Source organism: Calliphora vicina, chromosome 1, assembly GCF_958450345.1.
Source record: "Calliphora vicina chromosome 1, idCalVici1.1, whole genome shotgun sequence".
NCBI classification, from domain to species: Eukaryota; Metazoa; Arthropoda; class Insecta; order Diptera; family Calliphoridae; genus Calliphora; species Calliphora vicina.
Genome location: NC_088780.1, coordinates 45,181,912 through 45,303,807, shown reverse-complemented (window position 1 = coordinate 45,303,807; position 121,896 = coordinate 45,181,912). Strand labels below are relative to the sequence as shown.

General features: G+C 30.4%; 9 protein-coding genes across 10 annotated transcripts; 2 read left to right on the top strand and 7 right to left on the bottom strand.

Annotated features, from left to right (window-relative positions):
- Window positions 1-332: 332 nt before the first annotated feature.
- LOC135949040 (uncharacterized) lies at window positions 333-2,564 on the bottom strand. The gene is made up of 2 exons (XM_065498498.1): window positions 1,476-2,564; window positions 333-660 (listed from the first exon to the last, which is right to left on the bottom strand). The coding sequence occupies exons 1-2, from the start codon at window positions 2,533-2,535 to the stop codon at window positions 461-463; spliced, it is 1,260 nt and encodes a 419-aa protein (XP_065354570.1). The 5' UTR covers window positions 2,536-2,564; the 3' UTR covers window positions 333-460.
- Window positions 2,565-8,145: 5,581 nt separating this feature from the next.
- On the bottom strand, window positions 8,146-10,317 carry LOC135963889 (uncharacterized). Its single transcript, XM_065515891.1, has 2 exons — window positions 9,369-10,317; window positions 8,146-8,495 (listed from the first exon to the last, which is right to left on the bottom strand). The coding sequence occupies exons 1-2, from the start codon at window positions 10,315-10,317 to the stop codon at window positions 8,296-8,298; spliced, it is 1,149 nt and encodes a 382-aa protein (XP_065371963.1). The 3' UTR covers window positions 8,146-8,295.
- Window positions 10,318-24,966: 14,649 nt separating this feature from the next.
- Window positions 24,967-28,885, top strand: LOC135959541 (uncharacterized). The gene is made up of 2 exons (XM_065510488.1): window positions 24,967-26,056; window positions 28,565-28,885. The coding sequence occupies exons 1-2, from the start codon at window positions 24,991-24,993 to the stop codon at window positions 28,765-28,767; spliced, it is 1,269 nt and encodes a 422-aa protein (XP_065366560.1). The 5' UTR covers window positions 24,967-24,990; the 3' UTR covers window positions 28,768-28,885.
- Window positions 28,886-30,193: 1,308 nt separating this feature from the next.
- On the bottom strand, window positions 30,194-31,521 carry LOC135948974 (uncharacterized). The gene is made up of 2 exons (XM_065498429.1): window positions 30,480-31,521; window positions 30,194-30,415 (listed from the first exon to the last, which is right to left on the bottom strand). The coding sequence occupies exons 1-2, from the start codon at window positions 31,519-31,521 to the stop codon at window positions 30,216-30,218; spliced, it is 1,242 nt and encodes a 413-aa protein (XP_065354501.1). The 3' UTR covers window positions 30,194-30,215.
- A 4,372-nt stretch (window positions 31,522-35,893) lies between these two features.
- Window positions 35,894-39,595, bottom strand: RIOK2 (RIO kinase 2). The gene is made up of 6 exons (XM_065498428.1): window positions 39,446-39,595; window positions 39,245-39,386; window positions 38,790-39,168; window positions 38,535-38,726; window positions 36,851-37,022; window positions 35,894-36,785 (listed from the first exon to the last, which is right to left on the bottom strand). Exons 1-6 carry the CDS (start codon window positions 39,509-39,511, stop codon window positions 36,072-36,074), a joined length of 1,665 nt encoding a protein of 554 aa, XP_065354500.1. The 5' UTR covers window positions 39,512-39,595; the 3' UTR covers window positions 35,894-36,071.
- An 889-nt stretch (window positions 39,596-40,484) lies between these two features.
- On the bottom strand, window positions 40,485-44,222 carry LOC135948971 (uncharacterized). 2 transcript variants are annotated; one of them, XM_065498426.1, is made up of 4 exons: window positions 44,032-44,222; window positions 41,042-43,976; window positions 40,677-40,975; window positions 40,485-40,615 (listed from the first exon to the last, which is right to left on the bottom strand). In XM_065498426.1, exons 1-3 carry the CDS (start codon window positions 44,065-44,067, stop codon window positions 40,965-40,967), a joined length of 2,982 nt encoding a protein of 993 aa, XP_065354498.1. In that variant the 5' UTR covers window positions 44,068-44,222; the 3' UTR covers window positions 40,485-40,615; window positions 40,677-40,964. The 2 variants fall into 2 exon arrangements, with proteins under 2 accessions (XP_065354498.1, XP_065354499.1); XM_065498427.1 differs by having other exon boundaries at window positions 41,048-43,976.
- A 2,280-nt stretch (window positions 44,223-46,502) lies between these two features.
- LOC135948970 (uncharacterized) lies at window positions 46,503-50,896 on the bottom strand. Its single transcript, XM_065498425.1, has 2 exons — window positions 50,726-50,896; window positions 46,503-47,444 (listed from the first exon to the last, which is right to left on the bottom strand). The coding sequence occupies exons 1-2, from the start codon at window positions 50,780-50,782 to the stop codon at window positions 46,692-46,694; spliced, it is 810 nt and encodes a 269-aa protein (XP_065354497.1). The 5' UTR covers window positions 50,783-50,896; the 3' UTR covers window positions 46,503-46,691.
- Window positions 50,897-51,939: 1,043 nt separating this feature from the next.
- On the top strand, window positions 51,940-60,731 carry LOC135948969 (FAM172 family protein homolog CG10038). The gene is made up of 7 exons (XM_065498424.1): window positions 51,940-51,958; window positions 52,028-52,160; window positions 52,227-52,342; window positions 52,408-52,595; window positions 60,006-60,264; window positions 60,333-60,522; window positions 60,591-60,731. Exons 2-7 carry the CDS (start codon window positions 52,076-52,078, stop codon window positions 60,713-60,715), a joined length of 963 nt encoding a protein of 320 aa, XP_065354496.1. The 5' UTR covers window positions 51,940-51,958; window positions 52,028-52,075; the 3' UTR covers window positions 60,716-60,731.
- Window positions 60,732-87,128: 26,397 nt separating this feature from the next.
- On the bottom strand, window positions 87,129-87,428 carry LOC135963880 (uncharacterized). Its single transcript, XM_065515880.1, has one exon. The coding sequence runs from the start codon at window positions 87,426-87,428 to the stop codon at window positions 87,129-87,131; it is 300 nt and encodes a 99-aa protein (XP_065371952.1).
- Between the last annotated feature and the right edge of the window lie 34,468 nt (window positions 87,429-121,896).

The window sequence follows — 121,896 nt, the reverse complement described above, 5'->3', positions numbered from 1 at the left end:
AAAATGGTAAAACATTATTTGAATTATGTACTTTTTAATAATTTATATTTAGTAATTATAGCCTCAGATATATACTCACCCATTTGATCGATTGAAGTACTTCCGGAATTATAAATTGTTTAAAAACTAATACAAATATGAAATATTCCTCGATCTCGAACAAAAGTCACTCGAAACGATTGAAATTTAATTCCTCTATATCGAAAATAATCGTTGGACTGAGAAAGTGATGAAAATAGAGAAACCAAATTTTTGTCTGAAGATGATTATGTTTGTATTCGTCTTGTCATTCAAGTCATGTTTTGCATAGCTCTGGAGTTAAAAAAACCAAATTAGAAATTAACATTTCAAGTTTTATTAAAATTAGATGGATTTCTTTCACATCTCAAACTCATCAAAAGCAAAACAAACATATTTTTTTTTTGTACGCTTCATTATAATTATAAAATTATTTTCTATATTAATCAATAACATCTAAAAGGACCATTTGATCAAATCTGGGTAGCATTACTTTAATAATTCTTTGTACTCTTCCATTTGTATATAAAACATTATGAAATCTTTGTGCCTTCTCGTCATTGCCCAGAAGACTTTCAAAATCAGCATCCTCTGTTTTGTCGTTGATCATGAGTGGTAAATTCACCAGTAAAGAGGTAACAGCTGCAAATAAAAAAAAATATATTTTGTTGGATTAAAATTTTTGGACTTTTTTTGCAAAATCAAAAACTGGGTGCGATTGGGATATATAGCAAAATAAATGTTTTGTAACACAAGATATACAATTTTTGATTTTTTTTTGGCAAAATCAAACTTTTTTCCAAAAAGGGAAAAATAAATTTTTTTCTCAAGGGAAAGCTTAGGTCTATTCCTTTAAGAGCTTTTTGGTCTCTTAGTGGGATGCGAGTGGGTTAGTATCAAAATAAATGTTTTAACACAAAAATTGTATTATACCGATCGGAAAGCATCGATTTTAAAAGTTGGTTCACTTGACGTGAAATCCCCCATATATGATATAAAATCGAATACAAATTTAATTTCAATAAACTATATTTTGATGGATAAAATATGTTTTACAAAAAAAACCAGGAAAACCTCGATGTTTTACCTATTTTTGATCTATATCTGGATTACTAATAGACAATATGGATATCTAATGATAGATATTTCAAAGTCCATTGCAAAGATGTATATTAAGTCTGACCTACTTAAAAATATTTTTTAACCCGAATTTTTTTCTCATCAAAAATTATTTTTCAAAATAATTTAATAAAAAAAATTGGAAAAAAACTAAAAAAAAATTTAAAAACTATTTTGAAAAAAATATTAAAATTTTCTTTACCTAAAAATATTTAAACAAATTTGTTTTAAATTATAATTTGGTGAAGGGTATATAAGATTCGGCACAGCCGAATATACCTCTCTTACTTGTTTTTTAATTAAATTTATATTTAATTCAATATTTATATAAAACTCACCATAAAATCCTCTCTCTAACATCTGTACATTGAATTCATGTAGCGTTGGTATATGTTGCTGATATTTTAATTTCGTCAAAGTCTGTGATAACACCTGATGATAGTATTGTATCAGTTTTGGAAGATGATTAAAAAGTAAGTCATCTTGCGTAGACGTGCATAAAAAATAATAAAGATCTACAGCTGGAGAAGTCCAATTACAGTATTGAAAATCTATAAGTAAAACATCTTTGACATTTGTTTTCCCAGTCTCATCATTATATTGCACCATAACATTATTTGTCCATATATCTCCATGATTTAATGTTAGAAAATGTTTAGGATTTGGATCATAACAACGTGTGCCATATTCCGCAACATGAGGAATCAATTGCAATAGCTTGTCTCTGTAATAGGTACCCAATTCAGGACAGGAATCTGCAAATTTGGCACACACTCGTATAACATTTTCAAAAAACACACCATAACAGTTGACATTTCTATTGAATATACCATGAATATATTTTTCCAATAAACCTTTCTGACGTTCATTTAAAACGGCTGCTGTAGCGTGCATTTTAGCAAGTTTTCTTAAACAAAATTTTATGTGAACTTCATCCATGCCTTCTAAACGATTGACCATGATAAATTTCCTCACCGATAGATCCTCAAATATAATGGCGTCTCGATCATGATCCACATGAATGGTTTTGGCACACAATTGATCGTTATCTCCAATATCATAAAGCAATTGTTGCAGTTGTGGGAAAACCGTTTCATACATTTGCATTTCCGTATTGTAGACATCGTATTGTTTTAAAACATTAAATAAATAGGGATTATCCTCATATGTAGATTTAACTATAAAATGTATTTCATTTACAACTTTTTCCCGCTCCAATTTGTAGCTGACTTTAATTCTGGTCATTATACTGCAGTAACTTTCACCTTTTGCTGAAGCGGGTGCCGTTTCTATATTCAACACTTTCAGTGCATTGTCCTTAAAATATGTTTTTAAAATATTTCCCACATATTCTTTAGTTAAATACTGTGGTGAATCGTTATAGGTTGGCGATGTCATTATTGTTTATTTTAATTAATTATTCTATGTGCAAATTAGTGTGATATTTATTTCAACCGTCTGTTTATCAAATGAAATTGTATTTCAGTTTGTCTATTGTATTTATAGTTTTAGACTAAGAATACAATTACATTACGTTGAGCAATTTTTGTGTTACAATAAAAATGTTTTATCATTTTATAAGTCTCCGAGAGAGATTACAGTAGAAGCAAATAAAATTTACAATTAGATACACTCATAAAAATTACTACTATACTATAGTGCGATACTATTATCAATATAAATATAAAACAAATTCACAATTTTTTGCTCGTTATAGTTCTACAGAAATCTTTCGACTTTAGTATTTATTGATAAATTGTTTTCCTGTTTCCAAACAATAACAATAATCGGTAACCTTGACTAACCTATACGGGTAATTACATTTGATTTCGACCCAGGTTGGATTTTTGCGATCTCCAAATACAAATATACATTCTTCTCTTAACTGCACTTTATATGACATATAAACCAAGCCATTATCGTTATGGTTCATATATTACTACCATCTAAATTTTGACACCTCGCAAATTTTTGTGAAAAATTACCAATGTTTAGGATTGAATAACTTTGGGATACGTCATTGGATTTTAATAAAGACAAGTAAGAGTCTTTTATTTTTCAGTGCTGAATCATGTATACCCACCATTAATAGTTTTGGCATACTCAGTTATAGTCCGAACCATGGTAAAATTAACCGGGTAGAATTATTGCGGAGAGTAGTCAGTTAATTACCTTGTTATGTCAAATTACAGAAACGAAGCAAAATATAATTTTGTATTGGACTATTTCATTAAATTTACACCACTTGCATCAGATAAAATAAAAGTTTTTGAGTGATGCAAGTGGTTTAATTCTAAATAAACAATATAATATTTTATTTTGCCCTTAAATGTGAATTTTTTATTTCCACGTTTAAGTTATGTTTTCATTTAAAAGCTGGGGGTCGTTTTTTTTCATTACACCGTTTCACAGAATCAGAATCGAGAACGAGAATCGCGAAACATATCATCTGTCATAGTTACATATCATATTTCATATAAAATTTTTATCGGTTCATATCCACAAGTTTTGTGGCAGTTTTCATCTCTCTATGAAATTTTTTCTCTGAGTGTAACAATAGTCACTTATAATTTTAAGTGACACTTGTAAAATAGTATTTTATTTATTCTGTTTACATTTATTTTAATTAAATATTGACCTGTTTAGAATAATGGGAAATAAAATAACTATATAGAGGACCCATTACATAACATACATAAATTATACAAACTTTTCACATAAATTATATTTTCAGACTTTTGAAATATCAACTTACATTGTTTCTCTGTTCAGAACGCTTTAAAGCTTTAAAGCATTAAAAACAAATTTGATTATTTTGATATAAAAGCTTATAAAAATGTAATTGTATAAAAAAAAATTTTGTTCTCAACATGACATGTTTTTAATTTTTCAAATCGGATGAAAACTGTAAAAGTTATTCCACTTTTCATTAATACCTTTTTTAGCATGTTCTCCCCCAGCGCATATGAAAAGAATATTTATAAAATTTTTAATTTACAAGGTAAATTTTTTTAAACTTTTTTCTAGAAAATTTAATAACTTTTACAAATATAAACTGATTTTAATAAGTAATATCACGTTTTTGTCTACATACAATTGTCTTTAAAATACTGTGAAAATTGGGTTTTCATAGAAAAAATTTAAAATAACTATTGTTGAATTTAAAAAATTACGAAGAAAATAAAAAAAAATTTTAAACTTTTTATTCTTGGAATATACCGACATAAAAGGAAAGCTTAGTTCTTTGTCTATTCATAATTGTTTAAAATTTTTAAATCGGTCTAAAAATCTGTGAGTCAGAGGTACTAAAGTAGTAGGACCTACCCTAAAAGAGTTTTTTCAAAATAACTCAAAATTTTGAGGGTGTTTTAAAATCTTTCAAAACGGTTTAGAATGTCCTCACATAGGCCTACAACCCTCCAAAAGTGTTATCTTCATAAAATTTAGTGCAGCTATTTTTATATACATATGTATTAGAGTGACAGCCGATTTTTTTTTTTTAGATTTCAAAGAGTGCCGGGTGGAATATTGTGACACTAGGCCTAAATGTTAAGTGCTGAAAATTTGAGCCAAATCGGGCAACGATTTCTGGACGCGCATCGAGGTCAAAGTTCAGATATATGTCAAATTGTACTGTTAATATGGAATAAATAGGTGAAACTCGTTAGCTTTCTGCATTGTTTTCTAGAAATATGTAGATTTATTTATATTAATGAATATTACATTAAAAAAAAGTTTTGGAAATTAACCCTGTATCTCCTTTGGTTCAAAATGACCCAAAAACTGTATTATCGCCAAAATTAGAGAAAAATGCAAATTTTTCAGTTTTTGAAAAAAATTTGCTACTAAATAAATACTTTTGCAATTGAATGCAAAAGAATCGAAATATGTACGTAATTATCGTTGTAATGAGATATAAATGACAAAATTTGATTAAAAAATGTTAAAGTTATTACAAATTCGCCAGACCATTACCGTGTTTCAGACCACTTGAACAAAAAATTTAGAAAACAAATTTAGATATTTCGAGAAAAATTAAAATAAAAGCTCATTTTTACTTAAAATATGTCCATATTTACTTGTATATGAGTTTTTGTCTTCGTAGGATACCGTTAACCTATTCGCAGGTATGGCCAAAAAAAATAATTTTTTTAACGGCTGTTTCAAAACTCTATTTTCAAATTTTTAAAAATTTTGTTAAACAAATTTCAGATTTTTTCGATCATCACATTGGGGTTTATTGAGATCAAAATAGGGAATAAAAATATGACAAAATTATGTCAATACCTCTTACAGTTTTTCCGTACCTGCGATTTAAATTTTGCGTTTTTCAAGAAAAACAAATTTTTTGTCCATATTTAGGCGAATGAGTCCAATTTCCTTACTGTTATAAATTTTAAGTAAAACCTATTCACAATATTATAGTCCTTGTAATTTTAAATATGTTCTGAAAGTTTTACTAAAATCGGAAAACGATATCCTTTGAATCGTGAAGGTCAAAGGTCAAAATTTTCAATATTTGGAATTTCTAATGAAAAGATAGCGAAATGTTACATATTTTTGGGCCGATTTTCATGAAACTTGAGGAAAATATATATTGGGGTCTAGAATTTACAACAACAGTGCAAAAATGAATTTTAACCTTTAAGAGGACTTCGGGTCAAAATAGTTGTGTTTTTCTTGATTTTAAAAGTTGAGAATAATTTGGACCCCAAGTGCTGCTAAGGGTTAATTTCCATTTTTGTGCTGTTATTTTATATTCTGGACTATATGTTATATTTTCCTCAAGTTGGCGATAATACAGTTTTTGGGTCATTTTGAACCAAAGGAGATACAGGGTTAATTTCCAAAACTTTTTTTTAATGTAATATTCATTAATATAAATAAATCTACATATTTCTAGAAAACAATGCAGAAAGTTAACGAGTTTCACCTATTTATTCCATATTAACAGTAAAATTTTGCATATGTCTGAACTTTGACCTCGATGCGCGTCCAGAAATCGTTGCCCGATTTGGCTCAAATTTTCAGCACTTAACATTTAGGCCTAGTGTCACAATATTCCACCCGGCACTCATCAAAATTTTAACAAAAATTTTTTTCCATACAACTGATTGTCACTCTAATATGTATGTATATTGACATTTTTTGTTCCGAATTTCAACTTGATAACTATATTTGTAAGAAATTTATTATGATCTTAGTGATTTCGGGAGTGGACCTTTTATGGGAGCTATGGTCAAATATGGACCGATATTCAATTGGATACAAATTACTGATCTGTGTGTAATTTTATTTTGATATCATATATTTTAGATATTTATTAAGGTTAATATTTTTCGGAAATGGTCCTTATATGGGAGATATGAACAATTATGGGTCAATCTTCTGTCTCACGAGAGACAGGCGTGTTTTAAATCCGCTCCGTTATAATTTGTGAATACATACATTTATTTTACGCAAAAAAAAACAAATTTACTTCCGCATGGACGCCTATAATTAAAAACATTAAGTTTTTATTTGTGTATAAAACAAAGAAAATTGGTAAAACAATAAACATAAAATATTTAAATTAAAAAGATCACAAATTGTAACAAAAAAATTTACAAGTGTTTTTGTTTTTTTTATGTTATTATTGTTCTGTTATAAATTATAACAGTTTAAATATGCACTGAGTTCTCAAGATGAGACATGGCTCAGCTTGAATTGTAGAAATGCCTATATATTTCACAGCGGGGAGTATATGCAAAAAAATATAAGTGATATAAATTATAACAAAAACTATTTAGATATTTATGCAGGTTATTGTGTTTTTCGGAAGTGGTCCTTAAGAATTGAGTAATAAATCCTCGTAAATTTTAAATTTTTAATTCTTAAGGCTTTAAATATGCAATTAGTTTTTATCTTTGAGGAAATATTTTCTACAATTTTCTATAAAATAAATCAATATTTTTAAAAATGGTATCAAAGTTTTTAAAAAAATATGTTCAAATGAGCTTCTAAAAAATGTATTTCAATAAAACCCGTTAAACGTCTTACAAAAACCGGCTGGTAAAAAAACCAAAAAGTTAAAGAAAAACGAAACCGGTCGAGTTTACAAAAAAACCGGTTGTAAGATTTTCGGTTTTGGATACTCTAGAATTCACTTTTTACTTTAAGTTGCTTTAATGCGTTTATGTTTCAAAGCTTTTATTTTTATGTAAAATAAATCATATTAAAAAAAATATAAAATTTAAAGTAATTAAATTACTTTTTATTAAATTACATATCCTTTTTCTATCAATTACAATTACTGGTAATTGTAATTGCCATTTTTCAATTACAATTACTGTTAATTGTAATTGAATATTTCAAATTACAATTAATTGTAATCATAACTCTTCAATTACAATTACATGTAATTTAAAATTATCAATTGCAATTACACCTGAAGTAATTTAATGGCAAATGTAATTGACATCACCCAAGCCTGTTAAATACGCATAAATCTCTTATAATCATCATTATCCGCATGGTTTTACACTACAAAAAATACTCAAGACTATTTTTGTATAAAAAAGGTTACTTATTTTATTCATTTTTCTGAAGGTCTTTGCGTAAATAAAAGTAATGGCGTCCTTTTTTTTGGAAAATTTTCATTTTGAGCACATTTTTCTGTAGAAATATATTCACATTTGAATATATTGCAAATCTGATTTCACTAGTCGATTATGCATCAAAAATTAATACAATTGATGTTTTTTGAATACTTAAAAATAGTTCCAAAACCAACAAAAGGGGGCGCAAATTTCATAAAAAAAAGTTTTTTAGATTTTTCAAATATACAAGATGAAAGTGCATTTTAAGCTTATCAAAATGGTACCACTATTTACTTTCTATGACAACCCCTTAAAAAGTTATGTGGCTTTAAAAATGTTTTGTTAAGCCAAGCTAATAAAAAAATTTCTAAAATTTTATTTATAGATTTTTGGTAAGTTTCCAAAAAAAAGGACGCCATTATTTTAATATTAATAATGATACATTAACATTTTATATTTAACATGAATAAAGTTTGAGATGGTCATGCTTAAATAACATCTTAAATAAGTTATAAAGTAATATTTATATAATAATACTTTTATTTCGTTAAAAACTATATGAAATAAATACAAATATGAACTATTTAACAACATCTAATAGACCCATTTGATCAAATTTGGGCAACATCACTTTAACAATTCTTTGCACTCTTTTATTTGTATATAAAACCTTATCAAATCGTTGGGCCTTCTCACCACTGCCTAATATTGTTTCAAAGTCAGCATCCTCAGTTTTATCATTGATCAATAGCGGAAAGTTCACCAGTAAGCAGGAAACAGCTAAATGTAAAAAATATAAATTAATAGTAGCTCTTTTAATTTTTTAACTTTAAACAAATAATAAATCAGTCTAATATTTTTACAAAATTGTTCTATTATACCCTTCACTAGTGGAAAAATATGATTCTCTGGCAATATTTTATGTTCGTCAGAGCACAATTTTAAAAAATAGTTTTTAAAATAACTTTCGTCGAAAAGTTTCCAGTCACAGAGAAAATTATTCATCATAAATATGGTTGTCACAAACATATACTTGTTTACTGTAACCATATATATGGTTGATACAATCATTTGAATCGTAAATTAATGATATTATTGTTACCACAATCATGTAAATAGTTACTGTGAATATAATATTGTTAAAAAACTTGTAACAATGTTGAAATGGTTACAGTCAACATGCACAACTATATTTTTTCTCTGTGTGCAGCTGCAGTACTTCTCATCCTTTTAAGTTCATGATTTTCTCAAGATTGCAACTGACCAGAGAATGGTAACTGTAACATTATCTGATTGCAGCAGCCGTAATATTGTCAAATAATTTATGCACAACCATATTTTTTTTTCCAGGTGTACGGTTTAAATAACTTTGAACTACAAATCTTAGGGTAACAGGGAGAAGCGACGTAATTGTCAAAAACCTAAGTCTGTTGTCAATAACCTAAATCTCATAACGACTAAATATATGTTAGTCAATGTATTTTGTTGCTGTATCAGACATATTGTTATTTTTGTTTAAAAAACAAGGATTGTCTCGTCTCTATGTATAATTCTATAGACATATTTACAAAACTCACCATAATATCCTCTCTCTAACAGCTGCACATTAAGTTCATGTAGCGTTGGTATATGTTGCTTATATTTTAATTCCGCCAAAGTCTGTGATAACACCTGATGATAGTATCCAGGTGTTTTCTGTATTCAGAAAATAATGCAGATCTACAGCTGGAGAAGTCCAACTACAATATTGAAAATCTATTAACAAAATATCGTTGACATTGGATTTTCCCTTCTCATCATTATATTGAACCATAACATTATTAGTCCACATATCGCCATGGTTTAATGTTAGGAAATGTTTAGGACTTGGATCATAACAACGTGTGGCATATTCGACAGCATGGGGTACTAATTGCGACAGTTTTTTACTATAATAAATACCTAATTCTGGACAAGATTCCACAAATTTGGCACTTGCTTTCATAACATTTTCAAGAAATTCACCATAAATGTTGACATGTCTATTGTATATGCCATGGCTATACTTTTGCAATAAACCGCTTTGGCGTTCATTTAAAACAGCTGCTGTAGCATGCATTTTGGCCAATTTGTTTAAACAAAGTTTCAGGTGAACTTCATCCATGCCCTCTAAACGATTGGCCATAGTAAATTTATGCACTGTTAAATCCTCAAATATTATTACATCACGTTCATAATCCACATGAATAGTTCTAGCACACAATTGATCTGTATCACCAATTTCGCGAAGCATTTGTTCCAGTTGTGGTAAAATCGTTTCATACATTTGCATTTCCGTATTGTAGACATCGTATTGTTTTAAAACTCCAGATAAATAGGGATTATCCTCATATGTAGATTTAACTATAAAATTTATTTCATTTACAACCTTTTCCCGCTCCAATTTGTAGTTGACTTTAATTCTGGTCATTATACTGCAATAACTTTCACCTTTTGCTGATGCAGGTCCCGCCTCTATATTTAACACTTTTAGTGAAGTGTCCTTGAGATATTTTTTTAAAATATTTTCCACATATTCTTTGGTCAAAAACTGTGGAGTGGAGTTATTATTTGTAGTCGTCATTTGTATTTTATTTTTCAATTTGCTTAACTATATTTAATTATTTTCATGTGCAATTTTGTGTAATATTAATATTAACCGTCCGTTTATCAAATAAAATTGTATTTCAGTTTGTCTATTGTATTTATAATTTTAGATTAGAAATAAAATTGCATTTCTTGTGATATTTTGTGTTTTCATTGAAATATATTATCATTCGTTAAGCTTCCAAGAGAGATTTCAGCAATATGTACACTGACAAAAAATAGTTACAGAATAATCAATTCAATATTTTCCCGAAATATGAAAAAAATTATGAATTCTAAAAATGTGTGAATTTCAAAAACTAAATCATTAAAGCCTATTTGTAACAACTACAAAGTTTTTATTTAAATTTAATATTAAACTACAATAAATGTTTTATTTTCCCATTCAATATTTCATTCAAAATAAATTTTATTTTAATAAATTCATCTTATTTCTCCGAGTGTAACAAAGTCGACACTTGTAATTTATTTATTCAGTTTACATTTATTTAAATTAAATAGTAAAATAGAATAATTGCACGTATAATACGATATTTGTAAAATCTTTTATTACAAAATTCACATATAGTCGCGCATTTCACAATAGAGGATCATTCATTGCATAGAGAAATTATTCCAATAAATTAAATTACATTTTTTTTTGTTGACAACTGCATTTTTTGATTAAATATATTTTTATTATTAAATAAAGAAAATTAGTTTATTCTAAACTATAATTAGAAAATAAAAATCTACTTATCTAGTGACAAAACAAATATTTGATTTAAGTAATTGCAAACTGTCTCCCCAAAAGTACTTACTATGAAAGTAAATATTTATACGTGAATAAAATGCGAAATATATAGACTGTGTTATTACTTGTTAATTAAAATAAATGCATATTCATTGCCAGTTAATGAAATCTTAATTAATTTTGTCGTAACACAGTTTGTGGTAACAATAATCCATTATGATAAGATATTTAATAATAAATTCATGGTGGTCACAAGTAACATTTTCTGAAACCCTATGTCTTGCTCTATGATTTTTTCGTACATTATTTTAGATAATACAAATTTAATACCTCTATTTTGTCAATCGATCCCGTAGTGTGACGCCCGCAAATATGGGTTTTACTGGGTTTACAAATTCCGGGATTCGGGATTTTTTAAATAAAAATCCCAGGATTTAGGGATTTATATTTCAAACATCAAAATCAACAATGAAAACTATTTATTTCATAAATATATTAAAGTAAAAATATAACAAATCAAAAACTTCACCATTTCCAATTGTATTTCAGAATTTTCTAATTGAATTTCAGAAAATTCCAATTGAATTTCATAAATTTCCAATTATATTTCAGAATTTTCTAATTTAAATTCAGATTATTCCAATTATATTTCAGAATTTTCCATTTATATTTCAGAAATTTCCAATTGTATTTCAGAATTTTTAATTTATACGTTAAAAGTTTCTAATTGTATTTCAGAATTTTCCAATTGTTTTTCAGAAATTTCTATTTGTATTTTAAAACAAGTAAGAAAGTATAGTAGGTCAAGCCCGACCATTTGATGCCCTACACCAATTTAATTATGAACCAATCGCAATAAAATTAGGTGGCATGACTTCTGTATATATGAAACCTATTTGTGTTGAATTTTATTAGAATACCAACATTTTTAAGAAATCTATACTCATTAAAATGATTTTCGGAACTGGGCATTATATGGGAGCTATGACTAATTATGGACCGATCGCTTTAAAATTTAGTGACATGACTTTTGTATATATATATAAATTATTTGTGTTGAGTTTTATAAGAATAACAATATTTTTAAGAGATTTATGGTAGTTCAAGTGATTTTCGGAAGTGGGCCTATTTTTGCAGTTTGGTTTGGATATCAATATAACTAAGGTATTTATGAGAGCTTAACTATTTTTAGATAGGACAATCGTATGTACCAAATTCGAATTGTCTTACAAATTGCGACCTGTAGTTTGATTACAAAGTTTACATGAACGGACAGACGGACGGACAGACATCGCTAAATCGACTCAGAAAGTGATGCTGAGCAGATTGGAATACTTTAAGGTGGGTGTTGGGACATTATTTAGACATGTAACGAACATCAGCAGGTTATAAATATACATTGGTATTGCTATTACATAGAATTTTCTGAAATACAAATGGACATTTCAGAAATGTAATTGGAAAATTTTGAAATATATGTATATTTGACACAAAAAATTACATATTATGACAATGAGAAATCTAGAACAAAACTGAACAATTTATAATTTTTGTATGTATGTAAATTGATATTAAAATATTAATGATATTTCAAAGTCTTTTCCAATGGCGTATTAAAAATTTGCACCGATATTGGGTCAATTCCGAGAAAATAAATTGCCTTTATGTATATATCAGGCTTTTTTAATTTTATATTATTATTTAATTGAAAAAAGTTTTTAGTATTGGTTTATTGAAATCCTTCTACACCATTTCCAATTGTATTTCAGAAGTTTCTAATTGTATTTCAGAAAATTCCAATTCAATTTCAGAAATTTCCATTTATATTTCAGAAATTTCCATTTATATTTCAGAATTTTCTAATTATATTTCAGAATTTTCCATTTATATTTCAGAAATTTCTAATTGTATTTCAGAAATTTCTAATTGTATTTCAGAATTTTCCAATTGTATTTCAGAAATTTCCATTTGTATTTCAGAATTTTTATTTTCCAAATTCCAATTCAATTTCAGAAATTTCCATTTATATTTCAGAAATTTCCATTTATATTTCAGAAATTTCCAATTATATTTCAGAAATTTCTAATTATATTTCAGAATTTTCTAATTATATTTCAGAATTTTCCATTTATATTTCAGAAATTTCTAATTGTATTTCAGAAATTTCTAATTGTATTTCAGAATTTTCCAATTGTATTTCAGAAATATCCATTTGTATTTCAGAAAATTCTAATAGCAATACCAATGGATATTTCTGAAATACAAATAGAAAATTCTGAAATACAATTGGAAAATTCTGAAATACAATTAGAAACATTTTAAATATAAATTAAAAATTCTGAAATACAAATGGAAATTTCTGAAATACAATTGGAAAATTCTGAAATACAATTAGAAAATTCTGAAATACAATTAGAAAGTTCTGAAATATAATTGGAATATTCTGAAATATAATTAGAAAATTCTGAAATATAATTAGAAATTTCTGAAATATAAATGGAAATTTCTGAAATATAAATGGAAATTTCTGAAATTGAATTGGAATTTTCTGAAATATAATTAGAAATTTCTGAAATTCAATTGGAAATTTCTGAAATACAATTAGAAACTTCTGAAATACAATTGGAAATGGTGTAGTTACAGTTTGTAGAGTGAGACCAAAACCGCATTTTTAGGCCTAAACAGAATCTAATATTCGGTATAAAAATCATTAATCGGGCTAATCAGAAACTAACCGAAACTTTTTAATGTACTGTTAATTTCCAAAGAAAAAAATAGTTATTTTAGATTTAGAGCATGTTTTAGTTCCATTTATAGTTGCCCTCATTTTATGTTGTTTACTCCATAGAATAAACACATAGAACGGAAGGAGAGAGTAATATATATTGAAAAATTACTCTCTTTTCACACATACGGGTGATACAATAACAAAATACATGCAATACATTCTCATGAATTAGGTTTTTGACAACAGACTTAGGTTTTTGGCTCTCAGTTACCTATCTAGTTGTTGTCTATGGTTTACTCCATTAATCTTGTTTTTTCAACTTAAATTGAAACTTTTTTTGTTTGAAGAATACTGAATATTCGGTTTTTCAGTTTTTTATTTATATTATCATGTAACAGAACTAAAAAATTTTGAATACAAATTTCACAACTTCTTCCATTAGGTTTTTGGCTCTCAGCTTTAAACATTTCAAAATGAGACAAAGCCGTATATATATTATTTGAGATGAAACAAAACAAAGCTCCAACAAAAAAACGTTTTCGATGCACTTAGCAGTTCATTTATTACTGCACATTGTATTGTTGTACAAGTTTATACTTTGGAAATCATCACTTATATCACATTAAAAACTGTTGTATGTATATTTGAATTATGTCATTAATTTGAATTATTTATGTTTTTTTGAATGCAATTTTTTTCAGCATGTGCTTAGCAAATGAAAGTCTACTTCAGTCTATCTTTTATATAAAATATTTTAGATAATTTTTAAAATGTCATTTGTTTGTACATTAAAATAAACTGTTATCTATTGAAAAGTCTCAGCTAAATATTATAAGTATTAAAACAAAAAGAATATTGTATTTGTTACTTACACTCAGAAAAATATGTATCAAAAACGAAATACATATTTGTGAGAGATAATTGTCACATATTTATTGAATTCCAAAGACTTGAGAAAAATAAAAAAAGCTTTCTTTCCAAGCAAAAAGCTTGAAAAACTTTCCCTGGTTATAATTAATTAAATTATATCTTCCCCTCAATAAAACAATAGTGTATAAGCATATACACCATTATTTTTGTATTGCTAATAAGAATCTACATAACTGATTCTATATGTGGTCAAAATGTAGTGAAATTCTACTTCCACAAAGTGGGTCAAAAGATCAATTGAAATATTACTTTTGTTATAGATGTCTACTAACACAAAATTTTTAAACTCAATTATTTCGAAATGGCAAAAAAATTATACACTATTGTTTTATTAAGGGGACGATATATACAAATAAATTAATATTCAAATAACTAAAACGCTGTAAATAGATTGTTATATATCAAGTTAATGATAAAAACTTTTATTATAATTTAATTTTAATTTTTTGAAATTTAATCTAAAAACATATTTGGTTCTACCTCCTGACCAAACAATTCTTTCGTTTAAATAACATCAAATTCAATAAATAGTTGGAAAAATGAAAATTTAAATTTGTTTTTGTATAATTTTTAATTTATCATGAAAAAACTAAATTTTTGATCCTGGTTCTTCCAATTTTGACCATATTATGTAAACACTAGGGATGCCAATTCCAAAATTCCGAGAATTTTTGGGGATTAACAAATCAGTCGAAATTACATAATTTGTGATATTTTGAAACATTTTAGAAGTTCCCAAAATACCTAGAAAGTTAAATTTCAGCATACTTATAATACTAATCTCTCTGCAAATCCTATCTCCTATATTTTAGATGTATATAATATGTTATTCAATACAAAAATTAAAGTTACGTATACTAACGTGAAGGGTACATAAAATTCGACACAGCCAAATACAGCTCTCTAATTTGTTTTGAACAAAATTGTTTCAACAAATTGTTGCAAATTAACACTATATACAAATATTATACCAAAAACGAGTCGCTAATTAATTTTTTTTTTTTTTAGATTGTAGGTAAAACTTAATAAACTATAAGCAAAATGAACTATAAAACTTAATGAATACAGGCATATTCATCTACACCGATCGTTTAACCATTTGCTGTAATATTTCTCCCCGAAATTTTTGTATTACACATGAATTTTATTATTAACTATATTAATTAATTTTAAAAGGGTATTAATTTGCTAACTTAAACAATACACAAAAACTAAATTTAAAAAATATTTAATCCAATATACTACATACTTTTAAAAGTCGGTGTGAACAGTTCTGTCCCTTGTTTCAAAATAGAGTAATTTTAAAATTAATAATTTGTATGACCTCCACATGATTGTTTTTACAGCTTTGATTCTTTATGGCATACGATTTACAAGATTTTTCAATTAATCTCAATCGTCAATGCTGAAATTTTTGCGAAATTTAATCGAGCCTTACGATGCCTTTAACTTAAAAATGTTTTTTTTCTAATCGCATCTTTGAACTGTTTTGTCACTGACGTTAACTCTATGGATCTCTCTAAGCACTTAATTAGTTTCCACTGCAGTATTTGTGACTCCTAAAACGATTAAGCGCCTTGCTATTCGAGCATCAATAGAAGACAGCTTCAATGGACGACCCCCATAATTTCGTGGGCCTGATAAATTAGTTTGTTTTTTTTTATTTTGTTGGTAATTAATCGTACGAAACACCATTTTGTATACCATCTAGGATGTTTTTCTTCAAAATAGAATTTATAGCTTGTGTCTTCTACTGTATATTCCACTCGCATCCTACTACTTTCTTTTGAGCAAAATAAAATTTAGAAAAGGGCCCATTTTGGAAAAAAAAATAGATTTTGCAAAAAAAGTCAAAAATTGTATGTCTTGAGTTAAAAATATTTATAAATATCCCACTAAGCGACCACAAATGTCTTCAAGGAAAAGACCTAAGCTTTCTTTTTAGCAAAAAAAAATTACCAAATGGTACATTTTGAAAAAAAAAACAAGTAAGAAAGTGTGGTCGGTCAAGCCGGACCATATAATACCCTACACTAAGTAAATGTTTTTCCAAAAACTTTTTTCTTTTAAAATATCAATAATTTATATTCGTGACTGATTTTCGGAAGTGGGCCTTATATCGGAGCTATGACCAATTATGATCGATCACCATGAAATTAGGTCGTGTGATTTATGTCTATATGAAAGTTATTTATGTTGAATTTTGTGTGTATAACAACATTTTTAAGAGATTTGTGCACGTTAAAGTGATTTTCGGAAGCGGGTCTATATGGAAGCTATGACTAATTATGGACCGATCGTAACAAAATTTAGTGACATGAATTTTGTATATATAAAACTTATTCGGATCGGAATTTGTGGAGATACATATATAAATTAAACATTTATGACCTATAAAGTACAATTTAGGGAGGACATTTGTATGTTGAAATAACCGCCCGATTTTATAGGCTTGGTCCTTGGGCCGAAGAAATTATGTGTACTAAGTTTAATCGAAATATCTTCAAAATTGCGACCTGTACTTTGCGCACAAGGTTTATATGGACAGACGTACGGACATCGTTTAATCGACTACTTTAAGGTGGGTGTTAGATTAATATTTTTGGGCGTTACATACATCTGCACAAACGCATTATACCCTCCCCACTATGGTGGTGTAGGGTATAAAAAGTCAACAAAGTTTTCGATTTTGCAAAAAAGTCAAAAATTGTATGTTTTGAATTACAAAACACTTTGATAGATATCGAACTCACATCCCACTAAGCGACCAAATAGGTCTCCAAGGAAAATATCTAAGTTTTACTTTAAGAAAAAAAGGGCAATTTCGAAATATTGAAGAAATAGCATCCCGATCGGGAGACATCGATTTAAAAGTATAATTTCGGCACAGCCTTACTGGTTTTCTTTTTAAATATTATACATACATAGAATGTACATTAGGGATATAACAAATTTTGGCGAAATTTTTAGCATACCACCACGTGATGGCCAATGTTATATACGTAATGAAAATCATTTTGTTATGTCATTTGAAATCAAAAATATAAACCAATTTTTTTCTCTGAAAAATTACATATACAAATAATTTCATTTATTTTTGCAAGTGTGGGGGATACTTCCCTTTTTTATTATTTTGAAATAAAATATATACTATGTATATTGTATTTTATACTATGTATATTTATCTTCCGATTTTAGTAGAAGTTTCAGAGTATATTTAGAATTATCTGGACTATAATATTCTGAATAAGTTTGGCTTAAAATTCATAAGAGTAAGGAAATAGAGCTCATTGGCCTAAAAATTGCCAAATAATTGGTTTTTCTCGAAAATTTCAAAATTTAAATCGCAGATACGGAAAAACTATATGAGATATTTCTATAATTTTTTCACATTTTTATTTCCTATTATATTCTTAATAAATCCCAATGAGATGATCAAAAAATTCTGAAATTTGTTTAACAAAATTTTTAAAAATTTGAAAATGGAGTTTTGAAACTGCCGTTAAAAAATTTTTATTTTTTTGTTCATACCTAAGAATAGGTTAACGGTATCCTACGAAGACAAAAACTCATATACAAGTATATATGGACATATTTTAAGTAAAAATTAGCTTTTATTTTAATATTTATCAAAATATGTTAACTTTGTTCCTACATTTCTTGTTATAGTGGCCTGAGACACGTTAATGGCCTGGCGAATTTTTAATAACTTTAACATTTTTCTACCGATTTCTGTTTTTTATGTCTCATTAGAACGATAATTACGTACACATTTCGATTCTTTTAAATTAAATTACAAAAGTAATTTTTTAATGGCAAAATTTTTACAAAAACTGAAAAAAATGCATTTTTTCCCATTGTAAATGCATCTCAAAACTTCAGAGGTACATACATATGTATTTTCTAAATACAAAAATTATTAAATATATTCTATTTTACAAAATAAATAAAGATGACTTAGCATTTTTTTCGAATCAAGAATCCAATTCGGAATGACACTTATACATATGCACCTAAATTAATAAAATCATATATAGCATATTTATCTATAAATTTTGCCAAATACATACATATGTATTTTAATTTTAGTTTGTTTTTGAATTTTGTTTAACAACAAATTTATGCTAATGAGAAAGAAATATTTGATTTTATGACGTGTATTGCATATCAAAACAAAACTAGAAAAAAAAGAGGCCCAAACATTGATTTCAAAATAACGTAACACCGACATTTATGTAGGGTACTCTTTTGCTAAGCTTATCTTGTATACATTTACAATCATAAATCTACATCTGGAGCTGTTTGTTGAAAATCATCACGAATATCAGCATTATGTACTTAATGTGGCATTGTGCCATTATCATTAAAGAAGAACCTGCTGCTAATAGATGTTGTCAACAAAAAAAATAAAAAAATCATGTTTAAGTTTCTGTTTTATTTTTAATAATTTAATACATGACTTGACAAAAAAGTTTAATTTGCAAAAACTTGTTTTGTCAACAATTAAGTTTTTTTAAACGAAATTTTGTGTGACAGCAAATTAAAAACCCTCAAAAAATTGTGTGTATTTATTTGTTTATACTCGTATCAGACTGATATTGCGGCAAATACAATAGAAAAAACACCAGCCCCTAAATTTTATATTTATTTAAAATTTGTTCCATTTTTTTAATTTCTGTTAAGTAGTTTCCAGTTAGACTATGCCAAAAAAGTAATTCAGAACGAAGTAATGGATGCACTATGCTTCAACTATACTTTTTGAACAGTTTCCGGGGTGTTTTTCGATCAGTGTTGATAATATTAACTTAACTTAGGTAATGGTTATCAATATTTATAATTACATATTTTAACTGTATTTTAATCAGTTACTATATACTAATTTGTTCGTTTTGTTTTATTTTTTATTATTATAAAAACAAGCATTATCTGTGTCATCGTAAGTAGATACATAAATAGGTACACAAGTGGAAGGAAAAATTTTATTATTATGGTTAAAAGTAAATAATTCGTTTGTCTTGTCATGTCGCACACACCTCCTCCCCAATACAGGCGCACGTGTATATCTATCTGTATTTCAAATATATTTGAACATATTAAATACTAACACAATAAATATTTAGACTTGTTAATTTTTGGACTGCGTTTGTACTCTACTTCAGTATTATGCCATGATTCGTTTTAGCTAATCATGGCCAGAAATCTCAAGAGATATAAAAAAAATCGGATCTTTAGCTGAATTGCATAATACAATATTTGTAGTGGTTTATTAATTAGAAATTAAATGAACTTTGCATTTGAAATTTGTTAGAATAAAATTAAATAATAAGCACTGAAGAGAATTGAATTACAATTTCTATTAAAACAATGCGACTATGCATGTTAAGCAAACTTAATTTAAACATTTTCACCAATTAGGCCCACTAACAATAAAAACTGAACTTAAAATTAGCACTAATTATAGTTCTTAATATTAAAAAATGTTTACTGAAATATATCACATTAAAAATCACATTTTTTAAGGCAGGACTATATCTGATAAATTTTTCTTTTAAAATATTAATAATTTATATTCGTGAATGATTTTCGGAAGTGGGCCTTATATGGGAGATATGACCAATTATGGACCGATCACCTTGAAATTACGTCGAGTGATTTATGTCTATATGACAGTTATTTATGTTGAATTTTGTGTATATACCAACATTTTTAGGAGATTTATGCATGTTAAAGCGATTTTCGGAAGCGGGTCTATAAGAGAGCTATGACTAATTATGGACCGATCGTAACTAAACTTGGTAACATGAATTTTGTATATATCAAACTTATTCGGAGCGAAATTTGTATAGATACATATATAAATTAAACATTTATGACCGATAAAGACCAATTTCGAGAGGACATTTGTATGGGGGCTAGGTGAAATAATGGACCGATTTAGCCAGTTTCAATAGGCTTTGTCCTTGGGCCGAAAAAATTATATATACCAAATTTGAACGAAATATCTTCATATTTTTGGACGTTACAAAACTTCTGGACAAACGCACCTCCCTACTATGGTGGTGTAGGGTATAATTAGTAGACCATAGAAAAAACTTGTGAATCCGAAACTTTAGGTTTTTAGTCTTTTACCTCTTAAAGTTATTGTCATTTAAAAGTATACAATTTAAAAATATTGCCCGACCATATAATTCCCTACACTGAGTAATTGAGCAAAAGCATTTTGCTTTTAAAATTTCTATAATTTATTTTCGTGAATGATTTTCGGAAGTGATCCTTATATGGGAGCTATGACTAATTATGGATCGTTCGCCATGAAATTAGGTCGTGTGATTTATGTCCATATGCTAATTATTTCTGTTGAATTTTATGTGGAAACATTTATAAGAGATTTATGATCGTTAAAACGATTTTTGGAAGCAGGCCTTATATGGGAGCTATGACTAATTATGGACCGCTCATTATTAAATTAGGTGACATGACTTTCGTATATATAAAATTTATTTGGACTAGATACCTATATAAATTAATTATTTTGGGAGAACATTTGTATAGGGGCCAGGTCGTTGATCCAAACAAATTAATGTACCAAATTTGATCGAAGTAAGTATGTATGTTCAAATTTGCGACATGTACTTTGCCTACAATGTTCAATCGACTCAGATGGAGATTCCAAGTCGATCGGTGTGAGTGTTAGACTAATATTTTTGGGCGTTACAAACATCAGCACAAACGCATAATACCGGTGGTGTAGGGTATAAATATTATCTTGTAATTTTCAAAAATCTTGATATTAATTTTCATAATACAGCTATAATTTTGCATTTGTTTTCTCTACTGTAAACCTTCAGATATCCCAGTGAACACAATAGTGGTCTAAGTTCCATGTCCATGGACATTATGTCATTTCGGTAGTGTCATAATGTCCATGGTCACTTTGCTTTTGGATATTATGACACTTTTGGAAGTGTCATAATGTCCAAATTTTTTTTAGAAAAACTCATTTTTATAAAATTGTTGGAGCAAATCAAGATCCTGGTAACAGTTTATACTTTCATATATTAGAAAACTTCATGTAGCGAAGCCGCCTGCCGCGTTCCATGGAGGAGAAAGCCCCTAAGTGCGGCCGCAGGCCGCCAATAAGAAAAATTTTTTTCTGCGATACCGAATAGTTGCTCGCCATGCTACTGAGTGCAAAAAAAACTTGTCTTTGCAAATAAAGTTTTTCTGCATGGCGGCCTATGGCCGCTCTTAGGAACTATATCCATAGAACGCGGCAGGCGGCTTCGCTAAATAAAGCCTTTCTTGTAAATAAATTATTAAAAAATATTTTTTTTAAGTGTTCTTAAATTTTTGATTGAGCTTTCTTTTTTTTTTTGTTAAATTCATTCCTGAATTCATATTTATATTTTACATTATCCATTTTAACTTCTTTAACACTTTACCTTTTCTTAACTTTAAATTTGTGACGTGTGAACTCCACAAAATTCAGATAATAACTAAATATCGCAGCTTTCGTCTTATTACTACATTACTACTATAAATTTACAACGGTAAATTCGATACAAGTTAAATTAAAACATAAATACTTAAATTATAATATCATGGACATTATGTCACTCCAAAAGTTTCATTATGTCCATGGACTTTACGACACATTACACATGGACATTATGACACTACCGAAATGACATAATGTCCATGGACATAATGTCATCTTTTTGAGTGACATAATGTCCATGGAAATGTGTGTATAACAAATCGAGGTAGTACTTAGAATGAAGTATGATGCATATTTCAAACAAATTTGTGTTCAATTTTTAATCGATTTTTATATGCATTAGTATTTTTTTTGGATGTAGGCCTTAGGGAGCTATGACCATAAAATATTATACTGTGATTTCCATTTATTTTGGTTTAATTTCATCTCAATAACGATATTTATGTAGTTAAGTGGTGGAGGCTGTCACTCGTTAAAATTCAACTCGACAAATTGTGTTGATTAATTCTCATACAGTTTATTTTTATTTTTGCTTAAGTATACTGATATCCCATGTAATATAGCGTGAAGTCAATTGTCACTTCAGTGTCTCTTAGTAACCTATAGTGAAGTCACTTTAAACGTTTATTTTGTACTGCACTTTAGAAAGTAGTTATTTTACCCACCAGAAGCAATATATTGGAGAGTTGTCGAAGGAAGGTTTGTTTACAAGCAATCGTTTATTGGACTGTCTATGATACGTCTTATTAGCTAAATATTTGAAGTCAATTAGCACTTGTATATGTTAAAACAAGTAAGAAAGTATAAACGGTCAAGCCCGACCATATGATACCCTACACAGAGAAGAGCAGTTTTCTTTTAAAATTAGGTGGCATGTCTTCTATACATATGAGGCTTATTTGTGTTGAATTTTATTTGAATACCAACATTTTTAAGAAATCTATACCCGTAAAAATGATTTTCGGAAGTGGGTCTTATATGGGTGCTATGACTAATTGTAGACCGATCGTTACACAATTTGTTGTAATGACTTTTGTGTATATACAACTTATTTGTGTTAAGTTTTATTGGAATACCAATATTTTTAAGAGATTTATGGTGTTTGAAGTGATTTTCTAAAGAGGGCCTTATTTGGGAGCTATGACTAATTATAGACCGATCATCACAAAATTTGGTGGTGCGAGTTAGGCTTATATAAAACTTATTTGTGCTGAATTCGGTTTGGATATCAATATAAATAAGATATTTATTAGAGCTTAATTATTTTCAGATAGGGCAATCGTATGGGGGCTAGGAGAAATAATGAACCGATTCTAACCAAATTCAATTGGCTTCGTTCTTGGCAATGGAAGAGCTTGTACCAAATTTGGTCGAATTATCTTTGAAATCCCGAGCTGTAATTTGATTACAAGGTTTACATGGACGGACAGACGGACGGACATCGCTTAATCGATTCTGAGCTGATTGGTATAATTTAAGGTGGGTGTGGCGTCAATAGTTTAGCACGTTACAAACATCAGCACTAACCCAATATACCCTCCCCACTACGGTGGTATAGGGTATAATAACTTGTAATGTAGCTGATAAAGTTACCAGTTAAGTAGCTAGTAAGACAACTGGCACTATTTAACCTGTGATTCCAATGCGTTGACTACTTTGGACCAGCTATTAGACAGTCTCATTGTAATAAAAACGGGTTAACTGACCCCTGGCTTAGGACATGCACGTGTTAAAATAACTAGTCACGTAGCTATTTATGTAACTAGTTGTCACCCTAAATGATGAGTAAAATCACTAGTTGGGGACTGTCTCCTAGAACTGCTAGGATGTTAAAATGCCTAATTCTGATACTCCACTACTTACACAATAGCATTTTAGCTAATTATTTTGATACGGTTTGACAACTGGCTATAATTATCTCATTACTTTAATATCACTAACACTAGTTACAAATAATACATTCATAGACAGAAAGTAAGCACTCTTAAGTCATTATACGACTACTTCTAAGTAATGCAGACGGTGTGTAGTAGTCATTCAAATGTATGTTGGTGAGTATTAGCAAGTCATTAACAAGTTTCTGTTGGGTAACTGTAAGGTTCATTTAAACTGATCAAAACCAACACCTCGCGCTCTTAATTAAATTCAGTTAAATTTGAACAACTGCGAATTGATTATAATTTATATTCATTAACCTTCGCTTTACCAATACCCACCCGGGTGACCACATCGTTATTATTGGTTTAATATTTTTTTTTAATTTTGTTTCGATTTAAATGAAATTTAACTCACTGAACAAATTTTAGAGTTCTATGGAATTTAATAGAAAAATTTTAAACTTTCTATAAGGTTTTTTAAATTTTTTAAAATTTCGTTCGTCGCCTATATTTATAGAAGAGTAGTGTCACCCGGGTGGGTATTGGTAAACCATGTACATAAAAAACCTTTGGTAAAGCGAAGGTTAAACAAAAAGTGCCATTTGCACACTCTCAAACTAATATTTGTATGTACGTGTGCAAATACTTATGTACATATATATGCAATATATTGTACATATATGTATGTCTGTACATACATACATATATGCATATACATAAATTCATATTTAACACAATTATCTTATCAATCGTTATACGAAAATAAATCTTTCAAATGCTAGTGGCTAGAATCTAAAATCTATTGTGGTATAAATAGAGCCGGTTTATTAGCTTCAAATTTTATATTAGTTTAGAAATTTCAACGTTAAACTTCACAGAGTATCATGATGACACCAGAAATCGATCCCGGTCTACCCGAATGGATAACCATCGATTATATACAAGATAAATTGATTAAGCGCCATAACGATGACAGTATTAAGGTGACAAAAATCAGTGGCAAGTCTGCCAGTGGAAAGGGTGAAAATTACACTAGTGCCATATTGCGCATAAAGGTGACCTATGTTAGCAATACAATTGTGGAACCCAGAACCGATTCGTTTGTCATCAAGATGACCTTCCAAGGAGAAGGTATTGAGGGACAGGTTCTAGGTCAATACAATGTGATTCAGTGTGAAATTGATGTTTATCGTTATGTGATGCCACGCTTAGATGCTCTTATGCAGGAGCTAGGTGATGATGATCAAATTTTTGCCAAAACCTTGTATGTGGATGATAAACAGGGTGCGATTATTTTTGATGATTTGGTAGCCAGAGATTTTGCAGTTGCCAATCGTGTGGCACGTTTAGATACTACACATGTGCACATGGCTTTGCGTAAATTGGCTAAAATTCATGCCTGTGGCGCTGTGCTAAACGAACGCGATCCAGAATTCTTTAAGGTCCACACATTTGATCATGGTTTTTACAATCGCCATACTCAAGGTTTTAAGCCCATGATGTGTGGTATAATTACCGCTCTTTCTCATTATGTAAACAGTCGTCCTGATCTCAAGGCCAAATATGGCAAGAAATGTGAAGGTTTAATAGATCGTATCATGGAAGATACTGTAAAGTCTTTTGATCCCGACGACAGACATTTCATGACATTTGCTCATGGCGATTATTGGACAAATAACATGATGTTCCAGTATCCCAATGGTATCGATCAAGAACCATCGGATGTTTGTCCTTTGGATTTACAGCTTTGTGTATGGGGTCATCCTGCCATTGATTTGCATTATTTCTTTAATACCTCTTTGAAGGAGGATCTACGTTTGAACAATCAACAGGAGTTCATTAAATACTACTATGATATTTTGGAGAGCACCTTGAAAGCTTTGAAGTTCAAAGGCCGTTTGCCTACATTGTTCCAATTCAATTTGGAAGTACAATCTCGTAAATTTTTGGGTAAGTATTTAATGGATAAAGATTAAAGTGATTAAAATAATTTTGTTCAAAACATCGATTTTACATATGAAAATTAAATGAAACATATAGGTCGGTAAATAGTGATCAAAATGAAGTTTGTTAATATAAAAAATAATATTAGAATATTGAAAAAGTGCTATTAAGAATAAGAAAAAGTTCCCACTTTACTTAGAATCATAAGAATCAAATTTCATGTTTCTCGGTTCCTCATAACAGAAAAATTAAATTTTTGCATTCTCAATTCGTGTGTTTATTATTAACGAAAATTCAAAAGGTACCAATAGAATAAAGAAAAAGTACTATTAACCTTCGCTTTACCAACGGTTTTTTATGTTCATGGTTTACCAATACCCACCCGGGTGACACTACACTTCTATAAATATATGCGACGAACGAAATTTTAAAAAATTGAAAAACCCTTACAAAAAGTTTAAAATGTTTCTTTTAAATTCTATAGAAGTCTAAAATTTGTTCAGTGAGTACAAATTTCATTTAAACCGAAACAAAATTAAAAAAAATATTAAACCAATAAAAACGATGTGGTCACCCGGGTGGGTATTGGTAAAGCGAAGGTTAAGTACTATTTTCATTGTAATAATAAAATTTAAAAGTACCGCTAAGTTCCTGTTTGTGTATTCTAAATGATTTCGAATTATGTGTGTCTAATTTCATAACGATATGATAAAGAATTTAAAATATTAAAAAAGTACCATAAGGAGAAATAGTACCAATTTCTTCTTTCCCTCCTGAAGTTTTGAATTTTTGTGTGAAACAGATATTTTCTCAAAAAAATTAAGTGTTTTAAAAAAGTACCATACTATATTCCAGATTTGGGACAAAATAACCCTTCCTACTTGAGTTCCAAATGTTTTCTGACTGGAGGAACCAGTTCTTAAAATTTTAATTAAATTGGCTAAATAATTTCGCATAAAATGTAAAATTTTTTTCCCGTTTTTACCCCCCCTTTTTATTTGTGACCAAGTACAAAATTTCCTCGAAATTCGACAATTTCAAATCGGTCCCAAAGCTAAACCATTGCAGGTTAATCGTTAAAATTTCCAGTTTAAATCCCTATTTATTTATTACAATCCACAATCAAAACTTTTTGGAAATAAATCTGGCATTTCTAAACGGTTCGATCGGGCGTAGCCACGTTTAAGTTATTAAAATGGGCCCTACAACTGAACCAGGGGCGGCCATATGGGGGCTCAAAGTAGGGAACCTTCGACGTGTGAAATTTTTAAACACGTGCAATTTTGTTGTTTCCCATCCGATTTCAAAGATTTTTATATTTTTGAAAAGCGCTCGGCTTGCGTGTGTTATTTATATCTTATAATTTCCGAGTTATAGGCATTTCAAAAATTTTGCCAAACCTTGGTCCGCTTTTTTATAAATATATGTCGTACTTTTGGACCAAATGGACTCGAATTTCTTTGTTAGTTAGACAACTAAATTACGAATAACATACAAAAGATTTCAGAGCAATATCAATTATGGATACCATAATAAAAGATTTTAAATTTATATATTCAAAAAAGAATTAATTTTTGCTATTGTTTTTCCCGAAAAGGTGACTTAACTCTTTTTTTATTAAAAATACAATTTCTTTAAGAACATATACGAATTTTATATTTTTCTGTAAGGTATCTTTACATTACGGCCGTGACCTATTTTTTATCAAAATTTCAACTTTGGGCCACATGTTCTAAAATCCCACAGCTGCGATCAGAAAACGGAAAGCAGCCTTTGAAATCCTGATGTGTTCCCTATTTATCCCAAAGTATTTTTCCAGTACCGAAGAAATGTGGACCATATGGGCAAAATTGTAAAAAAATACCATTTTTTGGATTTTCGCTCCAATTTTTAGGAATTGCGGGATTTCCTTCGACCTTTTGTCAAGTATTTTTACACTTTGTTATTTAGAATGACAAATTTAAAAAACGTTGGTAATTTCATTGAGATTTGTTAATAAATAAAGATTTTATTTCATATTACATATTTATTGAGTTTCTAAAACTAAAATTTGAATAGGAATGCAAATATTAGGACCAATTTGATCCACATTTATTCCGAACTAATTTTTTTATTTAGTTAATTTTTGGGCCTACAAAACAAATTTTAAGTCAATATCTCAATTAGATTCAAAAATATGCCACTTTAAAACTATGACTTGTGTTGAATAAAATATTAAGAAACTTTATACAAATTTTTTATTTAGTATGAAAAATAATATTAATAATAATGAAAAAATATTTTTGAAGGACGGAGATTTAAAGTGGCATATTTTTGAATCGAAAAAGTGCAAAATATGCCCGCCCTAATATATACCCACTTATCGGATTGACCCGATAAGAGTTGTAATTTTGTATTTATAAGCAATTGATGCTTGGGAGGTTATTTTACAATTATTAAATACATATACATATGTAAATCTTAGAAATAATTATTAATTTCTAATAATAATTTATTTTCTTCATATCTTTTCAGCCATTAACGCCTCATTTGTTTTCCAAGCTCTAATGTTGAATACAAATACGGAACATGCTGAGTTCAGTACTTTAGTAAATGAGGAAGAAGTTGGAATTAAATTTAAGGATTCATTATATTTTGATAATGAACTGATGCAAAAGACTGTTGAACTTTTACTGCCTATTTATGATAATTTAGGTCTTTTAGATCCCTTGGAATAAACAATCCAAAATTATTTATATACATATGTTAAATAAATGTACTTAGAATTATGAAAAATATATTTAAAAAAATATAAGTCTTTTACCAAAAATATTGCTGTAATGGTAAACAATCAAATGTTGTTTAGAAATTGGTAAGAAATTAAGACAATCCCAATTATAAGCAAGTAAGAGTACTATATTCGGCCGTGCCGAATCTTAAATACCCTCCACCTAAATATTATGGTATAACAACTGAAATAATATAACAATTGTTAGTAAGACTAATTTTTCCTTTTTAACCTCAAGTGAATAAATAGAGTATAAAAAAAGGGTATACAAATATATTTAGAAAAATTTCAAGATATTGGGTTGTGGGACTTATATGGGAGCTATTATGAGTCGATAGGTTATTATGTTTTTCGGAAGTGGTCCTTATATGGGAGCTATAACCAATTATCGGCCGATCTTCATAGAATTAGGTACAGCGATTTTGGTATATATGGGGATTATTTATGTCGAATTTCAACTTGATAGCGACATTTATGCTTATTTAAGAGATTTTCGGAAGTGTACTTTATATGGGGGCTATGGTCAAATAAGGGTCGATCCACGAAAAATTTTGTAATATAATTTTTTTACCACAAAGCTTTTTTTTGCTGAATTTTATATGGATATTCCTATTCTGTAGGCATTTATAGACCATAGAACCATATTTCGGGAAGAAATTTGTATGGGGGCTAGGAGAAATAATGGACCGATTCTTATAGAGTTACAGAGTGCAAAATTTTATGATATTATCTGCAATATATTTACAAAAAATTTCCAAAAATATGTGAAAATTATCAATTTTTTTTGAGGTTGTCCCACATTTTAATTCATAACTTTGGTTCCACTGTACCGATTTCGCTGATTTTCAATACCAAACTGCTTAGGACAATAATAAACATATTTCTTGCAACTCTACTAAGTTTGTTTGCGTATTTTGGACGTGAGCGTGTTTTACACAGACGGACAGACAGACGGACATGGCTCAATCGACTTAGAATTTCATAAGGATCAATAATATATATACTTTGTTGGGTCTCAGGTGAATATTTCTCAATGTTACACACGGAATGACAAACTTATATATACGCTCATTCACCACTTATGGTGGTGGAGGGTATAAAAAAGAATATTGAAGAGAATAAATCAATTCAAATTGACAGGATAATAATAACACTTGCATTCAGTGGTCAATATTTTTCTATTTTTTATCCAAAAAATAACTTTAAGAGACCGTAAAAATTAAATTCGAAACAAGTTATCTAACCCCATTAAGGGTTTGATATGTCAGCTGGTCTACTTTCAATTCGCGAAAACTGTTATCATCTGAATTATATGTAAAAATAAAATTTAATAGACAAATATTTCGTACATGTATGGGTACAATTATTAAAAGATATTATTTTCTTATTTATATAATTTTATTGATTCACTTCTAAAAGACCTCTTCTGTCAAATACAGGCAAAAGATTCTTTAAATTCTCTTGAATAATGGGATTATCATATAGACGACTTTTAAAACTCATAGCACGATCATCTTCACCCATTAGGGCATTATAATCCGCATCTGTAGAATCTTGATTCAACATGACCGGTTGTATGATAACAGAAGAGTGCACAGCTATGAAAGAGATATCAAATACTATTAATTTATTCCAAATTTATTAATATTCAATTACACTTACCAAAAAATTTCTTTTGCTCCGAATGCAATCGTAATTGTTTCAAGCTGGGTATGGGATGCGATTTATAATTCAATTTTCTCAAAGTTTCAGTAAAGAGCTGGTGATACAATTGAAATAATTCATCTTCATTATGAAGTCTCATATCTTCTTTTATAGAGGTATTGAAGAAGTAATGTAAATCCAATGTTGGTGAACCCCAGAATGAATATTGAAAATCAATAAGTAAAACATCTTTGGGTTTTCCAGTTTTCGCACAATACTTAAACATGACATTATTAGTCCAGACATCACCATGAGCCAAAACATTAACATGACCGTTCGTTGGTGCAAAACAACGACGGCCAATTTCCATGTAGTAGGGCGCCAGGGCAAATATTTTCTTGGCATATTTACGAGAATCTTCGTCATTTAATTGTTGCAAATAACGAGCACAAGCCTTAAAAGTATTGACGAAAAATGTTTTATATGTATCGGTGTATTTGTTGAAAAATCCACGATCATATTTTTCCAAAGAACCTGCATCACGTTCATTTAATACAGCCGAAGTGGCATGCATTTTAGACAACTTTTGTAAAACCAATTTTGTGTGATCCATATCTAGTCTTTCTATACGATCGGCCATAACATAACCCTGCACGGTTAGATCCTCAAATATAAGAGCCTGTCTCTTGTAATCCACATGAAATACTGTGGGAAATAGACGATCTGTATCATTGATTTCCTTTAGCAAATCACTCATTTTGGGCAAAACTTGTTCATATAATAACATTTCACGATTAAAAATATCGTAAGGTTCCATTTTTTGTTTGGCAAACTCGTCTTCCTCATATGAGGTCTTGCATATGAAATGATTTTCTTTCTGCTCTTGTCCATTTTTCAAATTATACACCACATGCGCTTTAGTCAAATAACCACCATAATTTTCACCTTTGCCAAATGCCGGTTTTATATCGAATTTTTCTATTTTTAATGTTAAGTCTTTGTGATAAACTTTCAAGACTTCTTCAATATAATTTTTGGTTAGCCATTCGGGAATAGACATTTTTTTCATTAATTAATTTAATTTCTTTAATTATTTCAGGAGGCTATGTTCACTCAAACTGTGCAATTTTTTAAATTTATTGTAACTTTTATATTTTTTCGCGGTTTTTAGAAATATATATGATGGTTGTAAAGTTGAAATGAGGCATACTTAGTTTGTCATTGGACTTACATTAATATATTTATATATATATATATATGTATGTACATTTTTAAATTTTATTGAACTGAAATTTTCCAAAATAAATTAAGATCTACAAATATAGGTGTATCCTATATTTAAAGCACTGATAAGTTTTGTACTCGATAGATTTATTCAACCACTTTATCAGATCATTTGTAGATTTAGTAGTAGGGTTACTAAACGTCACAGTATTCCAAATTTGTTTGTTTAAGTTAGTTGCATTATATTTTCATGTCAAGTGCACGGGCTGAACTAAATAATTCTTTTATATTTCAGTGTAATAAAACAGATTTATTCTCATTTATTTAAATTTTATATCTCTTTATTACTTTTTTTTATTATAAATTACACCATTTCGTTGTGTTTTCATGAAATTAGCTCGTGATGAATTTATCTTTTTACATTTCTGTGGTCGTATGGAAAAACTAGGTAACTCCACTTTTTGAGAAAATTGAGATAACACCAAAAATACTTACTACACTTGCTATCACTCTGTCAGATCGAAATTTTGATATAGTTTCTCATTTAAAAGTTATTTTCATGTAAAAACTTGCTAACTCCATGCATTTTTTTAAAAAAACAAGGTAACTCCGTAGTTTTTTTAAAAAAAAAAACAGAAAAATTAGAAGTTTAAAACGACGTTGTTTCGAAAACTAAGAGGGAATGAGCGAAATAGAACAAATTCGGGTTACAAGCTCTTTTTTGTATATGATATGTATTAGGGTATTCAATCGGTTAACCGATTAACGGTTAATCGATTGAATACTTTTTGTCGGTTATCTGTTCGAATAATTTAAAATTGACGATTTTCAAATAACAAATAAACCGATTAATTTGTGTCGATTAACCGAAATTTATTTTTTTCCACTTTAGCATATTTTTTGTATTTATTTTTCCGTTTTAATTCAAATACAAATGTTAAATTACATATTTTTCGAAAATCCAGCAAATATGTTTAGTGAGTATAACATCTGACATAGTTAATTTACATGTACTTGTCGAAGGAAGACATGATGATGACCACTCTGGAGACATTACTGAAGCTAGTATTTTATCAGAATTTATTCCAAAAATAACTCCTTTAGTATAAAGGAGGATTTTTTTGTGCTTTGAAAAAAACTATAAAAAGAACTGAGATATTGGATATTCTTTATCATGCCTTACTTTCTATTTCTCCAGCATCTACAATCAGCGAGATAGTTTTTTTCAAGTAAAATTTTTATTAAAAACTAGCTGTCCTGTCCAAATTAAAAAAATGCTTGTGTTCGATTTGTGAGAAGCGTACTGTGGTTCCAAATCAAAATCTAGGTGGACAAAATTATTTGGCGCTCTTTTTATATAGAATTGGTATCTCCGATTCCAAAAAAAATCTTTAAAAGATCAATATAAACTTTTTTTCAAGTTACAGTAGGGTCTAGATATACTTATAAAAAACATTAATAAAAAATTAAAAAAATACGTTTTCATGTCTTTCTGAAACTAAATTTTTAAAAAGATCTGTATTTACTATATTTCATGTTACAGTAGGGTCTAGATATATAAAAATCAATAATAAATAAAGAAATATTTCTAAAAATTCCATTCCGTAAAAATTAAATTGTTTACAAAGACATTCCCCAGAAGTTTCTTTAAATGATGTATATAGTCATTGGACGGGCTTCGACGGTCTTTTTTTTTGGCAAGCTATATAACATTCTTAGAAAAAAAAACATATCAGTATATTTGAGAACCTAGTTTAAAGGACTATAACAGGAAAATGGAGAGGCCCATAAATATAACATATACATTTAATAAAAGCATATATCAATGTTTATCTATGTTTTGAAGTATGAATTTCTATATGGTAAAACCATTGAGATATATCTAATTTAGTAAAGCAGTAAAATATTAAAAAAAATTAACGAAAATATGATTCAAAATTTGTTGAAATTCTGGCGCTTCTGTCGAGAAAACGAAATGTCCAATTGAAAACCCCATTTGTATTGGAGGAGAGCAGATTGTCAGCTTCCGAAAAAACTTAGTTTTTCCAAATTCTGAAGATACCGATTTTCATAATCTTGTCCACCTAGATTTTGATTTGGAACCACAGTGAAGAGGTTTGAAATGTCTTGCAACAACACATGTAAATCAATGTACATATTTTGAGTTTTTATAAAAAATAGAGCTCTTTTTCTTGATTAAACGCTTATTGTCCAAGATATTAGCGAATTTAGATATTTTGAGTTTTTATATAAAAAAAATCGAATTTTGGTCAGAAATGTGAGTGATCACAGATCGAGCTCTTTTTCTTGATTAAACGCTTATTGGCCAAGTTATTAGAGAATTTAAAAATTTTCAGTTTTTATATAAAACACAGATCGAGCTCTTTTTCTTGATTAAACGCATATTTGCCATGTTATTAGCGAATTTAGATATTTTGTGTTTTTATATTAAAAAACGATTTCAGTGATCACATATGAGTAGGGTTTTTATCCCGGAAATTCCCGGGACAAATTTCCTGGGAATTTTGCCAATTTTTCACTACCCGATTCCCGGGATTTTTAGTCGGGATTCCAGGGATTCACTTTTTTTAAAAAAAAAAGTGAAAAGTTTTTTTTACAATTTTTCGTTTATATCTCGGCAATAATAGACCACTTATTATTATTATTTATTTGGGGTTTTCGAATGAACATTTAAAAAAGCATATGGATCATCAATGCCAAGATTGACCGGTGCGAATTATTCCAGAAAACACTAGTAGAACAAAGGTCCCTACTTTTGATCGCGGCACACCATTTGGTATTTTCAAGTATAGAATTGGTTTTGGTCTTGAAAGGAAACACAGTAATCGTCCTTGGTAACAATGTCAGCATTATAATGAGTGTCTTTTGCAGATGTTGTATTATAAAAATTCACCTTTGAATCCAATAATTTGAAAATTTTCGAGATCAACATAACTTTAATCTCTTAAATATTCAGTTAAATGTATTGAATTGATTCCTTTTACTTAAAAGGATTTGAAGTAGATCTGAATCAACAAAAATTTAATCATTCAAAGTATGAATAAATTTTGTTATTAATTAACTTCAAAATTAATTCAATTTAAATGAAGCTTTTGAAGGAAGCTAAAGAATTAGATATAAAATCGAATTTTGGTCAGAAATACGAGTGATCACAGTTCGAGCTCCTTTTCTTGATTAAACGCTTATTGGCCAAGTTATTAGCGAATTTAGATATTTTGAGTTTTTATATAAAAAATCGATTTTTGGTCAGAAATATGAGTGATCACAAATCGAGCTGCTTTTCTTGATTAAACGTTTATTGGCCAAGTTATTAGCGAATTTAGATATTTTGAGTTTTTATATCAAAAATCGATTTTTGGTCAGAAATATGAGTGATCACAGATCGAGCTCCTTTTCTTGATTAAACGCTTATTGGCCAAGTTATTAGCGAATTCAGATATTTTGAGTTTTTATGTCAAAAATCAATTTTTGGTCAGAAATGTGAGTGATCACAGATCGAGCTCTTTTTCTTGATTAAACGCTTATTGGCCAAGTTATTATATAAGCTATTGTGAGTTTTTATGTAAGTAATCGAATTATGGTCTGAAATATGATTGATCACATACCGATGTATTTTGCAGATGTATTTAATAAGTGGGCGTATTAGTGGACGTGGACAATTTTTATTTATGTAAAAACTTTTGCGGACTATGTATTGCGAACATTAAAAAAAAAATTAGTTAAATCGGTCCAGGCGTCCTGCGATTTCAGATGTATCGCAAAAAAATTGGCGTGGTCAATTTTTCTTTCAGTAATAACTTAAATTGGATTACTATGATCATTAATTCGGTGTAGCCGTTTTCCGATTTTAAATAAATCGAAAAAAATGGGCGTAAAAGTAGGCGTGGTAAATTTTTCATTCCATAAAAACCTAAGTAGGGCTATGACCAACATATTTAAAAAAAAATTTGTCTAAATCGGTCCGGTCGTTCTCTACTGATGCAATTAATTACCAACGAAAGACATTTGATTTTTATTTATATAGAAGAAAATTTTAGTGGATGTCGCCACAGGTTTGTTAAACCAGGCGTTCTATATTTAGCAAGAAGGTTTTCAAATGGATTCACAAAAGTGCATTTGACTTGATAGACTACTAGACAATTTAAATTTTTAATCCTAATTTAATTTTAGATAATTAATTTGAAGAATTTTTTAACTTTTGCTAAAAAAAATTTATTTTATTTTGTTAAGTGTAAAAACAAAATCCATAAAGAGAATTATTTTTTGTTTAAAAAAAATACATTAAAAATTACTACAAATACATTATACAAAAGAATTAATACACATTTAATTCTCGTTTAAATTTATATGCTTAAACTAAATATTTTAAAAATCCCAACCGGCATATTCTTTAACAACGTCCTTATTCTCTTTACGATGACGGTGCACAGCACTCGCCTCACCTTTGGCTACACAACGTTTGCGCATATCAATTTTCTCCTTCTTATCCAAATTACGTTTGATGCGATCTGTTACAACAGATGGTGCTATTGTACTGGCTGTAGTCGAATAAGAACGTTGGGAGCGGGCATCGTTCAGTAGCTTTTCAACCATTTTCAAACGATACATACGAGAATTGGGATCAACATTTGCCAACTCGGGCACGTTATCAGTTTCTAAATCGTTGGAACTTAGCGATTGAGCATCAGAATCATCTTTATTGGCGTGATTAGATGAAGTTTCTTCATTATTTTCAACTGTTGTTTCATTTTCACTGATAGTATTGTCGATTTCTAGGTGTTTTGAATTCAATTCTTCAGCTGTTAGTTTAGCTTGAACCTCTTCTGGCTTGGGAATACCAGCTGGTATTTCTACTTCTGGACCTATTTTAATATTACCCAAGTACTGTGAGCATGATTCAATATAACGTCTTATGGAATCATCGCCGGTTTTTGAAGATTTCAATTCACTGAAACTAATTTCGTTCTCTAGCTGTTGGCGGTATTCGTTAATGTCGTCTTTATTGGGTTCAACCAATTCTGGAACATCATCGTTTAATTCATCTTCCTCTTCATCAGATTCTTCAATCATACCATATTCCTGAAATTCAAAAAGTTTATGTTGTTAATTAACAGTTGATTATTCGTTTACATTGTAATACATACCTTAAGTAAATCGTTTTCCATTTCTTTGGTAAAACCATAGCCGGTACAATGGACTTCAGTATCTAAATTATCATCTCTAGTGATATCTGTGAATTTAGGATATTCTCCACTTTCATAATTATATTTGCGACGGAAGAGTTCTCTCACGCACTGAACGTCGCGGTCGAAGAAACTGAAAAGAAAATTCAAATTTGGTTATTTGATAAAAGTTGATTTCATTTGCGACCCCATAAAGACATCACAAACAAATTTATTTTGGGTCTTCCAATTTTGCTCATATTCGGTAAACACATATTCTATGGAGAAAAGTGATGGCGTTAAATATAAAAAAAATATTCAAAATAGAAGGACTTCACAAAAACAATTATTTCGTTGTTTAGTCAATTCAACACTTTTAATATTATTTAAACAAATTCAAAATTTAAGGAGGAGAACATTTCCAATATTGTATCTGAAAATTGCATTTGCATCATGAATGCATTTTTTGAAAACAAATATTAGTTTGACTTATGTAGTCTAAAGTGGATAATCTTTCAAATGTATCTTACATCAATAATATCCGACAGCAGTCCATATATATCCATATATTCTTGATTTTTAGAAAAATATAAATCGTGAATAAAATCGCAAGTTTTTCAAAATTTAAAAGAATTAAAATTGAAACGCACAAAGGACTACAAAGGGTATGTGTTTACCAAATATGTACAGTAATTTCAGTTTTCAAAAATATGACGATTGACCAAATATAAAATAAAATTTACTAGCTTTTCTATTAAAATACAGTAAATTTTAGCGTTTTTAAGACGCTAGTACAAGAAACTCAACATTTGGGGCGAAGATCTCGTAAAACTACTCAAATATAAGGTAATTTAATAGCAACAGAATTAAAGAAATTCCGAAAAATTACTACGCGTGAGGTTTTCAATAATCTTAACTTGGAAATTATTTCTCGAACTGTTAGCCGCAAATGAGAAAAAAATATTTATTTCTAAAAAAAATCATACTGCTCGTATACAATTTCCAAAAGAACATTTAAACTGTGCGAGATAGAAATGAAATACTACAAGTAAGAGGGCTATATTCGGCGTTGCCGATTTTCAGAATTCTAAATAGCAACAGAACCAGGACTACCCGATGTATCAATCATGTTTGTAAGTTATAGGGCGCTTCGGAAAAATGATTTCAACAGACTATATAGACTCCACTATCTATAACGCTCCAGAATATAAAGGGTCTTCAAATAGGGACTTCTGAGCCTTGGCAGTTGATAGCGTCCATATTGTTGAAGTTACATCTGACGAATTGGCTGTCATTATATATTCAGAATATTTTATCAAAATCACCATTATAAAATTTTTTTATCAAAATGGGTTTTCTGTTCGACAACGTTGAGCTTCGCCCATTTTAAGTGATGAGGCCCATTTCTGTATAAATACCTATGTCAACAAACAAAATTGTCGAATTTGGGACGATACCAATTCAAATAAGAAAAAGTACATTTTATTGTCAACCACTCTCTGAATCCATAAAGATAGCAGAGTCGATATCGTCTTTCTATTTAAAAAAAAACTTTTCGAAGACTAAAACTAACTTACAAACATGATTGGTACATCAATATATTAGGTATGGTCCTGGTAGATTTTTTTTTTCAAAGTAGATTTTATTTATATAAAACTGTACTTACAATTCAGCATTTTCATGAGATGTTGACATCATTTGAGGGAAATCTATCAACACTGGTTTACCATCATCGCCTAACATTAGATTGAATTCATTGAAATCGCCATGTATAACACCCGAATTGCCCAAGCGTACAATTAAATTCATTAGATCATCGTAAACTTGATCAGGATCTCCGAGCTCTTGAATATTAGTCCTGAAATATAAAAAAAACGAACTATTAATATAAGTAATAGTTATTCAAAATTTAACTACTTACATAGGCCAACCATTAACCAATTCCATCAAAACACAATGACGATTAAAATCAATTGGTTTGGGCACTGGAAAACCTCTCTCATACAAAGCAGACATATAGGCAAATTCTCTAGTGGCCGAAATACGAGACAAATACAACCAGGATGCTTTATGTCTGCGTCCGTGATAATCACGTTTGGACTTAATGTTACGGAAACAAGTACGTCCCAAACGATGTAATTTCAAACAAATGGGATTTTCATCTTCATCAGCCACCACATAAATATTAGATTCTTTGCCAACACCAATTTGATTGCCAAATGAGGATACAGATCCACGTAGGGTTAAGGACTTTAAAGCCAAATAGTCATAGCCAGTATTGGTAAGGCGATAGCCATCAACTAGAGTGAAATTGATATAATTAAGACATTAAATTGAAATTTGTTCAGAAATTTGTTAGAATTAAAAGTGACTTACACTTTTTGCCTCTTTCATAGGTCAACAATTTGTGCTTGCACAATTCTTTTAGCAGCTTATGCACACCACCAGATTTAATATTAGCTATAGAGGCTACCAAAGCACCGGGTACCAGTTCATGATTTTTCATACCCATTTCAACCTACAATTAAAAGAGGGTATCGTAAATATTCTCATTGTTTAATAAACAAATAAACTTACAGCAGTTAAAACACGAAAATCTTCTCTCGTTAAATAACGTAGGATGGTAACATTTAATTTACCCATTTTGCAGAATTATTTAAAACACAATTTGAAGACTTTTAAATTAATTTTCGTTTTGTATTTTATTTTATAACACGTGCATCAACTTTTTTCTCATTTACTAAGAAAACAAATAAAATGAAATGTCAAAACAACAGCTGACAGTAAAATGTTGCCAGATTGTTGTTGATAAAAGCGACATCTGGTAGTTAATAGCGTAAGTGTTGTTTTGAGTAGGTAAATAATTTTATGATATTACAGGGTGTATAAAATATTGCAACAGAGAATATTTTATTAAATGTGTAGTAGGGTGTGCCGATTTGTATGCCCAAAATTTTGTCGAAATTGTGCCATCGATTTTTCGATAGTTTTTACCAAAGTATACTTTGGGTTTTGCCATGAGGGGAAAATGTTCCACTACAACATTACAAAAATTAATTTTCGAGGCGCCCAAATTTAAATTGTTTGACTTTTTCTCAACGTTTATTTATTTTTAAATCGTCTTTAATATTTTTTCAAATTGTACTCTAAAAACGATGGCGATAGCAGTTTTTCCAAAAAAAAACAATTTTCTTGAGGTTTTCAAAGAGTTTTTGTCGAAAAATCGATATTTTTACGCGTTAATTTTTAAAGTTTTTATTAGTAGATATGTTAAAATAATTCTCCAATTTCGATTAAAACGATGGCGATATCATTTTTTGGGTTTTTGTCGATGTATTTTCTTCCGTATCAAATTTCTAAAGAAATTCGCACATTAAAGGCGATGGTGGTATTTGTTTTTCGAAAAAAAAAATAATTTTGAACGAGTTTTGGTCCAAAAATTGATTTCTTCCGTTTTTCGAAAAAATATTATCGCCATCGTTTTAAGCGTTCAATTCACCTTTTTTTCACCTAAATTTGGGTGTCTCCAAAATTTGGGTGTCTCCAAAAGCTATTGATTGCTAAATCGTCCCACCCTAATATGTAGTCTCAAAATATCAAAAAGTTACAGTATAAATTTTACTTTAATTTATTTTATTTTGAACATATTCAATTTCTCTTATTTTTATATACATTTTTGTTTAGAAGTTATCTTCAGACTTTGGACATGATTATGATTTTCGTTGCCTTGCGTATTTTATTACCAAACTGTAAATATAAAAATATATTTTATAATTTTTCTTTAAAATACCGAAAATCAATTTCTTACCATGTTTAGAACAAAATAGTTAGAATTTTGTTGCTACTGTGGAAATTACAAAAATATGGTCGATAATTCTGATCAAAATATATATTTTCCTATTATCCATTATAAAACCTCCTGAATACTTTGAATTTTGGTAAAGTTTTCACTTTTAATCCTACAATTTATCATAATTTTCGTCAGTTTGGATTCATTTATCGCAATAAATGAACTATGTATTCATAGAAGCTGATTTAATATCATAATATTTTAAACGTATGTTATATTCTCTAGATTAATAAGAGGGATGAATGCCTATTTTTTACCTTAGAATATATAATGGAAAAAATATGAAAAATATTCTCAAATAAATTATCAAACTAAAAACATACCATTACGTTTATTGTTATCGGTATCCTTTAGGAATGCATATTTTCTACAGTCAGTTTTACGAGCTTCTTTGCAAAATTTTGTACAATCCATATCATAGGTGGGATAACATTTTCGTAGCCCATCTTTAGGATGGGGATTATAAGCGGGTTTACGTTTAGGCGGCACAATAGTTTCCACAGATTTACATTGACTTGCTCGGCCGAGGTCTTCCGATTTCTTTTTATTACCGCCACTTTTTGAGCTATATTTACGCATAAAACCAAAACTATAACAGTTTTTATTCTTTAATGAGGGCATGGTTGTGAAACTAGTGAAAGTGCGCTTAATTAGACCGTCAGTCGAAGTGCCAAAACATTTTTTATTTTGTCCACAATTTGGTTTGGTTTCTTTTTTTGGTTTTCCACATGCTTGTTTTTTTGGACTGCCGGTTGAAGATGTTTTTTGGCATTTGGTTTCATTATCCTTTTTAGGTTTACAAGGACTTGTGGGTTTTTTCTTGCAAGTGTCATATTTTTTCTTGTTACTTACACATGGACTGCTCTTTTTCTTTTTACAGGGATCATCTTTATCTTTGTTGCACGGGTCTTCATTTTTGTTGCCACATGGACTCTTAGTTGATTCTTTTTTCTTTTTGCATGGGTCATCCTTTTTGCCACCACATGGATCGTCGTTTTTCTTTTTACAGGGATCTTTTTGCTTTTTGCAAGGATCTTCTTTTCGACTACCACATGGGCTTGACTTTCTATTCTTGCAAGGATCTTCCTTTTTGTTTCCACATGGATTTTTGTCTTCCTTCTTGCATGGATCTTGTTTTTGTTTGTTACCTCCACAGGGATCTTTTTTCTTGCAAGGATCTTCCTTTTTGCTTCCACATGGATCTTTGTCTTTCTTCTTGCAAGGATCTTCCTTTTTCTTATCTTTTTTACAGGGATCTTCTTTTTTCCCACAGCCACAAGAATCAGCTTTCTTATTAGCAGATGAACCTGCTGGTGTTTTCTTGGCACCACCACATGGAGAACCATCTTTCTTGCAAGGATCTGTATTACATTTTGGTTTATATTCTGTATGTTCATCTAAGCAGGGATTTTGTTGCGTCTTATCCTTAGTTTTTCCGCAAGAATCAGATTTACCTTTGTTTCCTCCATCTTTTTTGCTACACTCCAGGGATTCATTATAATCTCTGGGTTCTTGAGAACATTTGTTACCGCGATCACTTGCTTTTTTGCACGGGCTTTCTTTAAGTTTGGTGCAACCATCATCTTTTTTGCACTTGGGAGAAACACATCCAGTTGGTGACTTATTTCGTTTTCTTTTCATATCCTCCTCTGTTTGACGTTTTAACTTTTCCATTTCTTCTTTACAAGGATTTGGACATTCTGGAGGTTTGCAGGGATCATCTTTTTTGCAACTATCTTTCATTTGTTTAACATCCGCCGAGGATTTCGAAGGGCATTTAAATCTACCACTTGCTTGTTGACTTGTGGCCTTTTTGCAGGGACTCTTGTGTAGTTTTGTACAACTATCATCCTTTTTGCATTTAGGAGACTCACATCCGGTAGGCATTTTATTTCTTTTCTTTTTCATTTCCTCATCAGATTGTCGCTTTAATTTCTCCATTTCGTCTTTACATGGATTGGGGCATTCCGGTGACTTACAAGGATCATCTTTTTTGCAACCCTCCCTGGATTGCTTTTTAGTTTTCGTAGGCGGTGGACAGGAATTTTCTATTGTAGTTTCCAATTTATGGAGGGTTTCACGGAAAGGATCACTGCAGCCTTTAATGCTTATAACTTGCGGTCTACTATTTGTATCATTTTTTAAGTTTTTGCTCAATGCTGTGCATTCAGTTAGAGCAGCTCTTCGCTTAGCAGCCTCGATTAATGCCTGGTTATAAGCATCACAACTCATAAGTAACTCCTTTGTATCAAACAATTTTGTTAGATAAGGAAAATCATAATTAGGATTGCATTTGGATCGACTACTGCTGTTAGTCGCTGTACCTCGTGTGGTTAAGATTACAACTTTTTGAGTAGGACTTTTAATTTGGGCTGTTGATCTAGTGGAGTAAAGCTTCTTACTAAACGATAAAGGAAACATTATATCTGTTAAAGAAGAACTTTGAATTTCAGGAAAAGGCATCTTTGCGTTCCGAGTAATTGCTTTTAAATCTAAATCTAATCTAGATGAGGGACTAAAGGGTTTAGTCATGTTTACTTTATTTAATGGGCTGAAATCATCACCATCCTTAAAGTCTGATTTCGAGGGCGTGGAAGGAAATTTGAGGCCTGTAATTCTCTCCCAAAATAAGTTGTCATCAACAAACATTTGCATAGAATGTAAACAACATTGCTGTAAAGATTTCTCCACTGCAGATGCTAAATGTTCCAAATTATCCACAATAGATATACTATTAACGTTTTTGTTGTTGGATAATTGGGAGTCTTTCAAATCTAATTGTTCTTTTTGAGTATTAGTGACCTGACGAGAATCTTTAGGTTCTTGTGCTTCATTTTCCTTGATCTCTTGATAAGCTGGAACCTCTTTCAATGCTTGACTGAATGCTTCAATTTGTTGTAGATTTTTAGGTTTTGAAAATATCGATGTTATTGTATTTCTCAGAGAATGTTCATCTGCCTCCTGCCAATTGAGAGGTATCAATAAAACTTTAGATGAATTATTACTTAAGGGATTCAAATCTATCAAAGCTATTGGCAAAATAGAATTTAAACTATTTCCTGAAGCTGTATTAAGCACGTCCTTTTTAACTGCTTTCATAAATCCTTTGCTTGTTACATCCGATCCGTTAGTTCTATATAATCTGTTCACTGCCAAATTGCTCCTTAATAAATTTTCCTTACTAGGCTGCCTATGTTGTACTTGCACCATAGATGTGTAACGACGACTATTTGTGTTACATGACAGTCGTGCAGTAAGCTGTAAGTTAACGTTGTGACAAAAGAACAAACTTACATTTCAAATTGATACTTACTTTAATAGACGGTGAAATTTTGGCAAAGATGCACATTTTAATTCATTTATAATTGAAATGTTACTAAAAATTTAGTATATCAAACAGAATAGAAATTTATTTAATAAATTATTAATATTTTATCACACAATAATTTTTTTTTATTTTAACAATTTTTTATTTTTCCTGGCATTTAAAAAAATGTTTGCTTTTTTCTGGAGACAATTTTTCAATGAGTAGTTTGTAGATATGTACATATTTGGCGACAAATTAAAAAGGTATTTATATTTTTAAAAAGTATTCGAAACATTTGTATATAGCGATCTAAATATTTATCATGTAAAGATCGGTCCAAACTAGGGTTCCTACGCGGGGAAAATTTTCCGGGAATTAACGGGAATATTTTTCCGGTAATTTTCGGGAAATGTTTGTCGGAAATTTTCGGGAATTTCTTCAAAAGTTTTCTTCTAAAAGTTAAAATTTTCTGATTCGTTTCGATGGCCAAATTTGTTGCTATTATATATCCATAGATTTTTTCGGTTCTAGCAACAGATAGTCAGTTGGCAAAGAAGTATTACGGTTGAAATAACCGAATTTTTTAGGGAATGAAACGATTTTTTAATTTCCTCCCGGGAAAGAAAAAAGTTCGGGAAATTAGGAACCCTAGTCCAAACTGAATTCTAATCCAAATATACTTTGAGTTACAATGCAAAATTTATTTGAAAACAATATTCCGTAATTTCATGATGAATTCGGATGATCATTATTTTGAAAAATCCCACTTTGACCAATTTAAAATGCCCCAATGGAGTCTAAATGTATGACCGACCCCCACTAACTTTTGAGGGTCGACCCCATGCTATTGACACACCTCCTGAAATCTCCATACAAAAATTTCAAAAAAATTACCATTTTGGATCTTTACATGTATTGTGTATAAATTTTGTTTATAGAGCGTATGATAAATATAAATATTAATAAAATGAGAATCAGCATAGCTTTATTTTTAAGATTTAGTTTAAACTTTAAACCAACATAACTTTAACTCGCAATGAGCGAAATGATTAACACGAATAGTTTGAGCGTGCTTAAGTACCGGAGTATTCAACAAGCACAAAATGGCAAATATGCAAATTTGGAAAAATATGCTTATTCAAATTCTCCTTGTCACGGGCGATTTTTTTACAAGGGTGGATCGATTTTTTTGCGTCGCTACAAATCGACCCACCCTTGTATATATTGAGGAAATACTAAAAAATACAAATTACTTCGTATTTTTTTTTTTTTTTTGATTTTGACCTATTTTTTTAGTATTTGGACAAGTTTCCATTATATTGATAACCACTGTGTGTATATTCTATACGTAAAAGCTTTAGTTAAGTTTGCAAAACTAAACAGTAGTTGATACGATTCTAAAAATTAATTCATTTTTTTTTTCACCAAAAGTTTTTTTTCGCTAAATATTAAAAAAAATTGAAAAAACAAAAAAAAAATTAAAAAAAAACAATTCGAAAAAAAAAATTTCCAAAAAATTAAAAAAACTGGAAAAAAATAAATTTTGTTGACCTAAAAATATTTAAAATTTTTATTTTGAAGTATAATTTGGTGAAGGGTATATAAGATTCGGCACAGCCGAATATAGATCTCTTACTTGTTTCTCATACATTGGCCTATTTATTTTACATTTCTATTCTACACCATTTCGTATTTCTAATTGTATTTCAGAATATAATTGGAAATTTCTGAAATTCAATTTCCAATACTGAAACATAATTAGAAATTTCAGAAATACAATTGGAAATTTCTGAAATACAGTTAGAAATTTCTGAAATATAATTAGAACCTTCTGAAGCGATGGTGTAGAACAAACTAAACGTTTTTAAAATTAAGGTCAATGGATAGGCCTAACTTCAGACTTTATTGTTAATGGAGGTTATTCTACTTATTTACAATTCTACTCTTCACTTTGTAGCCGTCTGATATTTTTAAACAAAACTAGCAGACCCTCGAACTTCGCTTCGCCCCAATTATAAGCCTTCAGACAAACTTTAGAGTAATAATATAACATTTCGCATTTTCCGCAATTTTCCATGATTTACACTAAGAACTTTCTATTGTTTGATTTGAAAAGCCATTAAGGAATTATAATTTCATAATTTCATACAAAAACTCGATTTTCGATTTTTCCAATTTTCCGACTTTTCCGGAGGCATTTTCCAAAATTTTCTTCCGTAAAAACATTCTCCTCGAAAATACGAACAACTGACAAAACATTTTACAGAAATCGGCCGAGACGTTCTCATTTTATGAATTACTATTCATTTTTTACACCATTTTTATATACATACATATGTATATAGATAGATATGTATATTTTAAAATGTGAAAATGAAAAAGTAGAGCTACAATTTAATAACCGTTTTATTCAAAAGTAATATGCCGTAGTGAACATCGGAATAAATAACAAATTTGATATCTCCAATACAATCAAATTAATTTATATTATTACTTTTATTCGTATTTTATTAATTTTATCATATTTATAAATGTATCGAATAATGTCGCTTAATAACTAAATTAATATTTTAAAATGGTTAATCACAGTTTTAAAGCTCTCTCAAACCATTTAAGAGCACTTTAAATTTAACATGAATATGAATCAAAATTTCCGTTTTGGAAAATTAAGAACTACTTGATGAACTCGAACCCGATAGAGCAGCACTAGCACTGCCCGCACTGGCAGCAAAAACTTGTCTTATAGTTGATAGAAAGCCCCATAATTTACTGCCTATAGAACCTAAAACTTCCAGAAATTGTAAATCGGAACTTCCATTAATCATCTCACGTTCCTCTTCAGTCTCAATGGCCATCGATGTGTTCTGCTCGTTCATGGGTTGCATTTCACTCAGTAGAGTACGATGGCGTTGAACATGTTCGGTGTGATTGAGATGGCCATCACGTACACTGTTCACTAAATGACGAACAGATTCTAAAACGGGTATACTCTGTTTAGAACGTTGCCACATGGTCTCATTCTTAGGAGACTCGTGTTGTTCATTGTCTCCAAAACCATTTTCCAAAGTGTTCATTTGATCATCCATTAAATCATCGCTAGCTTGGTCATCAGCAATTTCATTATCTTTTATACTCTCTTCATAATTTTCATTTCTGGGTACAACATTGTCCAATTGTTCTAGATTCGTTTCGAAATTCTCAACGAATCGTCCAAAGAGTTGTTGTAAAGCTCCCCGCATTTCGGGCAAATCCTTGGTGGTTAAGTTTGAACGAAAATTCTCAAAATCAAATTCTTCAAATTCATTGTGTTTTGGCCCCTTTTGCTGTTGCTGGAGTTTGCGTTGATGTACATAGCTAACGATGTGGGTTGTGGCATCTGTTGATGTTGCTGGATAAGATTCGCATTGCAATGATAGAAACTGAAATACAATAAATAATTAAATAAACAAACAAACAAATAAATATGTGTGCAATCTTTTCAAATAAAATTATCAATTCTAAAAAGGTTTCAATTAATATTCTTCATGTGCAAACAAAATGCACTTTGGTTTTAGTATTTTATTTATTATTATTTTTATTGGAAAAATATCCCAGCTAAATGTTACCTATTGAATATAGATGTCAGTTATTAGGCTTTAATTTGCTATGAAAATGGACTTTTAATATTGAGAGTGAAAAATGTATTTCCGTTTTAAAATTCAATTGGCATTAATTACTGTTCAATAAAGATTTTTTTGCAATAAAATTTAAATATTTTTTGTAGTTAAGAATGTTGTTGACTTCTAAACGCTGCATAAAATCGGTTCTATTGGATTAACTGTTAAATATACGAAGCAATATTAACGTTATTAAAAAAATGTGAAATTTTAAACTATATAAAAATCATACTAAAGCGAATTTAGAAATTCTGGAGAAAATTAAATTTTATGTGGTCATGAAGACATCTATACTAAATACACTGTCCAACAGCATTTTTGGAACAGAATAGCGACCCTATAATTCTGAAAGGGCATGTTGAGTAGCATTTTTGTATAATAAACTTATAGTCCAGCTGGTTTGAATTTTTTTTTACAGTGGGTCAAAGTTTTCATTTTTTGATCGAAGGGAGCAGTATACTAACTGAAAAAAATGTTGTATGTTAATATCTGAGAGAATTCTTATGGTCAGAGTTATATTATGGAATTTTATTTTATATAAAATTTCAGTGGGGGTCACCAAAGATACCAAAGTTGTAAATTAAGCTCTTTACGCTTAATTCGCAAGATTAAACGCCACCTTGGGTCTCACATTTTTTAAAAAAATCACAAAAAATCTATTTATGATCCGAATGAGCTAATATCTAAAATATAAATAGTTCTAGAGAAGATTTACAAAAAATATATACATATGTAAATTATCACTTTTAGGTCAATAGTTATTTATGTTTATTTATTTATTTTTTTATGAATTTCTATGTTAGGTAAATTATCTGCGAGTTGTTAAGTTTTCCCTAATTTATTTGCCACGTAAAAAACATAAGGTAGACATGTTTTATATCAATGGATAGAGGATTTTGCCTACTTTTTAAAAATGTATATATCTTTTGACAATTAAAAAAATTCATGGAATACTTTTTTGAAAAATATGACAAAAAATACTTTTTATTGAGTTTTTGCATAGATATAAATTTTTATTTATGAATATTTTTAATGAAATTTCACAGTTATGTAGATTTTTCTATTTAAAATGAAAAAATAAAAACAAGTTTTGAAATTTGTTATCAGTATTCCGCAATACCCAAAAAAGTCTTGGATTTTTTCGTTTTTTGCCTATAATATCCATACCAGGGGCGGTGTCATCGGAACCCTTTACAAAATAATTAAGAACATATTGGGCCATCTAAAATAGGTTACTATATTTTGATATCGACTATGCGATTTGAGAATTTTTGCCCTAAAGTTGAATTTTATATAAAAAATAGGCGTTTTTTGAATGGACCTGGTCCCCTCGGTATCAAAAATTATAAATTTTTTTCATTTAAAATATTTGATGTAAAGTTAGGTTTCAAACAGTAAAAATTCATCATACATCCTCTTAGAAATTTTTTAGATAACTTAAAAAGAATAAAAGTACTTTTTTCCCAAAAAAATTGAGAAAAATCGCCTTTTTAAAATTGTTTAAATTCAAATGCATGTAACTTTGGATTCAGTCATGATTATTAAACAATTCTTTCTTTATTTGATTTATACATCTGTTGTTAATCCTACAAATGAAAAATGGAAAATCGGGAAATATTTGGAACCGCGGTCATCAAAAAACTGGAGTAGGGTGGGTAAAAATGTTGAAAAATTAATTTTCAAATGTGAATATCTCCTAAGCTATACGATATAATTGATAGCTACGATGGTTTTATGTAGTGCTCGGCAAGAATATTCTATGTGTGTAATTTTTTTTAAATGGGAACACAAACGAAGAAATAGGATAATTTTTAAAATTGAAAATATCCGAGGTGTCCTACTTTGGAGACCTCTGGTCCCGCTCCTGGTGGGCTCATGAGGTCCAAATTGAAATCTTAAACTCAAATACACTTCCTTTTTGCGCATGTGAAATTTCATTGAAATTGGAAATAAATCTGTAACTGCTAAACCCTTAGTCCAATTTTAATGATGGATGACGTGCGCAAAGAGGAAGTCTTGTCGAGTTAAAGTTTTGAGTTTGGACCTAATGAACCCACCAGGAGTGCTCCCAGGGAATCCCAAAGTAGGTCACATCGTGTATATTAAATTTTTAAAACGATTCTATTTTTTCGTTTGGATTCCGATTTCAACCAAAAAAAACATATAAAGAATCTGGTATTCACTTGGTATTGAAAAGAGTACAAAGATAACATGCTCAGGCTGCAACAACGCTTTGTTTTACAAATGTTATGGACCATTCCACAAATTAAATCCCTAATTACATTTATTAAAGGCTGTAAATATACAAATAAATATTATTTTTTTTTATTTCGAATCAGCCATCAGTAACACTGATTGAGATTTTATGTCCCACGAAAAATGCTTATTGGGATTATATGTACCAGGATAAAAGGACGATTTCAGGATTTCTGAGTATGCAGAACACATTTTTTTCCACATCTTTTAGAATATGCAAAAATCGCTTAGTGGAATGCGGAATGGGATATCTACCAAAATAAATGAATTGTAACTCAAGACGGTAAAGAACTCTCTGAGTTAGAATCGCTCAAAATTTTACATTTTGGCCAAACAGTTAGATTAGATTTGAATTTTTTTTTAAATCAATTATTATTGTATTATTTGAAAATCTAATAAAACTTTTGCTTATACGATGAAATTTTATTATGATATTTAAATTGTTGACAAATATTAATACACAGTTATTGACGTCTGCAAATACCTTTATTGATTTAATTAAACATTTACATGAAAACTAAATTAATTTTTATTATTTCAATTTTAACTACAGTTTTCCTGATTGTAGCAAAATCAACACACAACTTTAATTGATTTAAGCAATTTTGTAAATAAAATTGAATTTTATGTTTTCTATTGACACATTGTTTAAGAATTTCATATATCCTTGAAGGGTTACATACATTTAATTTCACAATGAATACATTTTTTTTAATATTTTTCATTATCATTTATGCCTATTTCTAAGCAATAGTTAATTATTATCATTCAAACACAATAGCACTTACGTTTAGCACTATCAATAACGAGAAGCACCAAATTATTCTTAACATGTTAGAGGTCATTTAATAAACATTGAAATGAACTAAAGGCAAAAATTTAATATTGAATTTCAAAAAAATTATTTAATTTTTTTTGTTAAGTTTTTTCTAAAATAAACCGTTCAAACCAAATTACAAATTAAAACTGACCGGTAGGCTAATAATATCAAATATGTAAGAATGAATACGAAATAAAACAAATTTTTAAGGCGAAATTAAAATTCAACGTGCGTACATTTACATACGAGTACTTTGTGTGTACTTACGTACATAGAGTCATTTTTACGAGCAAAACTTTAAACAATAAAGCGTAGAAAAACATGATTTTTTTTTTTATAATTTTATAGATAATAAAACACGTAGAATTCCACTATAAAGTGCAAGTAAAAAATATATTTAATATACAATGAATTCTTAGCATATTTGGCTAAATTCGAAGTTATTTGATGAATAAGTGGGTGATTAATTTAAACACAGTGGTTATGAGATTGAACATGATTGATAATATATTACAATATTTATTGTCATTTGTATAGAACAAAATTTATATATGTATGTTTTTACAAAAATTGTCTGTCCCTTTAAGTGACGCAGTGTTTTGTTGGATATCTCTTGTTTTTTTATTACAGAATCAATTGTTTCATTTGAAGTATTTTGCCAATCCCTTATAATCTGATAAAGCTTCCTTCGTGGTACAATTCTGAGTCCGTATTTTGCGATCTACAATTTCCCATAGGTTTTCTATGGGGTTGATATCTGACGATTTTATCAAGATCACGATTTAGTTCAGAAGTTTCTAATTATATTTCAGAAATTTCCATTTATACCTATTTTCAGTTTCGATTATATTATCACTCACTGTATGTATAAGTATTTTATTCAAAATATGTGAACTATAGGAATGGTTAATTATTACATACTTTATTAAAGAAAACAAAAGATTTAGGAAAAAATCGCGAATATTAGCGACCTCTATAATCCGATAGTTAAACTTCAATGGTTGTTGTATTGACTAACCCAATGCAAATAATCCGAACATATCTGGCATCACTATTAATCTAACACAGCTGTTCTTTGTTGTTTTTTCGTTTTCTCTTATTCTGTTTTGCGATTCCGGAAAAAAACCGCAAAAAGCGAACAGACATGTCAAAACATATCAGAAGTATATGGACAAAAGTTAAAAGCCTCTCGTTAGAAAGGGTAATACAAATTAATAAATAAACAATTTTTGTACATTAATAATTATTTTTACTTCCTAACAAATCATAGTTTCATAGTACAACAGCAATTACTGCAAAGTCAATTACGGACAAAGAAATGAGCGCAACTCCAGAAACTGCCACCTCAAAAAGCGGTCAGGCTATACAGAAATTAAAAGAATTTGGATATGCTTTTAATGCCGGTAAAATAACACACATAAATATTAATTAAATTCTCAATTAATTTTTTAATATTTGTTTTATAAAAGCTGGTGAATTACGTAAAATCGACAAAATTACTGGGGAAGCTGGCGAAGAGCCATTTCAATTTGAAGTAACCAAGGATCATGCCAAAAACCAAGCTCATTATGAAAAGTTAGCAGATGTAGGCGGTCAATGATATTTTTTTAATCTTTTCAGTATGATATATATTTTTTTTTATATTTATAGCAAATTCCTGAAATTGTTTATGATTTGTTGGAACAAAATGGTTTATCTCGTACTTATATTCCCGAAGAGGCACCCATGGAAGAGTCTACATTTTTCTTTACGTATCCGGAAAAGTTAAATAAGCCTAAGAAACTGATTGTTATTATACATGGCAGTGGTTTTGTAAGAGCTGGCCAGTGGGCAAGGAGGTGAGTGAAAAGTATTAGAAGTAGGTAATTTGAAAGGCCTTATTCATAATAAATATTTAAATTTATCAAAATTTGTATGGACATTTTGTTTTATAAACCTTTGATAAATTTAAAAATTGGTAAATCTTCATAAATCCCATTTATCCCCATTTTATGATACAAAAAAAATTCCTTTTTTATTTGTCGCTAAAACTCTAAAATATTAAAAACAAAAACTATTTAAATATTAAGCACATACATACATAAGTGCTTAATATACTATAAATGTAAGAAATTATAAAAACACATATTTTTGCTTCCCATAATTAATTTAACGCAAAAAAAAAATTACTTTATCATTAAAATACATTTACCGAAATAAGCCGCAACAAATTATTTTGTTGTTGTAGCAGCATAAACAATTACAATATTCAATCCGGGGGCTCTGCATGTTGTTCAAGTCTAAAGGTAGGGTCACATATGACAAATATTTGATAAATAAATTATATTTGAATTCTTTATTTACATATTTCAAAAACTTATTTTACTTAGGATGATTCTTACAAAACACTTGTAAGAGTAAACACATCAAACAAATTTGTGATAAATATAAGTGGTTACGCTTTTTTGAGCAAATGTGTGACCCTACCTTATGAAATTTTGCTACTTCAACAGGATAAGTCCATAAATCCATAGGACGTAGTGGAGTAGGGTTGGCTGAACAGTTGAATACGTGGAGGGTATCATGAGGACCCTGACCACATGCTGGGCATAAGTTGAGGCGCACATTGGTTGAAGTTCATAGAACGAGCGGCTAAAAATAGAAAAAGTTGTCGAAGGACAATGAAACTTGGCACATAGGCATTTTTTGTTTGAATCTAAAAAAAAATTGAAAAATCAAAATGATACGCCCACTTTTACGCCCACCTCCCATACAAAGTGAAAATTAAATTTTGACCTCTGGCATTGTTTTTTGGCATAGCATCTCTAAACACTCAGAATCATTTATGTGAAATTTGAAAAATATCCGCCCACTTCCCATACAACTTGTATTGAAAAAGTGGCATAACTACCTTTAATGCATCAACTCAATTTTCACATTAAATAAATATAATTGTTGTTGTTGTTGTTGTAACAGTTCGACTGTATCCGATTGTTCTTTCCTGTAATTATAAGAGTGAATATTTTAATTATTTGTGTTGATGTCAGTAGGTGGAAGTGGGAGTTGGAGAAACTGCGCCACCTCAGTTGGTCTTAACCACAGGTCTATGGGGCGCAAATTTGTAGACCTGGTGGGACAATTAAATAAATGTATTGTATCGTGAGGACTTTGATGACAGGCGGGGCAACGGTTTAAAGTGCCAGGAACGATACGTTCTCGGTAGCAGTTGAGGAAACTGCACCAACCGGCTCTTAATTGTGCTAATATAGTTCTTGTATGCCTTGGTAATTGTCTCTCACAATCCGATATCGCAGGGGGGTGTTCATTTAGGACTCTGTTGCATGTGTAGCCATTAATGGCTTCAGTAACCGCCGTTTGATGCAACAATTTCCGAGCACTTGCAATAGACAATCTGTCGACGTCCGATGGTATGACGTCTTGGATGTCGCTGCGAAAGTGTCGAAAGTCCATCCGGATGTGTCGGGGAAGAGGATCCTGCATCAGAATCTGATGGTTGGGGTGACTCGGCAGATGGCATGCCAACAGGAACTGTCTAGTCAACAACACATTATGTTGTCTGACCGACAGTAACCTGGTCTCCTCATGTAGATGATCCACATTCGTCATCTTGACACAACCGGTTGCGATCCGGAGAGCATTATTTTGGGCCGTTTGTAAACCTCGCCATTGGGTGTCACTGAGGAAAGAGGTCCATACTGGGGCAGCATAGTTGAGAAGAGAGCGACCAATTGCCTTGTATGTCGCTACAATCGTCTCTTTGTTCATGCCCCAAGAGGTGCCAGCTAGAGCTTTAAGGACCTTGTTCCTATTTTTAACCTTTTGGTTGATGTAGGTTGCGTGCCTTGAAAAGTGAAGGAGGCTGTCGAAGACTACCCCTAAAATTTTCGGGTTTTGAACCGTGGGGATAGTTCGACCTTCGACTGAGATGTTGAGCGCCGTCCTTACTTCTTTAGTCCAAGAGGTGAAAAGGGACACCGAGGATTTCGGAGCAGATAACCTGAGTTTGCGTTCCTGAAAAAAGTCTGTTATGGTGGCCAGGTATCGGGTAATTTTGGCACTTATGTCGTCGATGTTGACACCTGATGAAATAATAGTGCAATCATCTGCATACGACACCATAGAGACATTTGGGGGGGGTTCAGGTAGCTTGGCAAGATATATGTTGAAGAGCATCGGTGATAGTACTCCTCCTTGTGGCACGCCCATCTTTATCTTGCGGTATTTTGATTTCTGGCCTCTGAACTCGACAAACGCATGTCTTCCACATAGATAGTTGGCTATCCAGCGTTTGACATCATTTGGGAGTGTGGAGTTCACGATGTCATTAATCAGTATCGAGTGATCGACCGTATCGAATGCCTTGGATAAATCCAGTGCGGCGACGATGGTACGTTGACACGGTCGTTGCTGATTGAGGCCATTGGCGATCTGGGAGGTTATCTGAGTTAGAGCCGTTGTTGTGCTATGCGCTTCCCTGAATCCATGTTGATGTGTGGCGAGCGGGAAATGCTCTTTCAGGGTGGGTAATAGTAGGGATTCTAAAATCTTTGCTATTGGTGACAATAAGGAGATGGGGCGGTATGATTCTCCTAGGGTAGCTGATTTTTCCGGTTTTAGAATTGGGATAACTCGAGCCACTTTCCAGATATCTGGAATCACCAAATGGTGAATCGAGAGATTCAGAAGGTGGGTGAGATATTCCAGACCTACTTTACCGAGCTTCTTTAGCATTATCATTGAGATACCATCCGGACCTAGAGCTTTAGAAGGTTTCGATTTGGAGATAATGAACTCGACTTCACGGGAGGTGAAGGAGCGTGGCTGAGGATCTCGAGTAAGATTCTTAGTTCTCCGAACTATAGTCCTTTTGGTCCGGCTCTGCGTGGCGGGGTGTTCTATAAATTGCCTGCAGAATTGTGTTGCGCATTTCTTGGCATCTGTATGTTGCAAGTTATTAAACGCAATAGCAGCGAGGTTTTGATTTCTATTATTGTTTCCAGTTAGACTTTTGATAGTAGACCATAGCGATTTAGAGTCTGTTGAGCAATGATTCAGGTGGTCCAACCATTTGTTGCGGCGATGTTCGTCGACGATAAAGTCAATTTCAGCCGTCAACTGCTCAATTTGCTCATTAGCTGGATTGCTAGCACGCAGGAGATCGCGTTCCTGAGCCAATCGTGCTGCCTGTGATGGAAAATTTGGTCTAATATTTGGTATTCTTCCTGCGGGGATAAAGCGCCTTACCGCCTGAAGGACTATCTTTCTAAAGATTGCTTCACCCCTTCTGGCACATGTGGGGGGCGGCAAGTGACGTAGTGTATCGTCTATGTAGTTCGTAAAGCTGTGCCAGTCAGCTTTGTTGTAGTTAACGAACGTGCGCTTATCTGGCTCCACAAAGTCGCTAGACTTCTCTACTGTGATCAAGATAGGGATGTGATCGGAGTTTAATGCCGTTTGGGCTTGCCAGGTGGTATGGGCAAGAAGCGACATGCAGACGATGGAAATGTCTGGGGAGCTTGAACATCTAGCAGTTATTCTCGTAGAGAGGTCTTCGTTAATTGCAGCGAAGTCCGAGTCGTCTATCTGGTCTGATAATGAAATACCCCGTGGATCGTTTGGTAGCTGGGAGTACCAACTCTCGTGGTGAGCATTGAAATCACCAAGTATTATTCTGTTATCTCCTTGCAAAAGGTGTGCTATGCTGGGATGATAACTAGTCCCAATGCTGTTTACGGGTGGAATATATACATTGACAATTTCTAACTCAATATCTCCAGTTTTTATTGAGATGCTCATTACTTCCAGGTAGGGGTCAGGAGAGGGGGAGGGGGGTGGTACTGTCAACGTATAATTGACGCTTCGCTTTATGATAAAAGCAAGGCCACCACCATGATCACGTTCCCTGTCTTTCCGAATGATGTTGTAATCACTGGAAGCCGAGAGTCTACAATCCCTGGTTAGCTTCGTTTCTTGAATGGCGGCAATGAGGATGTTATTAACATGCATAAAATTGGTGATTTCCACGACCTTATTTCTAAGACCATTACAGTTTAACTGCATGATCTTAAACGATACTTGGGAATCCCCGATATGCAAAGGCCGCCGGGTATGGTGCTGATGGGGTGGTATATTTAATATACTTGGCAGTTGAGGTGGAGTTCTCGCCGGGGTTTGTTGTTGTAGTAGAGGCAGATGTTGGGGTGTCTGCACAACACTGTGCGGGGTGAATTGCACAGGTGTGGCTGGGGTGGCAACTGTCGCCGGGGGTATGTTTATGCAACAGGGGGCTAAAAAGCTATTACTCCAGTCCTTGTGCGAGCGTAATCCAGAGCATCTTCTCATATGGCACCAATTTTTACAGCCATTGCACTGAATTGATGTTATATTCCTTCTAATTACGTCCTGACAGACAGAACATGTCCATTGATTTGAACAGGGTCTGCTGTGTCCGGGGGTTGGGGATTGGACAAAATTTTGTCCGGGGGGTGGAGTTTGGACACGGGATTGTGGGATCGTAATTATGGGTGTATTGCTGGGGTTTTGAGGCTGCGTACTACAACAAGATCCTACGAAGCTGGGGTTCCAGTCGCGGTGACTGGTGAGTCCTGAGCACCTTTTCAGGTGACACCAGTTATTACAAACGGTGCATTGTACTGAGGTGGTGTTACGCATTATGCGTTGTTGACATATTGAACAGAGCCAAATACTGGGACCTGGATTCTGTTCAACGCCGGCTATAATTAAAAGGATTTTGAGCAAAATTGCCGACATGTTTTGCTCACCTGGGGAAAAAACTTTCGGTTTGTACAGCTGTCGCTGAGTTGACAATCTTTGGCCGAATATGATTCGGGTCGTTCCGGAACGGAGATCCAATTGTCGTGGGAACGAAATATAATTGTAGAATAGGCTCCTGAAAATATATACCTGATCCGCCCACTTTTACACCCATCTCCCATAGAAAATGAATAAGTACATGATAAGAACATGAATAAGTAATTTAAGCATAGTCTTTTAATAATTTTTTAACATCATTATCGTACTCCGTCGTACTCCAATTTTTTTATTTGCAGCCATGAGCGAAATTTATTTATAAATGGGTCTGAAGACAATACAAAATTATGCATTACGTCTTCATTATTGGCTACACGTCCAATTCTTCGCGAATGATGTAATCTATATGCTATATAGTCTTTATTCCTCGCTTCCTGAGCTTCCTCGTACAGCATACCTGATACAAATAATCAATTAAAATGTAAAAAAAAAATAAAAATGAAATCATTTAGATAGAGACACACCTATTGGCAGAATAGCTTCTGCTATAATTTTGCACAGTTATTGGCATGTAGTACCAGCCATATGGCAACAACAACATGCATGAACGAAAATTCATGTTTTTTTACTTTATCACCTTATAGTTTTTACTGTTTTTTTTTTTTTTTTGGAAAGGAGGAGGTAGGAGCAGCTGAATTTTTTTTAACTTTTAGCTGAGACTTCAAGCTGTAATTGGACATCTTTCATTAAACAGCGCTCCACAACGCTAAAAAAAAAAAAAAAAAAAAAAAAAAAGATGCAGTCCACTGAAGTTGATGAATATTGAAATTTTGATGTTGTTTATATTTTGTTCTACGAAATTTTTTATATGGCACTTTTTCCAACTTTTTTTTTTTTAATGCAAATCTCATCTATGACAATTGTCATTTACGAAAATATACAACAAAGTCAAATGATAAGTTTACTGTGATTGTACCAAAAGATTGAATATACAGTAAATTTGCATGCCATTTTAAACAAGCGAACATATGTGAACTTCGAGCGTGTCTATCCAAACAAATAATAAATATATCAGCCTAATATTACGGAATCTTAATATTCAGATATCTGACAACAAAATACCAAAAAATTATCCAAATCGGCGAACATGAAACAAATTAATTTCGGCCACTCTTCAACCAATGAGCGGCGGGGCCAAAAGGCATTACGCCTGTTGCTCCATCCAGATCTAAGATGTTCCAGAACGACTCTTGTTTTACGCAGCAGAATCTTCTCGGCGTCTGCTATCGATGGGGGGGACCTCCAAGTACGACATTCATACGGTATCCTTTTACCGCGCAATTGATGGCGTCTCTGTGAATGTCGTTCAAAGTTGTCCTATACGAGCGGCGATCACATACCTCCATACCAGAACAGTGACAGTCATTTGATTCATCATCTGATGGGTAGTGCTGATGGGTTTATATATCAGAAGTTCCCATCATTTCATTAAGGGCATCGGGAAAAAACTGATGGAAACATACGTGTATGTGTGACTAGTTTTCTCTTTCCAACTTGTGCCGTGTTATGCAAACGCATGCATGTAAATAAATTGCTAGTGTGTTAGTTTCCATCAGTCATTTCTTGCAGTGTATGCTCTTCTCGTATTTCCGTAGGTCCTGTCTGACATGCCTCGGGAGAGTCTCCAACTGTGTGATGTTGAAGTTTATTGTTCAATGTTTAACTTGCTGGCGAATAAGTTGTACTATAATAATATATGATTTTTTCTTGATAAAATCCTCAATATCAATTGGAATTTTGTCAATTTCATTTGGATTTTTCTCAATTTCACATTGTTCACTATTTCAATTAGAATTTTCTCAATTTCAATTTTATTTGAATTGTCTCAATTTAAAACGGAAATTTTCAATTTCATTTGGAACTTTCTCAATATCATGTATAATGCTCTCAATTTCATTTAAAAATGGTGTAGAATCAAATATAATTTTTTTCTCTGGCTCTAGTTTTTTATCTTCGAAAACGTGTAATTGCTAAAAATTAACATTAAAAAGGATGAATTAACGTATATTTTATAATTGAAAAAGGGTATAAAAACGGAGAAGCTTATATAAAAAACGGTGCATTAATTATTGTGTCTTTAACAAACGTTTATGACTACAATACTTTTATCAATGGCTTTTAAGGTTTAAGTGTTTGTTAACCAATTTGTGTTTTTAATCTACAATATGTTTTTTTCGTTATTACTATTGTAATATATACATATACTATGAATACATACGAAATTTTATATTTAAAATTAATGTATTTTACTTTTTTCATTCGTACATTAATTAGTCCTCTTAATTTTATTACATATGACAAAAATTTGCAAATTTAAATTGAAACCCATTGCATTCTTCTATATATCCTTTATTATTTCCATATGTTCATATATCGTATATAAATGTCATATTATGTTGCAATAATTATATTTACAGTTTAATAATCAACAATTCCTTAGACCATGGTACACAAATACCATACATTAAGCGAGCCCGAGATCTTGGCTACGATATAGTAGTAACAAATACCAATGATAATTATCGCATTATCGATGGCAAACGAAAACCCATACAAGGTTTAAATTCCGCCACATCGCATGCCAGTTATGTATGGCAAAAATATGTAATGGCTTGTGAGCCAGAAAGTGTAGCCATTGTGGCACACAGTGCGGGTGGTGGAGTAACAGTAGACTTTGTATGTTTTTAATAATTTAACCAAACATAATACTTTCATTGATATTATTAAATTACATATGTCCGCAGGCCAGACGTTTTCCAGAGTTTTTCCAAAACCATGTATTTGCTATTGCTTTCACTGATTCTGCCCATTCGTTTGTACCCGAGGAGTTACGCAAAATCATAGGGCATAAAAGTTGTAATTGGGTTTCAAGTAGCAAACCTTTAGATGCGGAAATTAAAACTTCAAAAGATGATATCAAAATGGTTTCAGCAGGTGGGTTAAGATGATGATGTTTTTTTTTTTTTAATAAAATTTGTTTTGTTTACTTATATTTTTTCTAGGTCATTCCAAGCATGAATGGACATCTTATTCGGCCTTTGAATCTGTTTTCAAATATTTGGAACAGAAATATGATGAATTTATGTCTGACGAACTAAAGTGTAAAAAACCAAGGGTGGACAATTAAGATTTTATGTGTTTAATTTTTTTTAAAATTATTTTAAAGAATACACAATCCATATTTAATTAATGAAAAAGTTTTTGTTAAAGAAAAAAAAAATATTGTTATAAAACTGATTTTCTAAATTAAATAAATTTGTACGTAGTAAAATTGTTTAGTGTTTTTTAATCAAAGAGGAGTTCGGAATAATGTTATAATTTTAAAATCGCAGCCCTAAGAATCTACGGTATCGGCTCTGGAGTTTGAAAATGCATTTATAAGAAATATATAAGCAAATATTTGAGTTATTTATACTTTGATCTTCCATTTGCATCTCAAACCCGTTGGAAATAATAAAATAACTGTAAAATAAAATAATTTGATTCGTTCATCCATTCCCATACATGACCTAACAGGTACAATATATTGTATTGGAGAAAGAGTTAGGTCAAGATTGTAGAGATAATTATGTAGAGGGTTGAAGGGTGACAACGAACTGTTCTTCAGACCACGGCTATATCACATTCAAACTGATATCCATAGCTTCGGAAATGAAACTCTTTAAAAAACCGTGACGAGGGGGTTTTCACATCAATTGGATGGTCATAATTTTGTAATACTTTAGAAGTAGAAGTGTCCAGAAATTGGTGTACTAGAAAATTGAGAGATCAAAGATCGTAGGTTGTTTAACACAGACAAGGGGGGTTATTATGTAATTCGATTCGAATCTAAACACTTACGAAATACAATGTATAAAGCATGCAAATTCGAAAGAATTTCTTTTTGATTGTTATTTTAAATTTAAAATTTTTTTTTTGTTTTTTCAATTTTTTTTGTGAAAAAAAAAATTCGGGTTAAACTTTTTTTCCGATTTTGACCCATTGTTGGTCCATCTTACTATGGTCTTATATACGTCGTTGCAAATGCCTTTGAAATATCTATCATTAGATATCCATATTGTCTATATTAATGTCTTAGTAATCCAGATATAGGTCAAAAATCGAGGTTGTTTTGGTTTTTTCATCATATCTCAGCCATTTGTGGACCGATTTTGCTGATTTTAAATAAAAAATTCTCTGACAGAATTTTTGATGATTTCGATCCCGAAGATATCTGGGGTCTTCAGAAAATTGATTTAAACAGACAGACAGACGGACATGGTTTAATCGACTCCGCTATCTATAAGGATCCAGAATATATGTATATTAGAGTGACAGCCGATTTTTTTTTTTTAGATTTCAAAGAGTGCCGTGTGGAATATTGTGACACTAGGCCTAAATGTTAAGTGCTGAAAATTTGAGCCAAATCGGGCAACGATTTCTGGACGCGCATCGAGGTCAAAGTTCAGATATATGCAAAATTTTACTGTTAATATGGAATAAGTAGGTGAAACTCGTTAACTTTCTGCATTGTTTTCTAGAAATATGTAGATTTATTTATATTAATGAATGTTACATTAAAAAAAAAAATATGGAAATTAACCCTGTATCTCCTTTGGTTCAAAATGACCCAAAAACTGTATTATCGCCAAAATTAGAGAAAAATGCAAATTTTTTAGTTTTTGAAAAAATTTTGCTACTAAATAAATACTTTTGCAATTGAATGCAAAAGAATCGAAATATGTACGGAATTATCGTTGTAATGAGATATATATGACAAAATTTGATTAAAAAATTTTAAAGTTATTACAAATTCGCCAGACCATTAACGTGTTTCAGGCCACTTGAACAAACAATTTAGGAAAAAAATTAAGATATTTCGAGAAAAATTAAAATAAAAGCTCATTTTTACTTAAAATATGTCCATATTTACTTGTATATGAGTTTTTGTCTTCGTAGGATACCGTTAACCTATTCGCAGGTATGGCCAAAAAAAATATTTTTTTTAACAGCTGTTTCAAAACTCCATTTTCAAATTTTTAAAAATTTTGTTAAACAAATTTCAGAGTTTTTCGATCATCACATTGGGGTTTATTGAGATCAAAATGGGGAATAAAAATATGAAAAAATTATGTCAATACCTCTTACAGTTTTTCCGTACCTGCGATTTAAATTTTGCGTTTTTCAAGAAAAACTAATTGTTTGTCCATATTTAGGCGAATGAGTCCAATTTCCTTACTGTTATAAATTTTAAGTAAAACCTATTCATAATATTATAGTCCTTATAATTCTAAATATGTGCTGAAAGTTTTACTAAAATCGGAAAACGATAACCTTTGAATCGTGAATCGGTATCCTACGAAGACAAAAACTCATATACAAGTAAATATGGACATATTTTAAGTAAAAATGAGCTATTATTTTAATTTTTCTCGAAATATCTTAATTTTTTTCCTAAATTGTTTGTTCAAGTGGCCTGAAACACGTTAATGGTCTGGCGAATTTGTAATAACTTTAAAATTTTTTAATCAAATTTTGTCATTTATATCTCATTACAACGATAATTACGTACATATTTCGATTCTTTTGCATTCAATTGCAAAAGTATTTATTTAGTAGCAAAATTTTTTCAGAAACTGAAAAATTTGCATTTTTCTCTAATTTTGGCGATAATACAGTTTTTGGGTCATTTTGAACCAAAGGAGATACAGGGTTAATTTCCAATTTTTTTTTTAGTGTAATATTCGTTAATATAAATAAATCTACATATTTCTAGAAAACAATGTAGAAAGTTAACGAGTTTCACCTATTTATTCCATATTAACAGTAAAATTTTTCATATATCTGAACTTTGACCTCGATGCGCGTCCAGAAATCGTTGCCCGATTTGGCTCAAATTTTCAGCACTTAACATTTAGGCCTAGTGTCACAATATTCCACCCGGCACTCTTCAAAATTTTAACAAACATTTTTTTCCATACAACTGATTGTCACTCTAATGTATATACTTTATAGGGTCGGAAATGAAAAATGTAGAAATTACAAACGGAATGACAAACTTATATATACCCTTCTCACGAAGGTGAAGGGTATAAAAAGTACCAAAAATCCCCCACTTGTGGTTTCCCACTCACTCGGGTCCATATAAGCTTAATTTCATGGCTTTAGGTTCATTGGTGAAGAAATTACAAAAAATACCATTCGAATAAAGAAAAAGTACCAAAAAGTCTATTGTTATAGAAAATTCAAAAACCATTAGAAATAAAAAAATTACCAAAAAGTCTCCCCCTATAATTCTCCCTCATTTACGCTTAATTTCATATTTTTATGTCCATTATTACAGAAAATTCAAAAAGTACCGCTACAATATATAAAAAGTACCAAAAATCAGGCAGTTGTGGTCACTCCGGTCCATATAAGCTTTACTTCATATTTCTAGGTTCATTGGTGAAGAAATTACAAAAAGTACCATTAGAATAAAGAAAAAGTACCAAAAAGTCTCCCCCTAGAATTCTCACTGACTTAGGACCTTGTATGCTTAATTTCATTAATCACATTTTGGTACCCAAATATTATACCCTATTCCTATTTTTTATTTTTTGATAAGTAAAGAATACGATATTCCCCTAAAAGTTTCGAATTTCGCAAAAGTACGAAACACCTGTCAGCTTATTTTTTGAATGGAGTAACATGCAATTTTAAGTTGTTTTGTATCTTTATTACTTTTGAAGATATAAGGTTACCAAATTTACCCGTTTTTACCCTTTTTACCCCTTAACGTTCGAATCTCCAAAATTCCTTCTACTCGTTCTGTACCGAGTAATCGATCAACACTTGTGGAACACAATTGGTACGCGGGTCATAAGTGGAGTTCAACATCTCTATTCACCATGAATTAAAAAATCTAAACTTTGCTCAACATGATGCCCATTTTTGCTCAACATGATGATCATCTAAATCTAATGTTTATGGTAACCAGGGGGACCTGGAAAGTAGGGTTATTATCGCTTAAGAGTTTTACAGGATTAACGTAATCCAGATACTTTTCGATAAACGTGGGCGATGATGTAATGATACTGATTTCGGAAAAATTTCTCCCCACCATTAGCAAAAATCAAGCGAAAAATCGGAAATGGTTCTCTTCACATTTCACACCTCCGAAACTCGTTGAAGTGGAACGTACGATGGAACTTACCTATATACTGACGTATAGAAGATGGAAGTGTGTTAATAGTAGAGTCGAACACTATGATGACTTTTGGACTTCAGTCAAAAAGGACTAAACTTGGAGAACTTCATTTATGTTAGGTTGAGTAGAGGTTCAATTATCTTTCCCATATCCATTTCGAATAGACACATATGACTATTTCGGTATGGTATGAATTCGACTACATGCTGGACTTTGGCACAAGTAATGTTCTAGCGTTTCGTTCAGTTCCTCATGTCGGATCGACCAATGCCAGACAGGTGAGCGTTTAACTCTGTATGCCCTGTTAACTAACTAACCAGTTTTAATGTCCGCTTTACTATCAATAAATCAATGGTTATGTACTAGCAGATAGTGTGCTGGACTATCAATCTGTGAGTTGCGGTTTCGATTCCTGTCAGAGACTCTGGGTGTATCTGCAGACAAGCAGTTTGTGTTTGTTATAAAAAAGTGGATAACGTGGTTTGCCAGAGATTTCCTTAGTTCGTAGAAGCCCATTTCCTTTCGTTCACTTATTTTTGAACATCTGCATATAGATAGTTTCCTTTGTTATTCCTCACTCTTGCTACTTCGACTCATTCTTCCCTCTCTGGTATTATGGTAATGCGGTTATTGTTTACATATTCATTTGGAAATCTGTCATATCTTTCATCATCAATAATATCCTCTAGTAAGATAATCTTTATTCTTTGGTGTCTAATTGTTTGGTTATTAACTACTGTTGCCATCAAAATGAAAAAATATTTTTGATGAGGTTTAATATTATCTTTCCTCTCCAAGGATGTTCATCATGGTATCGAGGCATACGCATCTAATATCGCAGTTCTGCTGAAAGTCCCTATTCTATGTGCTTTTTCAACACTGTCAATATGGTCCTTCCAGTATAATCTCCAATATAGTACAACTCCAAGGTATGTATTTTACATTTTTGTTATTTTTATTGTTTTGAAAGACAGGTCATTCCTAAATTGCAATGTTGATCTCTTTAAATTATTTATCAAAAATTCTAAATCACAGTCCAATAATTCATTTTACTATTTTTGTAAAACTTGAAACTGAAAATCAAAATTTTATTCCACTAATGCGTTAGATGAATTAAAATTTTATTATTTAACACGGAAATGACCTTTTATTTAAAAAAAAATCACATTGAAAGCTTTCCTTATACATATTTACCACTATGTGATATTTGCACTTGAGTTACAATAAGTTAAAGCAATTTATTTCCTGCAAATAACATTTGACATTTATCCAAACTCTCTAAGGATCTGCACATTGCAAACTTATGGATCATATTTATAGTTATGCTATACTAACCATATAAAACCCTTAGAGAAAAATCAAATATTTCATAGACAGCCGCCGTCAATGTCACTTCAATCACTAGCAGTGATATGTCACTATCATTTACATCAAAACATTTAATTTGATTTCTTCACACTCAATACTCCTCTACTTAATGTTAATGTTTTCTTATGGATAATACTATAAAACTATAAGATATTCCAATAAAGAAAACAAAAAATGAAAAACTAAACAAATATGACCTAAACATAACAAATCAAATGTTAGTTTCTGTTTTTTATCAAAAGTTTGTTGGATACGTCGCTTTTATCTATAAGGGTGTCCTTATGATTGTGGTCAATATTTGGTGAATACACCCCGCTTATTATCTTATGAGTGTGTGTGTAAATCAACCCTCCTCTACTTAGTTATCGCATTTCATAAGCATAAATGTCATAAAAAATAACATTTTCCTCATACATATCAGAGGATACTTAAGATTTTACTTAAACAAAAAAATAGAAAATAAACAGGAAGAAATTTTCCCATTAAGACAAGTGTTTTTCTTCTGGTAACATTTATGGTCTTTGGGGAGTATTCAATGTTTTTGGATGCTTGGAGTATATATTCAATGTATATTTGTTATCTAATGTTTAAGCTGTTGATGATATGATGTCATTAAGAAGTGATAAAATTGTCCATAAAAAATAGTAAAATAAGTTAATGTTCTTCAACTATGAATCGAATATTTATAAGCGATAAAAATAGTTGGATTATTTAACATAAGTGTGTAGAAAAACATATGTTGATCGTAAATTAGTTACAGCAAATACAATGAATAGCGGTGTATTTCTCCCAAATACCAATTCACAAGACCACGGAGGTCATCAATGTTGTGGTCCGTCGCAATAATTGTGCAGTCGCTCGCATATGAAATCTAATATTTCACAAGGCCTCTCTTGGTTTAAGCTCTGTGAGATCCGATATAAAATGGTAATGAATGCTGTTAGGTGACGGGTCAGCTGGCGGAGAAGAAGAGCCTCCAGCGTATTCGCTACCGGTGACAAGAGACATGTCTGCCTGTATGATTGTTCCTCAGTCGTTAAAAACCGTTGACAGGTACTCAACTCCCCTCGCACGATAAGTTGGTTCAACATCAGCTGAATTAAAATTAATTTATAAAATCATTCAATCGTTCAATTGTATTTTTACTGAGAATTATTTGTTATTGATTTGAAACCAGCTGAAATCGAATCAAATTAAAACCTTAAGAGCATGTAGCTATTGAGTTCATAAATGTATATCGCCGGATATATCATTAATTAGATGTGTATATTGTTTATGTACATTAAGCTGGACCTTATTTTTATACCCTTCAGCTTCGTGAGAAGGGTATATATAAGTTTGTCATTCCGTTTGTAATTTCTACATTTTTCATTTCCGACCCTATAAAGTATATATATTCTGGATCCTTATAGATAGCGGAGTCGATTAAGCCATGTCCGTCTGTCTGTCTGTCTGACTGTCTGTCTGTCTGTCTGTCTGTCTGTCTGTCTGTCTGTCTGTCTGTCTGTCTGTCTGTCTGTCTGTCTGTCTGTCTGTCTGTCTGTCTGTCTGTCTGTCTGTCTGTCTGTCTGTCTGTCTGTCTGTCTGTCTGTCTGTCTGTCTGTCTGTCTGTCTGTCTGTCTGTCTGTCTGTCTGTCTGTCTGTCTGTCTGTCTGTCTGTCTGTCTGTCTGTCTGTCTGTCTGTCTGTCTGTCTGTCTGTCTGTCTGTCTGTCTGTCTGTCTGTCTGTCTGTCTGTCTGTCTGTCTGTCTGTCTGTCTGTCTGTCTGTCTGTCTGTCTGTCTGTCTGTCTGTCTGTCTGTCTGTCTGTCTGTCTGTCTGTCTGTCTGTCTGTCTGTCTGTCTGTCTGTCTGTCTGTCTGTCTGTCTGTCTGTCTGTCTGTCTGTCTGTCTGTCTGTCTGTCTGTCTGTCTGTCTGTCTGTCTGTCTGTCTGTCTGTCTGTCTGTCTGTCTGTCTGTCTGTCTGTCTGTATGTCTGTATGTCTGTATGTCTGTATGTCTGTATGTCTGTCTGTCTGTCTGTCTGTCTGTCTGTCTGTCTGTCTGTCTGTCTGTCTGTCTGTCTGTCTGTCTGTCTGTCTGTCTGTCTGTCTGTCTGTCTGTCTGTCTGTCTGTCTGTCTGTCTGTCTGTCTGTCTGTCTGTCTGTCTGTCTGTCTGTCTGTCTGTCTGTCTGTCTGTCTGTCTGTCTGTCTGTCTGTCTGTCTGTCTGTCTGTCTGTCTGTCTGTCTGTCTGTCTGTCTGTCTGTCTGTCTGTCTGTCTGTCTGTCTGTCTGTCTGTCTGTCTGTCTGTCTGTCTGTCTGTCTGTCTGTCTGTCTGTCTGTCTGTCTGTCTGTCTGTCTGTCTGTCTGTCTGTCTGTCTGTCTGTCTGTCTGTCTGTCTGTCTGTCTGTCTGTATGTCTGTATGTCTGTATGTATGTCTGTATGTCTGTATGTCTGTATGTCTGTATGTATGTCTGTATGTCTGTATGTCTGTATGTCTGTATGTCTGTATGTCTGTCTGTCTGTCTGTCTGTCTGTCTGTCTGTCTGTCTGTCTGTCTGTCTGTCTGTCTGTCTGTCTGTCTGTCTGTCTGTCTGTCTGTCTGTCTGTCTGTCTGTCTGTCTGTCTGTCTGTCTGTCTGTCTGTCTGTCTGTCTGTCTGTCTGTCTGTCTGTCTGTCTGTATGTCTGTATGTCTGTATGTCTGTATGTCTGTATGTCTGTATGTCTGTATGTATGTCTGTATGTCTGTATGTCTGTATGTCTGTATGTCTGTCTGTCTGTATGTCTGTCTGTCTGTCTGTCTGTCTGTCTGTCTGTCTGTCTGTCTGTCTGTCTGTCTGTCTGTCTGTCTGTCCGTCTGTCCGTCTGTCTGTTGAAATCAATTTTCTGAAGGCCCCAAATATCTCCGGGATCCAAATCTTCAACAATTCTGTCAGACATACTTTCGAGAATTTTGCTATTTAAAATCAGCAAAATCCGTCCATAAATAACGGAGATATGAGCAAAAATCCGAGACAACCTCTGAAAATTTCATCAAAAAACACAATGTATTGCATGCTTTGACAAAAAAACAACAAAACGTATGTTTGGATGTGCAAGTTTTGTGTATTTTGTTTTTTTTTGTGTTTTGTTTCTTTTGGCATTGTTGTTGTTTTTTATACAACTAAACGTTTGTTTGGTTGTGTGTTGGTTTCATTGCCTTGCGTATTTTGTTTTTTATTTGTCACAGATACTTTGTTGTTTTAAACCAGCTTTAAAATCGTTAATTATTTTATTTTTTAAGTCTTCACAAAATTTAACTTTAGCCATTTTCGTTAACTTTGAAAAAAAGCAATTTAGATAAAGAAATTGTGAAAAATTACCAGAATTTAAAAATAAAATAAAATAACTGTAAACAGGATGCTTTTTACATCGTTCTTTTAAATATTATTTTCGTTTTACACTTCTTTCTTGCAGAAGTTTAAAAGTTTCCATTGTTTTGTCAGTAGCGAAATAGTGAATATTCTTAATTTTGTTCACTTTTTTCAAAATATAATAATTATGTTGTTTGTTTTTCAGTTAATTTATATAAATAAAACTATACAAGTAAAATACTAAAAAAAAAAAAATTTTATTTTAGAAAAATATTTTAAATTTTGGGCTACATATGGAATATTTGGAAAATATTCCATTTTTTTTAGTTTTAGTTCATATTATTTTTGTTTATTTTATGTTACTTTACCTTTTTAGAAATGAATTGTATTGATTTTTTTAAAAAAGTATATGTTTTGGTTAAAAACTATGTAAAAGTTTGTTTTTAAGAGCATATTTTTTTAAATTTTAAGAGCATATTTTAAAGTTTTTACTGCATATTTAAAGCGCTTAAAACACTTTTTTTAGAGCATATTTCCGGTTTCCCTGGTAATAAGTAACATATTTTAACCAAATTTTCATTACAATGATAATTACGTACACATTTCGATTCTTTTGTATTCAATAGCAAAAGTATTTATTTAGTAGCAAAATTTTTACAAAAACTGAAAAATTTACATTTTTTCGGAATTTTGGCGATAATACAGTTTTTGGGTCATTTTGACCCAAAAGAGATACAGGGTTAATTTCCAAAAAAAATTTGTTAATGTAATATTCGTTAATATATATAAATCTATACATTTATAGAAAACAATGCAGAAAGTTAACGAGTTTCACCTATTTATTTCATATAAATTGTAAAATTTTGCATATATCTGAACTTTGACCTCGATGCGCGTCCAGAAATCTTTGTCCGATTTGGATCAAATTTTCAGCACTTAACTTTTAGTGTCACTCTTCAACTTGTTCAAATTGTTAACAAATAAAATTTTTCCATACACTCTAATATACATACATATGTACAATGTACATTAGAGTGTACCACCTTACAAGCAAAAAAAAAAGTTCGCCGTTCTCCCCCTAATATGAAGTATTTCAGCAAGCAGTTACGAAAAAAAAAATATTTTTACTGATATTAAAGTATGATACATCAATATTTTTGTCTCGAGAAGACAAATCTTTGGACATTTGACAAAACGACTTCTCTCGAGATAAGACAATTTTACAGGATTTTTGTAGTAAATATAAAATTTGAATGCGCTTCTTTTGGTCTTATCGCCGTATTTCTATGACTTTTAGAACATAAGATACGCAATCGAAAAACGACCTATTTCAGGTTTTTCCCCAATTTCAATTTGACAAAACAACTTCTCTCATAGAATTCAAAACATTTTAAAAAAACTAGTAACTGCCTTTTGACAAAACAGCCTATCTCTATTTAGTTTTAGCATATTTTTAACAATTTTTTTTGATAAAACAGCTTCTTTCGAAAGAAGTCGTTTTGTTTAAAGCAAAGATTGAAAAACCTACCTGAGACAAGTAGATTTTTAAATCAGCTGATCGCGAGTTTTCGTTTTGACAAAACGTCTTGTAGAGGTTCTTTTACAAAAACGAAAATTAAAAAAGTTAAGTCTTATCTTAACATAAGTGCTTTTAAAAATTGAAAAAAGAAGAAAAGAAGCTGTTTTGCTACTTAATACTAGAATACTAAATAAAAATCAATTAAAATTCGTGTAAATGAATGAAATAAAAAAATTTAAGGCTATGGCCAATAAAGTGAAAAAGAACACGTAAATATGTCTTTGTTTTCGACCAAAGACCATAAAATAGAAAAATCTTTGGCTAAAATATATGGTTCAAGTGATGGAAATACTTTGATTGCCAAAAATTTCGATCATGTGAATGGATTGACCATACATTTCAAGTTGTGGGTCATACGCATCTTGAGTTTGACACAGTGCATGAGCAAATTGAAAAAAATTAAGAAAAATTCATCCTTTTCAATATACCATACACACTAAGGTGGAGCGATAATGTATGCAATTTTTTTTTTTTTTAATGGAATAGCGATATAAAGTTGCCATTTAATGAGTAAGTTAAACGTAAGAAATATTACTGACATATTTTGATGTTTTGAGGTGCCCCAATACAATTGAAAATCCAAAAATTGCCTACTTTTCATATGGTAATTAAACAACCTTATACTTTATAAACTTTAGTTTTTATTGAATATAAATATTTGTATGTATTGTTAGGCCAATATAATTATATCCAATAATTAAAAAAAAACAAATTTTTACATGAAAAACTAAATCCACATTTCATACGTTTTACAGAGCACATATGCCGAATTGGGTATTTTTATACCCAATCCACAAAATCGTACTTGTAGCTTAGTAAAGGGTTCCTAATCACTTGGTTATTTTTTTTTTACTGATAGAGGCCATCAAGGCTACTAGACATAAGGAGGGCATTGGGGACTTCCACTCCCCCCGTTTTCTAGAGACATTTATTTCTGTATTATTATAATGATGTGGGGGCACCTCTATATATACGATCCACCAAATGAAATTTTTTGTGTATATTTAGGAGTTAAAAAGGCAACTTTTAACAGGTATTCCTAAGCGATTACGAAAAAAATCAAAATCACACCACCCTAATACACACGACTGGGAAAATTTAATAAATATTAGATTTTTTTTTTAAGATAATGAAAATCCTAAAATTTATTCATCGATTAAAATTTTAATCTTTCGGTTTGTTGGAGATTGAGTTGAATAATAGATTCGGTTGTAAAAACAAAAAGTCGGATTTAAGTCGGACTATGTACATATAATGATTTTCATGATGTTTACTCACTATTGAGGCTGTGTGTATATCTTTTTCAGGTCAAAAATTTGAGTGAAAATAGGGTCTATTTGGATCTTGACGAAGAAGAAACTCAATAAAGTTTCACAAAGTAAATCGCAAAATATGATTTTTTACTGTTTTCTTCTTATAATAAGATAATAGTATTATTTTATTAAAAAGTTAATTTTTATATTAAAATTCAACCTAATCAAATATTTACTGTTTTTAAAGAAACATTTTTATATTTGATTAATTATTTGGCTATTGTACCGAAAAAGTTGAATAATTTTTTTTAATAATACCGAAATATGTTTTGTCAAATCAACTTCTTTCGACTTTTTTTTTATATTTCAATTTCACAAAACAACTTATTTGTACATATGCCGACTCTAATTTAATTAAAACAATTTTGACAAAACGACTTATATGATACAAGCTAATTTGTTTGCTAAAAATCCATTTGACAAAAAAGCTTAAAAATTAATTTTCTGAAATTATGGTGGTATGTTAGAGTAGTAGAAACAGATATCTAGTGGACAAATACTAGAAACGGAAACTTAAGGTCAGTATGATATATCAATGTTTTTGCGTCGAGAAGACAAAAACATTGATATATCATACTTTAAGATCCGACAGCAAATGGCAAAAATGTAACGATAAATGTAAAAAATAAACAAATTTTTTTCGTAACTGCCTTGCAGAAATACTTCATATTAGGGGATGTACGGCGAACTTTTTTTGAGGTACGGTCTAATGTATTTGTGTTAATGTTAAGAAGACACCCCAGCAAAAACTTTACTTACCTAGTAAGCCAGCAAGTATAATTGGAGCAAAGCGATAACTACTTATTATTTGACTGAAACACTACTTACCGTTGTACGAGATTTTTAAAAAATTCAGGGGTCAAGCTTACAAATGTACTTACAATCAGTTGAGAAATAAGTAGTAAATTCACAACAAGAATATGTAGCTAAAAAAAAACATATTAAATATTGCCTTGTGTGGGAATCGAACAGTCACATTATTTGCTTGTGTTTGATAGTCAAGCTGTTAACTCACTGCTCCATGTACGAGTTATTTTATTGTAAGTTAACAATAGTTTTAACATCAACATATAAATGAATATGATATGAACAAAAAAATTAATGGCTTTGACAGGTGGCGAACCACTAACCTCCCATTTTCCAGTCAAACACACTAGATAGCTGTGCTAAATGCAAAAGTTCATTACCAGCCTCTATAAAAATAAGTACTTATTCTAGTAAATAAAATAATGTGCAGGGTAACCACCACTCCTTACAAAAGAATGCATGAAATAACTAGTTTTCATTACAAAAATTCACAAAATTTTTGCTGGGACATTTTAAATTACTATACACTTTTAATTTATATAAACATTTATATACATACATATATTTTTACATTTAAAAGACCTATCAAATTTTTGACATTTCTTCAGTTCCAGATTTTACCTTGGGGATTTTTATTTAGAAAAACAAAACACTCGCATTCATAAATCCGAAATGTTAAAGAAATGAAATGACGTGACAACAATTAAAGGTAAGCAGCACGTTATTTTTTCCTACATACAAACACTTGTCCTTATAAGGCTTCCAGTCTAGAAAGAACTGAAAGTTAACATTACAAAGTATATATTTTCATTATTTTTAAACAACGTAAAAAAGTCCTATTTTATCGTATATTCCAAAGTTAAAAGAAAACAACAAACTTACAAAAACTTAGCTTCCTTCATTTCCTTTTTAAAGTAGAAGAAAGAACCTCCCTTAAAGACGAGATAAAATGAAACGAAAAATAATAATTTCTTACATTAACTTACCTTCATTGCCATTGATGGTTATGGTTACCAGTCATGGCTTCTGCTCCACCTAAGACTTGTAAATGTAGTACGTGTGTGCAGGGAACCTTTTTGTCTGTTTTAAGGACTTTAGAATTTGAGTTAAAGAAGGAAGATGTATGTGGAATGTAGAGTTGCTCTTACCTGTTTGTATTTAGGGATGGTGTTAATGTGTGTGAGAGCAAAGCAAAGTTGAATGCAAGGAGTTCCGGTTGGGTAGGATACTTTGTTGTTTGTCTAGCAATGTTTTGTGGTACTTGTAAGAGGGGGTATCAGTCTTAAATTTATGTTCAAAAGTTCAAGAATGGGTCATGCGCTTAGCAAGGTATACATTTTACTAATGTTATGTACGAGTGCTAGATATTACTTAAGGAGTGAGATCGAAAAATTCTTAACACACGTTTTTCATTACATTTTTTAACCCAAGTATTATTTGAATTTTTTTTTGATCAAGTTACCTTTGAAAAACATGTCAGTTATTATGTGTAATGTCAATTATATTAATTTTTTTGTTAATCTGATTAAAATGAGTGACCAGAAAAAAGTGCGTACTGAAATTATTAAATATTTTCAACAAAACCCAACTTGGTCTTACAAAAAGTTGGCCAAGCATACAAAGGTCTGCCGTCAAACTGTTTCCAATGTTATTAAACAGTACCGGGAGAACTTGTCAGTTGATAGAAAACCTGGTTCAGGTAGAAGGAATGGTCCACATGATGTTTCTAAAGCCAAAAAAATAGAACGCATTTTCAAAAGAGCTCCCAACACATCCGGTAGGAAAGCAGCCCGGTTAGCTCAGTGCTCGGACTATTTGGTACGAAAAGTTAAAGCTAATGCAGGTTTAAAAACATACAAGGCTCAAAAAGTTCCTGACAGGAACGCTACTAAAAATTTAGAGGCCAAAAACAGAGCACGGAAATTGAAGTCAAGTTTTATAAAAAAATATTCTTGCTGCATAATGGATGACGAAACGTATGTTCTGGCAGATTTTTCGCAACTTCCAGGTCAAAAATTTTATGTTGCTGATGCTCGAGGGAATGTTGAAGAAAAGTTTAGGACCCAAAAGCAGACAAAATTTCCCAGAAAGTTCTTGGTATGGCAAGCAATATGCAGTTGCGGCAAAAGAAGCCACTCATTTGTTACAACGGGCTCTATAAATACCGAAATTTACATCAAGGAATGTTTACAAAAAAGGCTGCTTCCATTCATAAGACTTCATAATGTGTCCACTTATTTTTGGCCTGACTTGGCATCCTGTCACTATGGCAAACAAGCCCTTGAGTGGTACAAGAACAATAATGTGGTATTTGTACCAAGAGAGGCAAATCCTCCAAACTGCCCGGAGCTAAGGCCAGTGGAGAGATATTGGGCTCTTGTTAAAAGAGAATTGAAGAGTACAAAAAAGGTGTCCAAAAGTGTGGTAGATTTTAAACGGAGATGGACTACATGTTCGAGCAAAGTGACAGAAAGCACTATAAAAACGTTAATGGAAGGGTTTCCGAAAAAGGTTCAAAATTTCATCACTAGTGATTAAAACTATAAAAATAATTTTTTTTGTAAATTGTAATAATAATTTCAATCAAATAAAAAAAAAATTAAAGCTGTAAGTTTAGTGGTTTCTTTTTTATAAACATATATGTATGTTAAGAATTTTTCGATCTCACTCCTTATATATAATGTTATATACATACATAAAAATATATTTATCCAAAGAAGTATATGTATGTATGTATTAACCTATATGTTTGTATATAAAAAATGTGTAAAATAGTAAATTAATTAATGTATTTAGTCTAGGTTTTATAAAAACAGGCACACATAAGTTCACAATATTGCAAATTCATCATACATTAAATCTAATAATGTTTAACAAAATGTATACATTCGAATTAATTCATATTAACCATATATTTTTTAAAATGTATATTTAATTTGTATACCCTTGCCACTCAGGGTATATATAAGTTTTTTCATTTCGTTTGTAATTTCCACATTCGATCCTATAAATTATATATATTCTGGTATAGACAAGGTATTCGATTTGAAAGATTTTCATGTACTTATATCTTATAATTTCCTCCTTTCTGCAGACTTTCCTCAAAAGCCATTTTTATTGAAAATTCCTTTTTTGAATTAACAACAAATTTATTAATATTCTTTAGAAAGAATTATGTGCATTCAAATTAAATAAAAAAAGTAGTTTTATCGGATTTTTTTTTTGAAAAAAGTACTTACATTATTTTTAAATTATATAGAAAATAAGAAAAATATAAATAGTGTATTTATATTTTAATGAAAGATTGCATTTCGGGAAATATTATAAATGTCTTCCGATTTTTTTTTTAATTTAATTTTTTTAATTTAAAGATTTTCAAAGAGTACATTAATTTATTAATATAACCTCGCGAAGAGAGCTATTCGGACAAAGTTGGAAGAATCTAGTAATTATAGATACCTATAAAGTATATATATTCTGGATCCTTATAGATAGCGGAGTCGATTAAGCCATGTCCGTCTGTCTGTCTGTCTGTCCGTCTGTCTGTTGAAATCAATTTTCTGAAGATCCAAATCTTCAATAATTCTATCAGAAGTGCTTTCGAGAATTTTGCTATTTAAAATCAGCAAAATCGGTCCACAAATGGCTGAGATATGAGGAAAAAACCAAGACAACCACGATTTTTGACCTATTTTTGACCTATATCTGGATTACTAAGACATTAATATAGACAATATGGATATCTAATGATAGATATTTCAAAGACATTTGCAACGACGTATATAAGACCATAGTAAGATGGACCTACAATGGGTCAAAATCGGAAAAAAAATTTTAACCCGAATTGAAAAAACAAAAAACAATTTTAAAATTTAAATAAATAAAAAAAAAATTAAAATTTAAAATTTAAAAAATTTAAAATAACAATCGAAAAAAATTTTTTTCCAAAAAATGAAAAAAACAACTGGAAAAAAAATTTAATTTTGTTTACCTAAAAATATTTAAAATTTTGAAGTATAATTTGGTGAAGGGTATATAAGATTCGGCACAGCCGAATATAGCACTCTTACTTGTTTTTATTAACTTCTTGCACTGATAAGAAATTTACTCATATGAAGTTTGAAGCCTTTCACATTTACAGTTCTCCAGATATTCGAAAATAACTATTTACTTTGTTTGGTAGGTGCCACGCCCACTAATTTAATACCGCCCATTTTCAGCCAAACCATGTAAAATGATAAGGGTTCTATTCGGACTAAATTTCAATACTTCCACAATTATAGTTCACCATATATTTGAAAATAACTATTTACTTTGTATGGGTGGTGTCACACCCTCTGTTCCGATCCGTCCCATTTTTCGTTAAATTCAAACAGTGATACAAAATTGATTCGTATAAAGTTTGAATATAGTCACAATTTTAGTTCTTCAGATATTCGAAAATAACTATTTACTTTGTATGGGTGGTACAAATTTTGCCCTCTTTCGTCCCTTTGTGGCCCAAGTTAAGAAAAACTATATAGTCTATTATTGCTTCCAGGTAAACGAATATCTATGTCCCAAATTTCAATAAAATCGGTTCAGCCGTTTAGGCGTGATGCTCAAACAAACAAACAAACTTACAAAGATATTTATATATTTATATAGATTGTTTTATTAACGGGACGATATAAGGAGTATTCATTGCTGGCTAATGAAGTGGGAATTGAGAATTGTCTTCCTTCTGTTGCTATAATGTTATTAAATATTGTTGGCATTAGAACTGATAGAGTATTTCATTCCTGTATTGTGGAACTATGTATCTTCCTTCTACGTTTCTTCTGGTTTGGTAGTTGTGATGATTTTATGCAGGAATCTCGACTCGTTAAAAAATTGAATTGCTAAAGTAGTTTTGTATATATTTTTAATATTGAGCACATTTATACTTTTAGCAATGTTAATGTTTGAGATAATTGATGTGATATTGTTTGTGTTGTAGTTGTGTTGATGATTTGTGTTGTGGCTTTGTTGTTGATTATTTTTATTTTTATAGTACAAGTAAAAAAATACCCACATATTGATGGTGGGTATACAAGACTCGGCACAGCACTCTTTATTGTGATACCCTTCACCTTCGTTAGAAAGGTATATATAAGTTTGTCAATCCGTTTGTCATAATTTCCACAATATAATTTTCCGACCCTATAAAGCATATATGTATATTCTGAATCCTTATAGATAGCGGAGTCGATTAAGCCATGTCCGTCTGTCTGTTGAAATCAATTTTCTGATACCCCAGTTATCTTCGGGATCTAAATCTTAATAATTCTAATAATTCTATCAGACATGCTTTCGAGAAGTTTCCTATTTAAAATCAGCAAAATCGGTCCACAAATGCTAAGATATGAGAGAAATACTGGGGCAACCTCGATTTTTGACCTATACCTTGACTACTTAGTAGGGTATTCAATTGAATAACCGTTAATCGGTTAACCGATTAATTTTGGACGGTTAACTGTTCGAATAATTTAAAATTGCCGATTTTCAAATAACAAATAAACCGATTAATTTGTTTCGATTAACCGAAATTCCTTTTTTTTTGCACTTTTTTGTATTTATTTTTGCAACTCAATTCAATTACAAATTCCAAATTAAAATTATACATTTTTTCGAACATCCAAGAAAAATGTTTAGTGAGAATAACAACTGACATATTTAATTTACATGTATTTAAAAATATAGCTTTGTTCAATAGCTAAAAGTTGTTACTAGTTAGTAACAATTGTTACTGGAAAAGCGTTCATTAACTCAAAAAACTTTCAAGTAGAGCAAAAATCAAGAGTGTATAAATTTTAGAGACTGTTCTCTCGTTGCAAACTATTACAAGTCCTATTTTGAACTCGTAATTGTTAGCAGCTTATATTTCATATGTTTTGTGTTATTATTTATTTATTTTTGTGGTGAAAAAATGTAAAAAAAGAATTTAAAAATTTAAATTGAAGAAAATGTGAGTATTTTACTTTTTAAAAGGAATAAAATAAGAAAATTGTGTGTACAGAACTTAACGAAACTAAACGAAACTATCAAAAGTATTTAATATCTAAAACAATCCAAAAAGGACACCAATATGCTAAGAAAAAACTAAAAAAAACTGAGATAATGAATATTCTTCATCATGCTTTTGATTACTCCAACATCTACAATCAGCGAAAGAGTTTTTTCCAAGTCAAGTTTTATTAAATCTAAAGAAAACAATTAAGAAAGTATGGTCGGGCTTGACCGATATAATACCCTACACTAAGTAAATGAGCAAAAACATTTTTCTTTTAAAATATCAATAATTTATATTCGTGAGTGATTTTCGGAAGTGGGTCTTATATGGGAGCTATGACTAATTATGGGCCGATGGTAAACAAATTTGGTGACATGAATTTTGTATATATAAAGCTTATTTGGAGTGGAATTTGTGGAGATACATATATAAATTAAACATTTATGACCGATAAAGTCCAATTTCGGGAGGACTTTTGTATGGGGGCTAGGTGAAATAATGGACCGATTTCAGCCAGTTTCAATAGGCTTGGTCCTTGGACCGAAAAAATAGTATGTACCAAATTTGATCGAAATATCTTCACAAGGTTTACATGTACAGACAGTCAGCCAGAAAGCGATTATACCCTCCGCACTATGGTGGTGTAGGGTATAAAAATCGTTTAAAAGAAAGCGATTCTAAGTCGATATGTATAATTTAAGGTGGGTGTTAGACTAATATTTTTGGGCATTACAAACATCTGCACAAACGCATTATACACTCCGCACTATGGTGGTGTAGGGTATAAAAATCGTTTAAAAAAAAAAAATTATATTCTTTATATAAAAGATTATTTCGGAAGATCTCACTAAAATCCTAAAAAAAACTCAAATGTGTATATTAGAGTGTCCCTTAGAATTAAATTTTTGGAAATGTTTCATGTTCTAGTGGCCTGAGACACGTTAATGGCCTGGCGATTTTTTAATAACTTTAACATTTTTTAACCAATTTTTGTCTTTTATATCTTATTAGAACGACAATGACGTACACATTTCGATTCTTTTAAATTAAATTGCAAAAGTAATTATTTAATGCAATTTTTACAAAAACTGAAAAAATGCATTTTTTCCCCTTGTAAATGCACCTCAAAACTAAGTCGGCACGGTTTGCCCTTCTTAGAACAAGCTAAAAAATGTTTTGCTGGTATTCCATGTCATTACACAAGTTTTCAGGGGGTACCGCCTCAACATTTCCAAAAATTTAATTCTAAGGGACACTCTAGTGTATATGTTTTGTTAGTTTGTATTTTTAATTTAAAATTAAAATAGATATTATTCGGTTAATCGAATAATTTTAAATTAATCGATTATTAACCGAATAGATCTAAACCCCGATTAATTATTTGCTCGGTTAACCGATTAAACCAGAAAACCGATTAATTGAATACCCTACTACTTAGTCATTAATATAAACAATATGGATATCTAATGATAGATATTTCAATGTCCTTTGCAACGACATATGTATATAAGTTCATAGTAAGTTGGACATACAATGGGTCAAAATCTGAAAAAAATATTTTTTAACACGAATTTTTTTTCACCAAAAAAAATTTTTTTTTTTAAGTTAAAAAAAAAAATTTAAAATAACAATTTGAAAAATTTTTTTTCCAAAAAATGAAAAAACAACTTTGGAAAAAAAATGTATTTTGAAGTATAATTTAGTGAAGGGTAAGATTCGGCACAGCCGAATATAGCTCTCTTACTTGTTTTTTCCGAATATGAAATTAAAATTCTCAATTTCAATTGGAATTTTCTGAATATCAAATGAAAAATCTCAATTCCAATTGATATTTTCTGAATTGAATTGAAAAGTTCTCATTTTCAATTGAAAATGGTGTAGTGCTGACTTATTAGGTAAAGCCAGCAAGTAATATTGAAAAAAGACATTTTGATGGTTTTTAATAGAAATTTTTTCAACACTTAATTTTTTAATTAAATATTGCTACTTAACAATTGAGAAAGTACAATCGTTCAACAACCTCTATTACCAAAATTTTGTTCGCAATATCGTTCTTTCAAAGCTATATTTACCAATAAAATATTGTACAACTAGTTTTGATAGATTGCTATCATTTTCAAGAAATTGCCAGTAAAATCTTTAAATTAGAGTTAATTTGTACTCTAAACCTAAAACATTTATAATTTATGTGTGTATCCTAATGTTTTGTTGTGTTATGTTTACAAATCTTAACTTCAACTTGTTCAATCTTATCAGTAGCAAAATTTATAACCAACAATTGTACTTCAACAATAAAAAAAAACACTTCTCCATAATTTAACACGCACAATGGTCTTAACCACAATAATAGATAATAGTCAACCACAGCAACAAAGTTTGCCATTCCGCCATCAGTAGCAACATCATATGGAAATATCACCACCCACCATCATCCCTTTGACCAAAAATAAAAACAGAAAGTGTTGAAATTTGTTTTCGCCAGTTTATCAATGTTATAAAATCAGCAAACATTTATAGAACACTCGTTTTATTTCTTTAACTTTTGCATTTAGTTACAAATATCTTTGTTTATTCTCTGGTATGTCCTGTAACAAAATGTCCTTTCTTTGGTTTACAATTTAAAGTTAAATTTAAACTTCTTAAAGTGTACTTACATTTATCTTCAAAAATGTGTATAAACTGCTCTGTAGCACAACATGGGGGAAAGTAAAGTAGAACAAATCCGAACACATAACTCTCTACACATATTATAAGACATTGGTATCAATCATATTTAATTATAGGGAATGGAATCGTCACTGAACTGGTTCCGTATTAATTGGTTCCAAGGGTTTTGGAGCCGGTTCTAGAACTTGAACCGGAATATAATAATTTAATTTCATATGACTTAATTGGTAGCTGGAGTTAAATTTTCAGGAAGGTCAAACAAAGGTCACATATGCCGATTGCTTCTAACATAGTTGCTTTTTGAAAATCATCCTTTAAATACACACAATATATTATTTAGTTGATATTATCTCAAATACTTGAACATAAATACTTGTATATTTGTAAGACGTAGTAAAAGGATTATTTTTAAGTAATTGCTAACCATTGTTTTCTTCGGTTACTACTCTGTTCCTTAAACAAACATTGTTTAGACTGTCAGAAATAGTGGTGAAAGTTGTTCCTGGTAGAAAAACGTAGTGTGAGCATTGTAAGTAAGCTTTCTTCTTATACGATTAAATTTATCTTTTATTTTTTTCTCTCAAATCCTAGAAGACGATATATTTCGAATATCAGTTAAGATGTTAATAGTGGCATGCATATGTCTTAGGATTTATTTAAGGATATTTAATACTTTTTTGGTTTATAAATAGTTTTGGGAAAGAGTTAAAGGAATTTAAATAAATTAGAAGATTAAATAAATATACAAAAAACGTTTTCAAGAGCATAAACTATTATATAAAATTGGAAAATGTAAATGGTGTTGGTTAGATGTAGAAACAGAAAAAAAACATCATAATATACAGTTGCGAGCATAAAAATGCAACGCTATGCTATGTGATCTTCAACTGGTGTGATTTTTCTTATAACGGGATCCAATTCTCCCAATCTGCTATTTTTCTATTCTTTGTGTGTATGACATTTTGTCCAATATTTGTGTACGTAAGGATAATTTTAAAATTTTTAGTAAAAACAGTGGAAAAATTGTGCGAGAAAAAAAAAATGCAACTCTACTTAATGCAACTAAACTTATTTACTTAATTTTTAAAATTTTTAAAAAAATAATTATAAAAAACTAAATACTGTTACAATACAGTAATTTACTGTTAATACTAATAAATTCAAGGATATGATATCTACAAAGGATAACAGAATTAACGAATGATGCATTTTCCGTTCAATATGGTGAATTGTTCGAAATCCAAGAAAATTTTAAAAATTTTTATATATTTCTTTACCAATTTAAAATCTTGAGGATATTCCTATGAAAAATAAATCAAATAATTGTGGTGGTGTGCCTAAAACTGAGTGCATAAGAGTTCAAGATCACACGGATATGACCAGTTAATATTAGAAGGGTGCTGAAATTTAATCCTAAAATAACATTTTCACAATCATATGACATCATGTCGAGCCCTTAGCGCCAAATTATTGTAAGCGACATTTTCAAAATTTTTTTTTTATTGCAAAAATTAAAATTTTATGTACCGACTGATGTTTTAGCGTTCTCAGAATATCAAAATTGTTAATAACTTCAAAATTATAGGGGGTAAGATTTTATCGTAAGTCAATGGTTACATTTTACAGTAAACGAATTTTATCGTAAGCGACACATAGTGGTATAGAAAAAAAGAGGGAAATAAATCTGTAACTTCTAAATGGTTAGATTGGTTTGAATGAAATTTCACATGCGCAAAGAAGAAGTGTTCTCGAGTTTAAGTTCTGAACGTAACCTCATTTGCCCACCAGGGCCGCGACCAAGGGTCCTCAAAGTAGGACACCTCGGGTATATTACATTTTTAAAATGATCCTATTTCTTCGTTTGTGATCCGATTTCAAAACAATTACACACATAAAATCTTTTCATCGAGTGCTACAAAAGACCTAACTATCAATTGTCTCTTATAGCTTAGAAGATATTCGCATTTGAAAATTAAATTTTCAAAATTTTTAACCAACCTACTCCAGTTTTTTGATAACAGCGTATCCAAATATTTTCCGATTTTCTCCAGTTTTCCTTCATTGGACTAACAACATACGTATGTGTCAAATAGGAAAAGAACTGTTTAAAAATAATGACTAAGTCAAAAGTTATATGCATTTGAATTTAAAAATTTTTTAAAAGCCGATTTTTCGCTAATTTTTTGGAAAAAATAACGTTTTTTGTTTTTAAGTTATCGCAAAAAAATTCTAAGAGGATGTATAAGGAATTTATACTTTCGGAAAGCTAAGTTTTCATAAAATATTTTGAATGAAAAAAAAAATTAAAATTTTTGTTACCGAGGGGACCAGGTCCATTCAAAAAACACCTATTTTTTATGTAAAATTAAACTTTAGGCCTAAAATTCTCAAATCGCATATTCGATATTAAAATATAATAACCGATTTTAGATGGCCCAATATGCTTTTAATTATTTTGTAAAGGATTCCGATAACTCCGACCCTGGTATGGATATTATAGTCAAAAAACTAAAAATTTCCATTTTTGGGATTTTTCAACACTTTTTTGGGAATTGCGGGATTGCTGATAATCAATTTTAAAAATCGTTTTTATTTTTCCATTTTAAATAGAAAATTTTACATAACTGTGAAATTTCATTAAAAACTATTCATAAATAACAATTTTATTTCAATTCGAAAAATTTGTATCTATGCAAAAATTCAATAAAAAATATTTTTTGTCATATTTTTCAATAAAGTATTCAATGAATTTTTAATTGTCAAAAGTTATAAATATTTTTGAAAAATAGACAAATAGCTTGAACGAAATTATAATATATCGCATCATAAAATTTTTAATTCTATGTATAAATTTCAAAATAATCGAAAAATCCTTCTCCTGTAAAATTTGTGTTTTGTCGCTTACGATAATTTGGCGCTAAGGGCTCGATGTGGTCTATAAAAATTACAAATAATGAAATCATATTCAAATATCCATTTATTTTGGTAACTAAACGAATTAAAAAACAGAGGAAGACAACTGTAAATAATATTAAATTCGACACTGCACAGTGGTATGAGAATAAAAAAAGAGGGAAATAAATCTGTAACTTCTAAACCCTTACGCCGTGTAGTCGAGTTTAAGTTTTGAATTTGGACCTCATGAGCCCACCAGGAGCGGGACCAGTGGTTCCCAAAAAAAATTACACATATAGAATCTCCTCGTCGAGCACTACATAAAACCTCCTCGTAGCTATCAATTATCTCTTATAGCTTAGGAGATATTCGCATTTGAAAATTTAATTTTTACCCATCCTACTCCAGTTTTTTGGTGACCGCGGTTCCAAATATTCCCCGATTTTATCCATTTTTCTTTTATAGAATTAACAATAGATCTATATATCAAATAAAGAAAGAAGTGTTTAAAAATCATGGCTGAGTCCAAAGTTATATTCATTTGAATTTAAAAACAATTAAAAAAAAGGCGATTTTTCGCAATTTTTTTGGGAAAAAAGTACTTTTATTCTTTTTAAGTTATCTAAAAAATTTCTAAGAGAATGTATAATGAATTTGTACTTTTTGAAAAGCTAACTTTACGCCAAATATTTTAAATGTAAAAAACATTTATAATTTTTGATACCGACGGGATCAGGTCCATTCAAAAAATGACTATTTTTTATGTAAAATTCAACATTAGGGCAAAAATTCTCAAATCGCATACTCGATATCAAAATATAGTAACCTATTTTAGATGGCCCAATAAGTTCTTAATTATTTTGTAAAGGGTTCCGATAACCCCGCCCCTGGTATGGATATTGTAGCCAAAAAACAAAAAAATCCCATTTTTGGGATTTTTCAAGATTTTTTGGGGAATTGCGGGATACTTGATAACAAATTTCAAAATTTGTTTTTATTTTTCCATTTTGAATAGAAAAATCTACATAACTGTGAAATTTTATTAAAAAATATTCATAAATAAAAATTATTTCAATTTGAAAAATTTGTATCTATGCAAAATTCAATAAAAAGCATTTTTTGTCATATTTTTCAAAAAAGTATTCCATGAATTTTTTAATTGTCAAAATATATATAATTTTTTAAAAAGTAGACAAAATCCTCTATCCATTGATATATAACATGTCTACCTTATGTTTTTTACGTGTCAAATAAATTAGGGAAAACTAAACAACTCGCTGAGAATTTACCTAACATAGAAATTCATAAAAAAGCATGTTGCCTACATGCTTTAATTTTTTTTAATTCAAATGCATGTAACTTTGGACTCAGTCATGGTTTTTAAACAATTCTTCCTATATTTGATATATACATCTGTTGTTAATCCTATAAAAGAAAAATCGGTAAATATTTGGAACCGCGGTCATCAAAAAACTGGAGTAGGGTGGGTAAAAATGTTGAAAATTTAATTTTCAAATGCGGATATCTCCTAATCTATAAGAAATAATTCATAGCTACGGTTTTATGTAGTGCTCAATGAGAAGATTCTATATATGTAATTTTTTTGAAATCGGAACACAAACGAAGAAATAGTATCATTTTTAAAATTGACCATACCCGAGGTGTCCTACTTTGGAGACCCTTGGCCCAGCTCCTGGTGGGCTCATGAGGCCCAGATTCAAAACTTAAACTCGACAACACTTCCCCTTTGAGCATGTGAAATTTCATTCAAATCGAAGTAAGGGTTTAGAAGTTACAGATTTATTTCCCACTTTTTTTTTTCATATACCACTGTGCGTCGTTTAATCGAGCTCAAATTTCGGCTATCTCAATATCTTTAAAGGGGAATCGTTTTGTGGGGTCCAGACGTACAAGATTCCGACATATTTTCCCCCCATATAAGATCTGTTCACCCTAGTGCTCATAGTATAATATATTTAAGATGCAAACAAAATATGTTTATTTTTAATATTTTGTTGTCATAATTTGTAGAATGCTTTTGCATTAGTGTTGTCTAAGGTATGACAAAGTTTCAGTGTGTCTAATTCTCATACAATGAAAATTTTTATTGAATTTTTTTCATTATTAAATTGTTTAAAACTCGAAATTATTTAGATGACAATTTTAAACATGGGAGCATCGAAATTCCAAAATCTGCAAAATAAGGGCTACGCACCCAAATATATTGTAGATATATGAACATATATTTACGTTTTCGCCATATTTAGAAAATTCTATCTTATTTTGATGATTACAAATAAAACAAAAATTCTTAAATAAGAATGTGTGAGTAAAATAAATTATGGTACAAAATAATTTAAATATTATTACAATTAAATTTTTAACCGCGAGCACCTAAACCGGGGTACCATCCTGAAGGTCTACCACCATAGCCCCCAGGTCTTCCGCCATATCCACCATATCCACCATAACCACCAGGTCTTCCGCCATATCCTCCATAACCACCAGGTCTTCCACCATATCCTCCATAGCCACCATAACCAAATTGTCGCTTTTCACGAACGAGTATTTGATTTCTATTCAAATTCTCATTTTCATCATCCAACTCAAGGTTTGTGGCACAGTAAGTGGCAACTACCAAATAAACGCACATAAATATTACAATAAATAATTTGCGCATCTTAATCACTAGCTTTTAGCTATTAATGTATTGAACGTTTTGTTAGAATTTAAAATATCAACTGACACAAATCTCAACAGGTCGTATATATTTATATGAATTTAAATTTTTAGGTGTGTTATCAGTACATTTATTAAGTATCATAGACGTTTCACAAACTCGTTGGTAGCAAACTACATTTATTTATACCTACATATAAATAAATATTTATTTAGATTAACTGTTTACAATCTTCATTCAAACTATGAGGGCACACAGTATGACTAATTTTAATATGGATTTCTGTGGCAACTAGGAAAAAGTTCGTAACTCAAATTATGTAAAAATCAGACTTTTACATTTTTGGAAATTTTGTATTTTCAAAATATATTGCATTTTTATATGCTTAAATTTAATTGTGGTAATTGAATTAGTAGTTTACGTGTCAAGTATGCTGTGAATATACATACGTAGCGAAAAAATATTTATGTAGCAAAGATTTAATTCTACTCTGCCGAATAAGTTTTTTGGCATGACCAGTATTTTTTAAGGGGATTTTTAAAGAAAACAATCAGTGAACGATTTCACTGACACCTTTTATAGAGAAAAAATAAAAATAAAAATAAACAATTAATAAATATAGAAAGTAAATAAAAGTTGTTTCCAAATTCGTATATAGGTATCCTCTTAAGTTCTACGCTCTTCGAAATAAATTATGATACATCCAAACAAACAAGCTACGTAGTTTTAGAATAATTTGCAATTTTATACCCGACGTTGCAATAGGTTTTCATTTTATTTTATTTCGTACCACTGAATAACTGGAACGTTAGGTGATAAATTTGTATTTTGTTTTGTTAAAGTAGAAAAAAATTTTCGGTCTTTTTTTTAAAACTATGCGGGTTTAGAACAAAAGTACCAAATATAAACACTTTGTTAGACAATTGTTTGGGATTTAGGATACTCTTAGCTGACATTTACATTCAACTTTTTTTGATTTTCCATAAGTTTAAAATTGTTCTCCGCCATCTAAAATACGTTTAGAGGTTGCACATTTTATTTAAAATTTCGAGTTTTTCGTTAAACCATTTTAAATGAATATCAAAAAAATCATGACATTTCATGCATATCTCAAATACAAAATTTCCCACTTTCAAAATTTTTTTAAAGGAAATTTAATAATTAAAAAAAAATTTCTCGTTTCTAATAACTGCTAAATGAAGATTAAAAATGCAAATTTTAAATGTTGTACCTAATTTAGTTTTTATACCCTTCACCTTCGTGAAGGGTCATTCCGTTTGTAATTTCTACATTTTTCATTTCCGACCCTATAAAGTATATATATTCTGGATCCTTATAGACAGCGGAGTCGATTAAGCCATGTCCGTCTGTTGAAATCAACTTTCCGAAGCCCCCAAATAACATCAATATCTCCGGAATTCTTCCGGCTCAGTTTATACCCTTCACCTTCGAGAAAATCTAAAATCGAGAAAATCGGTCCACAAATGGCTGAGATATAAGGAAAAAACCAGGATAACCTCGATTTTTGACCTATTTTTTCCCTATATCTAATGATAGATATTTCAAAGACCTTGGCAATTACGTATATAAGACCATAGTAAGTTAAACCTACAATGGGTCAAAATCGGAAAAAATATTTTTTAACCCGAATTTTTTTTCACCAAAAGATTTTTTCGCTAAATATTAAAAAAAATATTAAAAAAACCCAAAAAAAAAATAAATTTTAAAATTTTTAAAAAAAAAATTTAGAAAAACATTCAAAAACATTTTTTTTACAAACAATTAAAACACAACTTGGTTTACCAAATAATATTTAAAATTTTTAATTTGGTATATAAGATACGGCACACCGAATATAGCTCTCTTACTTGTTGGTCTTAAATTTGTTCGATTTATTTCATTAAAAATATGTCGTAGACTATTTAATACTTTTATATCTGTCAAAACTGTTCCAGATAGCAAAATTATACTTCTACACTAAAAATGATTATAAATATTAAATATATGAAATTTGTTTATTCAAATCAATTTTTATATTCCACTGAAAAAATAAAATTCCAAAAAAAAAAATGAAATTTCCCTCCCCAAAACCAAAAAGTTTTAATATGGAAAAGAAAAATGTGAAATAAATTTTAATTTATTCCCCCAAATTGTTGACCTAGATCCGCGCCTGTCCTATTAGACTACAAGATAATCAACGATTGTTCGTTATAAGGCAAATGCCGTGAAAAATAACTATAGTGCACCCTACTTCACAAGCTTGTAGAAAATAGTGACTTTTGTCACTAAAAAAAGGCATAAGTCAATTTTTTCCAATTCATTTTGTAAATGATTAAAAGCAAAACAAAACTGAATGAAGAAAATACATTTTAACTCAATTTGTAGTGGATTTGAATGAATGAAAATTTAATCATTCAATGGTTAAATGAATTCTATTATTAATTAACTTTAAAATTAATTCAATTAAAATAAAAGCGTTTGAAGATTGGATTAATGGAATTAAAAGATGACATTTTTTAATTACGAATTAAGATTTTACTGAATTAAGCTCAAATTTAATTAATTCGAAGCTCCGATATGTAATGGTTATAACAGTAAGTTCTTTTTTTATGAAATTTGACTATAATATTCCAAATTTACATTATCTTCTATATGGGGGATTTCATGTCAAGTGAACCAACTTTTGAAATCGATGTCTTCCGATCGGGATGAAATTTGCACCAAAGTTAGCTCTATTGGATAGTAACTCAGACACAATTTTTCAACAACATCGGTCGAGAACTCTCTGAGTTATAGGGGGTAAAATTTTGACAATTTGGTCAAACAGGGGTTTTTTCTTATCCATGTAACTTATTACCTATTGTTCTTAGCAAAATGTGTTCCAAATAGTATAGATAGCTATTTCTTCGATCTTTCGAAAAAAAATATTTTAAAAAAAAAATAAAAAATTTTTAATATTTTTTTTCCGAAATCAAAAACTTTTTTGACTTTTTTTTAAAATACGCTATTTTTTTTTATTTTTTTTTTTTCTTAAAATAAAGTTTAGATATTTTCCTTGAACACCTACTTGGTCGATTAGTGGGATGCGAGTGGGATATCTATCAAAATAAATATTTTGTAACTCAAAACATAAAATTTTTGACTTTTTTTGCAAAATCAAAAACTTTGTTGACTTTTTTTTTTCAAAATGGACCCTTTTTTAATCTTTTTTTTTAGGTCAAACAAAAGCTTAGATATTATCCTTGAAGACCCTTTTGGTCGCTTAGTGGGATGCGAGTGGGATATCTATCAAAATAAATATTTTTTAACTCAAGACTTACAATTTTTGACTTTTTTTTTTGCAAATACGATTTTTTTTCCAAATGGGCCCTTTTTTTAAAATTTTTTTTGTAGTCAAAAGAAAGCTTAGGTCCATTCCTTTAAGATATTTTTAGTCCCTTAGTGGGATGCGAGTAGGATATCTATCAAAATAAATATTTTGTAACGCAAGACATACAATTTTTGTGTTAAAACATTTATTTTGATAGATATCCCACTCGCATCCCACTAAGGGACTAAAAATATCTTAAAGGAATGGACCTAGGCTTTCTTTTGAGCAAAAAAAAAAATTAAAAAAGGGCCCATATTGGAAAAAAATTTTGATTTTGCAAAAAAAAATTAAAAAATTGTATGTCTTGCGTTACAAAATATTTATTTTGATAGATATCCTACTCGCATCCCACTAAGGGACTAAAAATATCTTAAAGGAATGGACCTAAGCTTTCTTTTGACTACAAAAAAAATTTTAAAAAAAGGGCCCATTTGGAAAAAAATCGTATTTGCAAAAAAAAAAGTCAAAAATTGTAAGTCTTGAGTTAAAAAATATTTATTTTGATAGATATCCCACTCGCATCCCACTAAGCGACCAAAAGGGTCTTCAAGGATAATATCTAAGCTTTTGTTTGACCTAAAAAAAAAGATTAAAAAAGGGTCCATTTTGAAAAAAAAAAGTCAACAAAGTTTTTGATTTTGCAAAAAAAGTCAAAAATTTTATGTTTTGAGTTACAAAATATTTATTTTGATAGATATCCCACTCGCATCCCACTAAGCGACCAAGTAGGTGTTCAAGGAAAATATCTAAACTTTATTTTAAGAAAAAAAAAAAAATAAAAAAAAATAGCGTATTTTAAAAAAAAGTCAAAAAAGTTTTTGATTTCGGAAAAAAAATATTAAAAATTTTTTATTTTTTTTTTTAAATATTTTTTTTCGAAAGATCGAAGAAATAGCTATCTATACTATTTGGAACACATTTTGCTAAGAACAATAGGTAATAAGTTACATGGATAAGAAAAAACCCCTGTTTGACCAAATTGTCAAAATTTTACCCCCTATAACTCAGAGAGTTCTCGACCGATGTTGTTGAAAAATTGTGTCTGAGTTACTATCCAATAGAGCTAACCTTGGTGCAAATTTCATCCCGATCGGAAGACATCGATTTCAAAAGTTGGTTCACTTGACATGAAATCCCCCATATATATAAAAGTGAATGTGTGTCTGTATGTATGTTTCTTATTATTAGTTTGGGATCTATAGACGGCTAAACGGCTGAACCGATTAGCTTGAAATTTTTACAGCATATTTATGTATGTCTGGAAGGAGCTATAGGCTATATATAGGAAATTTTAAGTGGGCGTGGTACCTCCCATACAAAGTTAATTTTAAAAATCAAATATTTAGGAAACTATAATAGCTATAGTCCTCAAATTTTGCATGAGCAATTCCACTGTTTGTTTAAATATTTGCGGCAAAAATGGGAGTAGTAGCCACAGAGGGCGTGGCACCTCCCATATGATGATTATTTAAAAAATGCCATATATTAGGGATACAATAAGAGAATCCATACATTTTGTACTTATATTCTACCATCAATATTAATATTTAGGACAAGAATGGGCGGACTAAAATAGTGGGCGTGGCACCTCCCAAACAATCTAAATACTAAAATTCATATCTATCTGTATAATTGTAGTATGTAAAGCGTTCAAATTTTGTATGAACTACTTATTTAGGCCAAAAATGGGCAAAATAGCAATAGTGGGCGTGGTACCTCCCATATATGTGATGAAAAATTATATAACTTTTATAACTGGGAAGTATAAAGGGACAGATGTATTGATTCACGTATTCCGATTATAACTTCGGAAATGCCATTGATTTTAATCGATTGGAGTTTTCTATTTGCTTAGCATTTGCAATGTCAATTGATAAAGCTCAAGGTCAGTCAGTCTTTGCAAGTTTGCTCAAGGTCCCGGCGGGTAGCCGGGAACGTAAAAAAAAATTAAAAACCCTAATTGTGACGAATATTTGGGAAACAATCAACATAACCTTTCTAAAAAATATATGTTTCATTCAATGAACAAAAAATATGTTTTATTTTACTTGATGAATCCAAAATCAAGTAATATAAAGAGAATTACACATACTTTGGGGTAAATCCCATAATTATGGGAATTTCTTTATTAAAAATTAACAAATGATAAAAAACAAAAACAAATGTATACATAGATAGATATCAGAGCTGTAAATGAATCACTCATTTTTGAATTAATTCGCGAATCATTCACACAAAAAAATGAATTGAATGAAATTTGAGTCAATTCAAATGAATTTGGTAAAAATGAATTGCAATTCGTTTCTAATTCAAATGAATTGAATTGATTTTGAATTAATTCAAATGAATTTGGTAAAAATGAATTGCAATTCGTTTCCAATTCAAATGAATTGAATTGATTTTGAATTAATTCAATTCATTTACAATTCATTTGAATTGAATTGATTTTGAATTAATTCAAATGAATTAGAAAAAAACTTAGCAATTCATTTCCAAATGCATTCTAATTAAATCTAATTAGCCTTATTTATGAAACTCAATTGTGTTTTGAACTACATACATTGTTATTTTTCCTGATTTTTGATTATTTTTGGAAGATAGTTTTATTTTTTTGAAATAAATATAATATAAACATTAGCAAAAAGTTTGTCGTTGGGTGGTCGTGGGTCACAAAATTTCAAAAATTATTAATTGCTTCTTGAATATTAAATATGTTTTGTCGTTCAGCGTATTTCAAAATAAAAATCAGTTCTTCTTGAAGAAATAAACTCCAAACACCATGTTTTCATTGATCAGGCGCGTATATATGTCAAGGCTTTTCAATTTTTGTACTGGATATTTTCATTTTGGTAGGAGAAATCTTTCATTCCCCCTAGAGATCTGCTCTTGAATTTGATTGATTGCAACTCATTTTCGAGTCATTCATTTGAATTGCTAATTCTTTTTTCTAATTCATTTGAATTAATTCAAAATGAATTCAATTCAAATGAATTGTAAATGAATTGCAACTCATTTTTACAAATTCATTTGAATTAGAAATGAATTGAAATTCATTTCTGCTTAATTCGTTTGAATTGATTCAAATTTCATTCAATTCATTTTTTCAATTCAATGAATTAATTCAAAATTTAGCTAATTCATAATGAATTAAAATCAAAAAAGAATGATTCATTTACAGCTCTGATAGATATTTACATATTGATATAATTTTAATATTAATTATATTTAAATGTTCATAAATAAGTTTAAAAAACAAGTTCTTTTTTATAAACCCAAAATATCATGAATAATGACTATAGCAATAATAAGAATACAATCAAGACAAGATTATTTAAGTTTACACATAACTGCTGTTTGTTTTGATGTGATAATAAAAAATTTTGAAAATCTTTTCTAAATACTAGGGTATTCAATTAATCGAGTTTCTGGTTTAATCGGTTAATCGAGCAAATAATTAATCGAGGTTTAGATTTATTCGGTTAATAATCGGTTAATTTAAAATTATTTGATTAACCGAATAATTTATATATTCATTTTAAATTGAAAATACAACAACGAATTTTGTGTACAAAAACATAAAAAAAACAACAAATAAGGTATTTGAGATCATTTTTGTAAACATATCGCCTATTTGCTGCAACAACGTCATAACTCAAAATCCGTGTTTTTTGAACTGAGTAATATATCAGTTTTCAAAAAAATCAGTTATTTTTTGTATTTTTGTTGTAAACATCAAAATTAAAATTCATGTTTTCTCATATATTTGATAAGTACAGCCAAAAATATAAGTCTAAAGTATACCGATCGACTCAGAATACCTTTCGATAAAATTTGGTACATATAATTTATTCTGCCCAAGGACTTAGCCTATTGAAACTGGCTAAAATCGGAGCATTATTTTACCTATCCCCCATACAAATGTCCTCCCGAAATGGGATTTTATCGGTCATAAATATTTAATTTATATAGGCATCTTGACAAATTTTTCTCCAAATAAGTTTTATATATACGGAATTCATGTCACCAAATTTTATTATGATTGGTTAGTAATTAGTATTGAATTCATTCGACTAATGATCGTTCGATAAATAGAATAATTTCTTACGAATAATTATTCGAACAATTTAAAAATTATCATTTTCGAATAACGAATAATTCGAACAATTATGTAGAATGATCGAATAAAACGAATAAATGTTCATATTTAAATTTATTAAATTTTCATAATTTCAAATTTAAATAAGTAATAATGACTTAAAAAAATTGTATTGTTTCTAAAATTCGACAAATAACTAAAGACAAATGGACTTTCGATCAGTGTAGATGAGTGTTCCGATAGCTCCTTCTATAAATATATAAATATTACTGCAAGATGTTACAATTCTAAAAATTGTAACCCAAGTTTTTTCACAAAAATAATTCTTTTTACCATAACATTTTTAGTTATATTACTATTACTTTTTCTTAATTTTTTAATTGTAATTGACATTTTTCAACTACATGTAATAGTAATGTAAAGTTTTGCAATTACAAATAAAATAATAAATTAAATAATTCAAAATTTACTTTCAAATTATGTATATATATAAAGTTCGAATAATTACCAAAAATTTATAAATTTAAGATTTACCTTCAATAAAAATTTACTTCATTTTTTCAATATCATCATAAATCATTTAAGTTCGCTTTGCTTTTACAGACGAGTAAAAAAATTGTTTATTGCAATTTAAAAATGTCGTTTTATTATTTTGGTGAAAAGTTCAAGTGAACAACAATGTCATAAATAATAATATTTTGCCAATAAATGTTCACATATGAATGCTTCAACGAAACCAGCCTAAAATATATTTACGAGTGTCTGGGTTTTATATGTATAAACTGTGGGGGTTTGTTTACTCCTGTTTTTATATGGAAACATTCGGCGACATCATCATCAAACCCAGCTGTATGATGGGTATCAAAAGTTATTACAGTTTTTTCTCAGAAAAAAAAAAGTAGGAATGACCATTGATGATCTTTATAACCGTTATTGAAGAAAGTCCTTATAAAAAGGACATATGAAATAATCATTATAAAATTTTTCCACCCACCATTTCACTTTGACTTAACAACAGCAACAAGGTCATTTTAAAATACCATAAAGTTTTTGTGTTCTTTGAGGAAAACTCTAATATGTTTTTATATAATTTAAGCGTAACGAAATTTATTTTTATGGTTGACAAATGATTGATGATTAATATATTTGAAAGTTAAGTAGGGGAAAACTATGAAGGAATACGTTTTTAAAGAAAAATTCTTTAAATTTGTTTGTAGAAAAGGTTTTTTTTTCGCTACCAATCTTGTATACCTGCCATCAATATGTGACATTAAAATTTTATTCTGATATAGTGGTTATATGGGTGGTAGGTTCAATTATGGACCAATCCTCACAAAAGTTGGTAGAAATATTTAGGTTTATATAAAACTTGTTTATGTCCAATTTTATCACCTGCTCAAACAGTATCAAGGGAGATATTTGTATGGGGGAAAGTGAAGTCATTGATCGATATTGCCCATTTTACCAAATAAACCTTATCAACAGGGAGTTTTTGGAAAATTTCAGCCAGCTATCTCATTTCGTTTGGCCCCAATCGTGTTTTCAACAGGCAGACAGACGTACATAGCTACATTGTCTTCATAAGGAGCCAGAATATATATACTTTTTAGGGTCTACGATTAATATTTCGAAGTATTACAAATGGAATGACAAAATCAATATACACCCCATATTTTTTATGGTGGGTTGTTTCCGGTTTTGGACTTGTTTCTTCAAAATTATGGATTAGAAGGTTCCTTGCTTCATCAGAAACTAAAAGAAATACATATTATGTTATGAAATACAAATTTTTGAAGGAGTCTTTCTTTATTGAATTATGAATATTAATACTCTGATCTGTAACTCTGTTACTATTACTTGTTCGAAGAATATTGTGAACAAAAAAGTGTTATTCACTATTTCTATCCAAAATATATGGAAATTATAGATGGAATTTTGACAATAAAGTCCACATTTGATTTTTTCTATGAAACAAAGAATAATAGCTGCAACTGTTTTCATATCACTCTTTTATTTATTTTTTAACCAATTATGGCAATGACTTCTCATTACTTAATAAATTACTTTTCAATGACTTCTACATGCTTTGCAATACTTAGAAGTAGTCGTATAATGACTTATTTATTATTTATCCGACCTTCTCAATTGTCCAACCTTTCCAACTGTCCAACCTTCTTCAACTGCCCGACCTTCTCAACTGTCCAACCTTCTTCAACTGTCCTACCTTCTGGTGACAGCTTGAAGAAAGGTACCCTTGGACCTTCAAAGCTGCTTTAGCCCTCGCTGGTAATAAACCTGCAACTACCCCTGTTTTGGACACTATCGAAAAGACAGTTGTCCCCGCGAGACCGTTACAGGTTGGATCGTCGAACCAGAAGTCGGGTCCAACTTCCATAACCTCGCCCGCTTTACGGCAACAACGAATGCCGCCTCTCGCAAAGAAACATAAAGGAGGGCCTTCGTTCAAAGGCGTGCCGCTTTGCGCATAATCGATCGACATAATTCCAGGTTTGTCGATACGCTTACTAGCGACGAACTGTCTGCTCTAGGTTGGGCTAATGCCTGTTTGGCTCAGCTGGACAAATGCCACCCTCCCACCAGTACAGAAGCAGCGGCCCAAGCCGTATCTGTCGCGCCTATTCGGCAACGTTCGGAGTAGGAGCAGATTCAACAGCAAGATGCTCGTGTGGTTAGAAGCCCATACAGTGAGGTTGCTCGAAATCCGCTAGTAGGAGCCATAATCGACAGGAGTGTTGAAGACGGGGCTATCTCCCAGGAAAAATGGGTGATGATCCGCCAGGGTGTACTGGAAAATTCTCAAAGATAATCCCTGTCCATCCCCTCAAAATGATGATGCTGGCTGGGATCAAGGCCCATAAAACTGCTAGCGTGTACTAACGCAATTGTACTAGCAATTGCGTCCCTAGGGGAATTGTGGCCTGGAGCGAAACTAGATAGGCTCCACGCTTGTAATGCATGGAAATATAGATCCTATGGACATGCTAGCATAATAGGAAGTATTCAAAATCTTCCTGATCATATTGATTACTGCACCCCCAAACCCTTCTTCCTGTGGAACTTCGGTTTCTCAATCCCATCCATTATAGAACTTGCTGATGGTCTTTCACTTGGTTCAATGAGGCTATATGAATCCAAAAAGGGGGATAGAGTGGGCGGTGGTGTATACATTCCTGAATTTGGGATAAGAATGTCCTTTAGATTCCCAAATGGTTGCAGTATTTTTCAGGCCGAGTTATCTTTGTAACTAGTTTTAGTTATATTAAAGTAACTATTTATTTATAAGTGGTAAGTACTTGCAGAATACCCGAGGTGCCCTACTATTAGCCTCTCCTCAGGGTGTGAGTCATCAAAAATTATACTCGAATACTCCTCTGCTACGCCTATATGAAATTTTATCTCAATCGGATCAGCCATTTAGAAATGGCAGATTTATTTTCAAAATATGTTAATTCTGTCCCACAGTGCAATAGAAATGTTGAAGCCAAAAAGTACACTTCACCATAAAGTACATCTTTGGAAACAAAACGTTACAAATTATGTGAATTTCTAAACAGAGACCTCTTGTCAGAATGTTTGAATGGGTGTTATAATGTTAAGATTATTGTGTTGTTGTATTAAAAAGAGATTTGTTTTTTTTTACATTTAAAAACTGCTGATTTAACATTCAAAGAAAACAATGCGTTGAATTTAAAGCCAATAAAATAATTTCATTTGTGACAGTCATCTTGTGATTCTATTGCGTTAAGAGCAGTAAAAGGACATTTTTCAAAAATACCACCAACTTGATGTTGAAGATGACAAGACATTGTTGACAGCTTGTGGCGAAGCCAATATATTTAAAGTCTTAGATCACCACAAATGGTGATCTAAGATAATAGTATCATCAACACACACTTAACAAGAAAACAAAAGACGCCTGAGGGTGGTTGCCTGTCATCCGGCCTGCCTGCCAAATTGTTAAACCCAAAAAGTGGGTAAAAAGTTTAAAGTTAAGATGTTTACAAGCAAATGGCAGTTATTCATACGAAGGCTCGAAACAAAAAGAACAATTACTTTATTTTTTAAGGATTCTTATTGTTAGAGGCGTTTTGTTTCGATGTTTTTTTTGGACTGTCTGTGGTTAAGATGTGGCAAGATATTGTGATAATAAAATTTATTTAGTTAATTTACATAAATTTTGATTTTTTATTTGAAATCTAAACAAAATTAAGGATTATGTAACAATACCAAAACAAATATACTATACATACTTTGATAAATACCAGCTAAACAGTTTTTAAAGCTTTATTTTAGCTTTTATCTTCTTTAACATGTAACGGAAATAATCTTTCGTAATAAATGCCTAAAATTATACCTCTTTTTCTCTAAAGCCTAAAAGTATACCTTTTTTGTACGAGAAAAGGTATACATTTTTTATATAATTTTGGTAGACTTTTAAAAAACGTTTAAAAATCCATTAAAGAGTATTTTAATCATAAATGCTATTTTAGTTTACTTTTTGGTTGCGGTATTTATGTTAAACTTTGTGAACTCAACCTGTTATCCAGCCATCATCAGTTTCTTTTTTTTTTCTTCTTTTATTATTTTTTTAACCGTAATATTTCTGTGAAAAATTTTCGGCTTTTTTTTTGTTCATTTCTTTATTTGCATTTGCTCTAATCTTTGCGCCATTTATTCACACTTGATTAACACGCGTCTGACATTTGTTTGACTTTTTTTCTGTGTTTGTTGGTTTATTTCCAGGGTTTTGGTGGTTAAAGACCAAATGTTGTTTGTTGCATTGTATGCGGTAGATTGCAAACAAACAAAAAAAATGGAACTCATAGAGAGAAAATGAACTTGAAAATTAAAAAATAATAAAAAAATGTAACTTGTCATATTTCTTTTATGAATTAACACCCTACAGAATGCAATAAGTTTGAGTTTAATGTGCTGATATTAACAACCAGTTTTATAAAATGATATTATATTAATCGAACAGTTTTCAGTATTTTTGATGTGAATACTTATGATTTTTATCAGAACGATCCAGGTATCATGTTCACTAGTTCAATACACCAAGGGACTACCATAGAACAATATCGGGCGCATCTGGCGAATAAGCACCAGAAGATGTTCTGTACATTAATATAATTTTTTTCCACACTTCCAATTAAGTTATCAAAGCAATTATTGTCCCATTTTGTGCACTATTATTGATTTTCTAACACCATTAATATATTTGAATAACGAAAATTAAAAAAGTTGGCACAAAAAATACTTACACCAAAATATTTTTGGGAATTTTAGAAAAAGAATTAATTATGGTACATGATTGATAAACGAAAACAAAACTTAGTAATGCAATAAAATCCATCCTAACTGAGGATAACCTTAATTACTATTAAATACATAATAATTCATTATTTTTATGAAAAAATCTTCATATCAACATATTTTGGAAATAAATCTTCCATTTCTAATGAACATAAAATTTCACATAGGAATAAAAGAGAGAGAGACTCAAAAATTCTATGTCTTGAGTTACAAAACATTTATTTTGATATACATCCCACTCGCATCCCACAAAGTGACCAAAAAACTCTTAAAGAAATGGATCTAAGCTATCTTTTGAGGAAAACAAAAAAATTAAAATAGGGCTCCTTTTGACAAAAAAGGTAGATTTTGCAAAAGAAAAAGTTAAAAATTGTATGTCTTGATTTTCAAAATATTTATTTTGATAGATATCGCACGCGCATTCCACTAAAATAGGTCTTCAAGGTTAATTTCTAAGCTTTCTTTTGAGAAGAAAAAAGGACCCATTTTGAAAAAAGTCAAAAAAGTTTTTGATTACGGGAAAAATGTCAAAATTTTTTTATTTTTTTTTCGAAAGATTGAAGAAAGAGCTATCTAATCTATTTGGGACACACTTTGCTAAGAACAATAGGTTAAATGGATAAGAAGAAACACCAGTTTGGCCAAAATGTCTTGGTGCAAATTACTAATCGGAAGACATCGATTTCAAAAGTTGGTTCACTTGACATGAAATAACCCATATATATACATATGTATGGAATCGTGCATAATATTGGACACAATTTATGACGGATTTTATTAAAAATTTTCCTTTTAGTTAAATAAAATCATACATATCTTGAACGAATTCAAAAATAATCGATTTTAAATTTGAGTGTTGAGAATAAGTACGTTAATTTTTTGTTTTTGGACAAAAAATCGCTATTAATCTTTGTTCCTAAAAAAAGTTTCATTAGGAAATTATAATGATTTTTTTATTTTTTTGAAAAGCATCTCAACAGGGATAGTTTGAGAATAGAGAACGTCTAATATATTGTGCTAATAGGGGTTTCGCTAGGCTCTTCGGAATTTAACCTATGTTTGTATCAAAATTCGAATTTAGGCTAAATGCTCTAAAATCCCACAGCAATGATTACAAAACGGGCAACAGTTTTCGATATTTTGATGTATTCTAAATCAATTATATTATTCTTGTTCCAGCTCACAGTGAGTCAGAACCAAAATATTGTTACGTTTTTACCTTTTAAAAACGGTGGTTTATTTCCTTTAAATAAACCTGATACTTTTGCAGTTTAGTAGTTGTTCAGTAATTGCAAGTCATTACCAAGTTTTTGTTGGGTTAATTAAAATTCATGAAAATTAAAGACAATGCTCGCAGAACAAAAGGTACTTTTTCGAATTTTTTTACAAAATTATTTTTTTTTATTTTTATAATTAGCAATATCTCAAAATCGACTTTTTGAGAAAAAGAACTTTTTTATTGTTGAAAGAGAATCTCTGGGGTATCAGAAACAATGTTTGTTCTACGACTTTTTTATTTCTGAATTTTTCGAAAAGATACCGTTATTTTTAAAAAATTAGGCTTGACAATGTTCCACAAATTTATCCAGGAGTGTTAGGTCTACATTTTTTCTGAATGTACCAACTTCGAAAAAAATCCAAATAAGATGTATTTTCTTAAATTTATAAGAAAAATGACATTACCACCACCTTGCGGTCATTTTTTACAATAATTGGTGAAACAGATAATTGGTGAAAAAAAAAATAAAAAATAAGAAATTTATACGTAAAAGTAATAAATATTACACCGAATCTGTTTTTTTGTAATTAGGTTTATTAATATCAAACGAGTTTATTCAGTGTTATTCAATTTTATATATAGCAAAAATTGTCACAAATAGTTTATATAGCTATTTTTCATCAATCATTCGAAAAAAAATAAAAATTAAAAATATTTGACTTTTTTTTTTGCAAAACCAAAAACTTTTTTTCTTTTTTTTAATTTGCAAAAAAAAGTCAAACATTTTTTATTTTTAATTTTTTTTCCAAAGATTGAAGAAATAGCTATCTAAACTGTTTGGAACAAATTTTGCTAAGAGTAATAGATAATAAGTTACATGGATGAGAAAAAACACCTGTTTGTAAAATTTTGACCCCCTCTAACTCAGGGAGTTCTTGACCGATCTGTTGAAAAATTGTATAAACTACTATCCAAATTGTGTGAAGTACTATCAAATATGACTAACATTGCTGCAAATTTCATCCCGATCTGAAGACATCGGTTTTAACAATTTGTTCACTTCACATGAAATCCTAATATAAAGTATTACTGCAAGGCTGTTACGAAAAAATTTTTTTTTAATTTTTTTGCCGAATGTAGATGTCGCATTTTTAAATTTTTCGTTAAATCTTTGTCATTTTCAGTCGGATCTTAATGTATGATATATCAATGTTTTCGTCTCGAGAAGACCAATGTTTTTCTCTAAGGTTAGCAAAAGTTTAGTGATTTCTAGCGAACTTTAATTTTCTGACATTACGGGGGTACATTAGGTTGGTAGGATCAGAGATCTGGTGGATAAATACTAGAACGGGATACTTAAAGCCAATGGCCCCTAGAGCCTTTTCAAGATTTTTCAATTGATATGATCTATTCACATTGCTATCATACATCAATCTCGGTTCACCATGTGAAAAATCGAAAAATGCCACAAATAGGTTCGCTTGTTTTTAAAATGGCACAAAAATGACTGAAGAGTTTTGCTCGAAACTTTGCACACTGGGCAAGAACTTCAATATCTAAAATTCCTCCGAGGCGCTTACCAATGCAATGCTTAGTTTCTGAGATATCTATAGCGAAATGTCAAAAAAACTAAAAATTTTGTATTTTTTCAGTTTTTTTTTAGATTTTTTCAATTTATGTCCGAACAAAATATCTATCGATATTGAAGTTCTCGCCCAGTGTGCAAAATTTCGAGCAAAATATAAACTTGTGATTTTTCCATTTTCACATAATTCATACAGTAATTTTTTTTTCAGTTTACTGATAAATTTTTTATCTATACGATAGTTTTTTACTCCAGCTAAGTATCCGCAAATTAAAAACAATTGTTTTTATATTATTAAACAAACTACGGCGTCTAATTCGAATTCTCTTGAAAAATCAAAGTCGCAAATATTATCCTATATTTCACACAACGGATAAATGAGAGCCGACCTAATGTCCGTTTGAGATAGCCGAATGTATCGCCTATTGAATAGAAGTAATTTGGTATAAATATTTTTAAGTTGGAAAAAACGTTTTTTTTGATATATTGCTATTTATAATATTTGGGTTGAAATCTTCTAGTAAAAATCAATTTCCCAAAATTTTTAAATTTTCAAAAAAGTACCTTTTGTTCTGTGGCTCCTCATATATCAAAAACTACAATCTGCTTTTCCTAACTACTTGTAATTATTTTTGAAAGTCCTTCTAAAATTATGCTTTTTTGAACTTTTATAGTGTGCACCTAAATCTGCTCCAACAATACTACATTAACCAAATAATAATCCTACCCACTTCTGTATATTTTAGCTTAAGAGCACCACTACTCAGTTTCTTTGTCACTAAGGTCGTATTGCTGGTTAGTCTTTTTTTCAGATGTCTGCTTACCCCCAGGCCAAACTGATTAATAAACCAAACGTCAAATGGAACAATACTACTGCAACAACAGCGGCAGTAAAAATTCACATTTAAAAACCCCCACACCACATAAACAAGGATTTGAATAGGAAAAAATAACAGCATCATGACCACAGCTGTCAACTAAATGTCAAATTCAAATGAGAGAAAAAAAGGAAAATATATATTTATCAAAAAAAAGAATTCTACAATGACTGTGTTAACGGTTCATAACACAAATGCCTGATGATGTTTTTGTGCTATTGTATTATTGCGGTGCGTATAAACTTCCGTTCGATTACATTTCATTGTTCTACATAGTAAATATTTTTTGTTGTGGCAGCAGTATGGTAACATTGGTTGGACACACTTGTGCTTAAATATTTAACATTTTTCAAATGTTCGAAATTATGATGATTGTTGAAAACATATTGTGTGGCCAAGTTTAGCTATTTATTTACGAGTACATATTTATTTATGTTTATTTAAATGATTTGTAGTTGGGACAGACTGTTTGTTGTTAAGGCCATCCATTCTCATGGCCATACATACATTAAAGGACATCATCCACACAGGACATCAGGTCACAGTTGTTTTTAAAAATACTGTTTAAAAATTTTATTTATTTTTTTGTTAAAAGATTCACTTATTTTTTATGCTTAATGTAATTTTTTATGTTCCTTCAAACTTAAGGGTGTCAACATCATAAAATGTTTGTAATTTTTAACCAAAAATATTTAACATTTTTATCACTTAACTTCAGAAGTTTATAAGTATTATTATGTTCTCGTATGCGTTAATTACAAATTGCACTTAACCAGCAACAAACGACAGATGAGTCCTTAGTGTGTGAACGTTATTTTAAATAAAGTTTATATTATTATACGATAACACTGTGCAACAAGAAAAACCAGCCTCAATAATTCCAATGCGAAAAGAAATTTCACCATTAGCTTAACAAAACTGCCAATGGTTTTGGAAAAGTTAGCTCAAATTTCATTTTTTTGGCATCTTGAGTTTGGGCCATTTTTGACCATTTTTTACACTATGAGTGAAAATTGAAAAAAAAAACTTATAAATATATAAAAATATTTAATGGAATGTAATTGAGCGTACTTATTCTTGCATTGAATCCAATGTGGAAAAATATATTTTTTCCTTTCCTTTAAATTATATTTTAAATATTTTTATATATTAGGTTCTTTTTTCAATTTTCATTCATAGTGAAAAAAATGGCACAACCTCTTGAAGTTGGGACTAACTTTTCAAAAACCATTGGCAGTTTTGTTAAGTTAATGGTGAACTTTCATTTCGCATTGGAGTTGTTGAGGCTGGCGGCGCTGACTCGAAATTTGTTGCACAGTGTAATTAACTCCCTTTAGACTATTTGCAAGTCGATATTTTTAGTTACGAAATAATTTTTAATAGTTAAAACCAACTTGAATTTTATGAAAAGTTGCAATCATATTGAAATGAAGGAATCAAAAGAAAAATCAACATAAAAAACAATAAACTTTAAAGAAAAATTTAACAAATGTGAAAGAAATCTTGTATGAATTGTTTTAGCTTATATCAGTCACGATGCGTAACCTTTTGTATAGTACTTCTATTTGCACAAGTCAAGGCGACGAGTATGCTTTAGGCAATTGTCCCAAATTTCCCGCAGGTTCTTTTGAATGACGTTGAGTTTTATTGATGTAAAATGTAATACTTAAAGTATGTATACGATGACCTATTGGAATGCAACTTTGTTATAATACCAGTCAAGACCTTTCATACAGATCAAATGACAGTGCTGAATAAGCATTAGTGTTGTAATAGGAATTACTTACTCCAAAAGAGTTGAGACATACACATATGTATATCTATATTAATTGAGGCTGCAACCCGACTATACTTTTGGCTAACAAGGTATTTATGATATCTTAACAAGAGACAAATCTATGATTTGCTTGCCAAAAAGAGAGCAATGGAAGATAGATACGAAGTAGATCTATATATTCGCCTCAGTCCCAAGGAAAAACCAAGCATTGGAAATCTTAAAAAATATTTTTTTTATGCTTCTGGAAGAAACAGTAGAATAAAAAATTTATTAAAGGACATAAAGGACGAAAGGATTCATAGATATTGTAGGTGCAGCCTGCACATTCGTAACCAAATGAAATAGAAAAACTTATTTATTTAGAAATTTTTCTTTTAAAATTCCTTGATGAAAACTGATTGATTAGGAATTGAACTCCATGATGCACTACCTATCATTTGTAATGCATAGAAACATGCTAAAATGAAAGATATTTTAGCCGCTTCATTTGTGCCTGAGGCAAAACTTCGGATGATGGTGACTCTTCTCATTCCAATAATTCTTCCGCTATTTTCTCTTCAAAAATTTTCTTCATCATCTGAGCAGGTCAACAATCTGTTGCTCTGCTAGCTGTATAAATAGACGTAAGACGAATAATTATTCTCTTAAGCAGGTCTGTAGACGTTTGACAAATGTCCAGTAGGCTGCACGCCAGGGCCGATTAGGATATAGATGGCTGGAAACGATTTTACATTGAAGCCTAGAAAATGAAAATTCTTTCACCTTCTCAACATCAATACAAACTTCTAGGCTGTTGTTCTTTCAATCATCTTTGTGGATATATAGGACCATTGACAGAATCTTTGACCAGAATTCTGGGATTTACCGTTACTCATGTATTGTGTTAAAACTTAAAAAATAGTTTATGAAAGAGAGAGCAGTGTTTGAGAACATTCGATTTGAACTTTCCTACATTGGCAAGTGACAGGAAAGACTTCAGTCGGAAGTTTATTTTACTAAATAATATTATTGTTTAAGACGTGTATTACTTAAAATGCTGAGGGTATCTGGAACAAGTTCCCTTTCGCAACACATTCCATTGAAGTATCGATAGAAAAGTGAAACACAACAGAAAGACAGTGGTAGCGATAAGCACCATCGCGATATCGCGTGAGCAATCGAGAAGCTCGAAAACAAGTTCCCTGTTTTCATCAGAACACACTCCATTGAAGTATCGATAGAACAGTGAAACACAACCCACATTGCGACGATGCTCCATCGAATCAATAGATAGACACTGGCAGCGATAAGCACGTTCGCAATATCGCGTGAGAAATCGAGAAGCTCGAAAATATACTTTGAAGAATCGTCCATGTAGGCGCTATATACAATAAGAATATCAGATGGTGTGAAGTACTTCCTACACTGTTACTTGAAAATTGTCTTGAGATGTCTCATGCCCAACACATCAGGAGCATTTGAATCTTTGAAATTTACACCATTAGTAAATACGGATTAAGCTAAATTCTGAATCCAAATTAGCTGTCGAGTTGTCCACTATAGATACAGACTAATAATGCTAAATCCTTCCGATATGGTGCGAAATAGCATCTGGGTAACACTTCGAACGAAATTGGTAGCTTGTGATAAATCAAAAGTATATTAATTTATGGCTTTCTAATAAAGTATTAATTTTTATATACGAGTATGTACCTCTAATATATAAATATATTTTTTTAAATATTCCCAAAGGAACCATAAGTATTCTATTTCCAAAGAAGCAAAGATTTTTATTAAACACGAAAATATTTTTAGCCGAATTCTGTAAAAGAAAAAAACCAAAAGGACATAAATCTTTTTTTCTTTATTATGCGTTATTTATGAAGTGTTTAATACATGATATTTATTTTTTGGCCAGTAAAACTAAAAAAATAATCGCCAAAAACATTGTTTTAACTAAAAGTTTTATATGTTTTTGACAACCCACTACATTTATGTACATTAGGGTGGCCTCGTAAGAAAAGTTGTGAATGTTCTTAAATAAAATAAAAGTTTAATTCATTCTAAGATTCCGTTTTTCAACAATTTTGATCTGTGTTAAGTATTTGGTGATATTTGGATTAAAGGATAAAAAGGTAATTTGTTAAGGTTTTTATGATTTTTTTTTATATTTCTCTCAAAGGAAACATGTGAAATATTGGTATCATATGTAAGGTATTTGAAAGGCACTTGCAATGTGGTTTATAAAATTATCCAAAAAGTATTCGAACTTTTGTATTTTTTTTTTGCAAAAATTTAAGTTGTTGAATTTTGACATAGAAATATTTAAAGTAATTATTAAGTATGATTCAAATAATAATAAAACCAAAAACATTCGAACAACTTTAAATGTTTTCAAAAAATTACAAAATTTCGGATAATTTTGGAATTGCACGAGGATTCAGATACGGCAATGAAAGTGCCTTTCAAATACCTTTGACATGTATCACATGTTTCCTTTCCGTGAAATATGATAAAAAAATAATAACCTTAAAAAGGATATATTCATTCTTTGATTCAGCTACCAAATACTGACGCCAGGACACAAATTCTGAGAAATGGTCTCCTCCAACAAACTAAACTTTAATTTCAGTTGGGAACATCCACCCCATATTTTTACTCCAATCAAACGGTGTCACCCTAATGTACATAAATATATTACTTACACATACTCATACACTTGTACACATACATAGATGTTGATATTAGTCCTTATGACCGGTCATTTCGAATTCAACTACCCTTGCGATTAGTTACGCTTTTTGTAGTTTTTTTATTTTTTTTATTTCATTTTGCCACTGGCAGGAGTGATTGTAAGTACTTGTACGAGTATGTAGGAAAACTATTTTATAGCTATTAATCATTTTCATTGTTGTTCGTTATAAATACATGAAATATTTCAATATAATGGAATTGATTTAGCTTTTTCTTACATCGTTCATTCATACAAACATACATATGTATAAGGGGGAGTCGAATATTTTACAAGAAATTTATTTTAGTTAAATGTAAGAGGCGTATTTGAGTTATTTATTTAGATTCATGGTTTTACATTGAATGAGTGGTATGTGGAAAATATAGACTATAGTAATCAACCAGAGTTTCTTTTTATTATTTAAAATTAAGGTTTGCTTAACTTGTATCAGGTGTTTTTTTCACCTTCTTCAAATTTAAAGAAGTGTTTGTGGGAAAAATGTAAACCAAATCGGCCAAAGATAACGTTTTAACATGCGCTGACAATGAGATTCTTTTTTCTTTTTTGATTTATGCACACATTTTGTTACGAAAGTCCTGAATTATTACAGGTACACTGAATTATTTTTCTAAAAGGTATTGAATGCATCGGGTGTAAAATATTCGATTTATTATAAAATCTCTAGACTAATATCTACCATTTGAAACAAGAAATACAAAAAATATTTGTTTTGGTACATTTTTTAAAATTTTATTAATCAAATTGAAAAAAGCTAAGGACGGCTCTTTTATAATATAATAAGATATTGGGAAAACGTAATTTTAGCTAACAATTTTGGCTAATAATACAAAAAAAAAGGACGCAACTTACTTTACAAGTTAAAATTTTTGGAGATATTTCAAAAAAATATCGTGTTTTTAGCATAACATAATGAATTTATGTTATTTTTAGTACTATAGATATTTAAATTCTGCGATTAATATATTGCGTTAATGTTGGAAATCACACAAAAAAAAATATAAGAACTCAAGGTGTATAAAGGCCCAGACTAGGGTAAACAGTTTTGGTACATTTTTAAAATAAAACTTTTATATCTGCACCATACAAACTTTTGCCAAAATTATGTATTTCGAAAACTCAAGCTAGATGAGTGATCTAGGGGTTCAGGGAAATCGAGAAATTTATACTTTTTTTCTAGTTTGAAAATATTTTTGAACTAATGAACTGATCAACAAAAAAGCATATCAACATCTGACTAAAGTCATCAAGATATGGGAATCTTAATGGTTCTAATTCTAATGGTATCAAAAAAAGGATATCTAAATAATGGAACTTTTTCGATCTTCTAATGATATTTTTTGAATTTTCTATTATAATGAACCTAGAAAGATGAAATATATGATCCTGAGAGAGTAAGAATACACAAGGGGAACTTTATAGTACTTTTTTGTTTTTAATTTTCTGAAATAATGAACCTTAATAAATAAAATTAAGCTCATATGAAATTGAAGGAAGTGGGAATGCATAATGGTCTTATTAATGGTGCTTACTTTCCTTTTAATTGTACTTTTTACATTTTTTATAATAATAGACCTAAAAATAAAAAATATAATAGGACCTAGAGAAATTAGATTAATGAACTTAGAAACTTAAAATTAGGCAACGTTGATCGTAACAGTAATAGGAACCCAAGGGGGTCGACTAAACGATGGCTAGGTGTCTGTCCATGTAAACCTCGTGCGCAAAGTACAGGTTTCAATTTTTAAGTATAGGATATTATATGGTAGGGCTTGACCGATCATACTTTCTTACTTGTTTTAATATGGAAGCCTTTGATTTTTTATACCCTACACCACCAAAATGGACAGGGTGTCATGCGTTTGTGCTGATGTTTGTGACACCCAAATATATTAGTCTAACATCACCTTAAAGTATACCGATCGACTGAGTATACTTGAGTATTCCCATACAAACGTCCTACCGAAATAGGACTTTATCGGCCATAAATGCTTGATTTATATAGATACCCACATACATATAATTGTCCACAAATAAGTTTTATACACACAGAACAATTTTGTGCGGATAATAATTTACCTTAGCTGCCATGTAACGAGCATCTTAACAATGTTGCTAACCATAAAATAATTAACACAAATAAGTTGAATATAGAAAGAAATCGAACAACCTAATTTCATTGCGATCGGTCCAAAATTGATCATAGCTGCCAAACAAGGCCCACTTCCGTAAATCAATTTAACGAGCATAAATCTTATACAAATTTTGGTGTCCAAATAAAATTTAACAGAAATATGTTTCATAAATTTCTTAAGAATGTTCCCAGGCGAACAAAATTTAACAGATAATTGTGCATAATTGTTCATGTCTCCCATATAAGGCAAAAATAAATTGAAATTTTAAAAGAAATATGATTTTGCTCATTCACTCAGTGTAGAGTCTTATATGGTTGGGCGTGACCGACTATTAGGGTATTCAATCGATTAACCGTTAATCGGTTAACCGATTAATTTTAGACGGTTAACTGTTCGAATAATTTGAAATTGCCTATTTTCAAATAACAAATAAACCGATTAATTTGTTCCGATTAACCGATTAACCGAAATTCCTTTTTTTACACTTTAAACATTTTTTTGTATTTATTTTTCCGTTTCAATTCAAATACAAATTTCAAATTAAAATTAGATATTTTTTGAACATCCAATAAACATGATTAGTGAGTATGTATAACAACTGACATATTTAATTTACATGTATTTCAAACTTTGTTGGTATTTACATGTATAGACGAAACTTTTTTTTTGAAATGAGTCCTTTATCATAACTTCGTTTAATTATGATAAAGGACTCATTTCAAAAAAATTAATCAAAATCTAAAACAATCCAAAAAGGAATTATATTTATCATGCTTTTGATTTCTCCAACATATACAGTGGTGGCCAGGAATTTAAGACAATAATTGTTTGCTAAATTCCACGTGATTGTCAAATATTTTTTCAAATATTTTTACAAATGTGTATGCATGAGGACTGTTTTAACACACAAGTGTGTTTTATTCTACTGTGTCAATTCATACATATTCACCACGAACACATAAAATTTTTCTGCAACTTAACGAAAACAATTTTTTTTAAAATAGACATATTTTCTCACATTTATATTATTATATTTTTGTTATTATAAAATATTCGGACCAAATTTCGTATTTTTAGTTCCATTAGTTTCGGTCATATCATGTTATTAACAGCGGATGTTCGCTGAGGTGGGTCAACGTATTTCCACATATCTTTGTCCATATATGTTTTACCGATTTTTCCAAACATTTTTCAGAAACTAGAAACATTAATAATAAATTTCATACCCTTAGAGGTCCTTTTATTTTGGCTCTATCGCACGTAAAATTCAGTTGATGAAAAAAATTCAAGTATTTGTCTTAAATTGGTGGCCATCACTGTACAATCAGCGAGAGAGTTTTTTTTTCAAGAAAAGTTTTATTAAATCTAAAGAAAAAAATCATTTAAATTATATAAAAAAACTCACACATCGCTCATTTGCTGCAAGAACGTTATAATTAAAAAAAGTCGTTTCGTCTTTTGAATATTTTGTGACATTTTACTATTTCTTAAATAAATTTTCAACAAATCATGCGATTTCAGAAAATAACCCAAATTTTTACTTATCAAATATACGAGAAAACATGAATTTTAATTTTGATGTTTACAACTAAAAAACACTCTCACACAAAAGAAAATTGACTTTTTTGAAAACTGATGAAACTATTATAGAACAGCGCATATTTTGTATTATTCAGTTCAATAAACACGGATTTTGAGTTATGACGTTGTTGCAGCAAATAGTCGATAAGTTTACAAAAATTATCTCAAATACCTTATTTGCTGTTTTTTATGTTTTTGTACACAAAATTCGTTGTTGTATTTTCAATTTAAAATGAAAATAGAAATTATTCGGTTAATCGAATAATTTTAAATTAACCGATTATTAACCGAATAAATCTAAGCCTCGATTAATTATTTGCTCGATTAACCGATTAAATCAGAAACCCGATTAATTGAATACCCTACCGACTATACATGAAATAAGGCAGTTGATAAAAGGAACTTAATCGTTCTACTTGTAAATTGTCAAAATCGTGATTTTAAAAAGGAACTTAAATATTTGCAGATAAATTAAATTGTTTAAACAAATTTTCCTTAGACCTCGGACGATACTTTTTCGATTTGAATAAATTATTCAGTATATAGATTGATCTTTGTCTTAATACTCTATAATGGTTTTATTTAAATAGAGCCAGAGTAAAAATGATTTTGAGAATATTATTACCAATATCTTTTTCGAAATCCTGTGAATTTAATTCCAAGCTCTGCTAAATTATGAACAGTATTGCAAAAGTTTTCGTTTCAGTATATCATCAATTACCGTAGTAATAGGTCCAAATTTAAATTATACTTCTTGTTATCAAAAATAAATATTTTTATAAAAACTATTCTCTTGAGTTAAAAATTAATTTCATTTGATATTAATCACGAAATAATGATATTCTATAGAAACTTGTAGAAACATTTCTTACTCTCCAATAGCAGTACAAAGGAAACTTATCGATTTATTAAAACGTATCAAGTTTCATAAGTCTTTGTTAGAAAAAAAATATTTTAAGTCACATTTAATAAAAAAGAGTCTTTCAAAATTTCAATGACTTCTTTTGTGTGTTTGTATATTTTAATCATTTGGCATGTCATAGTTGAATTGACATTTACAACAAAATAAATAAGATAAAAATCATATAAAATTTACAGTCACATATGCAAACTTCTACTCAACATGCTAACACATGTGGTTGTCACAAAAAGGATGCCCATTAGACCTGCTCTCAAAAATAGATTTGCTTCAGATGGGTCTTATTTTGATATATAATAGCTAAAACTAACTGATACAAAATGTTGTCAATCGGTTATCGATTATAGAATTAAAATTTTCAAACTTTCAATCGACGTGTTGTCGTTATTCGTTTGGCTTCAAATTTAGCATCCTTTAGTTTTAGCTATTAACGATCAAAATAAGACACATCCAAGAAAAATCTATATTTTAAGGACTGGTCTAATGCCAACACATATGAGTATCAAAAGAACATCTTGTAAAAAGTGAATGTGTGTATGTATAAAATGAAAAGGAATAAGGTTTCGCTAGATTAATTTAAGGTCATGCATATTATAAAAATTATATATTTACTATACACACATGTACTTATATTGCTATACTTCCTTTTCTCTATCTTATTAAGGGTGTAAGTATCTAAAGCATAAAGTCATCAAATTTATTTTAAAAAAATATATACATATATAAAGTTAATTTAAGGTTGTGAGTGGTTGGAAATTTGTGGTAAATTGCAACCATTAATTTTTCAAGCATGTTTATTTTAAAGCTCTTCTTGGTATCTTTAAATAAAAGGTTGAATTATAGAATCAATTTTACCAAACACACATACACATATCTACATTTGTTAAGTTTTTCTAATTATTTTTAATTTTCATATTAAAATCTGTCACAATTACATATGTTAACAAAATTTATGTATGGGATTTTCAATTTTTTTTTAAAGAAAAATACACTCTAATAGACATTTGTTTGTGTGGTAATATAAAATCTTTTTCTGTGTAAGAAGCATCACATGTTATTATACTTAAAAATTAATTTGAGTTATTTATTAAACGGTATTAAAGTTGGTAAAAGTTTGACATTTCTGGGGTAAAACGTAAATGGGGTTAAGATGAAAAAACAGAAATTCTTTAGTATAATAATGTTTGTGATAAGTTTTTTTGCTATTATTTCGAATTTAAAATATTGCCGGTGGGAATTACAATATGTGTCACTTAATATGCATATGAAACGCTGAATAGTTAAGCCAAATCGAACTATTTTAACCCGAGCCTTATAGATAGCGATTCCCAAATAACTTACGAATTTGAATAATACATCAATACATCGAGTGTGGTTTGGTGTAATTTTTACATTTAATTTGTAACAAATCGAAATATTGGTCGTAGACATATAGTATATATGACAAGCCGCAGAACAAAAGGTACTTTTTCGTATCTTTTCAAAAATTGTTATTTTGGTATTTTTATAATATTTGGGTTTAAATCTTCTAGAAACAATCAAGTCAGCAAAATTTTTTTTAATTTTTTTACTGAGTAAATGGGTTCTAAACAAGTAAGATTACTATATTCGGGCGTGACGAATCTTAAATACCCTCCACCTAAATATGATGGCATAATATCTGAAATAATATAACAATTGTTAGAAAGACTAGTTTACGCAGAAGATATTTTATTTCAAATGTACAAAAAATTGTATTTAATTCAGAAATTTATAATTTAAATTCCTATTAGAAGATATGAAATTTAACAATTTATATACATAATAATTAGTTAATACGTTTGGATCAACATTTTTCCCTTTTAACCTCAAGTGAAGAAACTGAGTATAAAAAAGGGTATACGAATATATTTGGTCAAATTTCAAAATATTTGGTTGTGGGACTTATATGGGAGCTATGACCTATTATGATTTGATTGTCATAAAATATTTTAATGTGATTTTTATGGACTTATATGGGTGCTGTGGCCAATTATGTACCGATATTCACAAAATTCAGTATTATGATTTTGGAATACAAATTACTGATCTGTGTACTATTTTGGTTCATTATATGGAAGCTATGACATATTATGGTCCTAAGTATTTGAGGGCTATTTTTATAGAATTTCATATAAACAGCGCTATTAACAAAAGTGGACCTTATATGGGAGCTATGCCGAATTATGGACCAATATTTAAAAAATCTTGTAGCACAAATTACTGATCGGTGTAAAATTTTGTTTCAGTACAGATTTTTTTGGATATTTGTGCAGGTTAATGTGTTTTCCTAAAGTGGTTCTTATATGGAGGCTATGACCAATAATGGGCCTACCATCATAAAATTTGGTACATCGATTTTTGTATATATTAAAAAAATTTGTTTCGAATTTCAACCTGATAACTATATTTGTAACAAATTTATGAGGATTTTAGTGATTTTCGGGAGTGTACCTTATATGGGAGCTATGGTTAAATATGGACCGATATTCAAAAAATTCAGAAGTATGATTACTGGATACAAATTACTGATCTGTGCGTTATTTAATTTTGATATCGATATGTTTTAAATATTTTTTAAGGTTAATATCTTTTTCGGAAATGGCACTTATAGGGGAGCTATGACCAATTATCGGCCAATCTGCATACAATTTAGTACAGTGATTTATATGTATATGAGTATTATTTTTGTCGAATTTTAGCATGATCAAGATATTTATAAGAGATTTATGAGTACTTAACTGATTTTCGGAAGTGGACCTTATATGGGAGCTATGGTCAAATATGGACCGATATTCACAAAATCCTGTAGTATGATTTCTAAGTATAAATTATGGATCTATGTAAAATTTTGTTTTGATATTGATATTTTTTAGATATTTATGTAGGTAATGTGTTTTTTGGAAGTGGTCCTTATATGGGAGCTATAACCAATTATCGGCCGATCTTCATAGAATTAGGTACAGCGATTTTGGTATATATGGGGACTATTTATGACTTACTTATAGCGATATTTATAAGATATTTATGCTTATTTAAGTGATTTTCGGAAATGAATGGGGGCTACGGTCAAATGTAGCCCCCATAATTTTCGACAAAGTTAGTCCCTTTAACATAAAAATAACGTGTGTACAATTTTATGGTATTATCTGCAATATATTTGCACAAATAACGAAAACTATGTTAAAATTATCAAGTTTATTTTTAGGTTGTCTCACATTTTGGTTCATAACTCTGGTTCCACTGAACCGATTTTGCTGATTTTCAATACCAAACTGCTTAGGAGAACAATAAACATTTTTTTTGCAAGTCTACCAACTTTGTTTGCCTATTTTGGACGTGAGCGTGTTTTACACAGACAGACAGACGGACAGACGGACATGGCTCAATCGTCTTAGAATTTCATAAGGATCAATAATATATATACTTTGTTGGGTCTCAGATGAATATTTCTCAATGTTACACACGGAATGACAAACTTATATATACCCTCATTCACCACTTATGGTGGTGGAGGGTATAAAAATGTGTTCTTAACAAAACGTACAACACTAGTATAAAACGAAAAAAAAAATATTTTATTTCTCTGTGTAATTTGTTTATATGTATAGTAGATCAGGATTAAAAACATTCATTTAAAATATTAGCGTTTTAAAAGAAGGCATAAAAAACATATTTTTTAATTTTGTTTTTAACAAAACGTACTTTTTTTCTTAATGTTTATATCAAACATCCTTAACATTTAATGTGGCGAGTTATGTCAGTTAGATGTATCTGTTGTTAAGTAAGAAACTTGTTACCATTTTCAGGTTCATGCAGTTTTTTAAGGAGGCGAAATAAATAAAACTCATTTTCCCAAAAATTTTAAATGTGCGAAAAATACCTTTTGTTCTGCGGCCTTATAAAATCCTAAGGCGGACTTAGGGAATGTCCATCTCTCTCTATCGTGCACAGCTATTTCGATTTTTTTTTTTAAATTTCGCACAATCACCTTGCGGAATTAGTGAGTGATCCAACGCATATTTCATGCGTTGATGGGCACCAAATAAAATCCTCGACCTTTTTCCAACTTCACATCCTGACAAGTATGAAGTAGATGTTTTTGCACCTCTTGGTAATTCAGATCATTGTACCATTTCCGCCTCCTTTTCGCTCTCTGAACTTCGTAACGTTTCTCGACCAGCTACGAAACGCTCAACTTTTATTTACTGAGCTGAGCTCAACGAGTTCTTTAGGCTTTTTAACTGGAAACTCTGTTTCTTAGACAATAGTGTCAATGTCATGGCGAAAATGGTCGAAAACATAATTATGATGGGGATGAAAAAATTCATTCCATCAAAAAAATTTTGATTAAAACTATGGAAAAATGGTTTAATCAGAAGTGCTAAATTGCAATCAGATCTAGAGAGGAAGCATTCAGAATCTGGCGTTATAACAAAAATGTGGAAACTGATTCGCTACACAAAAAGGCGAGATATCTACACGAGCAGCGCCTCCGTGCCAAAGTTCTTACTGCTCCCGGTGCAGTAAAAGCTTTTGGTCATTCGTTAAAAGAATTAAGGATAATGCTAGTTCATCAATTCCTACTCTTTTAAGGGATGACCAATCATTCACTGACCTGGTTGATAAAGCTAATCTTTTGGCTGAATTATTTGCAAATAATTCGAACTTACCGGAAAGCAATCAACCACTACCCGAGCTCGAAAGAGTATCTGTTACAATGCCAAATATATTCCTTCGCGCTCGCGCAGTTAAAAGGGTTTTAGCGGATCTCAACATAAATAAGTCTCCTGGGCCAGATGGTATACCAGCACTGGTCTTGAAGCATTGCTCTTCGACGCTAGCTCGTCCATTAGCTAACCTTTTCAGCACTTTATACCGTGCCGGCAGATTTCCAGCATGTTGGAAGGTTGTTAATGTAACGCCAATTCCTAACAAGGCTAACAGCCCTGAAAATTATCGCTCAATAGCAATTTGTTCTGCACTTTCCAGTCATGGAGAGTATGGTTAACTACCATTTTGTGAAATATTTAGAGTCCAACAATTTACTCAGCGATCGGCAGTATGGCTTTCGTAGAGGACGATCTACGGGAGACCTGCTAGCCTTCCTATCGTAAAAATGGTGTCGTTCCATACACCGTTTTGGCGAAAGTAAAGTGGTGGCTCTAGATATTTGTAATGCATTTGATAGAGTATGGCATAGTGCGCTTTTAGCTAAACTTATTGCTTTTGGTGTCGGTAATAGCATCTCTCGATTTATATCGAGCTTTCACAGAGATCGCACTATACGAGTTGTTATAGATGGAATCTCATCAAACGAGTTCAAGAGGAATTCAGGGGTACCGCAAGGCTCCGTTCTTTCTCCTACTCTATTTCTTATCTTTATAAACGACCATCTACGTCAAACTTCCAACCCTATCTACTCTTTTGCAGATGACAGCAACATTTGCCATTCATACGCATTCAATTATAGACCAAGCCTGTCGGAGATTGAGGCAATGAGGCAAAACATGAATGATACACTTAACCAAGATCTTGTGACAATCTCTGAATGGGGTTGTGCGAATAGAGTCGATTTCAACGCACGCAAGACTGAATGTTGTATGTGAACACACAAACGCACAACAGATAATGTTGCTCCATCTGTTTTCATGGGTGGTGTAAATATTAAGGAATCAGAAGCTCTTGATATTCTAGGCTTGAGTATTCAGTGCGATGTCCGCTGGACAAAACACATATTTCGAGTGTCGAAAGAAGCATTCAAGTGCCTTGGTTTTCTAAAACGGTGTAAGAATTACTTCACTCCATCCCAGGGTTTCGATATTCAGCTCTAGCAACATATTGCTTACATTTGACTATGCAATAAATATGAAATTATCTCATTTCATCACAATCAACTAATATAAATATTCATACTGTTCGTTCGTATTACTATTAAAATTGCAATGCTAGTCTGCAATTTTTAGTAGCAAACACAATTAATTGCACATCCACCAAAATATATGTTCGTGCTTTAGTAGCACACACAGTTTTTTTGTCGTGCTAATATTGCACTCCATTCGTTTTATTTTGTTGTGCTGTCAAACTTTTCTAGCAAAAATACACACTTCTGTGGTTGTGCTATAGCACAATTGACATTTCTGCAATTGATGCTATCAGTTGCTGTTCTTGATAAGTGCATAACAACATATCAGTAAACACACCCAATGTACAGTTGGGCAGAATCAAAATTTGTTTGAAATAAATCTGGCATTTCTAAACTGCTGATCTGATCAGGATAAAATTTGACGCGGGCGTAGCCAATGAGTATTCGAGTTTAAATTATTAAAATGGGCCCAACAAATGCCCCAGGGGCGGCGCTATGGGGGCTCAAAATAAGGTACCTTCGACATGCAAAATTTTTAAACACGTGCCATTTTTTTTGTTTCCCACTCGATTTCAAAGAGTTTTATATGTTTAGAAAGCGCTCGCCTATGTCTTGAAAAAATATGCTTGCGTGTGCTATTTATCTCTTATACTTTTCGAGTTATAAGCATTTCAAAATTGAAATTTTAAAATTTTGCCATACCTTGGTCCGCTTTTTTAAAAATATATGTCGTACTTTTGTACCGAACAGGCTCGATTTTTTTTGTTAGTTAGACAACTAAATTATCAGTAATATACAAAATATTTCAGAGTAATATCGATTATAGATCCAAAAATAAACGATTTTCAAATTAAGAATTCAAAAAATAGTAGATTTTTGCTGTTTTTTGGATGAACAGGTGACTGAACTCTTTTTTATTAAAAAAAAAATTTCTTTAAGAACATATAACAATTTTATGTTTTTCTGTAAGGTAGCTTTACAGACAACATTTTGGTATAAAAAACATGTCCTATTTTTTGAACATGTTGCCCTTTCGTCCTTCGGAATTTGACCTATTTTTTTATCAAAATTTCAACTTTGGGCCACATGTTCTAAAATCCCAAAGTTGGGATCAAAAAACGGAAAGCAGCTTTAGAAACCTTGATGTGTTTCCTATTTATCCCCAAAGTATTTTCCCAGCCCCGGAGGAAATGTAGACCCTATGGTTAAAATTGTAAAAAATACCATTTTCGGGATTTTCGCATACATTTTTAGGAATTGTGGGATTCCTTTTGACCTTTTGAAAAGGTTTTTTACACTTTGTAATTTGGAATGACAAATTTAAAAAACGTTGAAAATTTCATTGAGTTTTGCTAATAAATAAAGATTTTATTACATATTACATATTTATTGAGTTTCTAAAACTAAAATTTTTATCAAAATTTTAATAGGATTGCAAATACATATTAGGAACAATTTGATCCACATTTATTCCGAACATTTTTTTTCTTGTTTAGATATTTTAATTTTTGGTCTTACAAAAAAAATGCAAGTCAATATCTCAGTTAGATTCAAAAATATTTACACTAATGAATAATCGTTATTTAGTATTACATACTTGACAATAAAATAACTAGCAGCATCCAAATAGCCAAAAAACAAGAAATATCAATGCAACCATAGCAGAGCAACCAAAGAAATGTAAATTGCTGCCAGAGAAAATTGCTAGCACAACAAAACAAAAACGAATGCTGACGCGCAATATTAGTTCGGCAAAAAAGTGTGTATGCTGCTATAGCACGAACATATATTTTGGTTGTTGTGCTACAATAACGAGTTGACAACTGTTTGTATCTGCTACTAGAAATTGCAAACTAACATTGCAATTTGTATAGTAATATATGAATAGTAACAGCAATTTATATTAGCAGAGTTATACAAAATTATAATAGTAACTATATTTTTAGTATGCAGATTGATAAAAATGTATATTTACTGCAATTGACGGCTAATATAGTAGCAATTGTAAACCCTGCTCCATCCGACCTAAAATGGAATACAACTCTCATGTGTGGGCCGGTGCTTCGAAGTCTATTTTGGAGTTACTCGACCACGTACAGGAGAGGACGAAGGTGTTTATCGGTAATAGTAGGGTATCCAGCTCTATTGACTCGCTGGAACATCGTCGCAATGTGGGTTGTGTTTCACTGTTCTACCGATACTACAATGGTATGTGCTCTGCAGAAATTAGGGAACTTGTTCGCGAAACCCTTAGTGTTTTACGCAACACACGTTCTTCGGCAAGGGCTCATCAATTCTTTGTCGGCTGGAGTCTTTCCTGTCACTTTTAATATAGGAAAATTCAAATTTAATGTCTACAAACACTACTCCCTCTATCCTCCCTCCCATAACTTATTTTCCTAGTTCCAACACAATGCTTTGCATGAATAGGGGTCATCCCCTGAGTGCTGGTCAAACAAAAAAAATTCAACAGAACTAATCTTTAAATACATAAACCCTCTTTTGGTTATACATAGCATTTCTGGCAACATATGGATTCCGAACCAAAAGATCTACTCATCTTTTGAGGCCAAGCACAAATCAATGCAATATCGGACATTCTGTTCCAAATTGAAGCGTATCCCAGAGAGAGCATTCTGCATCGATCGAAACAAATATTAGTCGGTCTTCCCAACCACTTCATTCTAAATACCTTTTAATAGGTTTGGAACATATGGCCAAGCGTTATCATGATGGAATATTGCGGTTTCATGTCTGGCTGCATATTCTGGGCGTTTTTTGGCCAATGCTCGCTTCAAACGAATCAGTTGCATTTGGAACAGGTTCCCAGTGATGGTCTGTCCAGATTTCAGGAGCTCATAAAATATAGAACCCTTTTGCTCCCACCAAATACAGAGCATGACCTTAGCGCCATGGACATTTGGCTTTGGTGTCGATTCGGCTGGTTGGCCGGGCT

Excerpts from the sequence above, each read along its gene's own strand:
- LOC135948969 (XM_065498424.1), top strand. The coding sequence starts at position 52,076 with ATGAGCGCAACTCCAGAAACTGCCACCTCAAAAAGCGGTCAGGCTATA. Across the intron at positions 52,596-60,005 it reads GCTGGCCAGTGGGCAAGGAG|TTTAATAATCAACAATTCCT; the intron begins GTGAGTGAAAAG and ends TTATATTTACAG. Across the intron at positions 60,265-60,332 it reads GTGGAGTAACAGTAGACTTT|GCCAGACGTTTTCCAGAGTT; the intron begins GTATGTTTTTAA and ends ATATGTCCGCAG.
- LOC135959541 (XM_065510488.1), top strand. The coding sequence starts at position 24,991 with ATGATGACACCAGAAATCGATCCCGGTCTACCCGAATGGATAACCATC. Across the intron at positions 26,057-28,564 it reads ACAATCTCGTAAATTTTTGG|CCATTAACGCCTCATTTGTT; the intron begins GTAAGTATTTAA and ends ATATCTTTTCAG.
- LOC135948970 (XM_065498425.1), bottom strand. The coding sequence starts at position 50,782 with ATGACCTCTAACATGTTAAGAATAATTTGGTGCTTCTCGTTATTGATA. Across the intron at positions 47,445-50,725 it reads CGTTATTGATAGTGCTAAAC|TTTCTATCATTGCAATGCGA; the intron begins GTAAGTGCTATT and ends ATTGTATTTCAG.
- RIOK2 (XM_065498428.1), bottom strand. The coding sequence starts at position 39,511 with ATGGGTAAATTAAATGTTACCATCCTACGTTATTTAACGAGAGAAGAT. Across the intron at positions 39,169-39,244 it reads CTATGAAAGAGGCAAAAAGT|TTGATGGCTATCGCCTTACC; the intron begins GTAAGTCACTTT and ends ATTTCACTCTAG. Across the intron at positions 36,786-36,850 it reads TGGAAAACGATTTACTTAAG|GAATATGGTATGATTGAAGA; the intron begins GTATGTATTACA and ends TTTGAATTTCAG.
- LOC135949040 (XM_065498498.1), bottom strand. The coding sequence starts at position 2,535 with ATGACATCGCCAACCTATAACGATTCACCACAGTATTTAACTAAAGAA. Across the intron at positions 661-1,475 it reads GTTAGAGAGAGGATTTTATG|CTGTTACCTCTTTACTGGTG; the intron begins GTGAGTTTTATA and ends TTTTATTTGCAG.
- LOC135948974 (XM_065498429.1), bottom strand. The coding sequence starts at position 31,521 with ATGTCTATTCCCGAATGGCTAACCAAAAATTATATTGAAGAAGTCTTG. Across the intron at positions 30,416-30,479 it reads GGAGCAAAAGAAATTTTTTG|CTGTGCACTCTTCTGTTATC; the intron begins GTAAGTGTAATT and ends TCTCTTTCATAG.
- LOC135963880 (XM_065515880.1), bottom strand. The coding sequence starts at position 87,428 with ATGCGCAAATTATTTATTGTAATATTTATGTGCGTTTATTTGGTAGTT.
- LOC135948971 (XM_065498426.1), bottom strand. The coding sequence starts at position 44,067 with ATGTGCATCTTTGCCAAAATTTCACCGTCTATTAAA. Across the intron at positions 43,977-44,031 it reads AAATTTCACCGTCTATTAAA|CTTACTGCACGACTGTCATG; the intron begins GTAAGTATCAAT and ends GTTAACTTACAG.
- LOC135963889 (XM_065515891.1), bottom strand. The coding sequence starts at position 10,317 with ATGACGACTACAAATAATAACTCCACTCCACAGTTTTTGACCAAAGAA. Across the intron at positions 8,496-9,368 it reads AGGTGTTATCACAGACTTTG|CTGTTTCCTGCTTACTGGTG; the intron begins GCGGAATTAAAA and ends TTTTACATTTAG.